Source organism: Tiliqua scincoides, chromosome 9 (assembly GCF_035046505.1).
Source record: "Tiliqua scincoides isolate rTilSci1 chromosome 9, rTilSci1.hap2, whole genome shotgun sequence".
NCBI lineage: Eukaryota > Metazoa > Chordata > Lepidosauria > Squamata > Scincidae > Tiliqua > Tiliqua scincoides.
In genome coordinates, this window is record NC_089829.1 from 34650399 (window position 1) to 34794577 (window position 144179).

Genomic DNA, 144179 nt, shown 5'->3' on the forward strand with positions numbered 1-144179 from the left:
CCACCACTTTGGGCAGCAGCCAGGCTCCTGTGCTGGATTCATCTGCAAGGGATGCTCTTCCCCACCCCAGGGAGGAAAGCTGCCCAAGTCCCTTCCTTCCCTCAGTCCAGACAGACAAAAGAAAATATTTCTTTACCCAGCGTGTAATTGACCTGTGGAACTCCTTGCCACAGGGTGTGGTGATGGCATCTGGCCTAGATGCCTTGAAAAGGGAGTTGGACAGATTTATGGAGGAAAACTCCATCACAGGTTACAAAGCCTCCAGGTTTCAGAAGTAGGCTCCCAGATGCAAGGGAGTGGCAGCAGGAGCCAGATCTCTTGTTGTCTTGTGTGCTCCCTGAGACTTCTGGTGGGCTGCTGTGAGATCCAGGAAGCTGGACAAGATGGGCCTTTGGCATGATCCAGTGGGGCTTTTCTTATGTTCTCATGGGTCACTGCTTTGGTTTCCTTTCCATCTCCCCCCCCCCCCGGGCCAGCTCCTCATTTTAACCTTGGCGCTCTCTTTCTCTCTCAGGTTTCTGCTCTGATAGAGGTCTGTATGGCCTCCACATCCCCCATCCTCAGCAGTCCTAAGGTCTCCTTCCTCCTCACAAGGCATCTGCCCACCCTCCCAGCAGGAATCTATGGTGGGTGAGGAGGCAAGTGAGGCAGAGCCTCCCCGCCAGAGGCCTTCGAAAAGCAGCACCTCGCTGTGTGAGGCACTCACAACCCACGCAAAGGAGTTCTGCCTCACCTGCCTCCCCACCCACCATACATCCCTGCCTCGCAGGGCACCTGTGGGGACTAAGGCCAACTTTATTTAAAATATCTATAGCCTGATTTCCCTTCCAGCTCTAGCAGTACGCTTACAATATATCTATTGCTACATATTAGTTGGGGGGGATGGAGCTCAGGTACTGCCTTTGATTGTTTTTTTCCCCAAAGGGCTCTAGTCAAGAAGCACCAGGTTTAGCATAAGGCAAACTGAGAAACATGCCTAGGGGCATACATTTATATTTAGCGAATGGCTCTCCAGAATCTGGCCTGTGGGCTGGATCCGGTGCCCTGCATAACCCCTCCCCCGCATGAATGATGCTTACAGTTATGTGGGTAATCTCATGGCCACGACTCCACTGTCCCCCAAACTGCACCCTGGCTTGCCACGTCTACCTAGAAACCGAGGCACAATGGCTGCAGACCCCGGAAGCAGCAAGCTGGAACTCAGTTTGGGGGAGAGTGGCACAGTGACCACAAGACTCCCCAGTGGAACAATAAGCACCATTCACGCCAGAGAAGCCTTTCCCAGAGCACAGCAGTCTCCACTGAGGTCCCAATCCTATCCAACTTTCCAGCACAGGTGTAGCTGTGTACAGCTGTGTAGCTGTACAGGTGTAGCTGCAATGCAGTCCCAAGGTATGGAAACAAATGTTCCCTTACCTTGAGGAGGCCTCCGTGGCTGCCTCCCCACCACAGGATGCAGCACACGCCCCATTGGCGCTGCAGCACCGGCACTGGAAAATTGGATAGGATTGGGCCCTAACACAGCAGACTTAGGGCATAGTCTTTCCTGAGCGATGCCTGAAAGAGAGTTCGTAGCTTATGTTATGTTAAGGCTACAATCCTATGCACATTTACCTGGGAGTAGGGCTGCAATTATATCCACACTTACCTGGAAGTAAGCCCCATCTACTATAATAGTACTTACTTCTGAGTAGACATGCATAGGCTAGGGCTCAAAGTTCTGTTGAACACAATTGCCCTTACTTTTGAGTAAACTTGCATAGGTTAGCACTCAGTGTATGATATATTTACATTTTGATTGCAGTTTTCAGTTTTTACACACTTGTTTTAAAACTATCTTAGCTCGCTCCAAGAGTATGAGATGAAAAAAACTGGAAGATCATTAAATGCAGTAAGTTTTAAAACAGAAATAAGTGGCAGGAAAAGAAAGAATGATGAATTAGTTCTTTCAAATCCCTCCTCCGAACCCACCTTTCCTTTGATGCCTTTGGCACATCCCCTTAGGCTCCATACTTGCTTAGTTAAAGTGAGGTGGCTGAAAAGAACTACATGCCACTGAAATTAAGGCATATCACTTGCTAGTTTATCTCTTATCTCCATTTCCCTCCCTTTCTCCTGGTGTCACTCCCAAAATGCATTTTAGATTGTAAGCTCTTCAAGGCGGAGACCTGCCCTGCCCTGTTGCACTTGGCAAAGTTCCGCATTTATGGTGCTAGATCAGCCATTTTCAACCACTGTGCCGTGGCACACTGGTGTGCCGTGAGTGGTCCTCAGGTGTGCCACAGGAATTTGGGGAAAGGTCATTTATTAACAGGGCCAATGGGAGATGTGAGCCCACACTGGCAGCATGGTGTGCCTTGTCAATCGTCAAAAACCTGGTGGTGTGCCTTGACCATTGCCTTGTCAGTGTGCCGTGAGATGAAAAAGGTTGAAAATCACAGTGCTAGATAAATGAACAAATTTCTGTTCCCCTTTCACTCTAGTTCTGGACACCTACAACAAAATACTTGCGACATGATGATGCTGCAATGGTAACAAATACAGCAAGCTCATTCTGACCCCATGGACTTTGGCACAGCTGGTTAACTCCTGACTCCAGCTAGAACACAGTGTTTTGTAACAGCAGAAAGAATGATCAAAAATTGCTGCCTGCTATTCCAGTATGCCTGCTACAGAGTGTTAAGTAAACTTGGGAGAGGTCTGTATCAATGCTGGCATGGAAGCCCTGTTGCAGACCTGTGCAACTTCTGACCCAAGTGGAATGCAGCCTGCAGCCCTCCAGTTGTGTATGGTGAACTGAAAAGGGCTGGATCACTCTCTTAGGTAGAGCCCTGCTGGATCAGATCAAAGGTCAATCTAATCCGGCATCCTGTTTCCCGAGGCATCAAATTGGCCATTGTGGGGTAGCCCACAAGCAAGCTATATGGGCAAACAGCTCTAGTGGCCATCACTGCCTATTGTGGCAGCAAATTTTGTACATTTACTGCTTGACCTGAGCTGTAAAAACAGGAGGCCTATTGAGTGCCTTATTGAGACCATCATACATAGCTAGCGGGTGGCATTTGGTGAGTCACTCCTTGTGCAAGCCAGTCTTGCTGTAATAGAGCCTCAAGCTCCCCACCGTAGGGAGGCACACTCAGAAAACAATATTGTGTCAAAAGCTTTAAATAGCTGGGAAGTTGGCACTGAAATGCAGCTAGTGCAAGAAACAAAAATCTGAGTTTTTTTGCAACTGGTTGCAGGAAGCAACTCTAAGGACATGTTGCTTGCTTTGGGGAAACTGACAGTGCTTTGTGTCTAGACTAGCATGATATTTCTGGTGTTTGCCTATTCTCCCAAGTTGTTCAATATGTATGTTTGTAAACAGACAAAAATACCATAAGATAGTATTCTCTTCAGGGAACTGACCCTGCAAAAGGCTCCCCTGTGAAGTGTTTCACTACTCAGGAAAACAGGGGCAGAAAACAATAGCAAATATTATGAACAAACTACCGTAGTTGTAAATTGAGGCATTCTTCCAGCGAGCCACATTTGTTTTCTTCTTTTAAAGCTGTTTCTCTCTCTGCCTTTACAAGCTCTTGCCTACTCATTTTTCATTCCCAACTCTTTCCTTATGCTTATATATAAAACAAGACTTCGCATTTATACAGAGTATTCAGAATGTTCCATGTACATTCTGTCGGCAATCCTGGCAACAGACCCATAAGTCCCTGTTGCTCCAATAGGTCCACATGGCTACGCCCTTATTATAACTGGCAGGGAGGGGCTGTGAGCGGCATTGCCACCCCTAGAGCCATGGCACCCCAGGGTATTTGTCCCCCTTGACCCTCCCGGTATACCAGTGCACATTACAGATGGCAGAACTGAAGCTGAGAGGGAGAGTGGCTTGTAAAAACCCCACTAGCAAGTATACAGCAAAATTTGAACTAGGCCAGTGGTTCCCAAACCTTTTAGTACTGGAACTCACTTGTTAAAATGACACTCTATTGGAACCCACCTAGCTTGATGAGACTACAAAAAAAGTTTCACTTTTATCCTTTTTACTAAGGTGGAGGGGGACTGCCTTCTGGAGCGTTTGTTCATAGGATCAGGACCATTCTGGTGGCCTTGTGTTCTCCTTTGCCTGACCAATAAGAGCCAGGGCACATTTGCCTACTTGCAAGTAAACACACACACACACATTTGGTTCAGTTTCATTTTCCATTGGGCTCAATACCTTGTCAGGTGGGGGGGACTTCCTTATTAAGAGTTTTGGGGGGCCTATGTTCATTGGATCAGAGTCATTCTGGTGGCATTGCCGGTCCTTTAAAGTGGACCAAGACATGGTCGCCTACTTGCAAATAAACACACACGTGTGACTCAGTTTCACTTTCCATAGGGCTCAATATATTTTCCTTGTCAGCTATCAGCTTATCATAGTGATTCCAAAACTTTTCAGCTGGCACCTCCCATGAACTACTGGGCCTTTAGCTGTGGCTCCCCATTAGGACTACAATCCTATACATTGTATAGGGCAATGGGTTTTTTGCAAGGACTCTGTGGCTCCCCTGGCTGGTTTCTGCAGCTCCCCAGAGAACAGTTTGGAAAACATGATCCAGTGGTGTCATTGGGGTTTGCATCACCTGGTGCGGGAGGCCAGCACGTCACCCCCACAATGAACCTCCTCCTATGTAGTGAGCAGGTCACCCCCCCAGGTGGTGGGCATGGTGATGCACCATCACCCCACCCCATTAGTTTTTTGGCTATAACCTTTGATAGAATAGAGATATTTCAATGCAGTTTCTATTGTTGCATTCTGCATGAAATTACACATCGAATGGTATACAAGATGATGGCATTTTTCAAAAATACCAAGATTTTAAACATTTTGGCCAATAGTGGTGTCACCCCCCTGTTCATGTCACCTGGTACGGCCTGCACCCTCCCAGCAACACCACTGAACTGTTGGTTTCACAACCCACCTAAAATCAGACTGTGGTCCACTGGTGGGTCCTGACCCACAGTTTGGGAACCACTGAACTATGTCGTTCCTGATTTGCAGTCTATCAGCCACTTCAGTGTGTGACTGTATTCCCATTGTTTAAAGTACTTCCCATACATTAGCTCAGTGATCTTCCAAATAGTCCTGTAAGGCAATTATTGTTGCAATACTAGAGGCTGAGGGCTCCATGTTGCAGACATGTATGCACACTCAGGGCTACAGAATTATAGTAATAAAAAAATAAAATGAACTAAAATAAAATAACCTAGTAATTCCTCTGGCTGCAAAGAGCAACTGAGTGATATTCTTGCACAGAAAGGAACTGACTAAATAAAGGGCTGAGTCAGGACTGCCACAGCCATCAACAAACAGGAACTTGGCCATGAAGAGGAGCTTTGCAAAATGGACAATACTGCTGCTCTAAATAATGCTCCTAGCTGATGCTGGAAGAACAAAGCAACCATAGCAGCAGAGAGCCCTGGTGTGGAAGAAACCAAGGAAGGAGGACTCAAAAACCAAATTATATACCTTCTAGGACTACCAAAGGAAGCCAGAGTGCTGTTGAGGCTGTTTTTATTTCACTAACAGCCTTATCTACTGGTTGTGCTCAGTTTAGCCCAAGAACATGTCCAGTTAACTTTACAAAGGGAAGGAGCTGTGGGTCTGTAATCCTTCTGCCTACTTAGGCTCTAGCACTATGAGATGGTGGCCATGTCTCCAAATGTTTGTCCTAATCATGTCTGATGCAGGAGGTAGGGATGCAATTCAAAGTGTCAAAGAAGCACAAAGTTGGCTGCGGGGTAGTGCTAAAATTATAGAGCAAGATTACAATCCTATGCACATATTCGTGGGAGTAAGCCCCACTGAACACTGTGGAACTTACTAATGAGGAGTACATATTCACAAGCTTGTGCAGTGAGAGCCAATCTACAGGTGCAGCACATCATACAGCTTTTTCCTGGACTGTCCCATTGAGCCATCTAGTTATTTGATTTTTCTCTGTAAACCACTTTGTGAACTTTTAGTTGAAAAGCAGTATATAAATACTGTTAATAATAATAATAATAATAATAATAATAATAATAATAATTATTATTATTATTATTATTATTATTATTATTATTATTATTATTATTATTATTATTATTATTATTATTATTGAGGTTGTAGGTGTACTTTTGAATACTTTTCCATGGGAAAACATTCCCTGCATGCAGAAAGCTAGCATTTCAGAGCAAAGCTAGCCTCAAATGTTTCTTCGGAGTTCACATCCTTCCTCCTCAACTCTTTCAGTCTTTTCTTTCAGAACTTGCTTTCCGGATCATATGTCGTCTCTCTCATCTTTCCAACTCGCATGCCACATCCTCCTTCTGATAAAACTCCCCAGCAGTCTTCCATGCCAGACAAACAGTCCCACAAGCTGGGCGAAAGGCTGAAGTGGCGTAATGATCTGAACAAGTAAATAACTTCCTTTACTATCTATCTAACAGTAGATGTCCCCCTCTGCTTGTGGCTGTGATGTGTCTCACATGTGCATTAGGCAAACAGCCAGTATTAATTTTTCTTTCCCGTTCCCATCATGCTTTGTAGAAAATCCACAGGGGAGAGAAGATAACGCTGAGTACAAGCACTGAGAACAGAGCACCATGAAAGCAACAAATTACAAACTCCACCAAAGAGAGATTTTTTTTTACCTCCTCGTCAGAAGGATCACAGGCCCAGTGCTTTAGTCAAAACCTGTTTCTTTGCCAGCAGGTTGGAGAGAATCATCTGCAAGTGTTAAGTGATTTCTTTCAAGCCAAGGTTCTCACAACAGCTACAGCAACCAAACGGATTACAGGGCACAAACACTGGGGGGGAAAAAAGCCACATCAAACAATGCAGTCAAGACAATGGGGTTACCGTTCCAGTAGCAAGAAGTATGGGGAGGGGACTCCTATGAAAGGGGAGCGCAGAATTTGTGCATCTCAGAGGGCTCTTGAATGCCACAGAATTTGGCAGGCCTCACCATTCTTTTCCTTGTTGCTCTACCCCTCAAACAATGAGGCGAAACCCCACGTGTGTTAAGAGCTGGTAGTGCACTGGCAAAATTGTTTGTTGTTTTCCCCTTCTCCTAACTAATCACGTTGCATGCAAAATCAGGAGAACAAAAGGATTGAGTAAGGCTTCTCTTACCATTGGGGAGATAATTAAGGATGAATGAAATATTGTTATGTGGATTTGAAATGAATATGAAAACCTTCTTAGAAACAATTGTTGTTTGTTTCTTTTGGGCTCAAACCCCCCCCCCCCCCCGTTTTATATTTTGTGGGGGGGAGGGGGAATTGCATGGCACTTACATAAATGCCCTCCAAGATGGCAAATCATGCTATCTTTGTGCAAACACACAAAACTGCTCTCCTTCCCCACTCCCCCATTAATATAGCTATAACTTGGCGTCGGTGAAAAAGAGAAAGCAAAATTTTAGGAGCTCAGCTTCTCTAGGTCCCAACAGAAAATATGGCAGGATGTTCTAGGTATAATGAACCCTTGATTTTACAGAATAATGGAATATTCTTTAATACCAAAAGTCTGTTATATCAGAATGCACATATGACAATATAGTTGGCAACCTTCAGTCTCGGAAGACTATGGTATCGCGCTCTGAAAGGTGGTTCTGGAACAGCGTCTAGTGTGGCTGAAAAGGCCGATTCGGGAGTGACAATCCCTTCCACACTGGGAGCAAGTGCAGTCTGTCCCTGGTCTGTCTCCTTGGCTATGGGCCTTCCTTCTTTGCCTCTTTGCCTCCGTCTGTTGGCCAAGTGTCTCTTCAAACTGGGAAAGGCCATGCTGCACAGCCTGCCTCCAAGCGGGCCGCTCAAAGGCCAGGGTTTCCCACTTGTTGAGGTCCACTCCTAAGGCCTTCAGATCCCTCTTGCAGATGTCCTTGTATCGCAGCTGTGGTCTACCTGTAGGGCGCTTTCCTTGCACAAGTTCTCCATAGAGGAGATCCTTTGGGATCCGGCCATCACCCATTCTCACATGACCGAGCCAACGCAGGTGTCTCTGTTTCAACAGTGCATACATGCTAGGGATTCCAGCTCCTTCCAGGACTGTGTTGTTTGGAACTTTGTCCTGCCAGGTGATGCCGAGAATACATCGGAGGCAGCACATGTGGAAAGCATTCAGTTTCCTCTCCTGTTTCCTCTCCTCTCCTGACAATATACATGCACAAAATATATATGATCAGCAGTTGCGATCCTGGTCCCTGTGCCAGCCGGGGCCAGGACTGCAAAATGCTATCCCCTTCAGGCCAAAAAAAGTCACTTCCGGTTTTTGGAGAAAAGTGACTTTTTTCCGTTTTCTGGAGGCCTCCGAAAGCCTTCTAAGGCTCTTTAAAGGGACCTTAAAAAAAATGGGTGGTGGGGGGGAGGAAGCTGTGATACAACTCCCTACTAGGTGGTGCCCCAGGGTATTTGCCCCCCTGACACTCTCTGGTACGCCAGTGAGGATCAGTTTTTAAAGAAGCAGATGTCTGTTCTGTTCAAAGTCTGTTAAACTGAGGTTCATTAAATCAAGTGTTCACTATACAGGAAGGAAGACTAGATAAAAGGTATTCCTTCCTCATAAGAAACCCTCCTTCCCATTTTGTTCTATATACTGCTGCTAGTACCACAGCAAAAGATCACACACAGTTCTAACTGGCTTAACAAACTATCTGGTTTTGAAGAGGTTTTGAATTATATGGTTTTGAAGAGGGAGAGACAATATTGGAGAAACAATTAAGATCAGATGAGCAGGTAATATCTAAAATATATAAATTGCTTTTGAAGTTTGAAACAGAAGATGAACAGGTTAAAGAATGCATGATCCAGTGGGCAAAAAATGTGGGTTATGAACTTTCAATGGACAGATGGGAGAAATTATGGATAAAACAGACAAAATTTACTTTGAGTGTTAGCATTAAGGAAAATAAATATAAGATGATCTATCGTTGGTATATGACACCAAGTAAATTAGCTAAAATGTATGAAACTATGTCCAATAGTTATTGGAAATGTAAGAAACAAGAGGGAACATTTTACCACATGTGGTGGACATGTTCAAAAGTTTAAAAATATTGGTCACAAATTCATGCACAGATACAGTTGATCTTAAAAACAAATATACAATTGAAGCCAGAAGTATTTTTATTAGGTATGACAGATGAGTATGTGGAAAGAAAAAATGAAGTTTTATTTTTGTATATGATAAGCGCTGTCGGAATACTTTATGCTCAAAATTGGAAGACTATGAATATACCTTCGGTGGAGGAATGGTGGATAAGACTTATGGATTATGCGGAGATGGATAAATTAACAATTTTGCTTAGGGAGAATTCAACAGAAACCTTTTTGAAGAATTGGAGTCCAGTTATTGATTTTTTGAATCAGAGAGAGGATGGGGATTTGAGGTATTTTGGATTTGAAGATTGATTTTGAAGTATTAGTGGTATAGATTAACATTTGTTAATGTTTGGACTGTATGTATTTGGATTATAAGTATGGGAATGTTTTGGCTTCGCTCGTGCTGCTTTATTGGAGTTTTGTTTATGTATGTATTTGTTTTTCTATTTTATGTTTATTATAGTTAAATAAATAAATAAATGACCAAAAAAAGAACGTATAGAATTCACAGATATGGTGATGGTCATTAGCTTGGATGGCTTTAAAACTGGTTTAGACAAATTCATGGAGGGCAACTCTAGTAACAGACTGTAGCTCAATTGAAGTAAATTGGCCTTTTGTGCAGGAAGTCCCAGGTTCAAACTCTGGCATCTCCAGAAGAACAGAGAGGAGGTCTTGTCAGATACTGTGGAGAACTGCTGGTAATTTGTTTTGACAATACTGTACTGATCTAGATGGCCCAATGGTCGGACTCCATATAAGGCAGCTTCCTATGATATCTGCCACAATGGAACCGACATATTGGAAAGCAGCATGTCTCTGCATGCCAGGACCATCACTTCAAAAAAACCAAACTCCAGTCCTATCTTCTTCTAGAGATGGGATATGTATCATTAGGTGAAGAAGTCACTCTGATGCTGACAGCTTTGGGGACTGATGGATACAATCTGGGGAAAGTCAAGAGTGGTTGGGTACCTTAAGGGGATATTGCAGCTTCTCCTATTCCAAGTTCTCACAGCTGAGACAGAATGCCTCTCCTACTTGCTGCTCTATTGCTTGCTAGCTAAGAGTCTACTGCACAAAAGACCAGTATGCGGCAGGTGTCTACTCAATAGGAACTAACCAATGTCACTCATCTCCACTCTTCTGCCCCCAGGTGGTATTTGACATCCAAAAGCTGTTAGGCTGCAGGCACAGAGCCAATGAAGCTGTATCCAGTCTCACCTGCTGCCCTTTCTAAGCCTCCAAGCAAGCTGATACCTGGTTTTTCAACTATCCCCTGGAAAAAACGCATCTTAAATATTTCAGGTTAAAATGAAATTGCTTCATAATTTAACATTATCTTAAAGTATTATGACAGCTAGTATGGTGTAGTGCTTAAAGCTGTGAATTTGTATGGGAGGACTCAGGTGTGAATCCTCCCTTACTCATTCAGCTTATTGCAGTGGTTCCCAAATTTACCTGGGCCACAAAGCCCCTACAGCCTCCTTTCTCCAGCTGAACTGGGCACCACCATCTTGAACCTTGTGCAACCTAGCAAGAGGCAAGATGATGGCGGCTGGGGCAAAGAGGTAGAGGGGTGCCCAGGGAAATCCTGTAGCACTCCTGTGAGTTTACTGCAATACCCTAAGGCCTTAGGACACACACTTTGAGAACCTGTTGCTTATTGGATAACCTTGGGTTAGAGCTACTATCTAGAGCAGCCATTTTCAACCACTGTGCCATGGCACACTGGTGTGCCGCGAATGGTTCCCATGTGTGCCGCAGGAATTTGGGAGAGGGTCATTTATCAATAGGACCATTGGGGAATGTGAGCCCCCATTGACAGCACAGTGTGCCTTGTCAATTGTCAAAAAGCTGATGGTGTGTGCCTTGACCATTTCATTGCCTTGCCAGTGTGCCGCGAGATGAAAAAGGTTGAAAATCACTGAACTAGAGCCACTCAGCCTCACCTTCCAGATTTATTGTTCGTATAAAAAGGAGGGTTATGAGATCCATGGATGCTATCCTGAGTTCCTTGGAAGAAGGAACTAGAAATATGACAAAATGAATTATTGCATGCACCTTTGAGGTCTAGTCTACACTTTTATTCATGTTGCCTTGAAAGGATGTCCCCATGTCCACCTTAGTTAGGTCACTGACATCCTGGTTCCTGTGCATTAGAATGCAACATGGTTGTAATCCATGGGGGACTTCAGTTATTCTTACATTGACTGGGTCAATCCATGCTCTGATCATGAATGAGAGGCCAGGTTTCTTGATATATTGACTGTGCCTTAGAGTAGCTAGTCATGGGCCAACAAGAAGATAGGTGACTCTGGCTTTAATATTGTGTGGTAGTAAATAAATGTTATTTAGCCATTGGGGAACAGTGACCATGCTGCAATCCATTTAGAACATAAGAACATAAGAACATAAGAACAGCCCCACTGGATCAGGCCATAGGCCCATCTAGTCCAGCTTCCTGTATCTCACAGCGGCCCACCAAATGCCCCAGGGAGCACACCAGTTAACAAGAGACCTCATCCTGGTGCCCTCCCTTGCATCTGGCATTCTGACATAACCCATTTCTAAAATCAGGAGGTTGCGCATACACATCATGGCTTGTACCCCATAATGGATTTTTCCTCCAGAAACCTGTCCAATCCCCTTTTAAAGGCGTCTAGGCTAGACGCCAGCACCACATCCTGTGGCAAGGAGTTCCACAGACTGACCACATGATGAGTAAAGAAATATTTTCTTTTGTCCATCCTAACCTGCCAACACTCAATTTTAGTGGATGTCCCCTGGTTCTGGTGTTATGTGAGAGTGTAAAGAGCATCTCTCTATCCACTCTGTCCATCCCCTGCATAATTTTGTATGTCTCAATCATGTCCCCCCTCAGGCGTCTCTTTTCTAGGCTGAAGAGGCCCAAACGCCGTAGCCTTTCCTCATAAGGAAGGTGCCCCAGCCCCGTAATCATCTTAGTCGCTCTCTTTTGCACCTTTTCCATTTCCACGATGTCTTTTTTGAGATGCAGCGACCAGAACTGGACACAATACTCCAGGTGTGGCCTTACCATCGATTTGTACAACGGCATTATAGTACTAGCCGTTTTGTTCTCAATACCCTTCCTAATGATCCCAAGCATAGAATTGGCCTTCTTCACTGCCGCCGCACATTGGGTCGACACTTTCATCGACCTGTCCACCACCACCCCAAGATCTCTCTCCTGATCTGTCACAGACAGCTCAGAACCCATCAGCCTATATCTAAAGTTTTGAGTTTTTTGCCCCAATGTGCATGACTTTACACTTACTGACATTGAAGCGCATCTGCCATTTTGCTGCCCATTCTGCCAGTCTGGAGAGATCCTTCTGGAGCTCCTCACAATCACTTCTGGTCCTCACCACTCGGAAAAGTTTGGTGTCGTCTGCAAACTTAGCCACTTCACTGCTCAACCCTGTCTCCAGGTCATTTATGAAGAGGTTGAAAAGCACCGGTCCCAGGACAGATCCTTGGGGCACACCGCTTTTCACCTCTCTCCATTGTGAAAATTGCCCATTGACACCCACTCTCTGTTTCCTGGCCTCCAACCAGTTCTCAATCCACGAGAGGACCTGTCCTCTAATTCCCTGACTGTGGAGTTTTTTCAGTAGTCTTTGGTGAGCGACCGTGTCAAACGCCTTCTGAAAGTCCAGATATATAATGTCCACGGGTTCTCCCACATCCACATGCCTGTTGACCTTTTCAAAGAATTCTATAAGGTTCGTGAGGCAAGACTTACCCTTACAGAAGCCATGCTGACTCTCCCTCAGCAAGGCCTGTTCGTCTATGTGTTTTGAGATCCTATCTTTGATGAGGCATTCCACCATCTTACCCGGTATGGATGTTAGGCTGACCGGCCTATAGTTTCCTGGGTCCCCCCTCTTTCCCTTTTTAAAAATAGGCGTGACATTTACTATCCTCCAATCTTCTGGCACCGTGGCCGTTTTTAGGGACAAGTTGCATACCTTAGTCAAGAGGCCTGCAACTTCATTCTTCAATTCCTTAATAACTCTTGGGTGGATGCCATCAGGGCCCCAGTGACTTATTGATCTTTAATTTATCAATGAGGTCTGAAACATCTTCTCTTTTAACCTCTATCTGACTTAACTCCTTGGTCAGGAGGGGCCGTTCGGGCAGCGGTATCTGCCCGAGGTCTTCTGCCGTGAAGACAGATGCAAAGAACTCATTTAATTTCTCTGCCATCTCTAAGTCTCCTTTTATCTCCCCTTTCCCTCCCTCACCACCCAGAGGGCCAACAGCTTCTCTGTGTCAGAAGTGTGTCAGGGTAAGAGTACCAAGCAAATCTGACACAAAAACCCTTGATTTCCGAAGGGCAGACTTCCCACAAGTGAGGAGACCAGCTAGCAAATGGCTGAAAGGGTAGAAAGAGTCTAATCTCCAGCAGTGCACTTCTTATGAGATAAATACAGTGGTGGGATTCAGCAGGTTCTCACCTATTCTATAGAACCCCTACCTAATCCAGCTGTTGGTTCTAAGAACCATTTGCTGGCCAGGGAGCTGGCCTTGAAATGTCAGGACTAACCCTCCTGGGGGCAGCAGCCGTGCCAACCCGTCCCGGGGGAAAGGGGGTCACTCTCAGCAGGCGCCGAGGCTGCTGGGGCTGAAGGGGGGAGCCGGACTGCTGCTCACCAGCCCTTGCGAGCTCGCAGATGCAGCCTGCTTACGAGGGCGAGAGAAGCAGCCCAGCTGCCCGCCCCGCACCACCCCTCCCCGGCCGAGCTGGCCAACTGGCGAGTAGACTGCTCCTGCGCCTGGAGGCTCCTTGGACTCAGCTCTCCCGGTGGGTTGGTGGTGCGGGCGGGACGAAGAGGAGGGCGTCGGAGCAGCTCCCGCTCAAAGAGCCCCTGCCGCCCCCCCCCCGCTGCACGTCCATGGACACACAATGGAACTTACCTCTGGGTAGGCACTGAGCACAATCCTAACCAGGTCTACTCAGAAGTAACTCCTATTTTGTTCAATGGGGCTTACTCTCAGGAAAGTGTGGTTAGGATTGCAGCCACTGTCAATCAGAAGGAAGGAAGCATCTCATCCTTGTCTCTGAGTTTGCCACACTTTCCTGGGAGTAAGCCCCATTGAATACACTGGGACTTACCTCTGAGTAGACACTGTCAATCAGAAGGCGAAGAAGGAAGCATCTCATCCTCTGATGAGCATCCTCTGAGATGCTTCCTTCAGAGATCCACTGAGGCTGCGATCCTATCCACACTTTCCTGGGAGTAAGCCCCTTTGGCTATAATGACTTACTCCTGAGTAGACATGCATAGGATTGTGCTCAAAGGCTGCAGTCCTACTCACACTTTCCTTCGAGTATATAGCCCTTTGGCTATAATGAGACTATATAATGAGTAGACATGCATAGGCCTGGGCCCTCATGCTGCAGTAAGCTCTGTTGACTATAATGGGACTTACTTCTGAGTAGACAGGCATTAGGGATTGTGCCCTTACTTCCCACAAGCACAGGACTGCCCCATGGGGTTGGTTTTCATCCTTGGGGTTTGGGAATGCAGTTTTGTGCCTGGGATCTTTTCATTGCAATACAACGTGTTGTTACACAATGATTGTATAATACACTATCAGACACATAGAGGTGATGCTCCCACAGCTGAAATTCCTCAGGTTAAAAAAAGGCAGGAATGTGGCACAAAACATTACTTCATTAAGGGTACAATCCTATGCAGGTCTTGTCAGAAGTAAGTCCTATTGTGTTCAATGGGTCTTACTCCCAGGAAAGTGTGGATAGGATTGCAGCCTTTGAGCAAAATTCTATGCATATCTACTCAGAAGTAAATCTCATTATAGCTAGGAAAGTGGAAGTAGGATTGCAGCCTTAGGGCACAATCCCATGCATGTCTACTCAGAAGTAAGTCCTGTTGTGCTCAGTGAGGCTTTCTTCTAGCACCTGTGCAGTCACAATGCAGCCCTGAAGTAAGGGAAGAAATGTTCCCTGCCCCCCACCACAGGATGCAGTGCATGCACTCTTGGTACAGCTGCACTGGCACTGGAAAATTGGATAGGATTGGGTCCTAAGTCCTCTTAACTGTAACTTTCCAGCACCAAGTCCTGGAGGTCTCCTTGTGACAAGGGAATGTTTGTTGCAATGCAATGTGGCTGCATTGGCTCTGGAAAGTTGGATAGCCCTTAGGCTGCAATCCTACTCACACCTGGGAAGCAAACCCAGTTGACTATATAATGTGATTTACTCCTATGTAGGCTTGCATAGGATTGGGCTGCTATTCCCAGGTAAGTGTGCTGAGGATGGTACAGTTAGCATTGCTCCTTCTCTAGCAGAAAAGTTCCTTTAGGTTATTCTCCCCCCCCCCCCTGCAAGTGAAATGGCAGGCTGACTAGAAATTGAAAATTTTTTGAAGGAGTTTGCAAATTGGGTTTAGGTCTTATCACCTAATGAAGAACTGGAGAAGCACTGGGAAGAACTTGTGATCAGGGTGAACCTCAAAACCTGCAAGGCTTGTTAAATGTGCTGTTAATTTTCATTTTTAGCCTGGGTTGTGGGTGCTTGGGCACCTTCACAGCTGCAATACTTTTGAAGGACTGTGGTGGGGAGGTTCTGCCTCACCTGCCTCCCCACCCACTGCAGGCCCCTGCTTTGCACTCCCTGGTCAGTAGCAGCCCTCAAACTTGTGAGAGAATTGCCACTAGAGTAGACCAAAGTGATGGGTATCTGTTGTTGCCTCTTGGAAAGCAACCTAGAAGAACAGTCCCCTCATAGTACTCTTTTGCTCATTAGTGAAACTGTCCTTCAAGGCTGCCTTTCTCTCTCAAACCCTGGAAGTCAACAACTCCCCTTGAACTTGTTGGGCTTCTGAGTAGACGTGCATTGGATTGCAGAGTTGGAAGTTGGAGGGGGAAGCCTTAGAGTTCACTGGAATTCTTTTTGGGGCTGGGTTGTAAAAGCAATAGAGCAGCATTTCTCAACCAGTAGTACTCATACCACCAGTGGTACTTGAGGTGGTGCCCAGTAGTACTCATGGCAGGACCCCCCCCCCAGACCTCCACTGCCTGGCAGTGAGACCAGCAATACGATGCAACAAACAGTGGTAAGAGGCTCAGTTCTGCTTTTCTTGCACTCAAAAAAGCCCTCCCTTCTACCCTGGGAGCCCAATCCTATGCATGTCTACTCAGAAGTAAGTTCCATTATAGTCAATGGGACTTACTACCAGGAAAAAGTGGATAGGATTGTAGCCTGAGCCTCTTACCGTGGTTTGTTGCATCATGTCTGGCCTCTTAGTATGGAAATAACTGGTGATAGTCATTCCAGTTACTTCCAATTGTACTTCCCAGAGGTGGGCCATGCAAAATGGTACAGCGGGCGAGAGGCAGATGCTGAGGAATGCTGTAATAGAACAAAAAAGAAGGGGAGATGTCAAGATGTTACTATGCTGTTGTTGCTTTTGGTTGATGATGAGGTGTCAGACTATGTGCTCAGTGCACTTTTGCTGACCAGATGTTCACCACTAAAAGTGAACCAGATCCTTGGGAGGATTGACTGCTCTGGTAAAAATCACCAAGTTCCCACTGAGAAGGAAGGTGGCCCAGCTCAAAGCCCAGTGCAGCAAGATGGTTTGTGCAGATGTGAAGGTGCTAAGCTGCTGTGGTGTCTCCAGAGGTTGGTAACCTGGAGCCCTGGCAGTTCCCACCTCCTCTTCTTGGTGCCTTCATTATACAACTGCCTTGAGAATTCAAGAAAAAATGTCCATTTGAAGTGTGCATTTCAGCTGCATGTTTATACTCCTTGGAAACTAGTGGCCAGAGGCCTGTAAGTATGACTATAGAGGACAGAATTGCAGCCTTGCAATTTGGATTTAGACATTGGGTGCGTGTTAAAGTTACAGTGCAATCCTATGACTGTCTACTCAGAAGTAAGTCCCTTTATGTTCAATGGGACTTACTCCCAGGAAAGTGTGTACTGTACAGTATAGGAGTGCAGCCGTAGTCTTTCAACTTCCTTTGCGGCAGACAATTGAAGCTGAGTTGCTCATTGCTCATTAGGACATAGAACCTGTTGTTAATTTATTTGAATCCCACCACTGGATAAATACATACACAAATGTAGCAATGGACTAAGAGCTGCAGTCCCATCTCACTTTTTTTTTTAAATAAAAAAGGAAATCAAATGCCTATCTTCCATATCCTTAAAGGGAATCCTGACAGCTTACAACGCCTCTTTAAATGTGCTAGTTTGTGAGACATCTCCCCTCTGAAACACCTGGTTCTGCTGTGTAATTTCTTGGTATCACTAGGGTGTGCTGTAGCTCACAAAATCTGCAAGAGAAGCTGTGTTCTTAATATGCCTTCTTTGCCAGTCTCCTTAATAATTCTAAATTCTGAAAAAAGACAACTTCAATTGAAAGACATCTACATCAGAGGTGATGGATGCTACCTTGAAAGGCAATAGGATTAAACTTATTCACAGGCTATAGTGTGGTGTTTGGCAATTTTATTAAACCTGTGTATGCCATTTTTAAGTGTTCAAAATGCTTTACATATGTTCTCCCAGTACTTTATATTGTATCAGTAATTCATTCTAAAGAGTCTTCATAACAAGTTGGTATTCAAAATATTTCATGGTTACTATCTTAGCAATTCTTACAACAACAATTCTGTGCAAGAGGGGCAGTATTATTGGTTTGGGATGGGGCAGAGGGAAGAGATTAACACTGAGAGAATAGTGGCTTGCCTAGGGCTACCTCTTATTGAAATGGTAAACATGGGCCACTTCAGCTCCAATGCTCCACAATTCCCTGCAAATAAAAAAGTGGCACATTAAGGAAATGATTCTAACCCAGCCTTCTCCCTAACATGCTAGGCCAGTGGTTTCCAAACTGTGGGTCCTGAATTGATTTTTGGTGGGCCACCACAGCGTGATGGAAAGATCAGATAACTGATTGCCTCAAGCCCTAAGGTTATTCAAAAATTAGATACCATAGCTGCTATTACCTTAGATACCATTACCTTGCAAAGAGGTCTGCTCCTACAGTTTGCAAGCATGTGTAAATATAGGGAGATAAATGTCTGAAGATCTTTTTCTTGTTATTACTTATAAATAAATAAAAAAATTATTTCTTTCTATATCTCCTCTTTTTAAAGTCTGGTAAACCTAGGTGGGTCCCAAAAGAGCGTTGTTTTAAAAAGTGGGTCCAGGTGCAGAAAATTTTGGGAACCATTGTGCTAGACTACACTGTGCAGAGATTTTTTTTCTGTATGAAGGAGCATTCCCTCTTGTGAGCCCCCACCTGCAGTTATGAAATGGAACAGAACAGAGACAGATTTGGAGAGTGTTTCCGTAGTGTTCCTGAGGAATAATCTTAAGGTGCTTGTACAACAGAAGGGGGGAAAGAACTATCCAACTCAGATCTTGTGTGAGTGCATGCAGAACAGAGCTGGTGTTGAAACAGTCATGATCATGATTCTTCACTTATCTAAGTAGCTTACAAAGTGCATGACTCTTTCATAATGTCACCAATGCAGACTGAGAACTGCAAGCTGGTGAAATCATCACAGAAATTCACATCTTAGGTTGCAACACACACACCAGTTTGATTGTGTGTGAGCCAGCTCTGAGTGCAACCAAAGATGGATCTGGAAACAAATAGGGAGGGGACCCAAAAACAGTTTGGCACAAGTCCCAGGAACATATGGGGTCTAGAACACCCAGGGACACAAGATGATATGTTTTGAGGATACATGATCCATCCACCTTGCTGAAGCAAAGTTTAGATCTGGATGGAAGGATACAGATGCCGGAAGCAGAACTAGCATATTCTAGGGCTGCAACATTTATATCAAATGCATATAAATAAATTTTTAGTTAACCAAGAAATAAAGTTGAGCTACAAATTTCCCAGCTAAAACATTTTGATTGGTTAAGGAAGTATCCCCACCCCACATTAGTCAGGAAGCAGATTTTATTGTTTTCAATACAGTGTTGTTGGCAACCTTCAGTCTCGAAAGACTATGGTATCACGCTCTGAAAGGTGGTTCTGGAACAGCGTCTAGTGTGGCTGAAAAGGCCAATTCGGGAGTGACAATCCCTTCCACACCGGGAGCAAGTGCAGTCTGTCCCTGGTCTGTCTCCCTGGCTATGGGCCTTCCTTCTTTGCCTCTTTGCCTCAGACTGTTGGCCAAGTGTCTCTTCAAACTGAGAAAGGCCATGCTGCACAGCTTGCCTCCAAACAGGCCGCTCAGAGGCCAGGGTTTCCCACCTGTTGAGGTTCACTCCTAAGGCCTTCAGATCCCTCTTGCAGATGTCCTTGTATCGCAGCTGTGGTCTACCTGTAGGGCGCTTTCCCTGCACGAGTTCTCCATAGAGGAGATCCTTTGGGATCCGGCCATCATCCATTCTCACGACATGACCGAGCCAATGCAGGCGTCTCTGTTTCAGCAGTGCAAACATGCTAGGAATAGCAGATATCAAGCGCCATGTTAGGAGAGGCATTCCATCCTGCTCTTCCAGGAAGACGCTTCCTCTGACACATACATGCATTCTCTAAAAATGCTCTTTTTTTTTGTTTAGAAGTCTTTTTTTCCATTCATGTGCAGATTTATGCAGATTCAGTAATTAATCCATTGTAGGATTGATATACTTAAGATGTCTTTTATTGGGCAGTAGCCTTCACCCACCATTGACATAACTTCATTGATTTTAAGAAATGGTTTTCTAGTCATGAGGCTTGTGGGAGAGAGCTTGGAAAGTTGGGGGCAGCATATCCTAAAAGATTCAAAATCAAGCAGCAAATGTGGCATGGATCAGAAAAGAGAATTTGCTTCAGGTAAGGAGGGGAGGGGCCCCTGTACTCCCCCCCCCACCTCTCAACACAATATAGCTTTCAAAACTTGCTGCTTTTGATTGCCCTGGAATTGTTTGTCCTTTTCCATTTCTTAAAGACACTGCTTTTCTATCTTAATTTATTGGAAAACTAAAGATGTTTTCTAAAAATAACCCTGGAGCTGCTAAAAAATGCAGCATTTCACTTGCAAGTTCCCACCAGCTGGGCCTGTCTGCTTTAGAACTGACACCCTTGAGAGTTACAAATAGGATTTAAAGAGGGGGGGAAATCAGTGTATGTGAGAATGACAAACAGATCCCTTATTTGACTCCTGTTTTGCCAAAATATTTCTTCATAAATGACCTTTATTTTAATCTTGGGGCTCATTGTTGCTGGGCAAGCAAAATCAACATTTCCTTTATGTATGAGTCACACAACTCTTTATTTCAGGCTTTGTCTGTTAGGTTAAGCGCATTTATTTTAAAAATGTCCAGCAAAGTTTTTCCTTGCACACCTGTAGCAAGAAGCAAAGCTTAATTTGAGTCAGGCTCCCATCCTGCTACCTGTGGGCTGAGGTCCAAAACTTTTACCAGAAGCAACTAACACAGTGCTTCTCTTGTTTAGCACCTTGCCCAGAGTGTAGGGGCCAACTCTCCATTTGCTGTGGAGGCCAGTACCCCAATTTGCATAGAGCTCTTGATTAGATGTAGTCAACGAGTCAGTGATGACAGCTAAGGTTGGGGGAACTCTTCTTTTGTGTGACTAATGACTTTGGTTGCTCCAAATCAGGAAGCTCCAAGAATATGGGCTTTTGTTATAGGTTCAAATGTGCTGTGCAAGCAAAGTGTGGCTGGTAATGGAGCTTTCCATGAAATGAAAAGAAGGCAAGGCTTTTTTCCAACTCAGTCAGTTAGAATGGGGGATGTAGTGATTGCTCTGACAAACCAAAGTTGATGCCTTCAAGATCCAAGGCATCTCAACATCATCCCACTTGAAATGCCATAAGATTGGCCCCAATTATTCTCTTCAGGCACACATACAGCACCATGTACATGTATATACACAACATGACACACTAAAATACTGATAAAAAGCTTATCAGGCAATAGAAGTGTCCAGTACAAGGACATCCAACAAAGAATAAGGCAGAAATTGTCTCTGCTCACAAACCTGAAGAGTTTGACACAGCCATGGAGAGAGCATGTCACCATTTCGGCAGTTTCCCAAGTGTACCAATCCTGTCCTTGCACAGTTGTCAATGCAGAAATATCAGATTTGGGGGGATTTATTTTTTGCACATTTATATCACTATTCCTCCAAGGAGCTCCAGTGATGTACATAGTTCATTTTGCCCTTACAACAACCCTGCATCTCAAAAAAGACATAGTGGAAATGGAAAAGGTGCAAAAGAGAGCAACTAAGATTGATTTCAGGGCTGGGGCATCTTCCTTACGAGGAAAGGCTACGGCATTTGGGCCTCTTCAGCGTAGAAAAGAGACACCTGAGGGGGGACATGATTGAGACATACAAAATTATGCAGGGGATGGACAGAGTGGATAGGGAGATGCTCTTTGTTGTTGGCAACCTTCAGTCTCGAAAGACTATGGTATCGCGCTCTGAAAAGTGGTTCTGGAACAGCGTCTAGTGTGGCTGAAAAGGCCGATTCGGGAGTGACAATCCCTTCCACACTGGGAGCAAGTGCAGTCTGTCCCTGGTCTGTCTCCCTGGCTATGGGCCTTCCTTCTTTGCCTCTTAGCCTCAGACTGTTGGCCAAGTGTCTCTTCAAACTGGGAAAGGCCATGCTGCACAGCCTGCCTCCAAGTGGGCCGCTCAGAGGCCAGGGTTTCCCACCTGTTGAGGTCCACTCCTAAGGCCTTCAGATCCCTCTTGCAGATGTCCTTGTATCGCAGCTGTGGTCTACCTGTAGGGCGCTTTCCTTGCACGAGTTCTCCATAGAGGAGATCCTTTGGGATCCGGCCATCATCCATTCTCACAACATGACCGAGCCAACGCAGGCATCTCTGTTTCAGTAGTGCATACATGCTAGGGATTCTAGCACGTTCCAGGACTGTGTTGTTTGGAACTTTGTCCTGCCAGGTGATGCCGAGAATACGTTGGAGGCAGCGCATGTGGAAAGCATTCAGTTTCCTCTCCTGTTGTGAGTGAAGAGTCCATGACTCGCTGCAGTACAGAAGTGTACTCAGGACGCAAGCTCTGTAGACCTGGATCTTGGTATGTTCCGTCAGCTTCTTGTTGGACCAGACTCTCTTTGTGAGTCTGGAAAACGTGGTAGCTGCTTAACACCAGAACCAGGGGACATCCACTAAAATTGAGTGTTGGGCGGGTTAGAACAGACAAGAGAAAATATTTCTTTACACAGCGTGTGGTCGGTCTGTGGAACTCCTTGCCACAGGATGTGGTGACAGCATCTGGCCTGGACGCCTTTAAAAAGGGATTGGACAAGTTTCTGGAGGAAAAATCCATTATGGGTTACAAGCCATGATGTGTATGCGCAACCTCCTGATTTTAGAAATGGGTTATATCAGAATGCCAGATGCAAGGGAGGGCAGCAGGATGAGGTCTCTTGTTATCTGGTGTGCTCCCTGGGGCATTTGGTGGGCTGCTGTGAGATACAGGAAGCTGGACTAGATGGGCCTATGGCCTGATCCACTGGGGCTGTTCTTATGTTCTTATGTTCCTGTGAGATAGGTGAGGCTTAGAGATAGTGAATGGCCCAGGGTCACCCAGGTAGCTTCATAACTGAGTGGGGAATTGAACTTGGATCTCCCAGATCTAAGTCAATTTCTTGAACCATTACATCTTCCTGGTTCTCCATGGAGGAGAGGAAAACCAGCTTGTGGGGCTACAAAACTTGCTAGAAACCTACTTTTGGAGGAGTGAGGAGATGTGGACGTTGGGGTACTGCTGCCCCACCATCTCTCGTTCATTTCTCATGACTCTTGGTCCTCCAAGTGTGCTAGCAGGGCTGCAGCGATGCTAATCAGCCCTCAGCCTTTCTGCTGCTGCACCTTCCCACACACCTTGATCAGAGGGGAAAATTTCAAGAGATACTAATTGGGCATGGCCTCGCACTTGTATTCTCTCCAGCTTTCCCTTGTTGTGCTTGTTAAACTACTTAATTTCTCAGGGATCTGGTGTAGCGACAGCGAAGGTCCCCCTGAACACCAGTTAAGTGTACGCTAGTAATGAGAATAAATCACAGCCGTACACCAGTTTCCAGTGCATGGAGTTAGACCTCCATACATAAATATCCGCTGTGGAAATAAATCAGAGACATTAGCAAGAACCTCACCAAATGAAACAGCAAAAGTATTAACAGTTATCAGGGCCAGTTAACAGAATAAACCTATTAAATAAATAAATTTGCTCTCCACCAATTTATGTCACTGCTGTACTTAAAGTGAAACCTTTTAAAGGGAACAGATTTACTGTGTATGGAGATCTCCACTGGGCCTGGGTAATTACGCAAAAGGCAAGGCATTACTTTTAAAGTGGATGAATGGGTTGATACTTTTTTGATTTACTGTGAGGAGCAGAAAAATGGTAATGGGACGAAATAAGCTTTTGCAAAACCCTTTTGGCAGACAGAAAAGGCTTGATTCACCTAGGGCATCCATCAGGTTCTGCATTTTACATCCGAGGAGATAAATGGCCTGGCAAATGGATATTATTTTGTATATACACACTAGGAGCAGGAGTGTGTGTGTGTGTGGGGGGGGGAGTTTAGTTGTTATTGCTTTTCTGTTAACACCTCAAGTTAAATTAAAAGTTGGGAAGGAGAAAAAAAGGAAAGCCTATTGTGTCAATGACAGAGTCAATATCATTCTCTGATAGCTCTAGCAAAGGATTTTTCTGCCCTGCTGGGAGTGAGATAGGTCAAGTAAATTCAGTAGGTGGCATAGGAAGCTGCTTTCTTTGAACTGTGACCCTTGTTCTGCCTCGGTCAGCACTGTCAACCGAGACTGGAGTGGCTCTCCAGGGGTTCCTGCACAAATTTCTCCTTCAAGGTTTGAGATGTACCACCCTTCCCACAATGCATGTGTACCATCCTGGTTTTTCCATGAAGGGCCTTCTTCAGTCTGCTCATAGGTGCACTTTGGGGGGGTGGGGGTGCTGAATGCATGCCTTTCAAGTGCATCCAAGCACTACGGACACCTTGAAGAGCAACCCTGCAATCTCCTCACAATTCAGCACAGCAGACATCCTAGACCAGCAATTTTAAACCCTTTCCATCTCACAGCACACTGACAAGGTGCTAAAATTGTCAGGGCACACTACCAGTCTTTGGACAATGGACAAAGCACACCATGCTGCTGGTGGGCATGCTGCTCACATCCACCAATGGCCCTATTAATAAATTATCCTCCTCCATACTCCCATGGCACACCTGTAGACCATTCCCAGCACACTAATGTGCCATGGCATACTGGCTGAAAATCGCTATCCTAGACGGTGCTATAACACAGGCCAACACACATTTTGCTTCCTTAAATGTTACACCAATTCCTAGGTATATTTGGGGTGCTGATTCCAAAAATGGCATCCGTTTTGCCCTATCAAGTCTAGTTTTGGAGTCATGACAGCCTCTTTAGTGAATGGTTCAAGCAGCTTCCTCATGAGGAAGCCTAGGCTTTTGGAATCAGCACCCCAAAATCAAACCACCATAAAGTTTGGGAAAAACTTTTCTGACCCTCAATTTTGTAGGCCTGTGTAATCAACTAATGTGGAGATGCCCCTCCTTTAAAACACTATAAATCTATGGCAAAGTTAGTGTAGTTATATTCCACCTGTACAAACCTATCTGAACTCTGCTCTCCATCTCAGGAACTGCTCTTTGGTTTGCCTTTAATACAGATCCACATGGCAAGCTAGCTCAGAATCTTTCTAAGAGTAGAGTTGAATATTTTTATTTTTTTTTACTCCCTGGGTATGTACATTGAGTCCCTGCACTGGTTACTTCTGAAAAAGGAGTGAAGATACTTTTTATTCTGCCTGACTTTTGATGGTTGATGTTTTGGGGAGCCCAGCTCTGATTTCATGCTTACTTAAATGGTTTTATCCTGGTGCTTATAATATGCTTGTTTAATTGCTTTTATCTTTTTACCCTGTAGTTCTTATTTTGTTTCTGTTTTTGTAAACTGCTTTGTGAAAAGTTTATTCTAAAAAAGCAGCATTTAAATAAATGAAAAGTAAAGAAATAGTCACACACTGAGGCAAGCTGTAGCTTCCAATGTGAACACCAGCTCCATCAAAACATGTGCACATCGCATTTAAATTATCCAGCATAGGAAAATCTGAATGTGCCAAAAAGCACCTATAGAAAGGAAGGTATCTGCATCAGTCCTTCATAAGGAAGAAAAAACTGGGCAGAAACCATTCAGCTTTGTCTTTGGTTGGTGAGAGTCTTGCACTTTCTACTAGCTAGAGGCAAAGCCCCTTATAATTTGAAGGCATGAGAAATTCTGTACCGTACCTGACAGATTTATGCAGTTGAACACACTAATGTCCTTTGACCTGCTGAAAAATAAATATGATCTAACAAATTGTCACTTTTATGGGTATTTACAGCTGAGGTACTTTGTAAACTTAAGAACTAATTTTCCCCAAAGGAAATCTGTGCTCTCAAATCTTGATAAATTGTTGAAAATACAAACCGCTACCAGGCCGGTGGTTTTTCTTTCCGACATTCCCCAGTCTCAGCTATGTGTGAAGTACTACAGGTACCACATTTTGCAGATTAAAGAATGGCAAAGTCTGATTTTGCTGGATTAAGCATCTGTTGCTTCATATGAGAGGAAATCAGTCAGCATATAGTGACAAACTACAGTAATGCACTGTTGGGAATTTTTTAGGACATGAAACCTACAGGACTAATGAAGCCCTTACTCCTCCCTCCTAGCATTTTATTGTGTCTCACTAGAAATCCTGACTTGGTCCACTTTTAAAACACGTCTAGTCTTTCATGGCTAATGCGCAAATAATATGAGAAAATGTGAGGACAGTACACATGAAGGGGGCAAGCAGATGCAGTTAATTCCTTCTATTCATGCACTCCGTTCCCACAGATTCACTTATCCGCAGGAACAAGAGTGCACAATATTACTTTATTTATTATTGTTAGCAACCTTCAGTCTCGAAAGACTCTGGTATCGCGCTCTGGATGGTGGTTCTGGCACAGTGTCTAGTGTGGCTGAAAAGGCCAATTCAGGAGTGACAATCCCTTCCACACCGGGAGCAAGTGCAGTCTGTCCCTGGTCTGTCTCCCTGGCTGTGGGCCTTCCTTCTTTGCCTCAGACTGTTGGCCAAGTGTTTCTTCAAACTGGGAAAGGCCATGCTCCACAGCCTGCCTCTAAGTGGGCCGCTCAGAGGCCAGGGTTTCCCACCTGTTGAGGTCCACTCCTAAGGCCTTCAGATCCCTCTTGCAGATGTCCTTGTATCGCAGCTGTGGTCTACCTGTAGGGTGCTTTCCTTGCACAAGTTCTCCATAGAGGAAATCCTTTGGGATCCGATCATTGCCCATTCTCACGACATGACCAAGCCAACGCAGGCATCTATGTTTCAGCAGTGTATACACGCTGGGGATTCCAACTTATTCCAGGACTGTGTTTGGAACCTTGTCTTGTCGTGTAATGCCGAGGATGCCTTGGAGGCAGGGCATGTGGAAAGTGTTCAGCTTCTCCTGTTGTATGCGAGGAGTCCATGACTCGCTGCAGTACAGAAGTGTACTCAGGACGAAAGCTCTGTAGACCTGGATCTTGGTATGTTCCGTCAGCTTCTTGTTGGACCAGACTGTCTTTGTGAGCCTGGAAAACGTGTTGGAAAATAAAATAAAACCTTTTATTTTATTTAAGAGATTTATATCCCGCCTTTCCCTTTCCCATGCCAAAGCAAGTGCCCAAGGCGGCTAACAAAGCTTTATAATCAAGTACAATGTATTGGAACAGATGAAAACAACAAATAAGGCATTAAAACATTAATTTTAACATTATATGGTGGAATGTAACCAAAAGAGAGCAAAAGCTCACAATTATCATTGGGTCAATGGGGAACAAGTCCTGGGAAACAGTCAGGTTACAGTAGTATTTCAGCGACATAAAGGGTAAATGTACATTCAGCAACCAAATACCAGATAAAATAGGTATGTTTTGAGCCCTTGCTGAAAGGCCATGAGAGAAGGAGTAGTTCTCAATTCCCCTGGGAGGGGGGTCCATAGTTGTGGAGCTACTACAGAGAAGGCTTGCCCCTGAGCTGGCACCCCTCTTGGGACAAAGGCGGCACTTGCAGAAGAGTCTCCTCAGATGATCTAAGAGGGCAGGCTGGAATGTATGAAAGGAGGTGGTCTTTCAGATAGCCTGGACCCAGATCACAGAAGGCCTTAAAGGTTAGAACTAGCACTGTGATTTGAAACTGGAAGCAAATGGGCAGTTAATGTAGCTGCCCAAGCAGTGGTCCAGCCGAGTCATATCGTCTGGCGCCCATAACCACTCAAACTGCTGCATTCTGCACTAATTGCAATTTCCGAATTGTTTTAGACGGTAATCCCATAAAGAGTGCATTGCAGTAGTCCAGTAACAATAACTCATGTCATACCATCTGCTGCCTGTTCTCAGTCATTCTGCAGCTATCCACAGTGACCACCTTGCAGCTATCCGTGGTGGCCGTTACTGAGCAGGTTAGCTTGCCTTCCTGCAACCCCATTAATCCCATAGGATCAATTATTTGGTATCTGTTGATTTGGTATCCACTGGGTTTTCCAGGACTCTAACCCTAGAAGATAATGAGAATTGACTGCAAATCCTCTGTCTCAAAGAAATTGCTCTAGGGCGACTAAGGCAGAACTAGTGAAGATGTTAATGTAAAGGGACCATACTGAGACATCATTAAGGACAAGGAACCAGCCTCTTCTGCATCCAAAAAAGAACCCATTAGCTTCAAGAAAAATTTGAATTTCAGCACCAAGAGATTAAAAATGGAATAATGCAATTATTTAGGAAAATAAACACATAAGCAGCCCAATAGTGTGTGTCAGCAGGGGACCAGGCCTGCCAGGAGAGGTAAGTAAAGAAAACTAACTTACCTCCTCCCACTGCTGCTTGGGCCCCTATTTTGGGCTCTGTGCTATTTTGCTGGCATAGACCTGTTAGGGCCAAGGGACATGTCAGACCCAGAACAAGAGCATTGAACCTGGCAAACATTGCTGCCTCTAAAATCTATCCCCATTCCACCTGATCTGCCCCAGCCAGATCCTTGCCACCAACATACCCGGACAGGCAGCCTGTCTGCAGGGCATCACTGATGGTGCATGGCCTCCCAGCCTTTGCACTGGCAGCTGCATTCCACATACCACTGGAGAGGCAGCTGCAATGGCAGGCTATAGGATACTCGGGCGGACCTTGAAGTCAGCCAGGATCTCCCACAGATACGACTAGGCTCAAAGTTTGGGAGTTAAGCGCAGATAATGTCCAAAGAGAGGACTGTTTGTTTTAGGTGTCAATACACACACAGATGGGAGAAATCTCAAAATAATTGCAGTGGTAGCTTTCTGTGAACCATTTGCCACCTGTAAAGGACATCAATATTGCAGCAGGTAGTAGATGCTGGACTGTAATCTCAGTGTGGAAACAAGAATCTCTAAGTCCAGACAGAAACCCCACCCTGCATAAAGAATGAAGACATCTAATTTACAGCTCTGAGTGCCATACGTTCGGAATAGTCAATATGCCCTTCTTGACAGCTGTTCTAGTACTTTTCCAATCATTGAGGTCCTTAATGGTGAATCCCCTCATTCAAGGCCATGTGTCCCTCTGACAACATAGGTCAAGGCCTTCATTGTGGAAAGCATGTCTTCCCAATTCAAGTCTAACCCTCTGATACCACCCCCTAAGCTGTCCCATATGCTACACTCAACAGAACTTCACAGTAACTATGAAAAACTTAAATACAAGAACAAGGACTGATCCTACCAGACAAGAGGCAGCTATCTGACATTTTTAAAAGGGCAAACTGAAAGCAATCAACACCCAACAAAATGCTGCTGTGTAGGCCAGGATGATAGCTTAGGATACTATAACGAACCTGGCAAGTGCTGTAGTGTTTTAATGTAAATTAACACAAGATAATCTCTTTGCATATTTAAGTGCTGCACTTCAAATTAATTAATACATATTTAAGAGATGTCTCCTTGAACAGCTGTTATTTATTTCCAGAGTTTCTCCACATTAACGCGGCTTGCTTTGTTCTTCTCCGAAGTTATTCATGCTTCTTATGGTGCTTTAAGAACTTGCGTGGTGTAAAATGGAGCAGTCTTCTCTCCCAAAGAGATGAGGCTTTCTGATAACTTAATATTTTAACATTAAACATTCGAGCCATTTTCCAAAACAGAAAGGTCAAATCCTACTTACAGCATCTGCTTGCGACAGACAAGCAGATGCTTAATGTTACTGCACAAATACTTGCAGCAGCGAACATGATAAAGGGGAAGCAATCAATCTCCCCCTGTGGATTTTAAAATCAGATTTACTTTGATGCTCACCCACTAAATCCTGCCGTTACTTTTTTGTGTCTCATAATTTAAGGCCAAATTATGGGCCTTTCTGCAGCATCTAAAGTGCTAAGATTGGGAAGTGGTGCTGCTGTAATTGAGCAGAGATGCCGTGAACCATTTGATGCACATTCTAAAACACTGTGTACATTCAGGAGATGGATGCTCTTCCAGGTGCGGTGGCTTCTTCCGCTTTTAGGCACTGCTTCAGCATGCAAATGTCTTGTTTTTCCAACGAAATCGCAGCACCACAGATTTCAGCTAGGATTAATAGACAGTCCTCCCCAGGGAGCCCTACGAACTGTAAGTCTCTAACAGGGAATCCTCAGAACTATCACGAAACTACAGATTCCAGGATTATTTGGGGGAAAGCTGTGACACCAGTAGATGTTTGCTGTCCCCAAGTAAAGGTTCTTACACCTTTTCAAAACACAATACCCAGAGCAGCATTTTCAATGTCTGTCCCCTGCCGTATCATTTTGCATGGTCCAACTATTAGTGTTACCACCAGAAGTAACTGGTGATGGTCATTCTCAGTTACTTCTAGACTGGGAGGCTAGATGCAACATGACAAACACTAGTAAGAGGCTCAGGTTGTACGGAAGGGCTTTTTCGAGCACATGAAAAGTGCTTGCTAGAGCTCTGCCTGCTGAGCCAAGCTTCATAATGCTGCTTGTTGGGCTGGTCTCATTGCCAGGTGGTGAGGGTCTGGGGGTCCTGCATGTACCACTGGACACCACCTCAAGCACCACTGGTGGTACGAGTACCATTGAGAAATGCTGATATAGAGTGCCTGCTAAAACGCACTCCAATGCACAAATAATGGTTCATCAGCACACACTATATAAAGCAGGGCTGTCCAAACTTTTTGGCAGGAAGGCCACATCATCTCTCTGACACTGTAGCAGGGGCTGGGAATAAAATTTGAATACATTTACATAAATGAATATATTAGAGATGGAACTTATATGAATGAATGGTCTTGCAATAATAATAATAATAATACAGGTATTTATATACTGCCTTTCATGGTCGTAAGATTTCTGCTCAGACTTTATTTCAAGGCGGTTTACACAGGCAGGCTATACTAAATCCCTATAGGGATTTTTACAATTGACTAAGGTTCTGTCTTTCAAGAACCACAACATTTCAGATGGATCCGATCTGGTATCACATTCTGGCCTCCAGTTTCCTCCCACACAAGCTGACAATCCTTCATATCTCACTTGAAGGGCAGCCAAAGAGCAGATGGAAAAACTCGGCTTGTCAGCTGCTTCAAGGTCTCACTGTTCACGGTGCTGGTGGCCTCGAACTGGCGGCCTTCAGCTGTTATCTTTGGGCAAACGGAGGCTCTACCCTCTAGACCAGACCTCCTGCCCAGGAGGAGGAGGTCAAGCAAAAGCAATAGCTTGCAATAGCTCAAGGCCTATAAAAGACCTTGCACAAAACAAGGCAGGTGTTTCCTTCGCTGCTGCTACTGCATCACAGATGTCAAACAACAAGCAGCCCTTGTCGCACAGCTCATGTGAGAGGTCGAACAGTCACCCTCACACTGTAAGCAGTTGTGTTGGGCCAGCATGGGCTCCAACAAATCTCTGGAGGGTCAGAGGCTCATTGGAGACTGGGGGCTCCCTGCTGGCCAGACTGGGAGACCCTGAGGGCTCCAAGTGGCCCCCGGGCCGGGGTTTGGGCACCCCTGATATAAAGCACAATCTGGTATAGAAGAATGCCCCAGAGAGTGTCAGGTGGAGCTCATGTATGTATGGTCATTCCTCAGTGCCTGCAGCCTGATCTACAAATGCTACAGAATGGGGGGGGGGAGTTGAGCGGTACAGTTCTGAGCTGGTAGAACAGACTGCAATACTTCATACTATAGGCAGGGGACCACATTTTTCAGGCTTCTCTAAGTGAATGACACTCTGAAAGCAGAACACTAGCACAATAGCAAGAGGGACAGGCTGAACTAGAACCTCTCTTCCAGATGTGCTGGATATTTTTACAAAAGGGAACATTCAAGAATGACATCCCCACCTGAAGTCTGAAGTGGTGTGGTCCATTCTATCACCTCATTCCGTTGTATCCAGGCTAGCAATATTAACTGATGAGTTACACATATGAAACATCCATCAGACCACCGCCAGAGCTTTAGTATACAGAGATAATGCCACAAAACACATTTCTGGTCAACGTTCGGTGGAGAGTTATCAGTATGCACACAATCCTCAGATCCATACAAACTCCGTAGCAATGAAAGCACAAAGACTGCTAACGATAACAGGGCACTCTTTGCTAACTGGCTTTGTGAACTCTTTGCAAACTGGGCAAAGAGGCACTTTTTAAAGTGGTGTCCTCTTATAGTTAGCAGGGAGAGAGCAACTTCATTCCAGCAAAGCATCTTTCCAGTGGCTGCCTTCTGAATTTTATTTTTTTTAAAGATTGTGAGTCCTCTGGGAACATGGAACCATTTATTGATTTATTTTAATATGCAAACCGCTTTGTGAACTACTCCTTTTGAAAAGCGGTACATAAAAATTCTGAAGAAAAATAAAAATTTTGGAATACCAGTCTATCAACAGCAAGAAACACTGATTAAGACATTGGGGTACCGCTCAAACCATTTTATCTCAACACCATTGAATCTCAACACTCCAATGCCACAAGCGTCCATTCAGCTCTGAGTTAAACGAGTGTAAAAGACGGAATCAAGTAATCTTATTTTTTCCTAGTTAACTCACATCACTGTAGTAACACATTATAGTTTCACCTTCCCAGTAATGAACGAATGCGACTTCTACCAAGTCAGCATCTGTAAAAACACAACCATCATCACCCCTGAACAGTCATTATCAGCATATCTAATGCAGTTTCTAAATGCCTTCCTAGAATTGTGTTTGTAACACTTGAAAAACATTAGAATGTTTATTAGCTGACGTTTTGGGTTATAATGGCGGGGAGTTTTTTTTTTCTTTACAAATGCAATTTCAAAGCTGGTGATGATTTCATTAAAAAAATGCAGAATGACAAGCATAAGTAACTTCTGAAATGTTTGGGGAGGAAAGAAAAACAACAACTCCTCCAGACATAGAAGAGTGGAAAACTTCTTGTTCATCTTAGAATATGAGAATGTGTGCTTGCAGATGTCAGAACAAGCATTCTGTACAGTGTTTGTGAAACACACACATCTGCACTCTACAGTACAAGTATACAGGGGGCCAGAAGTCTTTATCCTGCATATTGAAGGGTCCCAGAATGTCAGCAGGATGTATAACAATGATCTTGCTGGACTGGGCCCAAGGCTGTTTCTCACAATGGCCAACCAAAAGCCTCTGGGAAGCCCACAAACAGGAGATAAAGTGCACCTCTTTTCCACCCAAGGTTCCTTTGTATTGCATCTGAATCTGGAGGTGGCATGTAACCATCATGACTAGTAGTCACTGAAAGACTGCCCCCCTCTATAAATTTGTCCAATCCCCTTTTAAAGCCATTCTCCAGTGGCAAATTCCATATATTAATTATAGGCTGGGTGACCAAGGACCTCCTTTTGCCCATTCTAAAACTCCCATCAATCAGGTTTCTTTGGATGACATTCCTGGAATCTAGTTTCATGGGGGGCAACGCGACTTCTCTCTATCCACTTTCTCAACATCATGCATAATTTTAGAAGGCTCACTCATGTCCCTGCATAATCTCTTTTCTCCCCATTTGAAAACTGCAAGAAAAAGAAGCCCCATAGTGAAACCAAGTGGAACTTGGTCCAAGTTTAAGACTAACAATTCTATTCAATCACTGTTCTTTGTGATAGTACATTTTTCTTTTGCAAAGTCTTTTTAAAATGTCCTGAATTGTGTCTCAGCCCTTTGTGGCTGCAATCCTAACCACACTTTCCTGAGAGTAATCCCCACTGAACAAAATAGGACTTACTTCTGAGTAGACCTTGTGCCCTAAGCTGTTTTCTGATTGCTGCCTTTATTTGTAGTTTCCAATACAGTATTTTGGATATAAATTTGCTTCTTACTATATTGTACTGGATTTTAATGTGTTGGCTGTGAATGCAGGAAAGGTGGGGTAGGAATCCATGAAACAAATAAGAAACACTTGTGTGTTTTATACATGCCTATGAATTTACATGTATTCAAATAATAATACTTGTAGTTGAATTATTTTCCACATCTTAATATTCCAGAATTTCTGAACAGGTTTCTTCCTCTCTCTCATACCTACCCCAATATCTATAATAATTTCCATTTTCCTGAACTTCTCATCACCTGAACCTTTTAAGAGCATATGTTAAGGCAGTGATTCTCAAACAGTTAAATAAGCTGCAAGAGAAAATGACAGGTGCTTTGAAAAAAGTCACATTCAGATAATATCTTTATTAGGATCAACTGAATTGATGCCAAAATCAAAGCAAGCTTACCAAGTGGACATGGAGAAATGCCCCCCCCCCATCTGCATTTGATAAACATCTTAAGAACATAAGAACATAAGAAGAGCCCCGCTGGATCAGGCCAAAGGCCCATCTAGTTCAGCTTCCTGTAACTCAGTGGCCCACCAAATCTCTATCTTGAGATAGAGTCAAGAGCATTTATGCAGACTCATGTTAATCAGCTTCGCTAGGATAGAGACATGATCTCAAGATGTAGCTGAGGCTTCCAGAATGAAGAAGACAACACAATTGTGGTTTTTCCTCCTTTTTTGGAAAATGTAAAATCTAGCACAGGGTGTCAAACATAAGGCCCAGGAGCTGGATGGGACCTGCAGAAGCTCTTTTTCTGGCCCACAGCCTCTCCCAGCACCTCCATCAGCTGCTGAGCTGGGTTGAGGTATCACTGCCAAAAGGGCAGCCCACATGACAATTGGGCTCTTCCATATCTTGAAAATATGATCAAAATTATGTATTTTCTCTTGTCATTTGTAGCTAATGAGTTGCTAAGTGAGAAAAAAGTGCTTATTTCTTGTCATGATTTGCTTAATGACTTCACTTCCAGCCCTCAGTAGGCATCATGAATGCTATTCAGCCTTCTATACGAAACAAGTCTGACACCCTTGATCTAGCAAGTTGTTCTACTCTATCTCCAGCTGAATAAATGGCTGCCAATAAGTTTGACTGCAAAATTAAGGCTCTGTGTTGGATGCATTCATCTCCCTAAGCTCTCAGCCATGGAGAACCATGCAACACTGAGTATCACATCCTATCAATATACATAAGCAGCGATGCCACCCTATGGGAGTCAGTGAAGACACACCAAGATTCCCTATACAGCCTGTGCAATACAGTCAGGTAAAAGGAGAATCTAAGCTGTATCACCATTCCCCTGAAAACATAGTCTCTTCCCCAAGCCTAAGTGCCTGGGCAAAAGGGACCACAGACCCAGGAAGGCAATATTAATTGGGCTATCCTGGAGCTTCAAGTAGAACATCTGTCCAATTTCCAGGAGTGGATGGAGAAAATACATTTATATCTGGTGTTCCATGAGACATACCTCTATTTTTTAGTCCAGAGCTGTGCACCAGGAAGAAAGAGATATGCACATTTGGCAAGAAAGAGATATAAGGCATTTAGGTAAGTTGGGAAGTACGGCACCATGCCACCCAACTGCTACAATGATTGTGTGCACTTGTGTTGAAGGCTAAAGTCATCCTCGCAGTTTACCAGCATGATCCATAAATCTCTTCACACGATCTGGATCCAGATCATTTGCCCAGTAACCTGCTTTTTTGAAATAGGAACCCACGATCAAGGCATTTGCATCCAGGTAATCCTTCACATTCTCCAGAGTCACTCCTGAGCCAACCAGAACTGGAATCTTCACAGCATGTCTAACTTCTAGAGAAAGAGAAGCAAAGCAGGCAAGTTTCTAGTCATGGTTCTTTTAAAGTCACAGCACTGCAAACTGCATTGTTCAACATTTTGGGCACAATCCTAACCAGGTCTACTCAGAAGTAAGTCCTATTTTATTCAATGGGGCTTACTCTCAGGAAAGTGTGGTTAGGACTGTAGCCAGAGTGTGTTGCAATTTCTAATTCCACCTATATTGACAGTTCCTGATGGTGCAATCCTAGTTCTGAGCAAATCTATACAGGACTGCATTATCATAGACATGGACCAATAGTTGGGAGAGAGGGGCAGGGTTGTGCACTCCGTGCTTGCCCCCCAGTTGTCCACAATACGTTTGTGCACTCCACAATCTCTACAGATAAAGAAAATGCTGCAAACAGGAAATAAATACACAAGAAAAGGAAAGAAGGGAAATGAATATGGTATAATAATCTTGCCCTCCTCCCTTTTCAGTTTGCTTTCAAAGAGGCAGGTGATAGGATCAAAACATAAATTGGCTAAAGCTGCTCAATAGGTTTATGTTGTAACATGATGAAAAAATCCAATTGTGTCTACACTTAATCAGCAGCAGAGTTACACCTGCACAGACAGGCTCAATTTGCCATCACAGATCTTCAATTGCAAGAACAACCCTTTCCCCCTGTAGCAAAAAATTTGTTCTATTTCTGCCATTCAGAATTGCAGCATTAGGATGCAGTTATGCTGGTTGCATCTGAGCAACAAAGTCTCTGGGTAAACACTGGCACTGCTGCAAAAGTTTTTCCCTTCAACCCCCACCCCAAGACACAGGAAGGCAGCAGCAGCATTTTCAGAAAGAGTTTGAGGCAGGATTATTCCTTCTGTCCAGGAACTTAGGATGCAAACATCAATGAGTTGCAATAAGGGCCTATTTAGCAAAGGAAAACATATGCCTAGCATCCTACACTGAGACATGTCCAGTGTCATTAGGTATTTATTATTCAGTTACTAGAGTTGATATAGCATAGCTAAGACTGCAGTCCTGAACATACCTTCCCCAGAGTAAGCCTCATTGGGCAGAATAGGACTTCTGATTGAACATGCATACAGATTGCCCTGTAATCTTGCTCCCTGCAAGGAAACAAGCTGCAAATCAGACTCCCCTGGTTTGAATTCTACCTCTGCCACAAACTTACTGAGTGGCCTTGGGCAAGCCATTCAGCCTCAGCCATAATAATATAGGGGACAGTAATATGAGGAATAGTAAAACCTACCTTGCAAGATGCAAGGACCACGTGAAATGACACATATGAAGCACTTTGCATACTCAAAATGTGCTATAAAAATGATCATGACATTAATCATCTGACTACTCTGACCCAGAACATGCACATACTTTAGAATAATGTGCACTGCAATTCTAAGCATGAAGAAGGAAGCCCAAATGGTTCAATGGGACTTACTCCCGGATAAGTGCATATAAGACTGCAGCCTCCATGCTCACTTGAGAGTTTAGGATTGCAGACTAAAAGCATTTGTAACCTACCAGCAAACTGGCAATGCTGCTGGTGTCCAGTCATTATCATTTGCACTCCGCTCCTACAGCATTTGTTCTTCCTGCTAGAATGTCAGTTCCCAAGCTAACTATCCTCCCCATATTAAGAGTTATGCTTTTAATTTACCTTCATTAGTAATAACCTTTAAAAAAAGGTTATGAAGAATGTCATCATTCATGAGCTACAGCTATCAAGAATGAAGCTCTTCCATTTGAAAAAAAATTGAAAGCATGTCGAAATGAGAAATACTGCATATAGCCACTTACACAGGTATCTAATTAGCACGACTGCTAGTCAGGCCAGACAAAGAGTGACACTTTTTGCTGCAGAAGGCAATGGCAAGGAACAACTGAAAACACCCACTTTTTATATCAGATAAAATGAGTTCAAAGTGAATTAGACCACATGGGAACTAAAATTGCCACCCATTTCAACTCAAATATTGTACAGACATTTGCAACCTTCACCAATACCACTACCCAAAAGGCAGAATATAACCACAGGTGCAAACAATATCCTAAGTCTAGACACTTCACAAACTACTGCACCTCTCACCTTCCAGTTCTTTGGGGTCAGCCTCCAATCCAGTTGCTGTTCCAGTCAGCACAACTCCATCAGCCAGAAAGAACTCTGCAGCCTTTGCCGTCTCTGCTACACCAACATCCGCAGTCAAGGCATGAGCGCTGTTGATGGCAGGATCAATGTTGTTACTTGTGGCATTCATACTTGCAGCTCTGAAGCCTCATTTCCTAACAATCTCTTTTCACAAAAAACTGCAGGCCTGCTTTTGAGTCCTATCATAGCTGCTTATTTCAGGGAAGGCTGCTGGGGGACTGTCTATTTCTCAGTGGCCAAGCACACTCTGCTGAGTATCAATGTACCTGTAGCAGCTGTTCAGAAATTCAGTCTGCTCAGTGGCAAAAACCATGTGGCAGCCAGTAAATTTATGCTCAAATAGTCCCAAGTGATCTCCCAGAATGCACTGCACATTCTTCTCTGCCATTAAATTCTAACATCCCCCAAATTTTCCTCACTTCAGAGGTCTTAGCTGTGACCGAAAATATTCATGATTCATAGCAGGAACATGTCACCTCAACTTGCCAGGAGACTCACAGCCCAATCCTATGCATGTCTATTCAGAAGTAACTCCCATTAGAGTCAATGGGGCTTACTCCCAGAAAAATGAAGATAGGATTGGGCTGTCAGTTGGGGAGAATGGACCTTTTGTTGTCTTGTGAAATGCTGCCCAGGTGCATGCAAATTCACTCCGAGTCAACGCTGGGTTGCAACTATGAGCATCCAACATGGCCCTCTTAGCAAAAAACACATATGCATGTCTTTCCACTGTAGGTTTCTTGCATCTTTTAAAGAACATTCCCCATTTACCTGTGTTTCTTTTTAATGTCAGCAAAAACCTGAACATGTTCTGCTCCAATCTGTTTGCGGAATCTTAACAAGTTGCCCGCACAGGCATTTAGAATCCCTTCATCTGCCACATGGGAAAAAACAAAACCTTCTGCTCGAATAAAGTCAAGACCTAAAAGGGGTAATAAACCAAGATTACAGAGATAATGTTGAATGAAGGTCAGAGAGAAATAGCCACTCATGGTTAGTTACCAGATGATGACAAACACAAAACAGGATACGTTATGAAGGGCAGGTTGTGAATGATGAACATATGAAGCTGCCTTCTATTGGGTCAAACTAGTGGTCAGTCTAGGTATTGTCTACACCAGGGGTGCTCAAACTTTCAACTTTAGGGATGCTGGACCTTTAACAAGTGTATAGAAGAGAGAATTGCAGCAGGTGCAACTTGTCATCCCACAGATGACAAGCTGCACCTGCTGAAATTCTCTCTTCTATACACTTGTTAAAGGTCCAGCATCCCTAAAGTTGAAAGTTTGAGCACCCCTGGTCTACACCAACTGGCAGCAGCTCTTCAGAGCTTCAGGCTAAGGCTCTTCCCAGCCCTTCCTAGAGATGCCAGGGACTGAAGCTGGGACCTTCAGCACATAAAGTGGGTGCTCTACCACTGACCCTCCCCAAAATCAGGCCCGACCTAGGCCATTTGCTGCCTTTGCCCAATGCATTAACAAATGTGTATGCAGGAGAGCTAAATTAAGTTTCTGCTCAGCCACTGCATTTGCTCAATGGCCTTGGGCACATCACTGTCTTCCATCTTAACCTAAGGATTGTTTCAAGTGCTGCTCCCAGTGTCCTCTTTCTGACTCTAGAAATGATTGCTGCAGCATCAATACCAATGATGCCATTCCTTTGGTTTGCCCAGGACTGCAAGTGCCACTCTGTCAGTGAAAAACTGCACCACTGTGATAAATACTAGGGGGTAAAGAGAGACACAAGGAGTTATCACTGGACATGGGAAACATTGTTTGGGTTCCTGTCCAATATCTTTATCTTTAGCTATTCCTATCTGCCCATTTGCAGATTTTTCTACAATGCATGAGAGCCTTGCCTTCCTGTTTTGGTTTCGGAAGAACTTGCTTCCATGCACCCTTACAGTGCAAAATTTGTTAAAAGGAACTGCTTTACACTGAGTCAGACCATTGGTATCTAGTCCACTTGACATATCAAATATACTGGAATCTACCATTGGTATCTAATCTAGTCAAAGTGGTAGAATTCTTGCAAGATTTCAGGCAGAGAGCTTTTCCAGACCTGTTCCACTGAGATATTTAATAGGACACCAAGGATGGATTTGAGGATCTTTTCATATACACAGCATGTGTTGTATCATCAAGCTACAGGCTCTTCTCTGAAAGAGAGCTCCTGGTTCACATAATGCTCAATGCCAACACATGGCATTATAGGTCTGATCTCCTAATCTGTGGATTTGGGGCCTGCGGATTGAACTCACCATTGGTTTTGAATCCAGGGTGGAGGGCTGGACCTAAGCTCCCAGACACGACTAGAAATGTTCTTGCAAATCTTCTCTGCAGGCCTCAGAACACCTCTGGACGCAACCACAGAACATCTCCAGTTGTGTCTAGAGGTAATAATGGACCAACCCGCGAATTTGCTTATCTACGGGTTTCGGTATCCATGGGGGGAGGGATTCCCCGTGGATACCAATGTCCAAATGTATTAGCACCACTCTCAAACCAACCAAACTCACCAGGCAGCTGTGCAGCACTACAGTAGGAAGACAAACAGTAGCATTTAAGCTTCCATGCTAATGCATGCTAATTGTTATATCATATCAGATACTAAATAAATAATAAGGCTGGAAAAAGAAAAAAATCTAACCCAGACTTGAAAGCAAACACCAAGAAGATAGCAAAATGATTGCTGTGGTGTAAAAAAGCATCTATATTTGTATCTTTATTGCCTCTATAAACGTTCCTGAGAGTCGGCAATATGCATCACTCTGTGCAGCTCCAAACAGATGTAGTTAATTAAATCAGGATCTACGCACAGGAAATTATGCACTACTGAAGAACACATGGTACACCTGTTAATAATGAGGCAGTTGTGAACAAAGCTTGGCAAAGCGTTTCAGGCACGGGAGAGCTCCGCCGTTCTGATTCAGAAGAGAAGGAAGAACCAAGATGGCATGCGGGGCTTTGCCGAGACAATGGCATAAATTATTTTCTGCCATTTAAAAAAGCAAAACCCCAATCTGTTAGAAAGCAACCCCTCAAATCAAGAAACAGAAAGACTGCTTAGATCTGCAATAATGCTCCCTCACAGTGCCTGTAGATGTTAATTTAGAAAAAAAATTCATCAAGCTGGTGTTTGGATATTACTTTTTTTTTTTTAAATTAACAGTTCCTAGTAGCACTTGTATTTCATCATAACCCACATTCAAGAAATAACTTTGTGAGGACCAACCAAGATGATACAAAAGTTTGATTGGCAAGCTTTCAAATTCATGATAAACATTCATCAGGTTGAATGATAAGGGAAGCAAAAGTGGGGACAGGCAGGCCTGATGAACAAGCATTATATGGTCTTTGTTGAAAGAAGATCAAGCTATACACTATGGGCGCAATCCTAACCCCTTATGTCAGTGCTTTCCAGCACTGGCATAGCGGTGCCAATGGGACATGTGCTGCATCCTGCAGTTGGGTGTCACGGAGGCCTCCTCAAAGTAAGGGAATGTTTGTTCCCTTAACCTCAGAGTTGCATTGCTCTTATGTCAGGGCTGGAAAGCACTGACATAAGGGGTTAGGATTGCACCCTATGTTTAATGTGTGAGCTGGCTTAGGTTTTTTTAAAAATAGCATGAGGGGCAGGCAGGGGGAAATCCAGACCAAATGATGGAGGAGGGCTTAGTACTTTGCTCCCACTGTGCTTCCAATCCAGTTTATGTGCCCCTTGCTCTCCTTAAGGTGGCCTGGGGGACAGTGGGAGGACCAGACGTACAGGCATGTGTTGACTGTATGGTGCCAGCGGATGCTCCCCAACCAGGATTGTAATGGGACAGTTGGAGTCCCTGAGAAGGTGGGGCAAATCCAGAAGCAGACAGGCACTTTCAAAAAATGGTGACTCTCATATTTAGGAAGGGAAGAGCAACTGTCTCACCCCAGCCTAGAGCCCCTCCCAGTGGCAATTTGATGGTATGATTTTTACACTTCTTTTTGGATTGTGGATCTTTCTGAAACAGGGAACCATTCTCCTCTTCTTGTATCATTAAACCATTTTGAAAATGCTTTTGTGTTGAAAAGCAGTATATCAGTACTTGTAATAGTCATGGCTACAACACGTTCACTCTCAGTGACCCCAGAAAAGAAAACAGGAGGTATGTGTTTTATCTGGAACTACTGGAAAAACCAGACTAGACACAACCATACCGGAAATTCATTTGCAGCCTGTGTTGCACCAAACAGAACAGCAGGAATAGTCCAAATTTGATTCATGCTCTGAAAACAAAGAGCATAAATTAAGACTAGTGTTTGATGAACCTCAAAGCCGTTCAAGTGGCACAACATTGAACTTGGATACCTATGAGAAAGCTGGATTTTTTCCTCCCAGAAAAGACTTTTTATTGCAGTAATAGTTCTACATTGAGTTTTTAGTACAGCCATGAAAATGGGCTTTTCTTGCCACTTAACCAGATGGCAGGGTAGCCCTTAAAACTGGCAGTTTCACATTTTAGGACCTTGAAAAGAAATAACAGTTCAGTAAAGTTCTACACATAAAAATGTCTCCCTTTATTTTTAAAGGAAAGCCTTGGTCAAGATTTTAAGATCCATTCTGAGAGCTGACATTCCAGAGAGTAACACTCATTTGTTCAGGAGTCAATCCTATACAAATTTCTGAGCAGCATTAATTAAAAATCCATTACACTGCTATATATTGAGATAGTAGAAGGCACTAGTTGTTTACTGGCAAGTCATCCCAGGTCCAAATGGTTGTGTTAAACAGAGTATATCGTTACCTGTGATTAGAGGTGTATAACTGCTAGTTTATGCATGCTAGGAATCGTGAACTGCAATTCTAAATACACTAATCTGGAAGTATGCCCACTGAACTCATGGGACGTGCTTGTAGTAGGTGCACACAGGATTGTGCTGAGTCTATACATGTCTACAGTCAGAGCCTATACATGTCTACAGAGTTAAATTCCACTCCCTATGAGGTTCACTGGGACTTAGGGCCAAAACACTCATTACTTTAAGTGTGTGTGCTGGCCAAACTTTGTTCTTTTTAAAAAGAATACCAATATGGGGGGAGGAAGGGGCTGGGAGAAACAGCAGCAGAATGGAAGAGAACAGGCTTTAACACATTGCATCTGATCAAGATTGTGCAGCCCTGCATGCTACTTACAGCATGGAAAAAATGTCATGTGTATTTAGAGCATCATGCTTTTGAGATACTTATTTCTGAGTAAACAAGCATTGATCAGTTCAGACTGCAGGGGTGATATGGCTTGCTACAAATCTGAATATAAATCCCAGTTATGTGAAATTCCACTGATGCTGAAAAGAGATTCTGAGGTCAATTTAATTTGAAATAAATGAAGGGAAGAGTGTTAGCCCAGAGAAGAGAAAAGGCAAAATCACTCAAAGAGTCTCGCTAAACCATTGAAAGAATGTTAAAGCGAAAGGAGGAGAGTAAATGTAGCTAAAATTATAGAGCGCACCTTAATATGAAGACATATCTGCTGTCTAATCAATTCTGCTTATTGACGGAAGATCCAAGCGGTTTAAGTAAATCAAAGCATTCATCTGCAACAGTGAAGGAGGGGGGGAAATGGTATTATAGTTTTAAAAAAAATAAAAATGTAATATGAAAAAGTAGCACCAATCTAGGAAACAGATGTTAGGTATAATAGACAATTCATCTGTCACAGTTTGCATCAAGATACATTAAAGGAATTGTATGAAAGTAATATATGTTTTCAGTATTAATCACCTATCATTCTTGAATAAGATACACCATAAAATGAAATGGGAAAACTTTTAAACCAACAAAGACAAGGGTGTGCTAGCACTATTTGTTTTATTAATGATTCTGCTGGAAAAAAAAGTTGATTTGCGGTTTTGAAATATACTTTAGTGGCAAGCAGAGTTGGTGTGTAGGATGTGCTTTGTTTCTTACCAGAACTCCAAAGACCCCAAACAAGTCAGCAGATCACATCTGGCTCCAAGGGGACAGAACTAATTACCTCTTCTAAGCCATGTGTAATATACGTGCATAATCCTCATATACAAATATAAATCTACACCTGTGTAACTACAGGCCAGGGAGTCCAATGTAAAAGAAATACCTGGTCAACAGCATCCAGTTAATAAAGCAAATCTTTGTTTCAAGTTGTTTCATTCAACATTGTTTCATTCTAAGGTTAGCCAGTGGTTCTCAATCTTCTGACCTCCATGGCTACACACAGTAGGGCTACCGGAAGCCCACAATCCACTTCCTTGTCCGTGCTGCAGCCCAAAATGCCTTGTGCAAGGCATTTTGGGCTGTGACAATGCTTTGTGGCAAGATAGGAAAGTGGTCAGCGAGTCCACCAAGTGAGAGAGTGCTATTGAACGCACCTACAGAAAAACTGCTTCATTATAAGTTGTTTCACATAAAGTTGCGATTTCCAAGAACTTATCAACAATTTTAAGGGCGGACTTACTGCACTCCTATTTTATGAATGAGAACCACTGGGCTGGAAAATATGTGACCAGTCATTCATAGCAAAGAATTGTTCTTAATATGCAAATTTAAGGGACTGCGAATTCTATCAGCACTTACAGAAGAAGGAAGCTTAAGACATACAGAGCTTGCGTGTAGATCAGGCAAGCATTTATGGGTAGGAGGGCTGTCTTCTTCATGCTGCTTTTGTTTGAGAATCAGAAACTCTTGCTGAAATGGAAAATCAACCAAAGATCCAACAGTACAGCCTGTTCCATTTTCTGCCCATCCCTCTTTTTATTGTTTGCTTGTGATCAAAATGCACTGAAAAATGCAAATTAAAAAATATTTTTTCAGGCCCACAAGGAGTAATATATAAGGTGCATAACACATCGCAAAGCACTTAATAGTGCATATTTCTTTCCATCATCCTCACAATGGCTCTGTGAATCACCCCCATTTTACAGACAGGGAACAGAGGCCAAGAGATAAAACTATATCCACGACCACCCAATAAGTGCATAGGTGAGCTCACATCTTAACCCAAATCTCAGAGGTACATTCTACCCATTGGGCTACAGTAGCTCTCTTTAAGTTCAGGTTAATTTAATCTGTTCTTAAGTGAATTTCATTAATTCAAACAGAGATGTAATAGTTCACTACAGTAGATTACTGCGATATCCTGAGGTATAACTGGAATTAGATGGTGATCATAATAGTTTAAATTAATCCCCAGTACCATTTTACTGAACTAAATGGAAAAAGCCATCAATGAATATTTATCATGAAGAGATGGAAAGCTATATGGTGACAGGAAGGGAGTTCATCCCTAGCAAGAACAAGAACTTATAACTTGCTTGTCAAGACAGAACTGAAAACAAATAACATAATCCAGAAAAAAACCTGTGTCCTCCAATTCTCCTAAACATGGTTAGAAGATCAGGAACATGACATGGACTTTCATAATCCTTCTCACACCCTTTCTCACATGTGAATTGCACCTTTCTTTTTCAGAACTAACTATGGTGGAGCATTTCATCTGCACCAACCTTAACAATAACTATCGTGAGCTTCAAATCAAGGTTTACAGCCAGGGTCGAAACTGGTTTGCAGATCTTGATCAAAGTTAATCAAGGTTAGCATTAACACTGGAGCAGACCATGGTTAATACTATATAATTGCTGGACCACGGTGCTATACAAATGGGAGGAAGCAGGAAATTCATGTGCAAGAGGAGAAAGTTAGGAAAACTAGGACATGATGTGCCAGAAACTGTTCCCTCTAACGTGTGCGGCTGAGCACTTCCAACTCGAGCTCCACACAGCATGGAGCTTGGCAACCTGGAAGTTCAGCAATGATATCATCGCTGATTATGCCATTGCTGAACAGCTGGAAGTGGTGTCATGATGCAGTTGCAATGCTTCAGACCTACAGAAGGGGTCCACACACCAGCACCCTTGAAGAAATGGTTCATAAACTGTGCATTGCGATGCCCTGGAGCATCGCAAGGCACTCCCTGGGGCATTGCAGGAGACCCACTGCCCAGTAGCAAGACCAAGGCACAAGCCTAAAAATAGCAGCAGGAGGCTCAGTGTGGTGGGTAAAGCTGCTGCACACAAAAAATCCTCTTATCTGCCTTGGCCTCTTTACCATTATTTTTAGGCTTGTTTCTGGTTGCTAAACCTGGAATTAAGTGGCCAGTGATATCATCATGTGACACAAAACGCATCACCATCATTCACTTATGGGATTGGGCACTGGGGAAGGGCACTGCAGGCCAGGTAAATTTGGGAAGTACTGGTTTATAGGGAATACAGGTGCCAAGACCTGTCGTCTATCTAGAGACTTACAACTTGGCACACAGAGACTAAACTGTGCTGTCTTCAATGTTTGTAACCTGGCAGGTAGACTGACCAGTTGGAAGACTGACCATGGAAATATACAGGTGAAAAAACACACATTCAGTATACAAGAAAAATTTGCAAGTCAGAGCATCACAAACCTAAGCAGTGTGCTTATATTCCACTTAAGCCCAAAGCATGTCCAAAAGCAACAAACCCAAAACCATTTCACTTACGGGAAGCAAGAGCAACTGCTACAGCCTCTTGATTTGCAGCACACAGAATCTGAACACCCACTGGGAGCAGAGGGCATGTCTGTTTCACAGCAGCACAAATGACTGTCATGGTCGCGGTAATTTCTGCACCAACACCAACTGTGTATGGCCGATCGTGCATATTTTCTATAATCAAGCCATCCTGTGGAATTAACACAGTGCTATTAAAATCAAAAGAGTTATTCAGACATAAAACAGAGTGCTTTGCATACAGCTGTGGGTCTGTGGAGAAGGCTCTGGAAATCACATAGCAGATGACACATATATCCACCTAGACTAGAGCAAATCTGGAGTGTTATTCCAGTATCCAAAGACTCCTCAGACATCTTGTTAACATAAGGGGAGGGGAAAGTAGTCTGCTTGAACTGAAATGTGTTTAGTAATCACCATGGACTTCTTAGTCTATTTATGTTGCTCACCTTCAAAAATAAAAACTGATGGGTCTGTCTATAAGACAGCTCACCAGAGAAACAGGCAGAGGCCAGCAATGGGGAGGATCTTCTGGAAGATCCCTGGATGATTTGCAGCACTTTGATCAGGGCTTCTGAGGTCCAAATTAGACATGATCACATCATTTGCCCTTGTGTGTTTGCCACTTGAGAAAACAGTTACGACTGCCTGTGGAAGGTTTTTCCTAGATAAAATAGCACTGGAGAGGTGGTAAATGATTGAGACTGGAACTATGTTAAAGATGCCCTGCCTCCTTGCTATGGTTTCACCCTATGCTAAGTGTTGCCCCTCCCTTCAAGAGTGCTGTCCAAAACAACAGGTCAAACACCTTTAAATGAATGCATAGTTTGGCCCTAAGTTATACCAGCTATCCAGTGAGGAATTGCAAATGAGAAGTACTGCCCATACAACGGACATTTAAAGACACAGTTTGTCAAGTGCCCACAGTTTCCTTCCTCCTAAGTGCAGCATCTCAGGAAGCTTTTAACACTTCCACATTTTAGGAGAAAATTATGATGAAGTGTGAAGAATGAAATCTGTACCTTAAAGTCAATTAAAAGCCCCAATAAGTGTGGCCACTCATTAAGGGGGCTTTTGACACCTGTTGCATGATCCTGGCATTACAGACAATAACAGCAAACAATCCTAAGGTTAAAACTAAAAATGGCATTAAAACAAAAACATTTCCAAAGAAGACATTGTCAGCAAGAGTGCTCTATTGGTACAAACACCTGCTTATTAAAATGCTCTGACCAACAGCATGAATCAATCATATGAAGAATTAACTTTGAACTCAATTATACTTTCAAATTGATGTGAAGTGCAGAGAACACTAAATCGCAGCCTTGATTTTCACGAATGTGCCACCAGTCAAACTTTAATTCTTTTGACAGAATAGAGGGCACTGGCTCAGTTGTGATAACTGAGGGATCTGCTAACCAAGGCAATTAATGCAAGTCAGGAAAGCGGATGCTTATTTGGAATAGCTGGCAGTTCTGTTTTTGTGCCGCCTCTCCACCAATGAAAGTGTTTGCAAAGGTTAAAGAAATCAAGAAAGAAAACAAGGGACTTCTGACCAGTCACTATGCTCTCAGGCTAATCTCACTGGCAAGGATGTTGGAAGGATAAAGCAAGGTCGAGGAGAGACATGCATTCCACACTGAGTTCTTTGGAGAAAGGTCGGAATAACACAGGCCTACAAAAAACCACCTTTTTTTAGTTGCCAAGGATGTTTGAACAAATTTAAGATATTTTGGGGGTGCTCAATGCAAAAAATGGCATTGGTTAAGGCTGAATGGCTTGTTTTGTGGGTACAGCATAGCCACTTTATATGCTGATTAAAGCAGCTTCATTGTGAGGAAGCCATGGCTTCCTCAAGAGGAAAATGCTTTAATCAACAAATAAGGTGGCTATGCGGTACCCCCAAAACTAAAGCCAATTGGGCAAAACAGATGCCATTTTTTGATTCAGCACGCCCAATATACCCAAAGTCTAACTTTTAAGACTGGTGGGATTTAGGTTTGTTGCGGCCTCTTACCTCCGCAATGGCGGGGGATCACATTTTATGATCCGCCCTCGGAGGCTGATGGATCCAAATGGATTCCAAAGGGCTCTGGGGGATTTTCCTGCTGCCAGAGCTGGAGACCCACCCAGTGCTCTGGTCGATCTCTGGAATACGGAGATGGCCAGGGCCCTGGATGAGATCGCTCCCGAGCGTCCTCTGCCCAGTCGCAGAGTCAGAGCGGCTCCTTCGTTTTCTGAGGAGCTGTGGATGATGAAGCGGCAGGGCAGATGTCTAGAGCGTCAGTGGCGAAAGACTTGTACCAAATCTGACCGTACACGGCCTAGGGCCCAGTTGAGAGCGTACTCTTAAGGCAGTGGTGGCAGCTAAAAGGGCGCACTTCTCTGCCACCATTGCATCTGCAGAGAACGGTCCAGCTGAGCTCTTTCGTGTGGTCCGTAGCCTTTTACATCTAGCCCCCCCTACTGGTGGGGAGGAGCACATGGAGGCTCGCTGTGACGAGTTCGCAAAACAATTTGCAGAGAAGGTCAATCAGATTCGGCATGACTTGGACGCCGCTGTGGGCATGTCTAGTGATGTCCCCGGGGCACCTGTCTATCCTGCTATTTGGGATTCTTTTCAGCTTGTAGAGCCTGAGGATGTGGACAGGATTCTCTGGAGTGTGAGACCTGCTGCTTGCCCGCTCGACCCGTGCCCAGCATGGCTAATTAGGGCTGCCCGGGAAGGGCTGGCCGAGTGGATGGGGAGGGTGGTGAACTCATCTCTGAGGGAGGGGGTGTTCCTGCCTGCCTTGAAGCAGGCGATGGTTCGCCCCCTCCTGAAGAAGCCCTCCCTGGATCCCACTAATTTAAATAACTTTCGGCCGGTCTCGAATATCCCATTCCTGGGCAAAGTGATTGAGCAGGTGGTGGCGTCCCAGCTTCAGAGGGTACTGGAGGAAACGGATTATCTGGACCCATTCCAATCTGGCTTCAGGCCGGGGTTCGGGACGAAGACTGCCGTGGTCGCCTAGGTGAATGATCTTCGCCGGGGGATGGACAGGGGGAGTGCAACCCTGTTAGTCCTGCTGGACCTCTCGGCGGCTTTCGACACCATTGACCATGGTGTCCTTCTGGGTCGGCTGGCCGGGTTGGGGCTTGGAGGCACTGTTTTGAAGTGGTTCCGCTCCTTCCTGGCTGACAGATCCCAGAAGGTGGTGCTGGGGGACGCCTCTTAGGTTTGGAGCACCGCACGGTTCCATCTTATCCCCCATGCTTTTTAACATCTACATGAAGCCGCTGGGAGAGGTCATCCGGGGGTTTGGAGTGGGTTGCCATCAGTATACTGATGACACCCAGCTTTATCTCTCCTTTTCCCCTGATTCTGAGGAGGCGGTTGGGGTCCTGGATTGCCGTCTGGAGGTGGTTAGGGGCTGGATGTGGGCGAACAAGCTGAAATTAAATCCAGATAAGACAGAGGTGCTCTTGGTTCAGAAATCCACAGCTCGGGTACTGGACTATCATCCTGCTCTGAATGGGGTTGCACTCCCTCTGAAGGAGCAGGTCCGCAGTTTGGGGGTTCTCCTGGATCCACAACTGCTCCTGGAGTCCCAAGTGGCGGTGGTGGCCAGGGGAGCCTTCGCTCAGCTTCGGCTGATTCGCCAGCTGCGACTGTACCTGAGCTGCGCGGACCTGGCCACAGTAACCCATGCCCTAGTGACATCTAGATTAGATTATTGCAATGCGCTCTACGTGGGGCTGCCTTTGAAGACGGTCCGGAAATTACAACTAGTACAGAACGTGGCTGCTTGTGTGGTTGCTGGGGCACGTCGGTTTGACTCTGTCGAGCCATTGCTCCGGCGGCTACACTGGCTGCCGGTTCTGTTCCGGGCCCAATTCAAGGTGCTAGTTTTGACTTTTAAAGCCTTTTATGGCTCGGGTCCAGGGTATTTGAGGGACCGCCTCCTTCCCTACAATCCTGCCCGTGCTCTCAGATCATCTGGGGGGGCCCTTTTGACTGTGCCACTATGAAGAGATGTGAGAGGGGCGGCGGCCAGGAAGAGGGCCTTCTCGGTGGTGGCCCCCGAAATGTGGAATACCCTCCCCTTAGAATTGAGAACTGCTCCCTCGTTGCTAACATTTCGGCGTGGGCTGAAGTCCTTTCTATTTCAAAAAGCTTTTAATTTTTGACAGGCTGGCTGGCGTTCTTGCTTCTTATATGAGAATCCACGGGGTTTGTTTGTTTTTAGATTTTTAATTATTGTAAATTGTTTTAATGATTGTTTTTAATGTTGTATTTTAAATTGTAAACCGCCTTGTGTGCCCGTTGAGCAAAAAGGCGGGGTATAAAATAATAATAATAATAATAATAATAATAATAATAATAATAATAATAATAATAATAATACAAAATATGTGTAGGCTTGTGTAATAATTATAAACAAAGGTTTCCATCAATAGGTCTTGTGCAGATGTTATAAGTTTCTCTTAACATGCCAAACACTTATAATCATTAACTGAATTGTTTTATTCCTGGATGTGCTTTTCAGACACATGTTCACTTGCACACTCAGAGGAAATTGCTAAGTGGCTTGTCAGGGAAGGGAGAGGAGGTGAAGGTGCAACAGACAAATCCTTATTGCGCAGATGATTTATGAATTCAAAGACAGGGAATCATGAATAAGAAGCAATTTGACATCTCTTAGCCATTCACACAACAAGGTCCTAAAATTAATCAGTTTCTATATAACAGAGAAGGAAAAAAGAGAAAAGGAAAAGGGGTATGTCATGCTGCAAGCACAGAGGGATGAATGCCCATTCCTTTCCAAGCCCAATTCAAGGTGTTAGTGATGCCCTTTAAAGCTCTATACAGCATAGGGCTGGGATACCTCGCTTTCCCCCATACATTCCTGCAGTCATCATAAAGGGCCCTTCTTAGGTTGCCTCTACCATCTGAAGCCAGGGGGATGGCAGTGAGGTGCAGGGCCTTCTTAGTTGTGGCATCAAGTCTCTGGAATCATCTGCCAGAAGAGCTGAGGGCAGCCATTCCAGTATATCATTTCCAGGGAGGGGGGTTTGAAGACCCATCTGTTTCGTCAGGCCTTTGGGAACGGAGGTATTCCTTAGAGACCCCTTTTTAAATTTTATGCTGCTGTACCCTTTTAATGTTGCTGAAATTTTAATTTGCTCTTTTATTGTTATCTTTAAATTGTTTTAATTGGTTTTTATGGTTTTGATTTTTACAGTTGATTTTAATGTTTTATCTTTATGTGCTTGTTTGTTGTACGCCACTTTCGGTTTTTAGAAAAGCAGTATATAAATCTAATAAAAACACAAGCATTTGAACTCAAGACTCCCAGGCTGAAAAGTTGTCCACTGGACCAAACAGCCTTTCTGCTCTCACATACTAGTATCTAACACAAAGAGAGCAACAGCACTACTCTTATATAGATTCAGAATTGCTTAATGGAGAGGGGGGTTGGCCTTGTATTGACTTCTATAAATCAGTACCATCATATGTGATTTAAAGCACAAAGCCTCCTTCCACAGTTAAAGTTCTAGAAAGCAAATCATCACTATTTTCCAAATGTCTTTAATTTCTTCTGACAGCACTTAGGTGAAAATATAAGAATGCCTCTTATTCATTTTTTTTTTTAAACTGAAAATGAAAGTCCCTGCCATTATTCCTTTGAGAGTACAGCCAATTGTGTATACTATTTATAGGTCCATTAGAAAATCAATAGAATTTTACATTTTAGTGCTGTAGCAGCCTCTTCCATCAAGATCCTAAATAACTCAGGCCTAATTGAGAAATGAATGCAAATCTGGCCACAAGTTGAGGCCTTTCCCTTCTGCTCCTATATTCAACTGTATGTTGCTTTCAAGCTGTTAAGACATGCCTCCATGCCAGGTCATCTGATATATTTTTATATCAAAAAATACAAACACATCATATACATTTTTGAATTCAACAAATTGGGTACAATATTCTATACTGAAAAGACACAGATAGTTTAGTGTAGGTGGGTTGCAAGCCAATTTCAGGTGGGTCCCCATTCATTTAAATATTTTATTTTTAATATATTAGATTTGATGCTACCATGATATGTGACTGTATTTGACGAAATGTTACAGACCTGTACTTTTAATGAGCTACTATGTATATTCTTTTTAACAATGTTAGTAAATGGGACTTACTCCTGGGTAGGATTGCAGCCTAGGATTGTTAAAAATTGTCCTGCTTGATGATGTCTTTCTACTCACTGGTCCACCCGATTCAACAGCTGAGGCTGTTTAAAAATGGTTAACATTTTGCCAGTCCAATCCACTGATCTGGAGAGATAACCAAATGGGTGAATTCAGTCCCATTCCAACTCCCTCTTCCTCACCAATCAGCTAATCAGTCTGATTTTACTTTTTTGAAAGGGCTCTGTGTGCACTACTTTGATATTTTATTCTGTCATTGCTGCATCTGCTGAGAAGTGGGGAGTTTATACACATATGTAGGTTGTTCTCATCAAAGAACCATGTGCAGCACTGCAACTGACAAAAAAAAACTGAAATTGACAAGAATAAAAATTTCTACTGCTAGGGATGGAGGGACGGGTAGGCAAGCAAAGGAGAAAGGCAAGGTTGTGCACAGCCAGCCATCAACCACATCACAGGCCCAACTGTATCCAACTTCCCAGCAGTGATGCAGCTGCAGTGCAACCCCAAGGTAAGAGAACAAGTGTTACCTTACTTTGAGAAGGCCTCTGTGACCACCTCCCCATTGCAGTAAGCAGAGCACGCCCTGCATTAGTGCTGGAAAGTTGGATAGGACTGGGCCCTAAAAACTACATCTCCACAGGAGATCGGACAGTTACAGAACACAGAAGCAATGGCTTGAATGAACTTTGCCTGGATTCTCAGGAATAAATAAGCAAATATTGTCAAAACCAGATTGGGGATAAAAGGTTAGTGTTGAAGCAATGAAGATGCTTAGGAGATCAGACACTACACTGCAGATGTTTAGCTGCTGATATTTTATGCAAGGTCAAGTAGGAGACAGTGATTCCAAAAAGTTCAGTGATTCCAAAAAGACAATAAATGATGCTACATTTTTTCATGTTATAAAAAAAGGGAAGCAGAACTGAGAAAAAGAGAGAGCGTTCTCAACTCTACTCTCTGAATCTGTCACTGCATATAATCTTGTAATGGCAATTTGATTGTGTTTGGCAAAACAAGCATATAGCAGCTACAATTTTTCAGCACAGATGGCATCATGTCTGAGCATTCACTTGTTTTCATTAATATGCTCCAACATTATAAATCTTCCATATTTATTATGTTTTTTTAAAAAATCACTAATGCATCAGACAAGCCACCTTCTAAAAAAAACCTGAGGATTTGCTTTCATCAGTCATGTCTGTATCCCACTTTGAAGTAGCAGGATGTAATTGTAACCCTTTCGATTCTATTTCATTGTTCAAGCAAAAAATATAAAGGGGCTTTCAGCACAATAATAATAATAATAATAATAATAATAATAATAATAATAATAATAATACAGGTATTTCTATACCGCCTTTCTTGGTCCTCAGATTTCTCCTTAGACTTTATTCAAGGTGGTTTACATAGGCAGGCAATTTAAATCCCCTGCCTGTGGGGCAATTTAAATCCCCTGTAGGGATTTTTACAATTTGAAAGAAAGTTTCTATCTTTCAAGAAACCACAACATTCAGATGTTTCTTTCTCCTAGAAACATCTACTCAGAAGTAAGTTCCAGTGTGTTCAATGGGGCTTACTCTCAGGAAACTGTACAAGGAAGGGTTATAGCTGCAAATAGGACAGTGACTCAGACCAATCATACCTGAGTAGTTTCCATGAAATCATCAGAAATATGTTAAAGGGATACGTAAATTGACTAAAAGGGCTCTGCAATAGCTACAATGTTAGGTAAGTTTCTCTGATCAAAATAGCCTTTTCCAAAGTTGCTGTTAGCTTGCTAGAGAACCTGTATGGTACTGTTACATATATGTTTTCTCCTGCAAAGTTTATAGCGACTTTGGGATTAGAGAAGATTTAGATCAGGAAACTGTGCAAAACAAAAGGGTTAAACACCTTCTAAGCAGCCACATGACTGCAAGCCAGTAAACAACAACATAACAGATGAAATCTCTTGTGCCGCTTCTAGTTTCACATTCTATTGCTGAAGTTAAAGGAGTCTTGTTGCAAGCAGTGACTGGATAGGAGAGTAGCTAAGAAGTATATGTAAGCCACTCTAAACTCTTTGGAGAAAGAGTGGAGTATAATTATAAGGAAATATTAAACACATGCAGTTGCAGAATTGCAACACCTAAATGTATATTCTTTCTCCACTTGCATTTCAAGGCCACAGGTAAATCCATCATATCTTTGGGCTTTTCTTATTTTCCAACCCTTTCAGTTTATTGCATACCATTTCCTTCACCCAAGAATCTTCCTGCTACATCTTGTCACCAGCTCTCACTGTACACTCCTTTAGATGAATTCTGCTATCTTTTTTGTTTGTTTGTCTACCAAATTAAATGTAGATTCTCTGCCCAACTCCAATTTCAAAGCAGTGTGAATTTATGAACCCCTATAGAATGCTTAAACGACAAAAATAATCTGCTCCAATAAAGATTAGCCAGAAAATAATACCAGAAGCAGAAACTACTGGTCTGTTTAAGTCCTGCTAGGAGGCCAGTTGCTGACATGGAGGTGATGTGATGCCCTAGTAATTTATAATTTTACTGCAGGCAGGATGAAGAAGAAATGCATGGAAACACAGGGATACAGGATGCAGTGGAATGTGTAAAGCACAGCCTGACCTTTTAAAAGGACATGCACCCCGTTAAAATCTGCCGACCTATGGAAATTACTGCAACACCTGAGGACCAATGGAAAATCAACTCACTGGTACCTGACTGTTGTTGCCTCTGGCTCAGAGTGGCCTTTCAGTGGCCTGCCTCCGACATATGCAGACTGGAAGACTGCCTGCTGTCAAAAGATACATCACAGAAAAGTTGTAGTTGGGTCACATGAGGAACAAGAGCTTACTACCCAAGAGCACTGGAGATTACTGCCAAGATTACTGCCAAGCACTTGAGATTTCTGTCAAGATAAGGTTTTGCAATGATGCGACATGATAGTCCACCACAACACCTAGGGTGTGCACACTAGCATGACAACTGCAAGAAGGCAAAAGTAGATGTGCTACAGGCTGCATAAAACATGTGAAGTGTTTCATAGAGAGCCATGCCACTTATGTTACACAGGCTAGCTGCTCTGCAGGGCCTCAGGTAGATGTCTTCCTAGCCATGTTAACCCTTCAAACATATTTATCATGTAGTTCTCCTGAATGATAGATTTAGCCCAGAGAACAAACTTAGCCCCAAAACACCTGCTGACTGGACAAAAAGAGAACTTTAAAACATTTCTCTTCTATTTAGCAGAGAGAGAGAGAGAGAGAGAGAGAGAGCAAGCATTCCTTTTCAGTCCAGCAAAGCATTTCTCCCAGTGGCTCTTGCTAGTGTCTCCCTTGTGTATCTTCTTAGATTACAAGCTTCTTTGGAACAAAGAATCATCTTCTTATTCCTTTTCTACACAAAGTGCTTTGTGAACTTGTTTGTTTAAAGGGACTGTTTAAAGGGTGAGAGTATTCTAAGTAAGTAATGCATGGAAGACCCCTAGAACAGGAAGTGAGAAGAGGTCAGTTTCCCATATCTTCTAGTCCTCAAATTCTATGTTACTATAAGATTCTGGGATATAGAAGCTCCCACAGCAGAATGCTCTTGTGCTTCAGCTGGAAAGTTTTTCTTCCTGGACAATAATACATTTAATTTTAAACCTCGTTTAAAAAAAAATAAAAACAGTCCATGAAAGTGGCACTTGTAATATCCCAGGCACCTGTTTGCCCAGGCTCCTAGAAATTTCAGGCAAGCTTTGGAATGAGATCCATTTGCCCCCATCCTGCTATAAACTGCTGTGCATTACCATGCTAGTCCAAAACACATGGACTGTAAAATGGACTATAAAAATGAGACTGAAAATATAATATTAATGTTCTAAGATAAGCAGAGATGGGTGTGTTTACTTCAGCACATCTCAGTCAGCAATTTACCAATTTACTTCAAAACTAACTAAGTTCATTTTTTGAACCCATCAGAGGTTCAGAAAATAAACCCACCCTTCTTACTAGCTGTCCCTAATCTCCAAAAACTTTCCTTCCTTTAACCAGCCTCCCCGGTAAAGAAATGAAACAACATTGTTTCCACAACCAAGGTGGCAATTTCACATGATGACCATTATACAGAATTTGCGCAATGTTCCCCATGGAAACGATTTTGCACATACTCGATATCCATGCAACAGGGATATCAAACTTGTTTCAAATAGCGGGCCGAAGTTAGCATTCATGCTGCCTGCTGAGGGCCGGAAGTGACATCATTAAACAAATGAAGGCCAGAAATAAGCACTTTGTTCTCACGCAGAAACTCATTAGCTGCAAATGTGACACATGAGAAAATGTGAAAATCTTGTTCATAATATCAAGATGTGAGCAAGCCGAATTACAGGTAGATTATCCCTTACCCAGTCATCCAAAATCTGGACTATTCTGAAATCCAGTCATTTTTGTCCAAGACTTTTTTTTTAAACTTTCTGTAGTATGAATACTAGAAGATCTAGTGCTCATTCCCACATACAGTACAGCTACAGGTTGCAAGTTATATTCTGTTAACTGTGGTGTGTACCCATATAGACATTGTTGAAAAATGTCAGAGGCCAGCAGACACCAGAATGGGTAACAGAGAAAAGAGCAAGAGGAAGCATTATATTTATGCAATTATTCCAAAATCCAGACAAATCCAAAATCCAGACACCTTCTCACCCCAAGTAGTCCAGATAAGGGATACTCAACCTGTATCATGCTGGGAGAGTCCAATTATAATGGGAAGCGGAGAAATTGCTTCCAGGGGCCATACTTGGCTCACGGGCCTTACATCTGACACTCCTGAATTACATGAAACATGGCTGCATATATTATGATGTGGCCAAACTAGTCACAGCTTCCAGGTTATGTCAAGCTTCTGACAAGCCCTTTAGTTTTCAATAAGCTGGCAAACTGCCATTTCTGGCACATCTAACCTGCTACAATCACATTTTATCTAAATTTGTGTTTTGCACAGCATTCAGTCACACAAAGAATTATCACCTGGGAGGTAACAAAAATGAAGAGAGAGCTCTTACAATTCCTGCAGACCTGTAGATTTCAGCCTCTCTACAGGCTTCTTCAGTGATCTGGGCCAAAGGTACTATGCTCCTTGGTGTGCCTGCAAAGATAGAAATGTCCATGTGAGCCAGGATACATGTACACATATACAGCAGCATTTGGAGGCACTGGGTTTCCAATATTTGAAAAAGTGGCTGACAAGCCAACCTCTGCCACATTTAAATCCTTCAATCCCCATAACGGTTTCTCACACAATCACAATAATAAAACAAGACCAAAATCACTAGATGACTGAAAGAGAACAACACAAAATCATAGCAAAGTTATAAACATATGGTGCTAAGCAGTGATGAGAACTATTTGCAAATGTTTATTGGTCTTGCTAGAATCCACTCATACAGCCTTTAAACTTAACATTTAAGCAAAATATTTGGGGGGGGGGGAATGAAAAATGTAGTTAAAAATACAACAGTACTTCGTATAGACTTGCTACACTTATGCAAGCCAAAGCATGATATTAAAATGCTTACTGAATGAAAAGCCTGCACAAAATATCACACTGAAAAACATGCCAATCATTCCTTTTGATTAGTTCAGAGTTGCCCAAAACCTGGCCCGGGGGCCATTTGCAGCCCTCGGGGACCCTAAATCCGCCCCGCAGGGAGCTCCCAGTGTTAGCCTCTGGCCCTATGGAGACTTGCTGGAAAATGGGAACTAAAATGGGAACTAAAGAGAGTAAAGTTGATACAACCACTGGTATATTGGTCTGCGTATGGGTATGTTTATTGCTTTAAGCTCAGGAGGTCCTGGGTTCTAATCCAAGTGAAAAGGGTAGGTTCTTTATTTCCCCAGATGAAAAATTCTTGGAAAGCCACTGCCATTCTATGTTGATAATACTGGCTCAGATGGATCAACAGTCTGATTCAGGATAAAGCAGTTTACAAAGAACCACTATTTAGTAGCTAGGATTTTTCTGAAGAGGAACAAACTAGGCAGTATGGCAAATACAGTCAGGTCTTGGTATCCATAGGGGTTAGGTTCCTGGTAAACCCAGCACAGACTTAATCTGTGGATATGGAATCATTTATCCCATGGGACCAATACAGGGAAAATCAAATGGCTGTGGATAGTTCAGAATGGCCACCACAAGATTTAAAATGGCTACCACAGATTCTGGGATCACCTCAGAATAGCCACAGAAGGCTTCAGAACGACCCAAACAGCATCAGAATGGCCACCACAAGATTCAGAATGTCCACTGCAAATGCTGGGATCACTTCAGAATGGTCATGGCTGCTGCGGAGCACTTCAGAACAGATCACAAATGGTAAGTTGCACTCTTCATTCCACAGATAAGCAAATCTGTGGGAACAGAGTGAACAGATACTGAGGTGTACTACAGCACATTGGTGTGCTGCGATTGGTCCACAAATATGCTGCAGAAGTTTAGGAGAGGGTAATTTACTAGCAGGGACATTGGGGGATGTGACCCCTCACTGGCAGCACAGTGTGCCTTGTCAATTGTCAAAAAAATTGATAGTGTGCCTTGATAACACATTCCTACAAAATTAAGGGTCAGAAAAGGTTTTCCCAAACTTTATGGTGGTTTGATATGAATTTGGGATGCCGATTCCAAAAATGGCACCCATTTTGCCCTATCACATCTAGTTTTGGAGATATAGTATAATTAGTGAGTAGGCTTCCTCATGAGGAAGCTGCTTGAACCATTCACTAATGAGACTATACTATATCTCCAAAACTAGATGTGATAGGGCAAAACGGGTGCCATTTTTGGAATCAGCACCCCAAATATACCCAGGAATTGGTGTAACGTTTAAGGAAGCAAAATGTGTTGGCCTGTGTAATTTTAGCATCTTGTCATTGTGCTGTGAAATGAAAAAGGTTGAAAATCACTTGTATACATATTTCATTTGGGTAATTCTACCTTGAAGCACCAATTAACACTGCAACCTTTTTGTATATTCCAAGGCACCTGGTATATACTTGGCCCTTTCAAAGTTCATAGTAAGCTGTTTCATATCACCTACCAAGATCTTCTTGTTGCAACTTCTTTAATAAAAAATGAAGCAAAGATGAACAGTACAATCTTATGCATGTTTATTTAAAAGTAAGCCCCACTGTAAGCCTTGTTCACAGAAGCATGTGCACAGGACAGCAGTCTTACAGCATAACCAAATGCAACTCCACTCAAAAGTAAATCCCACAAAGGCTGCAAACCTAACCACACTTTCCTGAGAGTAAGCCCCATTGAACAAAATAGGACTTATTTCTGAGTAGACCTGGTTAGGATTGTGCCCTAAGTTGAATGGAACTTACTCCCAGGTCAGGGTATATAAGTCATTCACCTGGCAATGCTTTTACATGGACCATCCCAATGATGACTGACTTCAATCGTCCAAAAAGCTGTAAAAACTTCATGATCTGCATGAAGGATGAGAAAAAGATTTAAAGTAAATTCTGACAAGTATATGATCAATCAACTAAAGTTTATTTAATCAGGCGACAGCTCTAAAATTAACAGATATGAACAAGAAAGGGCTGGAAAGTGGTACTTAGATAATTAGCCAATGAGGAGTGGTAAATTGGGGGACAAAGGTTGGAAAACACTGGTCTACATGAATAACATATCCATGATAAAGAAGTACCAGTAAAACTGCAATTAGCAGGTGCTTTACATATGTTCTTGCTCTCTCAACTAGTAGCTCACAGAGAACATAGCCCCTTGCAATGTGCGTGTACCACATACGCCTGTGCACATCTTCCAAGAGCCTGTTTCTGTCTGCCCATGCCTACACACACTCTAAAGCTTGTGCTCTCACTCTAAAGCTTGTGTGAGTGTGTGTAAAAGAGACAGTACAGTATACATGCAAGCTTCTTTAGGCACCTGGCCGATGATGTAAAGCGGTCTCTCCTCCTCACCTTCAGAGCCCATCACAACTGCAAAAGCTTTTGAACAGCACAGATGAACAGCACAATCCTATGCATGTTTAATTAGAAGTAAGTCCCACTGTATTCAATAGGCCTTATTCATAGGAACATGTCGGGGATGTGAGGTATGTGAAGACAGGGGCACATCTGTACACACAGGAGGTTGCACACACCCATCATGGCTTGTAACTCATGATGGACTTTTCCTCTATAACTAGTGTGCTGGAACATCAAAACATAAAAGAGCCCTGCTGGATCAGGCCAAAGGTCCATCTAGTGCAGCTTCCTGTGTCCCAGAGTGGCCCACCAGGTGCCTCAGGGAGCACATAGACCTGCATGCTGGTGTCCTCCCTGCCATCTGGCATTCTGAGGCAGCCTAGTTCTAAAACCAGGAGGTTGCACATACCCATCAAGGCTTGTAGCCTGTGATGGACTTTTCCTCCATAAATCTGTCCAGCCCCCTTTTGAAGGCACCCAGGCCAGGCGCCATCATCACGTCCTGTGACAAGGAGTTCCACAAACTAATTACACTTTCAGTTTCAGACAAAGGGCCCAACCCTAGGTATGCTTACCCAGGAGTAAGCCCCACTGTGTTTAGTGAGGCTTACTCGCAGGAAAGTGAGCCTAAGATGGCAGCCTCTTGGCACAAGCCTATGCATGTCTACTCAGGAGTAAGTCCCATGATAGTCAATGGGGCTTACTCCCAGGTAAGTGTAGATGGGAGGCAGCCCCAGAGCCCACCCCCAGGCATGTCTACTCAGGTGGAAGCCTCAGTGTTCAGGGAGAGAAGGGAAGGCACTCAGCACAAGCTCAGAGAGCGGGGGGAGGGGCAACAGCGCTGCTCCCCTCCCCCTCCAGCATCAGCCACTCACTCCCTCCAAGCCCCCCTCCCTTCTTGGGGTTGCCGCGCGACGACGTCGACGTCACGGCCAGCGCTCCTTCCCGCTCTGCGTCGCCAGGCCCCGTCCCTCTCCCGCGCGCGCCGACTGGGCCCCGCCCCTTCCTCCCGCGCGCTGGCCGGGTCCCGCCCCTCCCCCCGCCAGGCAGGCCCCGCCCCTTCCGTGTGCCGCGCTCACCTGGATGGGGCCCCCCAGGCCCACGCGCGGCGGGGAGAGGCCGCGGCCCGCCCGGGGGAGGGGGAGCGCCGGGCCCGCCCCCCCGCGCCGCGTAAATGCCCCGCCGGCGGGCGCCCGCCGCCTGGCCCGCCCTGTGCGCAGGAGGACGCCGCTCCACGCTCGGACCCGCCGTCGCACTGCGAGGAGGCGCCCAGCCCGCCAGCCCGCCCCGGAGCCCGCCCCCAGACGCGCCTGCCCGGGTGAGGAGTGCTGCCAGGGCCGCCCGCGGTGGGGGTCTGGGTCCCTTCCCTGGGGCGCCCCACAAGTTGGGGGTCGACCCCGCAGGGGAGGCGTTGGGGGGCTCCCTTTGGGCTGCACCCCGAGCCCCCCAAGATAGTGCCCGATGGGGGAGGGGCTTATGGTGGGTTCCCAATGCATGGGGCTGAAGTGGGGTGGGCTTCTCCCCCATTTGCTCTTGTCTGCAGGGAGGCTTTCCAGTTTTGGTCTGCGTGGCCCCACAAGATGGGTGTTGGTGGGGGCCAGTTCTCGTGGGTGCCCACTGCTGGGGGGGCAGCAGTGTGGGGGGGCTTCTCCTTCCCTCCACTTTTTGCTCCGGATTGTGCAAGGAGACTTCCAGGTTTGGGTCTGCATGGGCCCTCCAAGATGTGGGGGTAGGTGGGGGTTCTCATGGATTCCCAATGCATGGGGCAGAGGAGGGGTAGCAGGGTGGGCTTCTTCACCCCACTATTATTTGCTCTTGTCTGTGCAAGGAGACTTCTAGATATGGGTCTGCATGGGACCCCCAAGATGAGGTTTGATGGGGGGTAGTTGAGGGGTTCTGGTGGATTCCCAATGCATGGGGGGCAGAAGTGGGGTGGGTGGGCTTCTCCTTCTGTCCCCCTACTACTTGCTCTTGTTTATGCAAGGAGACTTCCAGATTTAGGTCTGCATGGCTCTCTTTAGCAGTGACCACAAAGATTTGGGCCCTTTGAGGGGCATGGGCCCCTTAAGATAGGGTTTGATAAGGGTAGGTGGGGGGTTCTGGTTGATATCGATTGTATGGGGTGGAGGGTGAGCTTTTTCTCCCCCCCCCCCCGGTTATTTTTTGCCTGCATTATCTTGTTTCTGCAAAGAATGCTTTTTATATAGGCCTGCATGGCTTTCAAATTTAGGCCTACATGGGCCTCTTAAGATATGGGTGGGAAGTCCATTGATTTCCAATGCATGGGGGTCAGAAATGGGGTGGAGGGTGAACTTCTGTTGCATTTTTGTTTCCTCTTGTATATGCAAGAAGGCTTCCAAATTTAGGTCTGTATGGCCTTCAAATTTAGGACTGCATGGGCCCTTTAAGATATGGTTTGATGGGGTGTAGATGGGGAGTTCTGGATGACTTCCAATGCATGGGATGGAGGTGGAGGGTGGACTTCTTCTTCCCCCCATTATTTCTTTTCTCCCCCCCCCCATCATCTTCCTTTTCCTGCAAAGAGCTTTTTCAGGCCTGTAGCCTTTATGAAGGCTTCCCCCTTCCTTATCAACTCCCTAATCTTCTCTTCTAATTTGAATATATATTTCAGTACTTTCTTCCTGCACCCTAGCAAGCCTGTTTCAATCCTATATTTGCAGCTCTACTTTCTATATATGATCCAGCCTTGCAACTGGAGGTATTTGTTGGGCCTGGAAGTCTTGGTTAATTCATTGCCACAATTCTTTTTCTTGCAGGGTCTGAGTCAGCTTTATCTTGACCCCTCCAGGCCACCATGCCCAGCGAGAGGTGAGTTGCCTGCCTAAGTCACACTCCGCCCTTTTCCAAGGCACATTGGGAGCATGTGGGCCTACAGATCCAGTAGGTGCCCTTGATTGAAGTAGTGTGTTCAAGATTAATTGATGTGAATTGGGGATTATGCTTATGAAACCAGTGTGTTACTTATTCTAGATTCATTAGCATGGAGCACAAAGAGTGTGCATTTCTGTACCTGCTGCGAGATTTCTTGTTCTTCTCTCTATTTTGCAGTGACCACAAAGACACCAACAGTCCTGCTGAGAATGAGAGCACTGCTGACTTTGCCATTCGAACCCGCAAGAGAAAAGCTGATGTTGCGACTGTAAGTGCAAAGTTAGGGAAGGAGAAAAGGTTCTCTTGGGTTAATCATTGGTACCATAGTAGTCAAACCAAATCATGCTTGCATAAATGTCAATTTCTTTCATTGAAGGAATGGTTTTGTGAGGGCTCCTCTCATTTAACCCCACCCTGGTTGTTATAAATTGACATCACCCTGTGCAATTGAAAGACCAGATATTATCCATTGACCACATTATTTAAGTATGGTCAAATATGCCATAAAGTCAAGAATGTCAACTATGTAGTTGGAAGCTTGCTGTTTTTATTTCACCATGGTGCCATTTGTTCGTTAGAGTAACCTGCTGTGCAGCTATACACACAGTGCAACTACTGGCTGTCTACTATAATTGCAGGAACTCTGTCATCCATGGCAATGGTCAATGCTTAGCACTACCCATGACTTGCACCCTCCATGAGCTGGCTGCCTCTTCTGTAAAGTTCCTCTAAAACAGCCACTTTCAACCACTGTACCATGGCACACTGGTGTGTCACGAATGGTCCTCGGGACCATTCCTGCATGAATGGTGCTGCGGGAATTGTGGAGAGGGTCATTTATTAGTAGAACTTTTGGGGATATGAGCCCCCATTGGCAGCACAGTGTGCCTTGTCAGTTGTCAAAAAATCAATGGTGTGCCTTGATCATTTTAGTGCCTTGGAAGTGTGCCATGAGATGAAAAAGGTTGAAAATAATTGCTCTAAGAGCTTTTTATCTTAAGTTCAACTGTTTTATAAAATGATGAAATGATTTAATTTGATTTCGTACTTAGCACAAGTTTCAAAGCTTGTTGATGATGGAAGTATCTCCTTTATTTTAATGCAGTTCTAGTAATGTAAATGCTTTAATGATGTTTGGCCATTATTTGATACTACTTGACCAATTAGATGTTCATCCCCTCTTAAAGAAACATCATAGCTGTGCTTTTCTCTACTGAAAATTGGACTATTATCGATAAACTTCTGAAGTTGATTTTTTCCCCATCCACAAGTAAACAAAAGTTGTAGCATATATTATGGAAAGTACAAACATTGGTCCTTAAACAGTTAAATTTACACAGTAATATTAGTGGCTTTGATAGACATAAGCAAGATTATGTTTAAATATGCTTGGTTGTGGGTTTTGGTCATAATGAACACAGGTCTCCTTTGCAGTAATACATGGTATTACTCACTCATTTCATTCAGACTCACTCAGGGCCCGATGCTGAAGGGCTTGTGCCTGCCCATCACCAGCATGCACTGTTGCAAATGTGTCATAAGGCACATCTGCAACAGTCAGCACCAGCCCAGCACCAGAGCTGACTCAGCACAAGCCCATGCTGGACCAGTTCTGGTTGGAGGTTAGCCGGATACTGCTTGGCTCTCCGTGCTAGCGCCTGGTGGCGGAAGAGTAAGTCAGGACAGAGGGAGGTGTTCTGGTGTGGCAGGGGAGTGGGGCGGGAGGGGTGGAGATGGTGGCAGGCCCTGTCACCATATTCTATTCCCCCACCCAGCTGAGCTGACACAGTGAATCTGCACACGCTCTATAGCATCTCCTCGAATCTGCACACGCTCAATAGCAGGCACAGATCCAAGGAGACCCATTGGGGCTGCCTGGTTGCTTCATGAGGTAAAGAAGCATAAGCTCCCTTACTCTGAGTAGCCCTGGTGCTTCTTCCCAGCCCCATGTGTTGCAGTGGTAGCCATTTTGGCACTGCTTTAGCTCTGGGAAATGGGAAGCTCAGGATTGGGCTATTAATCACATTGAAAGCAAGACTGCAAAGAGTAATAGTGGTTCTCACACATTTAGCACCGGGACCCACTTTTTAGAATGAGAATCTGTCAGGACCTACCAGAAGTTATGTCATGACCAGAGATGCCATCATCAAGCAGGAAAACTTTTAACAATTCTGGGCTGCAATCCTACCCGCACTTACCCAGGAGTAAGTCCCATTTACTATCACTGTTAAAAGAATATACATAATAGCTTGTTAAAAAGTACAGGTCTGTAACATTTCCCGACATGCAGTCACATACCATGGTAGCATCAAATCTAATTTAGTAAAAATAAAATATTGAAATGAAAGGACCCACCTGAAATTGGCTCGCGACCTACCTAGTGGGTCCTGACCCACAGTTTGAGAAACACTGGTCTATATAAATAACGCAGTTATGTTAACAAATACTTAGGGAGCACCTTGGTGCCATAGAACCAACTGAGGATGAGTTGTAATTGTGGAATCACCGTGTGCTTAGTTGCAGATCTTAGCTGAGTTTTTTCCTTTTATATGTAGTTTTTACAAGATCCAGATGAAGAAATTGCCAAAACTGAAATGACCAGGAAGAAACAGAATGAAAGCCAGGTAATTGCTTGGACACAAAATTGCTATTGAAAAACATCTGTATCTTACTTGACTGCACAATCCTATTCGTGTCCACTTAGAAGTAAGGTCCATTAAATTCAATGGAACTTGCTCCCAGGTCACTGTGCATAGGATTGCAGCCTGAGTCTCCCTGCATTCTAGTATGATAAGGGCTGGTGTAATATAGTGACTAGGTGGGTGAGTTGTCATCGAAGTCCATGGTTCATAATCTTGCCTCAGCTGTGAGCTTTTAATATGTGGTCTTAGGATGCCACCTTTCTAACAAAATCTTGCAAACTTCTATATCTTTCCCCCAAAATGCTCTTGGCTGCTTGATCCTGTCATTGACAATCCTAAAATAGGTTAAAAAGCAGAATTATTTGCCCAGGTTCATTTCTGCAGAATACATTGAATTATGCGAAATGCCATTTGTTTAAAAAAGAATGAAGGGTCTTTGCATACAGTAAAAATGTTTGGATGAACTTAGAAAGAAACTTTCCTTTCTCTGTTGGCTGGAACAGTAGTTGAAACTGCAGAAATAATGGTTGGGAGCACAGCTCTCTTCTTAAAGTCTGTGACCTAATCCAAAATTTATCGGGGGAGTAAGGATAAGCTTAAGAAAGCCCTTTTGGATCAGGCCAAAGGCCCATCTGGTCCAGCATTCTGTTTCCCATAGTGGTCCACCAGCTGTGCCTGGGAGGCCTCCCAAGCAAGAGAGAGGTTTATTTCTCCATTGCTCCAGTGCAACTGATATTTGGAGGAATATAGCTACTGAATGTGGAGGTAGCACGTGGGCATCATGATGGGTAGCCATTGATAAATCAGTACGTTCCCTTTTTAAAAAAAACATCGCCACATTTTGTGCCAACAAATTCCACATTATACGCTGACTGAAGTGTCTCCTTTTGCTTGTCCTAAATCTTCCACCAGTCAGCTTCATTGGGTGATCCCTGGGCTTAGTATTGTAAGAGAAGGAAGAAGTAACCCCTCTTCTCTTCCCAACACCAAACCTAACTTCCTAAATCTAAAAAATGTTATCTCCACCGTCACTCCTTTTTCAAGTCGCAAACCTTGTAACCTTTCCATGTGTGGAAGATTGTCCTCACTTTTACCTTTTCTGGCTCTACAATATCCACCTTGAAGCATGGCAACTAGAACTGAATGCATTATTTAAAATATGACCATACAATGGGTTTGAGCAGGGGCTTTTATAATACTAGCTGTCTTAGCAGATGAACTTTGTTTGCTATGTACTCAGTTGGAACTGTGTACTTTCTGTTGTCAGTCAACCTGTTACACCATGATAAAGGAAATTCCTCCCCCTTCTGTCCTCACATGCACAATACAGAATGAATTTACAAGGAAGAGCTAGCTATTTTTCACCATCGTACCTGTTCACATGACCATCTTCACATATCCGAGTCTTACATGAGTCAGTCTGGCTCAGATTCACTGAGGAAAAACAATGACCAGTTTGTATGTCAAATTGTTTAAACATCACGTTTAGGTACATAATACAGCCTTGTACTCTAAAAACAAAGTAATGTGTGAATTAGGGACTACCCCTATCATGCCAGAGCACTGCTCGGAGAACCTATTTGCAACTCCAAGTATGCTTTCAGATGAATCCACATTTTGCCAGCATGTAAGTGTACGAAATAGACCCCAGAGATATGCCAAACTTATTGGCACTCAACTCAGAGAGGCGCAACTAAATATGGAACCAGATCATTGGTCCATCTAGGTGAGCAAGGCCTACTCTGACTGGCCAAGCTTCAGGTTGAGATCTGTGTAGAAGACAGTGATTGAATCTGAGCTTCTCCATGCAAAGCAAATGCTCGATTGCTGACCTATATGCCTTTCTGCCCTTTCAGAGTGAAATAATTGTAAAAATTATTTTATGCAACTGAAATGCCTTCGTTTTTCTTCCCTCTCAGTCTTTAGTGGTTATAATCTCAAATAGCTACATGGTTACAATTCAGATTCCTGAAGTCCCCGTTTGCATAGAGTGCATTCGCCCTACAGCTCTTTGAAAAACAAAGCTGATACCATAGCATCTGTTGCTACACAGAGGAACCGCTTCGCAGTAACAGTGTATCATGCTAGTTATCTCCTGGGTTTTTGAAGCCAGCATTTTGATAGCTCAATTGCAGCCCTGGAGTCTATGATGTGACATGCCATCAATGACTCTAGTATAAATTGTTGTCAGCCACTGATGAGAATGGGTCTTGTTTCAGGAGTAAGATAGCCATTTACTAGGAGAGTGAGAGACATAAGAGTAGACAAGCAGAATTTGGCGTGCACAGAGCCCTAATCTAATGTGTGCATATTGAATGGAGTGACTTATTGTCTACTCAGTGTGTAGAGGAGCACTGTTGGTTCCTGTTACGGCATTATGCACTATTTATTGGTGGTTTCAGCTGAGCATAAGGGCAGGGCTTTTAACTGCACTGCAGTTACCCTTGTATGTGATGAGAGGGTAGTTATAGCACCCAGCTGGTGGAAACAGAGTGTTTTCAGCAGGGGTCTGTCTGGCTCTCGAGAATACTGTGCCAAAGCTTAAAATTCTCAGTTTGCCAAACAAGCCTGATTTGTGTTTAACATCCAAGCCTCTATTATGGTTGAATGCAACTTAAATTGGAATGGATGCCTTGAAATCCACTGTCTTTCATTTATAAAAACACTAAATGGGTCTTGTTCTAGCTCAGCTATAATTACAGTGTTCAATTCACCCCATTTGCCATCTGCAGTTCACAGCCTTTGTAGAGATAAAACAGAACCCGTTTATCTGTATAAGCATTCACAAAGTGGATACAACTTGATTTCAGTCTAGGTAGGTGAATTTTCACTGGGACGTTAAGCTGAAAAACCAGTATTGTACTGATAGTGGCACAACATGTATGTCATTGGTTCATTCCCATTCACAAAGTGGCTGACCACCTTCTGACCAGCAACTTGCTGGAAGAGCTGTGAGTCCTTCTAGGTCATAAAAGTGGAACAAGCAGGCAGAAGAGAAGCAAAAGAATGGGCATAGGGAAGCCAAAAGAGCCTGAGCTGTCAGGAGAAAGGTTTGACAATGTCAGATGATGTACTAAAAGGTTTCTTGCTAAATATCTAAGCAGTCCAATTCTGCCTCATCCCGTTCTCTGGGCTTTCTTAAAAAATAAATGCAGGCTGCGTATATGGTTCAGGAAAATGGTCTAGAAAAGTTGTGGTTTCATTCTCAGTCACAACTTTCAGTTGCAGCGTTCATGTTCCTTCCCTAGTGGGTGGGTACTGGAGTAACAGAAACGCATGAGGTTTTTTAGCTGTTTCACATGTAAACCCTTGATAAAACTCTTTATGCCTGGTGCTACCAACAGCACAGTGGTTTTCACTATGATTGAGCTACCGTTATGAACTTTGACTATGAACTTTGTTCTGATGGGAGCTGTTGCTTAGACAGTGTTCCAGGGCTATATTAATGAAATATTGTATAATTAAAAAATAGGCAGTTTTGAGGTTTGGAAATAAACTTTCTGTTGACTAAAGCAGGCTGGTTCTTACATTGCATTTATACCCCTGCTACAAAGTATGTGCAACTTCAGTTACTGATTTCCAGTTCTTAGATGCTAGAGTTGAGGGCTTTACTTCCATCATTGCATATAAGTCAGCAGTTCCCAAAAGTTTTAGCAGCAGGACCCACTTTTTAAAAGTGTCACTGTATTGGGACACACCGAGCTTTACAGGACTGTAAGAAAAGGTTCACCTTACCAGCTCAAGCCTCAGTTTTTATCCTTGGTGGGGCACCTCCTGGAGCATTTGTTAAGCTCCATGTTCATTGGATTGGGACCATTCTGGTTACCTTGCATTCCCCTTGGCCTGGCCTTCAAAAAGAACCAAGACACGTATGCTTACTCATGAGTATATGCACACATGTGGCTCAGTTTCGCTTTCCATAGGCTCAATACATTTGTCAGCTTAAAGGGGAACTTCCTTCTGTAGTGTCTTTTGGGGAGCCTGTGTTCATCAGATCCGGACCAATCAGGTGCCTTGTTCTTCTTGGCTTGCCTTTGAAATGAACTGAGGCATGTTTGCCTACTCATGGGTAAATGTGCAGTGCAGCTCGGTTTCACTTCTTATAAGGCTCAATACATTCTTCCTGACAGTTTCAGTTTCACAACCCACAGATAATTGGATCAGGACTCACTGGTGAGTCCCGACCCACAGTTGGGAAACAGATATGAGAGCTAAGCAAATGTACTTTAGCTTCAGTTTGATGTACTAGCTGTTCAAGAGTTTAACAGTTTTCCGAAGCTTACCGTCCCCAGAAAGCAAGATGTAGCATGGCTGCCAACTTGCATTTGGTATTCATGGTTTTATACGTAGATAAGCTTTACTGTAATTCTTAGGAAAGCAAATTCATACACTTTAAGTCTGCCTTGAAGATGCATTGATGGCTGACAGTACTTAGGTGGGGGAAATGTGTGTGAGAGTGCTCACAGCCAGCATCATGTCTTGTTCATTATCATCCGAACTCTGAGGAAGCAGGGTAACTGTCTGGAACTTCCATCTGTTTCTTCCCCACCTGTAAATCCTTCTTTCTTGCTTTACACTATCAAGAACACCACCATCAGGTAGAAATTCTAAACAGATGGGATTTTTAAACTTGGAGCCTTCGTTCAGAATCTGTATATATTTGTTGGAGAAAGCTAACGCAGTGTAAGAAGTCGCTATCAAAAAGGATCACTGACTGCTTTGACATCCATGTTTGTCTTTTCCTTTGCTGCGGTGGTTTTTCAGAAAGAAATATAGTGAAGCCTAATGGCAAAAAACTGCCTAGCCTACAAAAGTAGGCCCCTTCTAATTTCTTTGAATGGATTACATGAAAGCTAATCAACTATTTTATGAACTTCTTTATAGCTATGGTCCTTAATATGTTTCTTTATTTTTCTTTCAATAGTCATCTTCAAATTATGATGCACAAGCATATCATATACTGATCCCCACACCAGAGAAAGAAGATGAACTAGGGAGTCCAGCATTTTCTCCTTTCGTGCACCAAAGTCTGGCATCTGCTAGAACTTCACCACTGCCTATGTTGGGGTAACTTTTTTATCTCCATTTCATTACTGGTTATGTTCTTCTGTGTTGAATATATGAAGCTGTTTTGTCCTTAGGCCGTCAGTCTACCTTGCATGTACTTTCTTGCTCTGACACTGGCTCTCCAGAATCTTAGGTGAAGGTGTCATAAGAACATAAGAACAGCCCCACTGGATCAGGCCATAGGCCCATCTAGTCCAGCTTCCTGTATCTCACAGCGGCCCACCAAATGCCCCAGGGAGCACACCAGATAACAAGAGACCTCATCCTGGTGCCCTCCCCTACATCTGGCATTCTGACTTAACCCATTCCTAAAATCAGGAGGTTGCGCATACTCATCATGGCTTGTACCCCATAATGGATTTTTCCTCCAGAAACTCGTCCAATCCCCTTTTAAAGGCGTCTAGGCTAGACGCCAGCACCACATCCTGTGGCAAGGAGTTCCGCAGACCGACCACGCGCTGAGTAAAGAAATATTTTCTTTTGTCTGTCCTAACTCTTCCAACACTCAATTTTAGTGGATGTCCCCTGGTTCTGGTGTTATGTGAGAGTGTAAAGAGCATCTCCCTATCCACTCTGTCCATCCCCTGCATAATTTTGTATGTCTCAATCATGTCCCCCCTCAAGCGTCTCTTTTCTAGGCTGAAGAGGCCCAAACGCCGTAGCCTTTCCTCATAAGGAAGGTGCCCCAGCCCCGTAATCATCTTAGTCGCTCTCTTTTGCACCTTTTCCATTTCCACTATGTCTTTTTTGAGATGCGGCGACCAGAACTGGACACAATACTCCAGGTGTGGCCTTACCATCGATTTGTACAACGGCATTATAATACTAGCCATTTTGTTCTCAATACCCTTCCTAATGATCCCAAGCATAGAATTGGCCTTCTTCACTGCCGCCGCACATTGGGTCGACACTTTCATCGACCTGTCCACCACCACCCCAAGATCTCTCTCCTGATCTGTCACAGACAGCTCAGAACCCATCAGCCTATATGTGAAGTTTTGATTTTTTGCCCCAATGTGCATGACTTTACACTTACTGACATTGAAGCGCATCTGCCATTTTGCTGCCCATTCTGCCAGTCTGGAGAGATCCTTCTGGAGCTCCTCACAATCACTTCTGGTCTTTACCACTCGGAAAAGTTTGGTGTCGTCTGCAAACTTAGGCACTTCACTGCTCAACCCTGTCTCCAGGTCATTTATGAAGAGGTTGAAAAGCACCGGTCCCAGGACAGATCCTTGGGGCACACCGCTTTTCACCTCTCTCCATTGTGAAAATTGCCCATTGACACCCACTCTCTGCTTCCTGGCCTCCAACCAGTTCTCAATCCACGAGAGGACCTGTCCTCTAATTCCCTGACTGTGGAGTTTTTTCAGTAGCCTTTGGTGAGGGACCGTGTCAAACGCCTTCTGGAAGTCCAGATATATAATGTCCACGGGTTCTCCCGCATCCACATGCCTGTTGACCTTTTCAAAGAATTCTATAAGGTTCGTGAGGCAAGTCTATAAGGTTCGTGTCACATCATCTGCTTATCTGACCCTTTAATTGAAGATGCCGGGGTGTTGAATTTGTAGCTTCTGTGTTGTGCTGAGAAATGGTCCCTCTCATAAGTTTACACTTTTTTTCTCTCTTTTCTGTAGGTGGGCAAATAGGGATGATGTATGGAAAAACATGTTAATCAAAGAACAGGCATATGTGAGAGATAAACTATATATGCAAAGGCACCCACTCTTGCAACCAAAAATGCGGGTAATTCTCCTAGACTGGTTAATGGAGGTGAGCTTTACTCTTTCTTTTTTATTTGCTGACACTTGAAGCATGTTATGTATTAATGTGAACTTATCTGCCTCTGATCAGTTCTGTGACTCATGGCAAATCCTCTGATAACAATTAGTTTCTGTGGGAACATAGATATATTCTCACAGAAGTACATCCATACTTCCCCAGAGGCGCAGGAGGAGAAAATCCAGTTTAGTGGCATTTGGGGGGGCATCCAGAACTCTGTCATCTGTTGCATAAAATCATTAACTAGTCCTCTGTGCTAGGAGCAGCTATCATAATGTTGCTTTCTAGAGCAGAAAAAGCCATTGTTTTGGGGGTGGGCTATGGCATCCTAGGAAAGGAGCTAATGTTTCTGGAATTGTAGTTTAATTAAGCATACGTGGTGTGTACTTGTTTGCTTCTAGGGTCTTTGAGGAGGTTAAGGATTTGTTAATAGGGAGATGAAAGCATGAGAACAAGCTTTTAGACTCTGTTCCATCTTTTAGTCTAACAAACATTACTGTGCATTTCCTGAATTGCTACTTTCCAGAAGTCTTTAATCAATGAATGTGTTTTCCTGCACTCTGTTTTTTGCTCCTGTCTAGGGAGACTGAAGGGAGAGTGGGGTTTTTGCTTAAGTGCTGGTTTCACAGGAGCATCCCTTCTTGCATAGCTGTGGGGATTGCATATGAAAGGCGTTGCTTGAAACAGACACAACCTCTAATCTGGTTACCAGGAAAGTTTTGCAGTGTTGGAAGCAACTAGTGACTTCCTCTTATGTGGTAAAAATATAATGGGGCAACAAAGCCTAAGCTATGTTATAGACTCAGAAGAACACAGATCTATTTTGTACTATTAAAGTATGTCCTGTGCAACTTTAGCAGTGGTACAAGGATGGTGCAAGTAATGCTCTTCTTCTTACTGCAGGTTTGTGAAGTCTACAAACTTCATAGAGAGACGTTTTATTTAGCACAAGATTTCTTTGATCGGTTCATGGCAACGCAACAGAACATTGTAAAGACGCTTCTGCAACTTATTGGAATTTCATCGTTATTCATAGCTGCAAAGCTTGAGGTAAGATGAGCCAGTCAAAGTAAGAGAAGCTGAATATGATTATTGGGCATCTTTTTGTGCGAGTCACACTTGTTAAATGTGATGAAATGCCCTGTGGAGTACAAGGAAAATCCTTCCTGCTTTTACTGGGCTGCTCTTTCATACATGCCTGATTTGCTGCTACAAAAATCTCTCAATATTGGAGGAATGGTTAATTGTAAAGGCTGACTCCTGCCTGTCCAAGACTAGAAGGCACTTGAAGAAAAAATACCTTTAAACACGAATACCTATACTATTAAATTGGGTGCATTAGGCATCTCCTGGGTAAAGTTTCTGCTGTTATGAATGCAGTAGAAATGAAGCCAGTATGGATTGGAAATCAGGCAGGGAAAGAGCAAGAATGTGCTTTGACACAAATTGTTAAGTGATAAGTTCTGTTGCCCCATCTCTGACAAGTTGGCATAAGGGGCTGTGATCCTTGATCTTGTGAACTGACAGTAATCTGAATTTTCAAAGCTGCTTTCGTGACATTTGCAGTTAACTACTTACCCTAGTAGTTTTGAGCTGGGTTGGGGGGGAGATGTTTTCTGTGTCAATCAGAGTAGTTTTGTTACCCAAGTTGCAGACAGTGATGGCTGTCGTAGTGTCTGGAGCCATCTGGCTTTGCCACTGTCATGATTCTAAATGCCACTGTTGACAACATATTGATGTCTACTTCATATTTCAGGAAATCTACCCTCCGAAGTTGCATCAGTTTGCATATGTTACAGATGGTGCTTGTACAGAAGAAGAAATCCTTGGAATGGAACTCATCATCATGAAGGTAGGCATGACTCCACCACATGTCTCGTGAGAACCTAAAGAAGGTGTCATTCAATTTTTAAGCTGCTGTATCCTCTGAGACTAGTCAAAGCCTTTTCGAAACCACTTGGTCCAAAGCAACTGCATGGTGAAGAAACTGCCCTTTTCTCTGTATACGTCTCACTGGTGCAGTACTACATTTTACATGATGCTATAATTGTACATTTTGGGTGTATTTAGCAGTGCAGATGGAATCTTCTGTCCCCCAGGAAGCCTCTTGAGCAACTTCATCACTTAAAAATGCTGGGACGGTAGTGCATCTTGAGGCTTACGACAGTCAGTTTTACAAGTACATGGTGAAAAATAAAGCAAATGGTTCCTGTAAACAAATTCCATACATTGCTGTGTATTCTTGTTAGCATGTGGGGGTTTGTATAAATTCCATCTGTACCATCCAAAAGCTGGACTACAGAGACCTGTTTATACACTATATGTGGATATACTGCATGTGCAGTGCACTGGGTGTGCAGTGCAGCAGTGAGATTGTACTCACCTTGAGACACCTTGTGGTAAAGGTGCATGGTAGTGAATGTGAATGCGAATGCATCCCATCTTCATATCCCAATCTTGAGAGCAAAGCCTTCATGGTCTCAGTGAATGTACTTGCATCACACTTAGGACATCATCCTCATGCAATATCAAGCTGTGATCCTGCTGCCCCATTGTGCATTTAGCTCAAGTGTTTGTGAGTGTGTGGGCTTTAGGTTTGTTGCCTTTTTAGCTACCAATCTGGTCTTCTTTAGCGTCAGTATTGGTATTGTAGAGAGATCTCTCTCAGCCTGTTGCAATGGGCCCTATGAGGGCCTTGCATAAGGATAATATGTTAGAATCACTGAATGTGTTACCGCGTCTCTGCAAACACAGCTGTAGGGTGGCTGAGCATTGGAAGTAAACACAGTATGCACCATTCAAGGTGCTGAAGAATCCCACTTTTGTCTCCTGACTTGTGTTCTTTTCTAGGCACTTAGCTGGAATCTCAGTCCCCTCACAATTGTGTCCTGGCTAAACATATATATGCAAATTGCATACCTCAGTGAAGTGTGTGAGGTGCTGCTACCACAGTATCCCCAGCAGATATTTGTACAAATAGCAGAGGTGAGGATGATTCTTACCCTTAAATGTTTCCCCTTCATTTTAAGAATGTTCTTGTTGACTTGCTGTTCTCCCTTTTGAAGCTTTTGGATCTCTGTGTGTTGGATGTTGGCTGTTTGGAATATACATACGGCATTCTAGCGGCTTCTGCTTTGTATCACTTCTCCTCCTGTGAGCTGATGCAGAGGGTTTCGGGTAAGCTGCATTTTTGGTTTGTTTTTTTAACCTACTAACTAGAGCTGCTGTTAGTCGAGATATAACTTTGAAGTGGGTTTCTTCTTAACTTTCCAGGCTATGAACTGTGTGACATAGAGGATTGTGTGAGGTGGATGGTTCCCTTTGCTATGGCTATCAAGGAAGTGGGAAGTTCAACACTCAAACAATTCAGAGGTGTTCCTTTAGAAGATTTGCACAATATACAGACACATATGAACACCCTGGATTTGCTGGTGAGTTTCACGCTGGTATCTCAGTAGTGTAGAAGCAGAGAATAAATGTGCACAGAACAGCAAGTGTAAGGAAATTCCTGGATGTCTCAAATGTGTACAGGTGCAGCCTATTTATCCATGGATAAATATCCAAAAAATATCCAATATATTTTTTATCTGCGGATTTGTCTCAAATGGAGTGGGGGTACTGAAAGTCACACACACCTTTGCCTCCTGCACCCTGTGCTGTTGTCTCGATCTGCTTCCAGGCAGCCCAAAACACTACAAAAAGGCTCCGCCTCACCCAGGCAGGGAAATAGCCCTGGAGCCCTGGAAGAGGTTCACCTTGCAAAGGAACAGTAACATTCCTGGAGCCCCTGAGCCAGCAAAGAGGCTGAAGAGGGGGGCGGAAAACCCTGTGTAACCAGAAAATGTGCGGCAAAGTGGAGCGCTCTCTCACACACATGCAGGGGCAGGTGTAGCAACAGAGGGGATTGCTTTAAAAAACCCAGAGAGTGTTTACCAAATTCCCCCCCAGGCTATCACCAACACAAGCAAGCCTTCCTACCAAGCAAAGCATGAGATATAGCTTACAATGTTCTCCACACTTTTCTGGGAGTAAGCCCCATTGACTGGAATGGGGCTTACTTCTGAGTAGGAACGCATAGGGCTGGACTCTTAAACGCTCAGCTTTCATTCCAACTGTGAAAGAAGCCGGGCAGCTGGCAAGGGAGGGCTGATTATGGAGGGGAAGGGATTGATAACAGCTGCCTGAGTATCCTCCATCAGGCTGGAAGTGTCAGGCTGCAGCTCTATGCAACTCTATGCAATTTAGCACATGTTTTTGTTAATCGCGCCGAGGAATGGAACTAACGCAGATAAATAGGCTCCACATGTACTTGATTTTTCTTGACATATGAGAGAGCAGTTCAGTACTACAAGTGCTTTCTCAAGCAAATACTTTTGGAATAGGGAAAATTGAAGCCTAGAATCTATATTCACTGAGTCACTAAAGCAGCAATTTTCAACCACTGTGCTGTGGTGCAGTGGTGTGCTATGTGAGATTGGGGAGGGTCATTTATTAGTAGGGCCATTGGATGTGAGTCACTTGCCAGGAGCACAGTGTACCTTGTTTGTTGTCATAAGACCGATGGTGTTCCTTGTCAGTGTGTCGTGCAGTAAAAAAGTTGAAATCTTGGGACTTGGACTGAGAATTTAGTTACAAGACCTTGCAGCTCAGTGGCAGACTCCAGAGAAGTCACATAGTGAAAAGTGGGAACAGTGAGCTACCTTGCAAGAGAGCAGATGTCATAAAGTGTTTTGTCAATTCCAGTTGTGAACTAACTGCTGTAGCATAAGAACATAAGAACAGCCCCACTGGATCAGGCCATAGGCCCATCTAGTCCAGCTTCCTGTATCTCACAGCGGCCCACCAAATGCCCCAGGGAGCACACCAGATAACAAGAGACCTCATCCTGGTGCTCTCCCCTACATCTGGCATTCTGACTTAACCCATTCCTAAAATCAGGAGGTTGCGCATACACATCATGGCTTGTACCCCATAATGGATTTTTCCTCCAGAAACTTGTCCAATCCCCTTTTAAAGGCGTCTAGGCTAGAAGCCAGCACCACATCCTGTGGCAAGGAGTTCCACAGACCGACTACGCGCTGAGTAAAGAAATATTTTCTTTTGTCTGTACTAACCCGCCCAACACTCAATTTTAGTGGATGTCCCCTGGTTCTGGTATTATGTGAGAGTGTAAAGAGCATCTCCCTATCCACTCTGTCCATCCCCTGCATAATTTTGTATGTCTCAAACATGTCCCCCCTCAAGCGTCTCTTTTCTAGGCTGAAGAGGCCCAAACGCCGTAGCCTTTCCTCATAAGGAAGGTGCCCCAGCCCCGTAATCATCTTAGTCGCTCTCTTTTGCACCTTTTCCATTTCCACTATGTCTTTTTTGAGATGCGGTGACCAGAACTGGACACAATACTCCAGGTGTGGCCTTACCATCGATTTGTACAATGGCATTATAATATTAGCTGTTTTGTTCTCAATACCCTTCCTAATGATCCCAAGCATAGAGTTGGCCTTCTTCACTGCCGCCGCACATTGGGTCGACACTTTCATCGACCTGTCCACCACCACCCCCAGATCTCTCTCCCGATCTGTCACAGACAGCTCAGAACCCATCAGCCTATATGTGAAGTTTTGATTTTTTGCCCCAATGTGCATGACTTTACACTTACTGACATTGAAGCGCATCTGCCATTTTGCTGCCCATTCTGCCAGTCTGGAGAGATCCTTCTGGAGCTCCTCACAATCACTTCTGGTCTTTACCACTCGGAAAAGTTTGGTGTCGTCTGCAAACTTAGCCACTTCACTGCTCAACCCTGTCTCCAGGTCATTTATGAAGAGGTTGAAAAGCACCGGTCCCAGGACAGATCCTTGGGGCACACCGCTTTTCACCTCTCTCCATTCAGTTGTCAATTAAGGTGCCTTAAATCATTTCTATTCATGAGGAAACAAATGGTGGTGTCCTAAGAGTGTACAGCATGTAGCAACAAGAAGCAGCATTTTTAATTTGTGACAAACATTTGAATTTTAAGCCACTTCTCAGTACTGATTGTCACTTTACACTTTGTACTCAGTTGGAATTATTTAGATATAAAGGTGTACTGAAAGGCAGAGTATGAAGTGTGTGTATTTTGATATACCCTCTTAAGACAACTAGCAGGAAAGAAGTGAAACAAGGCCCCACTCATGTTTAGCAAGTTTCAAGCAATACACAAGTGTTGCATTGCACCTCTGGTGCTGCTCTTGTATATTTTATTCTCAGGTAGCTAAATTAGAGTTGCTTCTGATGCCTAAGAAACAATGTGAGCCTTTCTGTACACATCAAGTAAAGTGTATTTGTGGTGTTGAATGTGCCCTCTTGGTCTGCTGGTCTTCCAGGACAAAGCTCAAGCTAAACAAGCCATATTGACTGATAAGAACCGGAGTTCTCCATTGCCCCTGGGAGTCCTCACCCCACCACAGAGTGGTAAGAAATCGTCACTTTCATCCAAACAGCTCTAGCAATGCAAGCTGCTCCCGCTGAAGACTGGAGTTCTGCCTTTGTGATTCTTGATTTTCCTTCACTATGGAATGCTGCCAATGACTGAAAGCCTTAAGAATTTTTATGGGCGGGGGAATACGTATTTTAATAATAGAAGAAACTTGCATTATGAGAAACTATTTTTATTGGACATTTGTCTTTTAAATGGACTGATCAAGTACACCAGCCGTCCCAAATAACAGGCGTTTGCTTGGATTGCTGCTAAGGCGGGTGATACTTAAGATGCCGTGACTTGGGTGTAGGAGAGAAGGGACTTTGTCCTCTGGCAATTGAGGGCACTGTGGCTGCTCTGCTTTGTGCTAGTTGTTGAGGACAAGCCTCTTCTCAGATCTTCTCGTTTACAGCTTGATATTGCTTATAAAACACTTTGTATAAATGCTCTTTAATTTTTAAATAAAAATGATACCATCAGAGTTTCATGCAGACCTTGTGTTGTATGTATCGAATGAAAGGTGGAGGAAAGGGGGATGGGCAGTGGCCGTGTTTCAACACTCCATACTTTTTTCAAATCTCAATTGTTGGCATTCTTGTACGGCTTTTTTTGCCTACACTGAGGCTATCAAAGCAACTAATGACCATTGTGAATTCAACCAGGTCTTCATGCCTCAGGATATGGTACTCCACCATTCACCAACCATTTGAAAAACCTCTTGGATTTGTTCATGGAATAATGCGTTTAGATTGGTATAGCCCAGACAAAGATGCTGGGAGGCTGTTTTGTGTGTGTGTGTGCAGGCAGACACTTGTCATGGAAACTGGTGCAATTGCCTGTGCTGGGCAGGGGGCTGGATTAGATGACTTTGTGGGGCCCTTCCAAGGTTCTAGGATTCTAATCAGAGTTACCCCTGTTCTGTAGCAGGTGTTACAGTTGTAGAATAACATCTCCATAGAGGGATGAAACATAGACTTGGCAGGAAGCATCTTTGTTTCTGGGTTGCTTCCTGCAAAGTGAGGAACCACACTTGGGAGCTAGATTTTTGGGTTAAAAAATATATTTGGTCATGAGGCTTACCAAATGAACTTGAATTACTCTATCTTGCAGCCTTACCCACTTCATTGGATTGTGAGAATACAGGAATAGAGGAACTAGGTGTGTCTTTGAGCATCTTGGAAGAAGGATGTGATGAAACACTATAAATTGTTTAAATTTTAGCCTTAACTCAGCATTTTTCAAAATGTGGGTTGGGACCCACTAGGTGGGTTGTGAGCCAATTTCACAATTGTGAATTATTTTGTCGACTTATAGTCTTGTGCAGGAGTGTCCAAACTCTTTGGCAGGAGAGCCACATCATCTCTGACTGTGTTGGGGCTGGGAAAAAAAATCAATTTACATTTAAAATTTGAATAAATGTACATAAATGAATATATTGGAGATAGAACTTATCAATGAATGAAGGTCTCATGATAGCTCAAGGCCTATAAAAGACCTTGGCAAAGCAAGACTGGCCTTTCCTATGCTGCCATTGCTGCTTCACAGACATGATACACCAAGCAGTGGAGGGAACCCACTAGTAGCCCGTAGTTCATATAAGAGGTCAAACAGTTGACCTTCACTCTGAGAGTAGTTGTGTTGGGCCAGCATGGGCTCCAGCAAGTCTCTAAAGAGCCAGAGGCTCATTGGAGACTGGGGGCTTCCTGTGGGCTAGATTGGGGGTCCACGAGGGCTGCAAATGGCCTCCAGGCTGGGGTTGGGCACTTCATTGTTACTGTTTGCACATAAATTGACCCTGGTAGCATGCTATGGAAAGGATTAAGTTTAGTGGGGTTTCTGTCTAGTAGCGCATGCGTCTAATTTCCCTGGAAAATGCAGTGGTCAGAATTGAGCAGAAGCCGCTTCATGTGAGTTGTGGCAACCAACCAAGTTTCTTACCAACTCTGTGTCATGAAGCCACATCTAATCTTTTCTCTCTTGCAAGTGTGCCAGTTTGCAGAACCATTTGCCATCTGGTTGGCTGCTGTTGGAAATAGAACATTGGGCTAGAAGAACCTCTGATCTGATCTTGCTGAAAACATTAGAGCCCTACTGGAATGAATGCACTCTGATTGCAACATGTAGGAGAGTATTCCAAAGAAACATTCACCATTCAAATATTGTAATTAATAACCAGGAGATCTTGCAAGGCACTACTGTGTTTTATGCAGGTGACAAAAGGCCAGATCTCCTTAATAGTAAAATAGCTTCATGTGTCTGACCATTCTTGTGCTCAGTTAAATGTTTTTAAGGCTTTTTGATGGTGTGTATGTCTGATTTCCATGAAAATGCATTTTTAGTATGTGTTTTTGCCAGTCTTTCTCTACCTTGGCAAGGCATCGTTGTGGTGGTGTGACAATGCATTTGGCACATAAGAATTACTTTGATTTATAGTTCACTTGTTTACTCACCATGAACATTAAATTTGTGTTTTAATCCAGTAGATTCTCAGTTTATACCTGGTGAACTAGAAAGTTTGAAAACAATGTATTTACCCTTTTATATTGTAATGCAGAAAGGAGCTCAGCCAACATATTTCTGGGAGTTGCACATTATATGTCAAAGAGCTACATGTGACTTGCGAGCCATGGTTTGGCCACCCCGATGTCGAGGGAATTTCTGAGAGGCTTTGTTCCTAGGCCATAAAAAGCTTCAGCGGTCAAAATCTGAGCCTTTTTAATTGAGCCTGGAATCTGATTGGTGGTATTAAGATCCCACCCTTCCTCCAAAGAAAGGGAAATGGGCATGACCCAGGGTGACCTGGTGTGCTTCATGCAGGCATCTCTTCACTGAGGGTAGCCAACGAAGCAGTTAGAAGAATTGGGCAATATGATGCCAGCTTAGGTTTTGGCGTCTTCAGTGCAAAGCAGCTGGGGCCTCTAAAATGTGTGGAAGGAGACTGGCATTGAACTAACTATAGATTTGGCTGGGAATTTAAATATGCGCAAACTGCAGTGATGGTGGGAGCGGATCGCGCAAAGCAGAGAAGCACTTTTATGTCTCCTAAATTAGAACAGCAGCCACAGCTGTCGTGTACAAGATTTTTAAGATACAGATGTCCCAATTGCATGAAAAGTCGGCATTGTCTTACCTTGTGCATCTTGGAATTGGGATTGTGGGTTAAGTGGTAAATGAAGGGGTGCGAATTCTCTTTACTGGTCCAATAGTGTGACATTGACTTTTTGTAACAGGTTGGGGGGATCTGCAGGCAGACTTGTTTCTCATCAACCCTTCCAAGTTTTTTTGTAATGGGAAAATCCAAAGTTGGCATATGGAAATCGCCAGTGCTAAAATGGGAGAATGTACCATATAAATGAAAATTTGCATAATTTGGTAGTGCTTTTTTCATTAAAAATAATAAAGGTAGTTGGAGGTAGTGCTTTATTCTTTTACACCTCGCCTTTCCAGAGCTCAAGGCTACTAACAATTCACTTTAAAATGCAACTAAATAAGCACTATACAAAACACACAACACAAACTCTGTAATCACCATTAATCATAGCAGCAATATTATAAATAGCTCATTATATCAAAGTTGCAACTAAAAATAAAGGTACCCAATAAACAAGAACAGAAATATTAAAGAGCAGCAACAAAACATTAACACAGCCATAAAACAGTCCACCCCACTACCTTAAACAGCTAACTGAAAGTCTTTAGCCCCCTGCCAGAATCTTTCCAATGAACAAGAGAGGGAGTTCTGTAATCACAATGCCACCACAAAAAAGTCCCGGTCCCTAACCTTCACTGTCTGTTGAAATAAGTGGATTAGTCCTCAGGTGCTACACAGGAGTCCTTCTAGGTTTTGTAGAGAGCAGGTTGACTCTTCCACCATTCTTTCTCCCATCCAGTCAATGCTTAACCCATTTTTGTCCAACCCATAGGTGTACTCATTTGGTCCCTGTTGTGTATAAGCAACACTGGGCAGAAATGGCTTAATAGTGCATAGAAATAACAGTTGTGGGTTGCAGTAATCCAAGTCCAAAAGATGCCTGCATTTAATCCAGTGTGTTTCAAAGCAGCTTGGTTGCTACTGCCACAGTGCTACTTCTTTCTCTTGTTTCCCCCCCAATGCTGAGCTCTGTTTTTGAATGCAGGCAGAACTTAGCCAGAAAATAGTTCTAGTGCTGCAGAGCTTACTGATCTACACAAGTACTTGTAGCATGTGGATGAATCTGTTTCTCAGCCAGCAGTAATGTACTTCAGGTGTGTGACCTCCCCAAGGTATTTTTCTGCACAGATGATTTCAGGGTTAATTACACTGGGTTGGTTTCTGAGGATTAGAACACCTTAACCCTGTTTCTGAGTTAAATCTAATTCCAAGTAAGCCGTTCTTAACCTCAGAAGTAGCCACATGTAAATTCAGCACAGAGCAGTTCCCATGTAACTTAGACAACATTTTTTACATGACTCAGATAATCCAGAAGTTCCTTAATAGTATGATATGTGCCATTGCTTATGTCAGGTTGTTGGTGGATTCCAGACAGTTGGTGGGGGAGGAGAGCACTGACATCTCTCCCCATTTTGTTAACTTTCCTAGACCAGGGGTCTGCAACCTGCGACTCTAGAGCCGCATGTGGGGTGAAAGTGGCAAAGGGGGTAACAGGAGGCACCTGTGTTGGGAGGGCAGGCTGCTTCCCTCCGCCCCCTGAGCTCACTGCCCTCCTCTCCCTTCACCCCCACCTGCCCCGCATTGGTTTCCCTTTCCAATTTTGCTGCTCTGCAGGCTTAAGCTCCCTGTTTTTCCCTTCCCCAACTCTCCGGCAGGACACCCTCCTCCTCAGCCATTGCGAGCCCTTGCAGCCTGCCTTTCCCTGAGCAGGTCCCCACTCAGTGCAAGGAGAGGCTTTTCCTCCACAGCTGAGGAGACATCCTGTGTGTTTACTCAGTAGTAAGCCCCATTACTGACTACAGCTTACTTGTGAGTAGACCTGCGCAGGTCTTTTTGAGAGCAAGCCCCGATGTAGTCCCTGGGCTACTCCCAGGAAGGTGTGGAGGGCTCTAGCCTCAGCCCCTTCCTGTGCAGGTCTACTCACAAGTAAGTCCCACTGTAGTCAGTGGGGTTTCCTCCCAGGAAGGTGTGGAGGGCTGCAGCCTCAGCCCCATCCTATGCAGGTCTACTCACAAGTAGTCAGTGAGGCTTCCTCCCAGGAAAGTGTGGAGAGGACTGCAACCTGAGAGCTCCAACCAACTTGTCTGCTCAGAAGTCCCATTGTAGTCAATGGGGCTTACTCCCAGGATAGTGTGGAGAGGGTTGCAGCCTGAGTGAGGGAGGGCAGGCAGGCAGGGCAGAAGCTGGCCTGTGGCTCCCCCCCCCAGCTCTGGCTTCTTCTCTTCCCCACCTCTGGAGTCTGTGTCCTTTTTTCCTTCCAGCAGGGTGCCTCTGGAAGGTGGGGGGAGTTCTTTAGTATCCATGTAAGATAAGCAGATGTCATAACTGCCATATGTATTAGAATCCTGGAAGATTTGGTGAGGAGGTAGATGTGGTGTCAGCAGTGGCCCCTTTAATGGTAAGGCCTGGGCATCCAGCAGAGTGTGCTGCACAGCTGCAGCCACTTGAAGGCAATAGGGCCCTCAGGGATATAAGGAGCACCTGAGGCAGGAAGGGGGGGTGTGGGTTGGAGAAGGAGTGCAGGTGGGAGAGGAGACTGACTTGCCTTATTGACTTGGATACCCTGACTGACTGACTGACTTTGGAATCTGACCTTGGACTGTGACTTGGCTTATTGATTTTGGACTCTGCCCTGGATGCTCTGACTGATTTTGTGACTAATGGACTGCTGGAGACACTGGAGTTTGGTGTGTGGCTGCTGTGCCCAAGACCTGCTGAGGACCCAGGGTCTGCTGTAGTGGTGGGAGGCTGCTGGCAGGAGAGAGGACCTCTGCAGGTTGAACAGGCAAGCTACCCTGGAGGTGGGGGTCCAGCAGGACTGCAGGGCAGAACCAGGGTCATTTGTTGGGGGAAAGAAGGGGAGCTAATTTGCTTAAAGTGGGCCTAATTCTCCAGGCAGAGAATGGCCTTGGAATCAGGCAAAACACCATAGAGGACCAGGTGTCTGAAAACACAGGACAAGAATGTATGACAAAACTAACTAAAAGCTACAAGAGGGGGCTACATTATAAAAATGGGACCTATAAGAGCATAAAGGTAAAAAACAAAAACTATATATGCAGTGTTATCTTCATTTTAGATGTCAAAAGGGCTTTGTGGCTCCTGAGGTTTTTTTCCCTCCGGAAAACAGGTCCAAATGGCTCTTTGAGTGTTTAAGGTTGCCGACCCCTGTCCTAGATTCATCCCTAGAGAGATTAGGATGGCTTCTGGTGTCTTGGTAACCTTGCTAAAAAATGCAGTATTTTAAAATAGCATACAAGTCTCCCTTGATCTAGGTCAGGGGTGTCAAACATAAGGCCTCCTGGCCAGATGCAGCCCCCAGAAGCTATCTGGTCCCCATTATAATTGGGCTGTCCCAGTGCCACCCTTTCAGCAGCACCACTTCTGCCAAGGCATCACTTCACAGGGCACCTCTGAGCTGAGAAGTGACGCTTCAGAAGTAGTGCTCGTGAAAAGGTGGCCATGCTCTCCCATATCTTGAAAACATGATCAAGATGCATATTTATTCTGTCATTTGCAGCTGATGAGTTTTAGTCCTCAAGAGTTTGAGAACTCTTAGAACAAAGGGCAACCTACATGAGAACAAAGTGCTCATTCCTGGCCATCAACTGCTGAATGAGATCACTTTCTGCTTATTGATGTCACTTCTGGCCTTCAGCGGGCACCATGAATGCTCTTTGGCCCACTATATGAAACAAGTTTGACGCCCCAATCTAGGTGGTCATATATGTAACCCCCCCCCCCATTCATGTATTCTTAGGGTTGTACACTTTGGTTGTATTTTGAAATATTCTGGTAGCCCAAGTAGTATTCCCATTTTGCAGATAAAGAACTGAGGCTGGCAAGGACATTGCTAATGCTCTTTTCTGTGACTGTGATGGAGGGCAGCAGAGAGAATTTTGGACTGGAGCTGAACAGGAGATGGATAGTGTTGTCTTTAACAAGAAAAGCACTGCATCACACTGTCCATCTTCTGCTGGCTTGGAGACTTCCTTTTGCTTTTTAAAGGTACCCTCAACTTTAGCTACTTGCCATACATTCTGGAAGATCTTGCAAAAATATTTCTTGTTTTCTCAAGTTTACATCTCCCCAGCTTTCACGGTTGCTGTGAGGCAGACTGCCTGAGAGATGAAAATAAATCTGTGTCATTTTATTTTCCCCCCCAAATGTGTGAAGTTCATTTCCGCTTATTTTTCCCACACATACACACATATGCACAATTATGCAGGCTTAGTAAAAATGCCTACACTCTTCTTCTAATGCTCTCTCTGTGAAGGAATGCATATGCACTGTACTCTCTGTTCTTGAAATACCATATGCTTGGGTCTGTCAGCTTAAAATACCCCAGTGAAGTGATGCTTTAATTCAACCAATAAACTTCCCTTCGACCACAACCTATCCTTCAAGGTTAATTAATCTCCCTCAAAGTACCTGTCAGTAGGGAAATGGGGGCATTTGGCATCCAGCAACTGAAGGAACCTGTGGAAGCTGATAAGAGTTGATAGTACCGTTGATGAGACTCTCTTGCTGCGCATCTGCAGTGTGGTGCTCTGGTTAGGACGACAGCATTTGAGTCAATCCATTGGTTCGATTATTCAAGCGAAAATGTATTTCAACTCTTGTTTGTGTAACAGTTTGAATGTGTGAAGCACAGATCTTATCATGGTGCAATCCTTGTAACAAACTGTAAGATAAGCAAATATTATCCCCCCCCCCATTGTAGGTGAGGCAGAGGTGGCCTCAGGTTGTCAGCTATTACTCCAGAGCCCCTTAGCACCTGTGATGGTATAAGTCTAGAAAGACAAGTACAGCCACTGTATCTCATCTATGGGTGTCTTCTGTGTCATCACAGGGCCTCTAAGGGATGCTTGTAGGGCCCAAAAATTTGTGGGAACCCTCCCAATGCAGTGCTTTTCTGCAGGGCCTTCAGCAAGCTGGCACCAGCCCTGAGCTGAGGCTGAAAGGCATGCCTAAGGCTACTTAGTGCATTTCTGGTTCAGGTGCAGTATCAATGGAGGAAAGTCCTGCTGCAGAGCATAGTTCCTTAGCCATTGTACAACCAGATCTCCACTCATCTTTCATACCTGTTCTCAAAACTACACATTTTAAAATATGCATTCCTCTGCATGCAAGAGAAAAGGCAAGAATGCCTCTTCAAAGAGGATGTTGGCTGTGATACATGTTTGAATCTGTGGAAACAGACATATACTTTTTTCTTTTGAACTACTGCTTTTATCTCAAATGCAAATGAATGCAGATTTAATCAATTAATCAATTAAAATGCATATGACAAATCAAGTAAGATTGTGTTAATTGGGTGAATAATACACTTGTTCACTGACATTCACCAGCTGGCTCTGTGTAATCAAAGAGCATACTTATGGTTTGTGTAACTGAGCTGGTCCATACCTGTGTGTTCACAGAATGGCTGATTCTAACTCAGTGTGATTTTGTGAGTTAACCCTATGGTTGCTTTGGGTGCCCTTATAAAATCCTTTTTGAGATGGGCCAACCAGAAGTGTCATACAGTTCTCCTGGCATGGCCACACCATAATTTTGAATAAGGGCATTGCAGTGTTCTCAGATGCATTGTCAGATTCTGACGCATGAGAACGTTGCGTTCATGACTTCCATGAATGAGACTTCAGTGATCTAACAAACCCATGGATAGAACTTGCAGAGAGCATAAGAACCATTTCTTGTTCTTGGACCAGAAATCTATTAAGGCTTACACTCTCTCTACAATAGTGGTAACCTAGATGGCCATGGGCAACTCTTTAAACCAGGGGTGCTCAATAGGTGGATCGCGATCTACCGGTAGATCGCGAGGCAAAATGAGTAGATCGCGGAGCCCTGTCTCTCCAAACTGTTAATATGTCAGTTTCCTCTAGTGACTAGATGAAACTGACATATTTAGCTGACACTAAACTGAAACTGACACTTTAGCTGCTCTTCAGGCATGCAGCAACAAAACTGACGAAACTGACTAGACTCCAGCAGGGGCTCCATACATTAAAGGGGGTGTCTGTCAGACGCTTCCTTCCCCCTGGTAGATCTCCGGGCCTTGCTGGGTTTCAAAGTAGCTCTCGAGCCAAAAAAGTGTGAGCACCCCTGCTTTAAACCAAGCAAGATGTAGAGAGCCTGAAAAGAGAAAGATGACTTTCACACCACCAGACACCATCTCAAACATAGCCCTTTTTCAGTGGTATTGCTATGCCCCCTGCCTGCTTCTCTAAGTGGTGAGAAGTTTTAAGAGCAGCATTGCCTGGATTCTGGCTTCCTTTGGAGGAGGGATCATTGTTCACTGGCACTTCCTTGTAAATAAAGCAAGAGTCAGGATGGTGTACTGGTTCGGGAGTTGGACTTAGGCTTGGAAGGTTCAAATCCCTGCTCAACCAGGAAGCTTCCTGGTTGACTTTGGGCCAGTCACTATCTCTCAGCCTCATCTACCACACAGGGTTGTGACGACAAAAGGGGGAGAAGAAATGTACACCACCCTGAGCTCCTTAGAAGAAGGGTAATAAATGCTACAAATGTACAGAGGTAGACAGGAGATTGAATGGAGGTACACAGAGCGCTCCTTGCTAGGACAGGTTAAACTAGTCCTTCTGTGAGGCATTCCGGTAGCTTGAAACTGCCCCAGCTTTTGTGATACTCCAAATGTTCATGCCATTATCTGCCTCTCTCTGGTAAATGTTCTCTGTTTCAACTAGCTCAGCTTTGCCTGAAAAGCTTTCCTACAAAGAGAGGCTGAAGATTTTAAGTGTTTTAGGGGTTAAATTAGAAGTGTGCCTAACTGCAGTGTGATCCTATGGGGGTTTAGATAGCAAAGGGGTCTATGCTAAAACCATGGCTGGGAGGTGGGGGTTATTTAGGTGGGAAGGCTGACCCCAATGTTGGATGAATCTGTGTACCTTCTATTCTGATCCTTAATCTAGGGCAGTGTTTTTTTAACCAGTGGTACAGGTACCACCAGTACTACTTCAGGTGGTGTCTGGTCGTACTTACAGGACCCCTGGACACCTGCTGCCCAGCAGCGAGACCAGGAATCTGAGGCAACAAAGAGTGGTAGGAGTCTCAAGTCTCAACTGAGCAGAGTTCCAAAGCATGCTTTTCCATACTTGACAAAGCCCTCCTGTCCACCCTGAGCCTATTACTGGAGTTTGGTGCATCACATCTGACCTCTCAACCCAGAATTAACTTGCAGTGATGTCGTCATCAGTTACTCACAGTGGTACTTCAAATAGGTGGACCGGATGAAGTGGTATGGTGGATGATGAACCTTGAGAAACACTGATGGGGGGGGGAAGACAAGCGTGAGGGGGAATAGAGAGACACATAGTAGAGATTTAGACAATTTTGCATGGTGTGGAGAAAATGGATAAAAATTCTTCTTTTCAACACCACAGTTGGAGTCATCCAATGAAACTGAGTTGCTGAAGACTTAAGATGGACAGAAAATACTACTTTATGAATGTGTAACTAATCTATGGCCTTTGCTACTACAAGCTGTGGTGATGGCCACTAGCTTGAGTGGGTTTTATCAGTCCAGATAACTAAGTAGAACTTCCATGGGCGAGCATAATATATCTCTGAAAATCAGGTGTCTGTGGCACAAGAGGACTTTTGCCTTCAAGACCTGCTGTGGGCTTCCAAGAGGCATCTGCTTGGTCATCATAGGAAACAAATCTGCTGCAAGCACCTCTGTTCAGAGGCTCGTGACATGTCTAACTGAAAGTTTTCCAGGTCCAAAATGACTGCCAATGTAAGAATGGCACATTGATTCATTTGGTGTTTATCCTCCTACTGTCTGGCTAGGAGAGTCTCTCCCCGGCCACAGAAACATTAACATCTCAGTTAATAGGCCTTTCCTGTGCCACTGCAGAGTCTGAATCCAGCTTTGGTTACTTATTAATGAAGCGCCAAAGTGCCCATGCTTTAGACTTCACTTAGCTGAGGGGAGCCTTGGAGCACCAATTTGACTTCTATTAAATGACTAATGGCTATTGAGACATTAATGTCCTCGCAGCCGATATCACGTCCTATTTAGTATTTAATGTTTAAATATTTAATTAATTAAACACTGCCAAATATTTAATTAAATGCCATCAAAGCCACTCTGACACTTCCGCTATACATAATAAAAGAAAGTGAGGGAGGGAGGGAGGGGGGCACAAGCCTTCCGTTCCCCCCCATGTTAACTGCAGTTTTGTTTTTGCCAAGGGGCCTGGAATCATGCACCAAAATGAATTATGTGAAAAGACATCTTGCCTTGCACTCTCTCACAGCCAAGCTTTGTGTGTGTGTGTGTGTGACAGAGAGAGAGAGAGAGAGAGAGAGAGATGCAATTAAAACCAATTATACATCTGGGTTAGTGGCGTAGCTAAGGGGGTGCAGGGGGTAGCAGTTGCACCGGACATCAAGCTTTAGGGGGGCAACAAGCTGAACTTGACACTAGTGACCAAAATTGTGAAAAACTTGGTGTATGTGAATAATACCATCATGTTATATATCATTGGAAAGGTAATTTAATGCAGAATGCAATGAAATAAATTGCTTTGGAATATCTTTATTCTATCAAACGTTATGGCTAATTAACCAGAAAATGAAAACACAACTGTCTTATGGAACAAAAAGTGGATTTGCTTAACTCCAAACTGACCTATGAGATGGATTGTTCAGAGTGCCAATGAGATGTTGTTATGATACAGCATGGAATTAATAACTTTTTATTTATTTACTTAATTAAATTAGATTTTATCATGCAGGGGCTCTACACAATCTTCTTTGGCCCCTGGTAGCAGATAGATGCCTTAGCTACGCCACTGACTGGGGGGAGGCAGCAGAGCAAGTGGGTGGTGAGCTGCTGGGGGGGAGGAGGTGGTTTCCTCCCAATTTTCACTTTTTAAAAAGCCCAGGCATGATGTCACTTCCAGTTGTGACATCACTTCCGGGGCAACATTTTGAGCTTGGCACCAGGCTACACGATCATTAGCTACGCCACTGATCTGGGTTTATATGTGCATGCTTTTATCTTGTTTGTCAGCCTCAGCGGACTATGGAGCAGAAATCTGAGAGACTGGGATTCCTGGTGGCTTAGATTTTTCAGGATGGAAAGAGAGGATTGAGGCAGGTGTGTACAGAGGGGACTTGCTTTTGCCCTTCATCAAAGTGTGATGGCCAATTGCTGAACATGTGAACAGACTTGAGCGAAAAGCTTTGTGTTTGATATGAGCTGAAATGAAAAGGGAAGAAACTGGTTATAGCTCAGTGATGGCGCATGTGAGACATCAAAGAAATATTTATTTACCCAGTGCATTATTAATCTGTGGAATACCTTGCCACAGACTGTTGCGATGGCACCTGACCTAGATGCATTTAAAAGGGGGTTGGACAGATCTAGAGGAAAAGTCCATCACAGGTTATAAGTCATGATGACTGTGTGTAAACTCTTGGTTTTAGAGGTAGCCTATCTCTGAATGCCAGATGCAAGGGAGTGGCAATAGGATGCAGTTATATTGTTGTCTTGTGTGCTTCCAGAGGCATCTGTTGGGCCACTGTGAGATACAGGAAGTAGTACAGGAAGATGAAGTAGACAGTCCCTGGGCCTGATCCATCAGGGCTCTTCTTATATGGACTGTATGCAGAAGGATCTAGGTTCAGTCCTTGGCACTTCCAGGTTCAGTTGGGAAAATACCCGTCTCTGAAACAGTGGAGAGCCACTGCCAATCAGCATAGAGATTACTGAACAAGGTGGACCACTGGGGACTGACTCAACAGAAATGAAAAGGAGGCTGGTAGAGGCAGACCTAGGAGGAAAAGGAACAAATGAGTGCAGTTCCAACTGGAGTCAACAGAGTGGGGTTTGCTATTATGAATGCTCACAAGATGGAGTGGTTGTACCTACATCCCCAAGAAGAGGGAATGTTACTCAGTGGTATTATATGCAAAGGCCCCAGTTTAATCCCTTGGTATCTCCAGGTAGGGTTGGGAAAGATCCTCCTTGGAAGTCTTGGAGAGCTAAATGTCTTCATTTAGGGAAGGGAAAGGAAGGGGAAGGGCTAAGCAGGGAGCTTGGAGTAGCCCTCTAGCCACTGTCCCCAGTAAGTTCTGCAAAAGGAGAGCTCTTCTCATCCGTACCAGGGATTGTGCACATGGAACCTGCAGCTTCTGACTCTGTATGCATGCTCCCTGGTACAGATGAGTTGAGCTCCCCTTTTGCAAGGCTTCCTGGGAATAGATGCTTGAGTGCCACTCAAAGGGAGACATAGAGGAGAGTCGATCGTATCTGGACAGTGTCAGGGAATTGATGAATGGGAACAAATGCTGATGTCAGTAAATTGGGCTCCAAATGAACATGTAGACAAGCCACAGCGCGGTGTTCAGCATGGAGACAAGGACGTTCTGCCAGGATATTGACTTTTAATTATTTAAAAGTAAATGGCTGTTACTTAGCATGGCATACCTGCCAAGAGTTTACACTAGTTTTACTTCAATATTTGCTCTGCGATTCAATAAAAAAAGAATCTGTTAGAAAGAGAGAGAGAGAACACACTGCACATGACTTGAACCCTCCCCTGATGTTGCCTGTAGTGCACTCAGAGTTTCTGAGAAAATAGTTACTCTGGCTAAATGTATACCTTATAATAAGAAAATAATGGAGACCTAAACCTTTATACGTAACGCATTTCAAGTATTCAAGCATGCCACAGCCATGTCTCTGTTTTCAGGTGTCAGTGTGGGCAGACAAAACTATTTGAGAAAGAAGTCTCGCTTAGAGAGGTAGCTTTCATACAAGATTCTGGAGAACCTGAAGTTTTTCCCAGGCCGGTGGTATGTTTGAAGGGGGTCTTCAGCAAGGTGATCCTGGTGGAGCCTCCTTCCAGAGTGAGCATCCCTTCTCATTGTAGCAGACAAGCGTTTCATCCTTGGTGGGCTGGCAGCTACCGCAGTGTTCTGGCACCTGTTGTGTTTTTCTCCCATGCCCCACACAGCATCCTGACCATACAGGGACTGTCTTCTGTCCCATGAAACTATCTGCCTATTGAGTCTTCCAGAGAGGTTTTGTTCTGCATGCTGTCACTAAATGAGGTTTGGCTGGTGTATATACAAGACAGGGCTTTCCCTCTGGTGTTACCAAAAAGGCTGCTTTGTTTAGGGGAATTAGTATATTAGCCTTTTGGAAACTTTTTGGGACCATAGGCTGGATAACAAGACAGCATAGAGCGAAGAGATCCCTTGCCTAGCTCAATGAGGAGACTGGGAGAAAGGAAACTTTCAATCAAAGGATTATATTTTTATTGCAAAACCACACAAAGGTAAACATAATACACATGGATAATAAGTATAGATTTCTAGTACTCGTGTATAGTGTACCTAGCTAGTGGTGGCTGCATGTGCTATGTATTTGGGTGCATCCGAAAAGGAATCAGAAACGGATAGGGTGTAGGGAAGTATTTAGGGTTTCCTTAATCTGCTAAACCCAGTTTGCTAACTAAAGATGGGGGAGAAGGGAGGAATAGATAGGGAAGAAGGTAGGGAGTTTAGACGCAAGATATATTTACCTGTCGGGGGGGCAGTTGGGGGAAGAGTCCCGTGTAGGACCACTCCCGCAGGAGGGCAGTCAGAGAGAGGGAGACATGTGCTCTGAGTTCTCTCTTATATGAGTTGTCTTTGACCTGGAAGTTGACCTAAACTGACCAGAAGTATCCCAGAGCTGTGCACATGCTCAGTATACATACAATGGTACATGTGGAGTATGTGATGAACCGGAAGGAAGTCAGCTTACCAGCCAGGCTGACCTTCTGGGGGGGAGGGAGGCAATCTGCATAAGGTGCTTAAGAGTGTTAAAGCTACAACAAAAGAACAATAGACCTTTTCCTCTGGAGGTGCAGGCTTGTTTTGCATAATCAGGAGACATTCCTAGACTGGAGGAGGGGATGCAATCACAACTTGTGACCTTTACCAGGTTTTTGGAATTGGGCTTGTTTGCTTGGCCTGTATGATATATACAAAATCACAACTTGGAAGGGAAAAAGGGGATTTTCACGTAACACTGGTGGCCCTCCTGGATACAGAACTCCCTGTCACTGGAGATAGGGAACCCCTATCTCTCTATATCATTAAGAAGGTATTGATTATTTATTAATTATTAACAGTATTTATATACCGCTTTTCATCTAAAAGTTCACAAAGCGGTTTACAGAGAAAAATCAAATAACTAAATGGCTCCCTGTCCCAAAAGGGCTCACAATCTAAAAAGATGCAAAAAGAACACCAGCAGACAGCCACTAGAACAGACAGTGCTGGGGTGAGGTGGACCAGTTTGATAACCCATTTTTTATCAGCTCTGAAAGTTAATGGCCACTATCTACTAAAGCTGGAATAACTTGTTTTTGCTTTCTGTTTTATGTCTTTGATGTCTGATATTTTATATTGAGTTATTATAGCTTATGGTTTCCTTCCTCCTGCCAAAGCTTCTGCAGGTGCAATGACCCCTTCCGCAGGAGAAAGAAAGCCTTTTAATACATCCCATTGTTTTGTTGTTTTAATTTGTTTTCTTGTACGGCATTTGGACTTAGTGGAGGTAAAAAGTGGGATATAGATGGACATAATAAATGCATAGAACTCTGTGTGTTTGCGGGGGAGACAGGATGGGAAGCCAGCATGGCCAAAACACTATTACTGCTGCTTCCAGGCTGAGCCCAATCTTTGTCAGAGGGCCAAAGCAGGTATCAACAGTACCTTCCCCAAACACTGGGCCCTAAGCAGCTGCAGTAGGGTGCCTTCTGCTTATCCCACGCCTGGAAGAGGCCGTGGCTCAGTGAAGGAGCATCTGTGGGGCATGCTGAAAATCTCAGGTTCAGTCCCTGGCCTCTGCAGGTAGGAAGAGGAGAAATTCCTCCCTAAAACCCTAGAAAACTAGTGGTGGTCTGTGTTGACAGTACTGACCTATGACAGATTCCTGTGTGGTTCAGAGTCTTATTGAAGGTTTTTCAGTGAGAAGATCAGGAACAGGATTCGCTCTGCCTTGAAAGAATCGTCACTGCCCTAGGTAGCTACAGAGACTTCAGGGGTGGGCTGGATTTGGCCCAAACCCAGCTGCCAGTTCAGGGGACTCGTACTTCTCCTGCACTTGGTTTCAAGATCCAGTGGTGGCATTCTGGGAGCTGGTAAATAAGTTACACTACTAGAATTACACATATGTCTATAAAAAAAATAAAAAGGATTAGATTCCTTTAGCACAAGACTTCAGAGATATGGAGGATGCAAAAAAATAAAAAAGGATTGACTGCATATGCTCATCAGCATATGCTCACTACCCTTTTGCAACATAAAGAACATATTCCCAAGTAAAGAGCATCAGTGCTGTTTTTTTAATACTGTCAGGTGTGGTATTGATTGCTCAGGCAGGATATTTCAAAGATTCGACTGCCATCTTGTGGACAAGTATATACTTATGTCAATCTAGGCCATTTGCTAAAGCCTAAAGGTCAAATTGCATCTCAAAATGTTATCAGGTTAAGCCAGCCCCGTTTTTAATGTGGGAATAGAATATGATGGAATTGTTATAGGAACAGCACATCAACTCATGGACAAAATAAAATTTTGCATGCTGGCTAAAAACTTGCTGAAGTGTGCAGAAAAGAAGCATGCAATGTCATCGCTGATGCTTAATGTGGTGTAATGTCTACAGAGTTGGCCTTAAGCTGGAGTGATCTGAGTGGAAATCCCTGCTCAGCCATAATCTCCCACAGCAGCTATTTAGCATTTTAAAGTTGACGTACAAACACCAATCACACATGTGTTGTACTGTGTACTTTGACTTTCATGCCTACACAACCTAACCAAACAGCCCTGTTTCAGATCAAGGATCTATCTCTCCTAGCATCTTATATCCACCAGTAGCTATCCTTGGCCACCCTGAAGTTGGCGGCTGATCAGAGATTTGCACGTGGGTCTCTCCAATCCAACACTACACTGTGCTGGCTCTTAAATGTAGCACTCCTGGATTTTCAACTACAGGGAATTATGGAATTGAGTCTTGGAAGAATGTTGCTTTCTCATGGTCTCCTTTTTTGGTTAGCATGTTGCTAAAGAAGACCTGTTAGTTTTTAAAACTGGAAGCTATAATGATAAGGATCAACGTGGCTTTAGTACAAACGGTTGATCTGTCTGAAAAGGTCAGAGGTCAACATTACCTCCACTGTTGTTGCAAGTAGGAAAAAATTGTTTTAATGATATAAAAACATAAGAAGAGACCTGCTGGACCATCAGGCTAAAGGCTCTTCTAGTCCAGTATCCTACGGTAACCAGTCTGATGCCTCTGGAAAGCCTACAAGCAGGGGATGACCCTGCATACCTTCTGAATCAGGAGGTGACATACAGACATTATAGTTAGTAGCACTGAAAGACTTGTTCTCCATGAATTTAATCTTCTTTTAAAGTCTTCCAGGGTAATGGTCACCACTTCTTCTTATACCTGTGGTTCCCAAACTTTTTAGCATTGGGACCCACTTTTTTAAACTACACTCTGTCAGGACCCACCTGATTATTTATAACTAATAACCAGAAAAAAGACCCTCACACATTTATCTCCCTATATTTACATATGCTTGCAAATGACAGGAGCTGAGCTCTTTGCAGAGTAATTAGCAGCTACAATATCTGATTTTTGAATCGCCTCAGGGTTTGAGACAAGTATTTGATCTTTCCATCACCCTTGGGCAACTCACCAAAAATCAGGTTGTGACGCACCAGTGGATTGTGACCCACAGTTTGGGAACCACTGCTTTATACTGTATTCCCTCTCCTACCAATTTCTAGGGTGGGATTCTTCACCACAGCTGCTGAGGTCTTCACTGACCTTTCCACCTTATCCCCAGGTTTTATTTCCTGGTTAGTCAGGCGTACACATGAAGTTCACATTTTTCTGCCCCAACATACACAGCTTTACACTTTTGAACTGCATTTGCCATTTTGTTTCACATTCACCCAGTTTGGAAAGGTCCTTTAGGATCTCTGCACCTCAACCTGCCACACTAAAAATATTTTTCAAGAAAATGGTCACATTGTCCTGCTTGAGAAAAATGTCAGCTTTAAGATGTTCTGTCTCCATAGCTATGCTGAGAATAGCAGTTCTGTAGTCTGGAAACAATATGACAAGATGCATCTTTTGTCTTCAAGTGGGTGTTAAGATTCACTTACGTTCTATGCCAGGAGAATATTCAGTGTTATAGGCATAAGTCCTACTTCCAATAAGGTGAATGGGGCAGGAGAATTTCTCAGTGTCTAAGCTGAACACAAAAGTTTTCTGCATTGTTTACCAAGACTCCAAGGAGACGAGGACAAGTTGTTGTCTTTTAAACCCTGACTTCTGATTTGAGCATATTGTTGGTTCTTGATAAATATTGTTCATAAGTGTGACGTGGAAAGAGACCATGGTTCAAAAGCAATAAAAGGGTGTTTTGCTTTCACTGTTCCAATAGTGTTACTGATATGAATGTGATTGTTCAGAGCCAAGTAGTGATAAGTTGTTCCAGGTTAATTAAACTAGAAGAAAAGGCTTTGATCTTCTATAATGTTGTAGACCAGAGATGGCCAGTTGGCAGCGACTGACTGGATCCAAAGCAATATTTGGTGGCACTGAGTCTACTAAATTTTATCATGTCCAGACCCTGGGTGGGAACCCAGTGGGAAAGGGCATCTGCAAAGGTGTAGTCAAGTGAGGCAGGTCAAAATTGTAGGACTTTGGAGGGCTCCAAGGAGGCCACTTGTTCTCCGAAGAAGTGGACCTGAGGCCTTAAAACTCCCTAGACTCCCTCAGACTATCCATTCCAGACTCCACTCACTGCCTTGAAAGTGAAGATGTTAAAGGCACAGCATGTTGGCTTGAAGTCTTGCAGTCTTCCTCCTTGCCTATTGCTGCCACTGGTAAGCAAGCACTGGGAAGGGAGAGATTTCTGAAATGGAAAGTTCAGAGAACTTAGATGCAGAGGGCATTGGGGGGGGGCTCCCATTCTTGAGGCCCTTCAGATTGCAGTCTGGTATTGGGGCCTGGAACTCGGTCCATCTGATCTGGCTTGTCGCACCTCATCAGGATTGGACTCTGAGCCACTATTCAGAGACAGGAGTCATGACATATTCGAAAGGTAAAATATTTTGATTATGATTTCTGTTATGGAAGCACATTTCCTTGCCATTCAGTGCCTTGATTGGATTTTGAGTCCCTGCAGTTGATTAAGAACTCCTTGGCTCTTGTGCTTTCCCCTCTCAGATTCCTGGCTTCATTTGTGACTCCAGGCTCTTGGGTTGCCTCCTGGTCTTGACTTAACCCATGATTGCTGCCTAGGGCTCTGCCCTGAAACTCTGTAAAAGTGAAGCCCTAACTACTAGATGATGTTCATTTTATTTAAAGCATCTTGGCAATCAGAGGATTTAACTGTCCATCTGTTCCCCCAACACAGTGCCCCTGAAAATACAGAATTTGGCCATCTTACCTTAGGCTACTCTGCATCTAGAGTCCGTCAGATCTCCTTGTGACTTGCGCTTATCAAAGTAGCTCCAATTTCTCAATGCTATAAATGACCGTCAGTTGATCCTTCAGCACTTCAGCAGCGATAACCAGCTTTTGAACTGCAATAAATGAGGCCAATCAACATTACTTTTGTCTCATTACTTCAAGAGCGTACACATAAATTTCCTCTTATCCTTTTCCTCCTTTGGTGTTGAATTAGCCATAGCACTTGGTGTGCGCGATTAAGACCAGGTCTCCTCAACTGGAGATCAAATTGTTTGATTTCTGCTGGCTTTATGAAATTGATCAGCAAACAGATCTGGCTTGCTTTGGATTGGAAAAATCCAATTCTCTCATGTCCTGCGTTCCCAAACTGGAGTTGTCTAATATGATATGGTAGGTGGGGCAAAGTTTTCAGCTGAGTTGACAGCAATATAAAATAGAGAAGAAAGAAGAGCAAGCAACTGCATTAATTAAGCCATTAACATCTTCCTCACAGCTCTGCACCTTTTGCAGTTTAGCATTGAAAGAGACTGGATTCTGCTGGGTATAAAAACTGACATAGGGTAGTTGCTAAGAGACTGAACTGTGAATATGGACTTCCCCAGTATAGATATTACCTCTGCCTTGAACTCATTAGGTAGTCTGAGGCAAGCTCCTCCTCACTTGGCTTCAATTCTTCCCTGTACAGTAAGGGGATAATAATACTTACAGTGCAATCCTATGCATTTCTTATTCAAAAATCAACCAAGTTTAATGGGACTATCAGGTGTGTTATTTACAGCACAATCCTGTGCATGTCTACTCAGAAATAAGTTCCATTCAGTTCAATGGGGCTTGCTTCCATGTAAGTATGTATAAGATTGCAGCTTAGTCTTTCAGAACAACCATAGGCATGTCTCCTCAGAAGTAAGTCTCACTGAATTCAATGGGACATACTCCCAGGAAAGTGTGTATATAGAAATGAAACCTCAATTACTTTTCATGGCTGTTGTAAGGACTACATCAAAATATGCAGGGAGCCTATGATTACATTCCTCTCTGGTCAGGTTTATATTTAACAAGTGACTGGACTATTTCTGTTGTGCTCACTGATACATAGTCTAATGCACAATTGATTTGCATCTGACTCACATAATAATAATATTTATAATATAATAGGAGGAGATGAGGCTGATAGGTAAAGACTTGCCTGACCAGTTGGGGGGTTAGTGGCAGAGGTAAGATTCAAGCCAGGGAAACTTCAACCCAGTTGGCTACTGCTTTTAATCTTTCCAAATTCAGATGATCACCACATTAAACCCCTTGAGGGTAAGCTGATGCAGTAGTGTTGCTAAGGGGGTGTACAGGGTAGCAACTGCACTGGGCAACAAGCTTTAGGAAGGCAAAGAGGCAACAAGCTGAGCTTAACACTAGTAGCCAAAATTTTGGTATGTACAAATAATACCATCATTTGGCATAATTTGAAAACTTTGGTATGTACAAATAATATCATGTCATATATCATTGGAAAGGTAACTTAATGCAGAATGCAATGAAACAAACTGCATTGGAATATCTGTATTCTATCGAAAGTTATGGCCAATTAACCAGAAAATGAGAACACAACTGCCTTATGGAACAAAAACTGAATGTTCTTATTAACTTAAAACTGACCCATGAGACTGATTGTTCTGAGAGGTGTTAATAGATTTCAGCTCTCATTTCCATGAATCATGATACAATTATCCCTGCTAACTAGGTAAAGAGACACTTTTTCAAGTGGCGCTCCTTTTATATTAAGCAGGGGGAGAATAACCACCCCTCTTTGCCCCAGTACAATGTCTCCAAACAATAAGGGGCACAGTTTTTATTTACTTAATTAATTAAATTTAATTTTGTCATTGGAGGCTATAAAATCTTCCTTGACTCCAAGTAACAGATAAATGCCTTAGGGGCCCAATCCTATCCAATTTTCCAGCGCTGGTGCTGCTGTGCCTTTGGGGTAAGCACTGCTTCCTGTGTTGGGGAAGCAGTCACACAGGCCTCCACAAGGTATGGGAACATTTGTTCCCTTACCTCAGGGCTGCATTGCGGCTGCACTGGTGCTAGAAAATTGGATAGGATTGGGCCCTTAGTTGGCTCAGGCCAACTGGCTCAGGGAGGCAGCACAGCAAGTGGGTGGCGAGCTACGCGGGGGGGGGGGAGATGGGTTTTCTCCCGATTTTCACCTTTTTAAAAGCCCAGGTGTGATGTCACTTCTGACTGTGACATCACTTCCAGGGCATCATTTTAAGCTTGTTACTGAGTTACATGGTCATTAGCTATGCCACTGACCTGACCCAAGCAAAATGTGGCATAGTTAAAGGAAAGCAATCCTTTCCATATCTATAGGGCACAAGAAGATACCTTCCGTGCTTGACTAAAGTCCATCTGGTACCAAATGCTATATTTCCACATGCATGTTCATCTGCTGTTGATTGTATCAAGCATTGACTTGCATGTGTGAATGACCAATAACTATCACTGTAACTGAGGTCTGGTATCACCCAAAAGGTGAACACAGGAGTTTTCAGTGGAGACTCGGTCATTCAGCCGAGGACCATCCGCATTCAGTAAGCAAGTGGTAAGGAATTGAGTCATTTGTGCATATGTGAACCAACATTTACAGCACCATCCTATGCATGTTTATTCAGAAGTAAGTTCCATTGTGTTCTAGGACTGCAGAGTGCAATCTTATGCTTGCCCACTCAGAACCAAGGCCCACTGAAATAAATGTAACTTACTTACAGGTAAAGATTGCAATCACAGTGATTACACTTTGTCTGTAATTCTAAAGTGTACCTTGCAGGGTGGGAGTTATCTTTGGTAGTGTTCTGAAGGTGGAAGCACAATGTTAATAAGGGGAAATAAGACTAGCCCTGCTGGATAAAAATTCCATCCTCTAGCATTCTGTTTCCCATAATGGCCCATCAAGCCATTGTGGAAGATCATCACAAAGCAATAAATGGAGGCTGTCACCCTTCCAGCCATTACTTCCAAGCAAGTGGGAGTCAAAGATAGCATATAACCAGCACAACGGCCACTGATAGACCCATCCTTCATGAATGTCTTGCATTGGAATGCCATCTAAGCTAGTGACCATCACTATACCTTGTCGCAGAAATTAATTATACATCGCCTGATGGAGAAAGACTTCCTTTTGTCTATCCAGAATGTAATTCTGTGTGTGTGAGAGAGAGCAAGGGAATCAGTTAAGCTACAGGTAATTGGAGGGACAAAGGAAAACCTGTTTTGTGAACCCACATTATTACCAGATGCATTTAGGAAGAGCCACATGATCACAGATATAATGACACAACACTAAAGGTATTCAGAGTTCTCCTGGTTGCTGTGGTGAGCAGGGGTCACTGAACAGCACAGACAAGATCTATTTTGGGGGAAGAAATATAGTTTGGGTGACTCTTGGCACAATCCTATCAAGGGCCCAAGGAGCTGGGTTCCCACGTGGACCCAGCATAGCGTATGCTGGTGCTGCTGCATCACTGCGTGGGGATTTAGGTTGGACTGGGGTGGATGTAAAATATTCTCCCTATGACTGTGAATGCTTTTCCATCTGACTCCAGTCCCTCCAAGCAAATCACCCCAAGGTGAATGTTTGGGTCAAAGTTAAATACAGCTGCTTGGAGAGTTTGTGAGTATGAAAACAGACTAATTTGGGGCATATGTCATTTTTATGGCCCTAATTTCCTGTATTACATGCAGAAATGGTCCATAAATGGCACAAAAGACTTTAGTAAACTGCACCTTAAAGATCCTTTCCTTTCTCCCCCCCCCCCTTTTTTTTTTTTTTTTTACAAAACTGGAGCTTCTCTTATGAACCTATCAAAAGGAAAAGCTTGGTATCTCACTAGAGGCCTTTCTTCACAGTTATTGTGAGCTATTGTATATAGCAAATCCCAATCAATCCTAAGCATTCTTGGGTATTCTATTGTTAACATTGGGTTTTTATCCACTCTGACTTCTGAGAAGCTGTCAATTTCTTGGTGATGCCTTGATCTATTTTTCTTATGTTTCTAAGGGAGACAATTTATTGCCTGTTGATCATCATATTGAAATATTTCACCATCCCTACTGGACATCCAGACATCAATAATTGAAGAGTGCCTTTTCTTCCTTACCACCTCTTCCTTCTTTCCTTCATTCAGAATCTGTCTCTCCCCCCCCCCCTCCCAAATAAGGGTAGCCTGAGAATCACATTGCTCAGGCAAGTGAAGGTGTTACCAGCAGAAATACTGTAAACAAAACTCATGCAAGATACAGTGGTCAATGGCACCCAACTGAGCTCTCATCTTGCTGACTATGGAGCAAAAGGAGGGGTGTCCACGCTGGCTATCTACTATTGGAACTTAGTGGCCAGTGCAGACAGAGAGAAGGAAAAACTCGGGTACATCCATTGTCTCATTAGGAGGCTAATGTGTGAACCAGCCTTTAGGTGTGATTTTTTTTTTTAGAGCCAATTCATATAGCAGTCTGCAAGGAGTGTCACTGTTATGTGACTTTTCTCTTCAGCATCAGTATAACAAAGAGACATTATGAGCTTCCTTCCTTAAGAGTTTTTCAACAAGATGTGAAAAGTTCACACTTTATCATGTGTGGATGCTTTCATTATACCACTTTTTATTATTATACCACTTTATTATGTGACTGGTAGGGAGAAATATCGCCTTGTGATGACTCTTATGCCTAAAAATTTGTTGTGTGAATTGGTGTATGCTGGATCTCCCCTGCCAGCAAAGGGAGTGTTCTGACAATTACAAAGATAGCTGAGGAACCCATGTGCTCTGGAGCATGCAGATACTTTAGCAGATACCTTTTGGCCTAGAATGAGACTAGACTGTAGGATAGCCCAGACCAGGTTTGTCATCTCAGAGCCCAATCCTATCCAATTTTCCAGGGCCAGTGCAGCAATACCAATGGGGTGTGTGCGGCATCCTGCAGTGGGAGGACAGTCCAGTCGGCCTCCTCAAGGTATGGGAACATTTGTTACCTTACCTCAGAGCTGCATTGCAGTTGCACCGGAGCTGGAAAGTTGGGTAGGATTGGGCCCTTAGTAAGCTATGGCTGGGTTAATTCTTGAATACAAACATGATCTTCCTTTTTCTGGAGCAAATCATTACTTCAATCCCTTCTCTCAAGCTTTGCAAGAGAATAGGCCTCTCTCAATATCACTTAGCTCCCGCATCCTGCTATACCTCAATGGTTTAATATTGTCTTTATATGCTCTGTGGTGGATAAAGGCTTTATCATAGCCAGATGCTATTCATGGCTCAAGATCAGGCTTTTATTCCGTGAGGGGGAAAAAGAATCCTGCAACTGAAGCACTGAGGTAGGCTTGGTTATCTCCAAGCCAGATGGTTTGTCCCAAATGTTTCAAATTTATACATCTTTCATCTATAAATTCTGTTCTCACCAAGAAAATAGCAAGTTCCAAGTATGCTATCCTAGCAGATTGTTATCCTCAAAGTAGATGGCCTTAAAGGTTAAACTGTTTATATAATAGATCATATATTTCTAACTATTTTCAGACTGTGTAAGTTCTTGGAGGCAAGAAGAACATTCCAGGTTCTGTTCTTATCAAAGAGTCGATGCCTCTCCTGTAACAGCCTCCTTCTTCCAGTGTTTTTACTTTATTTTTATTTTAGGGGATCGTTTTATGACTACATCTCCTTCTGGGAATTTTGTTCGTTCTGGCTTAGACCCATGGAGTGACTTAAGGCACATTCAATAGCTTGCATGCATCCAGTAGGATGTTCTTCTATATCAGGAGTGTCCAAACTTTTTGGCAGGAGGGCCACATCATCTCTCTGACACTGTGTTGGGGGCCAGGAAAAAAAGAATTAATTTACATTTCAAATTTGAATAAATTGACATAAATGAATATATTAGAGATGGAACTTGTGTGAATGAATGAAGGCCTTGCACAAAGCAAGGCTAGCCTTTGCTGCCACTGCTACATCACAGATGTGAAACAGCAAGCAACAGCAGGTGGAGGGAGCCCTTGACCCACAGCTCACACAAGAGGTCAAACAGTTTGCTATCACACGGAGAGTGGTTGCATGAAACCAGCACGGGCTCCAGCAAGTCTCCCGAGGGCCAGAGGTTCATTGGAGACTGGGGGCTCCCTGAGGGCCGGATTGGGAGTCCTCGAGGGCCGCAAGTGGCCTCAGGGCTGGGGTTTGGGCACCCCTGTTCTATATCCTAGATAAGGCCTCCATGCTGTATTGTAATGAGTAGGCTCCAGACCTGCAAGATCCACTTCACAAGAACCCTGGAGTTCACCAACCAGAGTCCAGTGCAAAATACTGGCTGGAGAGAGAAGGAAGAGATGCAAAATGGTAATGGAAAGGGTAGCCTAGTATTAGTGTGACAGTAATATCACCATTCTGGTTACAGTAATAACTTCTAATGGAGCATTAGAAAACAGTACAATGAAGCAACACTCAAGCCTTCATAGGATGTAAGTCACACCTGAGTATGAAATTGGAGCCTCAGATTCAGTTCAAATTGTGCAGGATGTAAGACACAACCTGAGCGTACTGCGTCAAGTTCAACAGGAATGAACTTCCTGTTTCTTCTGTATCCATGATGAATCTGAAGTTACACTTTATATCAGTAGTTCCCATAAGAACAGCCCCACTGGATCAGGCCATAGGCCCATCTAGTCCAGCTTCCTGTATCTCACAGCAGCCCACCAAATGCCCCAGGGAGCACACCAGGTTACAAGAGACCTGCATCCTGGTTCCCTCCCTTGCATCTGGCATTCTGACATAGCCCATTTCTAAAATCAGGAGGTTGCACATACACATCATGGCTTGTAACCCATAATACATTTTTCCTCCAGAAACTTGTCCAATCCGCTTTTAAAGGTATCCAGGCCAGACACCATCACCACATCCTGTGGTAAGGAGTTCCACAGACCAACCACATGCTGAGTAAAGAAATATTTTCTTTTGTCTGGCCTAACTCTCCCAACACTCAATTTTAGTGGATATCCCCTGGTTCTGGTGTTATGTGAGAGTGTAAAGAGCATCTCTCTATCCACTTTATCCTTCCCATGCATAATTTTGTATGTCTCAATCATGTCCCCCCTCAGACGCCTCTTTTCTAGGCTGAAGAGGCCCAAACGCCGTAGCCTTTCCTCATAGGGAAGGTGCCCCAGCCCAGTAATAATCTTAGTCGCTCTCTTTTGCACCATTTCCACTATTTCCTTTCTGACATGTGGTGACCAGAACTGGACGCAATACTTCAGGTGTGGCCTTACCATTGATTTGTACAATGGCGTTACAATATTAGCTGTTTTGTTCTCAATACCTTTTCTAATGATCCCAAGCACCATATTGGCCTTCTTCACTGCCGCCGCACATTGGGTCGACACTTTCATCGACCTGTCCACCACCACCCCAAGATCTCTCTCCTGATCTGTCACAGACAGCTCAGAACCCATCAGCCTATATGTGAAGTTTTGATTTTTTGCCCCAATGTGCATGACTTTACACTTACTGACAATGAAACACATCTGCCATTTTGCTGCCCATTCTGCCAGTTTGGAGAGATCCTTCTGGAGCTCCTCACAATCGCTTCTGGTCTTCACCACTTGGAAAAGTTTGGTATTGTCTGCAAACTTTGCTACCTCACTGCTCAACCCTGTCTCCAGGTCATTTATGAAGAGGTCGAAAAGCACAGGTCCCAGGACAGATCCTTGGGGTACACCGCTTTTCACCTCTCTCCATTGTGAAAATTGCCCATTGACACCCACTCTCTGTTTCCTGGTCTTCAACCAGGTCTCAATCCATGAGAGAACCTGCCTGCTAATTCCCTGACTGTGGAGTTTTTTCAGTAGCCTTTGGTGAGGGACCGTGTTGAACGCCTTCTGAAAGTCCAGATATATAATGTCCACGGGTTCTCCTGCATCCACATGCCTGTTGACCTTTTCAAAGAATTCTATAAGGTTCGTGAGGCATGACTTACCCTTACAGAAGCCATGCTGATTCTCTCTCAGCAAGGCTTGTTCGTCTATGTGTTTTGGGATTCTCTCTCTGATGAGGCATTCCACCATCTTACCCGACCTTTAGGAGCCCACAGACCACTGTGGCAAAAATTGGAATTGTCATGGACCACATGCAGTTGTGGGTGATCTGGCCTCCGCCCTCTCTGGTGGTCTGTCTTCCAAGCACTCTCCTATAGATTATCAGAGACTGTCAAAGAGGACAGAGAATGAATTGCCTACACTGTACAGCCATGACTGACATTTAAGTGGTTGAAGCTGCGGGCAGTCTCCATCCTCTCTAGTGGTCCAGAGTGCTTGCTCTGCAAGACATTGGAAGTGATCAAAGACAATTTTTTTTTTTCTGAGACCACTTCTCAGGATCTTGCAGACCACCTGTGGTTCACAGACCACAGGTTGGGAACCAGTGCCTTATATAGTATGCTAAGGTGGCGAGTTATCTGCAAAGTGATGAGATTATCTGCAAACAGGAGATCAGGAGCCAAAGGCCTCAGCAGACTCCAAGAGCAGAGGGTTGGAATCAGAGACAGGACAGAGAGGCAAAGAAGAAGTTAGGTGAGCTTGTCAGGGCAGGAGGTTTCAAAATTTTTGTTGGGTTTTTCACAAGAACTCTTATACATGCAAATGGGGCCAGCAAGCGCTCTGTTTGTGTAATAGTTACCTCCTCAATCTCAAATAATTCACAGGGTATACCTTTTTGAGTTAGAATTCCACCCCTGAAGGAAGTTTCCACTAGCAGCTATGAGAACTTCCTTCCCTCCTGGGGATGATTGCTTTGGAAGAAGTAATTTTCATCAGGATCTTGGGATGGAACAAAGAGGTTAAATACTTCCTCCATGTGTTCTCTGGTACTATAACACACACATGCCAGGCCACTACTGTATTTAGGAAGAAGAAGCGAAGTTCTAATGAAGTCTTTAGTGGCAAACTGTGTCATTTTCATCATACCATATCCTTTCTCCCCACCCTGCGATTCACACAGTGTGGGTATTTTTTAAATGGATCAATACAGCTACATTCCATCTTAGTCAGTAATATTATTAACTCCCAGTTCTTTGCTGTGCTTCTGGCGCTATCCCCCCTACAGTTGATAGTTGGGCCAGCAGATGGGTTCAATGCTGATATACAATATAATACAATACATCAAGGACTGTTACTGCACACAGGGTTGGGGTCAGAGGTCAGGCAGGTTGAAAACTAGCTGACAGCCCAAACCATCAGAAGGTTCACCTTGTCATATTGACCTCTGAATCCTTATTACCAATGGCCATCATCATACTCAATTCACCATCGGGGCTGCCGTGTGGGGGGGCTTGGTACAGGGCTTTATATCTCCAGCAATCTAATGCGTCCACAATCACCCTCTCTACCTTGTTCCCTACTCCCTAAAACCTGTATGGAATAGAAATAGAATGCAAACTTATTCTCTGTGGAACTTGCAAAAACAATCATGTGGTTACCCTCCATCTGCATGTTAATTCCTATGTTTTCCAGTGTCTCGCTTAAGTTCTCAACGTACACTTATATTCACAGGCTCATGCTGTACTCTGGGTTTAATATACTATTTGCTTAATGGCCCATTGACATAATCATTTGATATAGATCCTAGTCATACCACATTACCAGGTTGTGATATATTAATATAGCTACATATTAATGTTGGATGGGAAACCTATTACATCATTATCCATGAGCAATTAGTTGCTATCTGTCGCAGGTATACACAGCCAGGGCTAGTCATTAGGAGGCCTGCATTTGCAAAGTGCTGGATACTCACAGTTAAGATTGAAATCAACTGGAAACCTTGCCAGATCTATCATTGAAGTTGTGCAAAATAATCTTCCCTATAATTTCCTATAATCGTGCACAAGAAGGACACACAATTTCTAGTAGCAGTTGGGTGCCTACCGTGGACCACCCTGGGGCAAATGCCCCAGGCATCGGCCACTGGGACCCCGCGGAAGCCTCTCTGAGGCTTCTGACGGGGGCGGAAACTGTGCTTCCAGTTATAGGAAACAGTTTATAGTGCTGGGGAACCTCACAGAGGTTTCCCCAGTGTGGGGGGAGATTGCACAAGGCTCCATGAGCCTCTGGTGAGTAGGGGGGGTGGATTTCTGCCTGGGAGGGGCAGCGATAGCCCACAGGAGGGCGCCATCATGGAGCTTTGCCCCTAGCGCGGGGCTGCGGAGGTCCACGGCTGTCTAGTAGAGAGTGATAGAAACATAAAGGATTATATCCAAAGGTTCCCTATCACTGATGGAAGGAGTCTTCCTCTAAACAAAGCCCTCATCTTGAGTAAGCTGCTTCTGTCAGTGATAGGGAAACTTTGGGTATAATTCTGCTCGCTTATACATAAACTGCTCTTGTGACCCTTATGGGGTAGAAAGGTAGAATGTTTTAGTATGAAAATGTTCCTCCGTTCAAGAGCGAGCATAGAACAGTACAGCAATACTTTGCACTTTCAATTGTAGAGCAATACCTTGCACTGGTTAGGGACCAGAGCATGGATAAAAGTAAAAAAATGGATGAATGGCAAAGCATTGCCTTATTTAGCTTGCAAATTTATTTTGGCTGGCAAAAATCATAAATAATTAACTATGTAACACATGCGAACAAAACCTAAATAAACAGAAGTGAAATAAAAATTAACACAAGAACACCAGCAAATGTTGTGGAGGGTTGGATGAAATCAGACAAAAGAGGAAAGCACACTGACAAAATTTAAAATGTGATTATAATTGAAAACGGCTGAAGGAGCAAAGCAATGAAAGTCAAGTGGTTGAAAGTCAAGGTATTGCTGTGAAGGTTAAAGAATATTCATTTAATGTAGTGTGTACTTTCAAAGATCTTCTTGTGATCCAAGTATTACTCATGCATTCAGGTGCAGCCTATTTATCCACGGATTTTTTTATCTTCGGATTTGTCTCAACTCGAATGGGGTGGGGGAACCGACAGTCACACACTTTTGCTTCCTTTGCCCTGCGCTGGCGTCTCGATCCCTTTCCAGGCAGCCCAAAACACTGCAAAAAGGCTTTGCCTCGCCCAGGCAGGGAAATAGCCCTGGAGCCCTGGAAGAGGTTCCCCTTGCAAAGGAACAGTAATACTCCTGGAGCCCCTGAGCCAGCAAAGAGGCTGAAGAGGGGAAGGGGGGGCGAAAATCTCTGTTGCCAGAATACGTGCAGCAAGGTGGAGCTCACTCACTCACTCACTCACTCACTCACTCACTCACTCACTCACACACACAGGGGCAGATGTGGTAGTAACAGAGGGGATTGCTTTAAAAAACCCAGGGAGTGTTTTTTTTATCCCCCCCCCCATGGTGCAGCTGGCAACAGGAGGGCTGAGTCCAGAGGGGGAGTCAGGAGGGGGAGGAGAGGGGATTGCTTTAAAAAACGCAGGGAGTGTTTGCCAAATTCCCCCCCATTGAGATGGTGCAGGCAATCACCGACACAAGCAGCCCCCCCCCCATGATGCAGGCTATCAAGGACACAAGCAAGCCTTCCCACCAAGCAAAGCATGACAGATAGCCTACAATCCTCTCCATACTTTGGGGTTTACTTCTGAGTAGAAACGCATAGGGCTGGACTCTTAAAAGCTCAGCAGGACAGCTGGCAATGGGGAGGGCTGAGTACAGATCGAAGGGGAAGGGATTGATAACTGCTGCCTTAGTTTCCTTCCATTCAGAAGTGTCAGGCTGCAGTGTATTTGTGTAACTCTATGGAATTTAGCATAACACGTTTTTTGTTAATCACACCGAGCCACAGAACGGAACTAACATGGATAAATAGTCTCCACCTGTATATTGTAGTATCTGTGTATAAACAATTACAATATGTTAAGATTCGAGATGTCAAGATGCAATTCTGTTACTCCATTAAATTATAATGGAGGACCTCATCCCAGCTTCTTGGGTACACTTGCTGCTCCACTAAGGATGCATCATAGCTCAGTGCTAGACCAGCTGCTTTGCTTGCAGAAGTCACGTCATTAGGTGTGATTAAAGCTGTGCCTTGCCAGAAGAAGTTAAATGGGAGTAAACCTGACTGGGATTTGGATGGGAAACTTGTAGCTGATAAGTTGTGAGAGAACAAAGCCACGAGGAGAAACTATACTATATGCATTGCAATTTTCCTTTCAAAAGATCTTCATTTGAAAATGCTTGTGTTGTGCCTCAGTTTTGGGGCACTTCTTGGTGACCAAAATGGATTGTGCTTGACTGAAACTTAGGGGGCCACTTAGGGGCTACTTTTTGTGAGTTTATGCTATATTTTTAACTCAACATTTCTCTGTGGACCTCAGGGCAGCATACAAGAGGTCTTCACTTTATTGTATCGTCACAATACCCCATGAGATAGGTTAGATTGAGAGGCAATTACTGACTCAAGCAGGTTAGCCTATGAGCTTCTTGTCTGAGTGGAGATTTAAACTTTGGTTTCCCTCCACCTAATCTAACATGCTAGCCACTACGTCACACTCGGTGATTATGTACAAAGATATGGCAGGGTGGTGCCCACATGGTAGATTGCTCCATGGTGGCAAAATGGTGAGGATCATTACATATTTTTTTCATTATTGGTTATGCCTACCACCCAAGTTTTGCCTTACTGTGAAATTACGTCAATTAAATTAATTCAGAGCTCTGAGAAATTATTGTCCGCATTCTGTGGGTAACCACAGATCTCTCCATGCAGGTTCAACAGTGTGTCAAATCCAAAAGAAAAAGAGCATCACAAGGAAGGGATTTCATGGGAACAGAACATCTGTCTGTTTTTGCAGCCTAACAAAAATACCCACCAACAACCATGAAATGAATGGCGTTTGCTCAAAACACCTTTAAAAGAAAACACAGTCTAGAAGGTTGCATGATTGTTTCAGTGTGTGCTCATATAAATTTGTATGTTTGTGTGCATAAACATATCAAAGGGAATGCTTCATCTCTCATGCTGCACTGCAAAAGAATGCCAGTGATCATATCAGTGCTGTGGGGCTCATCAGTCGAATGATTGGCACACATTTTGGGAAGATAGACCCACAGTGGCCATACAGACACAAGCTGTGCACAAAACATGTCTCTTTCTAAGTGGAATGTTTTGGGTGGAGAAGGTCATATGTCTTTTGAACCTACATTTTTGCTGGGTCTATGGGATTCACTGTTCAGCAGCAAAAGCTCTAGTTTTGGTAAAGGGGAATATGGGGCCAAAATATTCAAGCAGAGTGTTGTAAAAACTATAATAAAATCAATGGTACCAAATACTTAATGGTGCCCTAATGGAATTATATCAGATGTGCTAGTGTTAAATACACTCCAAGCCCAAGCCTATGCATGTCTACTTAGAAGTAAATCCCATTATAGTGAATGGTTCTTACTCCCAGGTAAGTGTGGATAGGATTGCTGCTAAAGTTTCATTGCAACAGTAATGGCTGGATTGGCAATCCTATCTCTCACCAACAATACCTAGGGCTACATTCTTGTCTTTTCTTTCTTTGGGAACCAAAGATACATGACATTAGCATTGCTAAACTGCACTGCTTTTGCAAACAGCACTGTTTTTGAGTACTTCTGGCTTTCAAGTGACTGAAGACCATAGGGCCATCTTGGACAATATTGTCTATACTGACTGGTTCTGGTTTTCTGATTGCATGTGATGTGTTCTACTGCTGGGCTATGGTCCCTATCTTGAACAGGCAGTTGCCTAGCAGAGGATGGCTATAATGATCCACTGACTTCTGGGTTAAATGCGCAGTAAAGATTACTGCTATCCAGATCACTCTTTCCTCTTTTCTGATCTTCATAGACCAAAATTAGGGCCTTATATTTGTTGAATTAGCTGAGGATTTTCAAGCAAACAAGGTCAGTATAACCTTGTTTAGTATAACCAGTTGTTTAGTATAACCAGGGCTTTTTTTCTAATGGAACACGGGGGGACGGAGTTCCGGCACCTTTTTGCAGGGGCCCCTCCCCTTCGGAGGCGTTCTGGGGGGGGAGCAAGACAGAGGCATTCGCTGGGTAGGTGCTGGCACTGCCTCTAATGGGACTGATTTCTGAGGAGACAGGCACAGGATTGGGCCCTGAGGCTGCCATCCTATGCACAGTAAGCCCCATTCACTAAAGTGGACTTCTGAGTAGACATGCATAGGATTGGGCTCTTAGGCTGCAATCCTAGGCACTGTCCTGGGAGTTAGCTCCATTGACTAGAACGAGACTTACTTCAGAGTAGACATACCTAGGATTGGGCTCTTAATCCTGGCAGAGATATATATCTGCACCCACTTTCACATGCTAAGGGCAGGTGAAAAGGGATTCTACGTGTGTACAACGTGCTGTCCAGCCTTGCCAGAGATCCTCCTCATCCTTCCCCCACAAGCATGCCCTCCGCCAGCCAGCGTTTGCAGCTCCTCTCCAGCAATGCACAGCAGCTGCTCAGGGCAGCAGAGAACATACAATTGCATGCCAAGCACCTTCCCAAAGACACAGAGTATTCTGATACCTGAATTAAACCATATTTAATCGCTTGTTTGCAAATGTAGCTGTTTCTATGTGCACCTAAGGACCCCTCTCGTGTAAGAATTCCTTTTTTTGTTCTTACTCCCACAGTTGCTTAGAGTAATTTTACTACATGGAACTCATGTAAGCCATTTTTCAGAATCCATTCACTGCTTCCTCTCCTTGAAGTAGTGCCACACTACATACTACACGCTACAAGTGCACCTGTACAGTATTTTTCCCCATGTGTAGAAAAAGTAGCTAGGGGGAAGGGGATGTGGAGATTGACAGCCCAATCCTATGCATGTCTACTCAGAAGTAAGTTCATCTTTAGGGGGGAAGCACATTAAAAAGATTTTATTTCTCCAATAAAAAATGGTTTAAAAATAAATAAATAAATAAATAAATAAATAAATAAATAAATAAATAAATAAAAGATTAACAAGTTGTGAGTTCCTGCACCTTTTCTTTTACAAAAAAAGCACTGAGTATAACCAGTAGTAATAATGGAATACATACAGGAAAGAGGCCAGCCATTGGATCAGCATTGGGCTACACAACTGATTAGGACATATGCTTGATTGAAATACATTTTAACTAGCATATACAAAGAGAAAATCTTGGATTTCTTACCTAATCTTCAGAGTATACTGCTGTGTTAATAACACTACATGGGCAGGGCTGATTGCACAGGACTTTCTTACAGGGTGTTTCATGATGGATCCTATCCAGGTGGTTGATGTACTCAACAACAACAACAACAACAACAGTATTTATATACTGCTTTTCAACAAAAAGTTCACAAAGCGGTTTACAGAGAAAATCAAATATCTAATGGCTCCCTGTCCCAAAAGGGCTCACAATCTAAAAAGATGCAACACCAGCAGACAGCCACTAGAACAGACAGTGCTGGGGTGAGGTGGGCCAGTTACTCTCCCCCTGCTAAATAAAAGAGGCGCACCCACTAGAAAAAGTGCCTCTTAACCAGTTAGCAGGGGTTAAAGTGACTTCCATGTGATCAGGACATTGTTGAAAGGTCACCAACATGAGCTACAAAAGGAGGGGAAAGAGCAAAGGTTTTTGTTTACTCCAGACATAGAAATCTCTGACTCTTCTGCTTGAACTTAGACAACTGGCAACCATATGTGAAAGCAAACAAAGTTTTACTACTTGGCTCATAAAGAGATCCTTCTCAGATCTTTATTTCTTTGCCAGTTGGCTATGGAATGAAAAAGAACAATAGATTCAAGATAATGTTATTTGCATTTGTGATGAACGCAAGGACTATCTACCTTGCATTATCCTAAAAAAAAAAAAGAGAGAAAAATTAAACCACATTTTTAATTAACTGATAAACTATTAATCAAATTTTTGCAATGTTAGGTGACACATTATTCATTTAGATAGAATGACTGTGAACTTAACTAATCAAATCTGATTTGCTCACATATGCTTGATTGAAATACATTTTAACTAGCATATACAAAGAGAAAATCTTGGATTTCTTACCTAATCTTCAGAGTATACTGCTGTGTTAATAAGGGCAGTATTTTTTTTTTAGATGAGACCACCATTTCTTAATCTGCATATCAAAATCAAGAGCAACTTAATTGCAAAACACATATTCCTGAAATCTAATCATTATACTGCTTTAGGGTATTTTATTGAAGCACGTTAAATTATGGACAGAATATTAATGATGAAGCTAATCAAACCCAATTAGTCACTTCTAACAATAGTCCCATAAATATACAAGTCAGGTACTAAAGTACCGTAGGTAAGGCTTTAATTTTTTTATAACAAATTCATATGGTATTTATGAATTACATAGTTGTTATTTTTAATCTAAAAATCTAGGACAGGTCATTTCAAAGGAAAATGAAGAGGGAAAGAAGACAAATGAATCTCTTTCATAATATTTAGATTGAAGATATTGGGTTTTCTAAATAGAAATAGGTGTTTTGCTGTCATATTACTGATGTGCTGGGGAATAACAGTTGGAACTATGAGTAAGCAAAAATGCATTTAGGAATTGCATTTAGGAATCATGCAGGTTTTGAATCTAAATATCAATGTTGTACACATAACAGTGTCAGGGGTTTGGCTTTCAGTCTTCGAAGCCAAACCAGTGTACACTGCTTTTTACCACATTTGGAGGAAAAAAGGAATATTGTCCAGAATCAACAGAGAAGGAACCTGCAAAACTGCTGAACTGAGCCAGGTCATTGAGCCCAGTGTATCTCCAAGGGTAGCAGCTGCCCAGGTTATCAGCTGGGATTTTCATCCACCCCTGCTATTTGAGATTCTTTATCTAGAGTTGCTAGGGATTCAACCTGTCCGTGACAGATCAGGAGAGAGGTCTTGGGGTAGTGGTGGAAAGGTCGATAAAAGTGCCAACTCAATGTGCGGCGGCAGTAAAGAAGGCCAATTCTATGCTTGGGATCATTAGAAAAGGTATTGAGAACAAAACAGCTAATATTATAATGCCGTTGTACAAATTGATGGTAAGGCCACACCTGGAGTATTGTGTCCAGTTCTGGTCGCCACATCTCAAAAAGGACATAGTGGAAATGGAAAAGGTGCAAAAGAGAGCAACTAAGATGATTGCTGGGCTGGGACACCTTCCTTATGAAGAAAGGCTACAACGTTTGGGCTTCTTCAGCCTAGAAAAGAGGCGCCTGAGGGGGGACATGATTGAGACATACAAAATTATGCAGGGGATGGACAGAGTGGATAGAGAGATGCTCTTTACACTCTCACATAACACCAGAACCAGGGGACATCCACTAAAACTGAGTGTTGGGAGAGTTAGAACAGACATAAGAAAATATTTCTTTACTCAGTGTGTGGTTGGACTGTGGAACTCCTTGCCACAGGATGTGGTGATGGCGTCTGGCCTGGACGCCTTTAAAAGGGGATTGGACAAGTTTCTGGAGGAAAAATCCATTACAGGTTACAAGCCATGATGTGTATGTGCAACCTCCTGATTTTAGAAATGGGCTATGTTAGAATGCCAGATGCAAGGGAGGGCAGCAGGATGCAGGTCTCTTGTTATCTGGTGTGCTCCCTGGGGCATTTGGTGGGCCGCTGTGAGATACAGGAAGCTGGACTAGATGGGCCTATGGCCTGATCCAGTGGGGCTGTTCTTATGTTCTTATGGCCTTTCTGCATTTCTTGGTTGGAGCTGGGTGACAGCACATGGAATGTAGGCTGTCCAGGTCAGAGGTGTCCAAAAACTTCAGATTTCTTAGGCAGGTCATGGTGACGTCATACAAATCTCAGTTCTTGAAAATGGGTGGTGGTGGTGGTGGATGGGGAATCTGATACAAGACTGCAGTTCCGCAGTAAAGGCTGATAAAGGACATAGCAGAAAGGGGCAGAGTCTAGTTACAGCCAAAAATGGACTGAGATTATCCTTTGCCACCCATTCAGTTGAAAAAACAGAAAAACTTGGAGAAACAGAGTCATTTTGGGTAAACTGGCTACCTTAATAGGCTGCCATCCCTCAAGCTACCAGCTCAATGCTTTCCATGGGCTCAAGTCGTCTGAACAGGGCCTGGTTTTAGAAATTCTGATTGGCAAACCTTTAAACATTTATTTATTTAAAACATTTATATGCCGACTTTCCTATGCTCAAGGCAGTGTAACTATAGTCATTACGTGTAATCTATAATCAACATAACTATATAGTCTTATCCACATAAGACTATAATCAACATGTGATTATAATCATGTTACCCAGGACCATAGTGCTATCTTCCAAAAGATCTCTTATGTATTCATTTGCAAGACTGTGCAAAAACATTGCCAGGCAAAATTGGTGGTGTGATTGTTTTTCAAAGTTTATAAAAGATTGTGTTTGTGCTCTTAAATCACTTCGCAGGCTTTTAAATTTATTTATTTTTTTAATAAATGCCACCCACAGAATTTGCTTCATTATTGGCATAAAGAAGAACAGAGTCTGTGGTTTCTCTCAATTTGTTTCACAGCCTCACTACAGTTCCTGTTTTTAATAAAGATTAATGCAACGCTCAGTAGCGTTTGGAAGTTGACTGGGAAGAATTAAACAAAACTGGTAGGGAGTCAGTAAATAGGAGATGCCTTGGGCAAGAGAGCACGGTTTGTTAGAACAGAACAGATGGCAAGGAACAATGCGAAAGGTGAAAGAAATAAAAGAAGTAGTGGGCAAATACTAAGGGAAATAGATTGAATTTTAGCTGTTAAGAGCACCGAGTTTGTTAATGAATATATTTTATATCAAGTGAATCAGGAAAATATATTCAAAGGGCTTGCATCCTTGTCAGGAATGAATGTGCAAATAAAAGGATAGGTAGGAGTTTTAAAAAAATAAACAGAGTAACAATGGAACTTCAGCACTGAGGCTGATTAATCTTATGCTTGCCTTCAGGCAAGAATCTGGGTATTTGCCATTCTTCCTCTGCTTGGGTGAGGCACTAGCATGAATTCAAGATGTCCCAGGCAAGCCATTTGGTGTACCTTATTTATCAAGGACATCTTGTTCCAGTGCTCCCTTAAAGTGAAGGCACAGCCATGGATATTTGGATGTTATCTCCCTTGTTTGCAAATAGATTGCAATCAAATGCAGTTGGTGAGATCACGAAGTGCCTTCCATTGGAAATGAGGAAGAAAAAGAAGGGAGCCCTTCAAAGCATCTATCTGAAGCTCTGGAAAGAAGCGGTATGGAGTACAGCAGTTTGCAGCATTGCAAGGGCCGTCACACTAGATGAATTTAGTTCATTCACAGGCACTATAGAGAAGGCATAATGGGTAGCCCAATCCAGTGCTGGTGCAGCAGGGTTGCATGGCCGATGCTGTGTCCAGCACTGAAACTGAGGAGGTCGAACGTCTCCTTGGGATAAGGGAACATTTGTTCCCTTACCCCATGTTGAGCTCCAGCCTTCCCAATAGGGCTACTTGAATCTGCACCAGCATAATTGCTAGCGCAAGTCCAAGAAGCCCCATGTAGGGTCTTAGGCCCAGGATGAGGGTTAGGATATGGTGGAGGCCTCCCTGGTTGACTGCCCCCCCCAGCCTGATCCATCCCCTGATCCACCCATCCCTGCCCTGTTGCACACCTCCCCGCCTCTCTTCCACCTCTCCTTGCCTTTGTTCCACATAGAGCAGCCCTTACCTGCTGGCGATTCAGCACTGGCAGGATGGCGTAGGCCTTCCCACAAGTGCTGCTTACTCTCCAGGTGTTGAAACTGCTTTATGGTGCTTTTATAACACCCAGAGTTGGTGCAGTGGCCATTGCGCTGACGCTATGACTCAAAAAGATTGGGGTATAAATTATTTTAAAACAGTGTTTTGATTACCTGTTCAAAATAAACCCTGATAAACCCTGACCCCAAGAAGTTACAAATGTTGCTAATTTTGTTTATTTAATATATGCCCCATCTTTCTTTCTTGAAACATAAGGTTGCCTGTACTGTATAGGGTTCCCTGCTGGTCTCCCATCCAGGCACTAACCAGACTGGCGTAGCTTCACCAAGGATACACCATGGTTTGTGCTTTCAGACAACATCTCAGGTAAGAAAGATGCATTTTCTGTTCAGCTGACTTCAGAGCCATAAGTGGCCCCTTTCTCAATAAATATATTTACAACATCAGTAGGAGCAGTCAGGTACTGCATTTGAAACATTTTTCAAAGGACCTGAACTGAGAAGCATGAGGCTCCATGGGAGGCAAACTGAGAAATTTACCTAGGGGCATATGTTAACATTCTCCAATGATTTATGGATTCACAGCTGCATCCCTAACCATAAAGACCTTGTGTATCAACTTCAAGATGGCAGGTCTGATCCATTTACACCTATGTCCAGGGTATGTTTACTCTCTTGGGCTTGCACCTGATAGTACACGAGCCTAGCAGATGGAATATCACTTAGAGCTCAATCCTATGCATGTCTACTCAGACATAAGTTCCATTGTAGTCTATGGGGTGTACTCTCAGGTAAGTGTGAATAGGACTGCAGCTTTCAGCCCAATTCTGAGCTGCCCAGTGCACGGGGCTCCAAGCAGTGCAGAAAATGGCTGCTGCTACATTCAGTGCTCCCCAGGCAGCCACCACTGCCTCCTTGGGAGAAGGGGACTTTTGTCCCCTTCCCCCACATAAAGCGAGTAGCCCCATTCTACAATGACCCAAATGTTGGCATAGAATGAAGAGCCTCCATGTTGGGCAGGTGGCCCAACACTGAGGCTCAGCAAAGCTCCATGGGTCTCACTTCCCTCCCCCCTGCTCTCCCCCCCCACACCTCCTCCCTCCACCTCTCCCCACCTCCCCCATCCTAGAACACTGCCTCCTTCCATGCTCCCACCTACCTCTTTGCTGCCCAGCCATCCATGCAGTCACTGAGTGGTGGAGCTCTGGTGGACCACCAGCACTAGCCCAGAGCCAGCCAGCACTGGGCTAGTACCGGCACTCCACCAGTGCTAGGCTCTACAAATGTGCCTTATGGTAAGCCAGTGCACACACTATAGGATTGGGCCCTTAGTCCAGGCAGTACACTGGTAAAACTGCTGTGAAGTCTTAGGCACTACTGAAACAGCATCTTTTGGCTGATTGCTGTTTTATCTTCTGGAAGAGGAGTGAGTTATTTCTCAGCAACACAACAGCATTCATCACAACATCATCTTAAACCCTTGATTTGCCTATAACAAAACCAAAAAACACCTACAGGGCATCACAACCCTTAAGGACCTTAAAACTGCTTGAAATATTTGTCCCAGGAAACATTTCTAAGGTGCTAAAAATTGAGCACAGATGTAAAATTCTCCTCCTTGGAAGGCTCCAGACTTTTGTTTTACTTACAGTGCCTAAACTAAACAGGCTGCATTACCTGAAATCAGTATTTTAAATACAGCTCAGTAATTCTTGATTTGAAGAAAAAAAAAATCCAGTGTGGCCACCAAGACTGCAATTTGAAATGGAAGACTTGCACATCGGGAATGGGTGTTCTCAACCTTTCCCCTAGCCATGTATTCTGCCAAAATATGCCCCCAGCAGAGCTACTAGGATAAAATACAGGTTGAGACTAATTATTTGTGTGGGTTCCATTCCAAGCACTGGATAAAAAAAAAAATGCACTATAACAAATCAGTTTAAAAAACAAAGTTTCTTTGCTCCAGTGATTGAAAAACAGCCTTGCTGACCTTTTGACTCTAAGAGTCATTAAGAAGACAATCCATCAGCACTTCACTCAGTCCCTCCACCAATGCAAAATGATCACCTTTCTTTCATGCTGGGGGAAGGGAGGGGTCTGCAGGAGAGAGAGAAGGATTGATGGATTGTTAGCCTGCTGCCCCCCTCCTCCCTCATTTAGGAGGCTGTTGTTAAAGGACTGTTCAGTTTTTAAAACTGATTTTAAAGGGATGCTTTTTTCCCCTTCTCCAGGGAGAACAGCACATTCTCTCTCATTTGCAGGGGCCATTCATGTTGAGTCAAATCCATGTATAAAAAATCTGTGTATAAATAGGCTGGACCTGTAAGATTATTCATATCTTTTCCCAAGTGGATGTAAAAGCGGCTTGGAAAAGAAGCTTGCAATGGTTATGGGAAGGAAAGCGTTAAGGTTTCTTTCCCTCTTCCACTCAAAATGCAGATTCAAAAATTACACTGTGCTAAAATATCACCTTGTTTCCACCACCTGCCACCCCAATAACCAGGGCTGGTCTTAGGAAATGCAGGACCCACTGGAAACATTTTTTGTGGGGCCCCATGCTCACAGCCAAGGTCTACAGCAGTGATTTTCAACCTTTTTCACATGCTAAAGGCACACCATCAGATTTTTTTACACCTGACAAGGCACACCATGCTGCTGCTGGTGGATTCATGCCCCCAATGCTCCTACTAATAAATTGCCCTCCTCCAAAATCCTACAGCACACCTGTGGACGTGCATGTGAGTTCATGGACCAAATGGATCTAAGCCTCTGGTTCTCAGACTGGTGGTACACACCACTTCCGGTTTCGTGTCGCAACCAGGAAGTGGTTTGCATGTGCTGTTTCTCAACATTCCAAGTCTTGGGGAGCCCTGCAGAGGGGTGTGTGGGGCTCTCTGCACTTCCTGCTGCTTGCCCAAGCCCACAGTAAGTGAAAGCACCCCCCTTGCCCCCCTTAACAATGCGATCATGGGGATCATGTTTCTGCCCTTGCCCCTCCCCCACAAAGACTTACTTAGGGAGTAAGAGACCAACCCTATCCAACTTTCCAGCACCAGTGCAGCCACAGTACAGCCCTGAGGTAAGGGAACAAATGCTCCCATACTTTGAGGAGGCCTCTGTGATTGCTTCCCCAACACAGGAAGCAGTGTTTACCCCATTAGCACAGCAGCACCAGCACTGGAAAATTGGAAAGGATTGGGCCCTAAATCTCTCTAAAAGTTTGAGAACCACTGACCTAAGTACATTTTAATATAAAATTACATATGACTAGAGTAGATTACCCTACTGCAGGGGGCCCTTTGATGCAAGTCCAATTGGCTTAAAGCCGGCCCTGCTAAAAACCACGTAACCACACGTAACATGTAGTTTCACCACAAGCAAAGACTGTCTCTGGCCCCTTTATGGAGCCACCTAGCTAGTTTTGAAAAACTGACAAGTTCAAGACATTCTTTTTCTTAACAGACAATGTGGGAAAAGATGACCAGTGACACTAATCTAATCTTAACCACATTTCCTCCTACATGACACTGAATGCAGAAAAGCTGGAATTTCCAGGTGATGTTAATCAAGCCCAGCAGAAACAACTAGAAAGCTTACAAATTAGCCATGCCAGAGTTCCCACACTGATAGCAAATCAGAACCAAATTAAGTTAGAGAGGCATTCATTTGACATGGAAACTGTTTCCAGCACTACTGAGGTGCTCTGTTATATTTATTTAACCCCCAAATCTGAATTCAAACTTTGATGTCAACTATCAACGTTGGTATAATTATAAACATTCCCCCCAGAGTTTGAAGTTTGATATTCATTTCATCCTGTGCATATAATGATCAATTGGTTAGAATAAGCACTCTCCTGTTTTCTGTGTGGGCTAACTGCTAATTATGTTGTTGAAAGCAAGGGAATGAAAACGCTTTGGCATGTTTTGTGTTACTTCTGAAGCTTCATTTTTTTTTCTTTGTGTGAGATTTTCTTAGCAAAGGAGGAATAAGAGGCTCAAATTAAGTCCCATTCTTAATCTTCTTTATTCTAGAAAAAGCATAACCCATCCCTGCCAGCTTTCTGCCTAAGAATTTCACGGGTTAAACTAAGTACACACTGAATTTTGGCCTAAAGATACGTTTCATATTATTCTTAAGTGGCATCTGCCTGACACAGCTAGATTATTTTCCCTTTGGCAGATTAAATGTAGACAGTTCCAAAAACCACCCTACGGTTTGGTTTGTGTATTAATGGCTGTATAGTCGCAAGTCTGACAAATCACGTACCTTGTAAAATTTGCCAATTGCCAATATTGAACTAGAGCACAAGTGCAACGTATTTCAGTTACTAAACCAAAGATTAGTGGCACACCTACTGGTGAAAAGTTGTATAAATTGGCACAACTGGATCCATTTGCGTGCATTCTCACTGCATTTAACAGATGCAAAATGGCGTTCATTGACATAAATTTACTACACTCTGTCTCGTTTGTTTACTTCATGCTGCTTTTGTGTTCTATTATGTCTGCCGAGTTGATTTTAAAAAGGTTTCAGTGTTCTGTCTTTTGGTTTTTTCCAACACATTGTGAAACAAACAAAAAACATGATCACAGGCATGAATAAAATGTCAACTTCTCAAGCACCTTAATGTCATATACTAGTGAGTGACTGATTATAAGGTTGATTATTTAATTGGGATTTTCTAATGTTCCAAGAGATAAAGCAAGCAGACTGAAAGAAAGTTATAGTGTAAGAACAATAAAAGGTGTAAGCTTACATATCAGGAACTAAAAAGTGAAGGACTTTTGTTGGACGTATGCTGAGGATTATATAAGACACACACTGATACATAGAATAATTCAAATTCATCATCTGAGGTCCATCATGTTAGGGCACAATCCTATGCATGTCTACTCAGAAGTGAGCCCTTCTGTTCAATGGGCCTTACTCCCTGGATGGGATTGCAGCCTCAATGAACCTATGGAACTGTGATTTGTTCTTATGCAGGTTTACTCAGGAGGATGTTCCATTGTGTCCAGTGGGGCTTTCTCCCTAGCAATCGTAACAGTAAGAGATTGCAGCCTTAAGTCAATATTTATCTGCACTGACTGGTAGCAGCATTCCAGGGTTTCAGACAGAAAACTTTCCTTGCTGTTTCTGAAACATTAGTGTTGGCACCAAGGACGATTTGCAAGGGAGAGAGTTCCACTAATGGGGTACCATGACTGAAAAGGTGCTTTCTCGCGTTACCACCCACCTGACTTCAGAAAGTGATGCTTGCGCCAATACAGATTTCTTTGCATTTTGCCACCTGTATGATATTTTATTGCACATATCATTCAGAATTATTCCTGAGTTCCAGATTTGGAAATTAAAGAAGTTACACAGAATGAAATTGGAGTTAAGAACAAAAGAAAGAGAAAGCGGAAGGTATCAGTGAGAAGAATGGGACAGATTGGTTAAGAAACACAAGTGCAAAGGGAAACATGCCTAAGACTGAGACATGGTACAGATGGCCACAGAAACATCAGCAACCGTGGGAGGTGATGGAGGAGAGGAAGAGGCAGCAGGGTGAGGATCCACTATTACAATCTCCAGTTGCTGTTGTCTCCTTAAGTGTAGACTATGCTCTTATTATTATTATTTTTTTTTTCACATTTTTATAGCGCCCTTCCTCCAGAAAGCTCAGGGCGGTGTACACAGCTGCTCCCCTCCTTTTGTGCTCACAATAACCCTGCAAGGTAGGTGAGACTGAGAAAAAGTGACTGGCCCAAGGTCATCCAGGAAGTTTCATGGCTGAGGGGGGATTCAAATCTGTATTTTCCAGGTCTAAGTCTACCTCCCAAACCACTACATCACTCTGGCTCTTCCCTCTCACAGCTATAGAAATACCAAAATACCTCCTAGTGGCCCTGGGAGAAGAGTGTTATATTTTAATGTAATTTTTAAGTTTGCTTCATTCTTTTAATTCCCCATGCCATTTTTTTTTAAGAATATGAGCCTCTTGGGGACAAGTGACTATTAGTAAGAGGTCGGGGGGAAATGCTGGGCCTTGGATTCCTCCTGATGGGAAGAGGAATAACTGAATATAAGTATTTGGAATAAATAAACCTAAGCTAGCTAGCTTAGCATGGTAGAACTTAAAAAGGGACCTGGTTTTCAAACCAATAACTGCAAAACTAGAAGCTACTATTTCCCAAATGATGAGGCCTCAGTGGATGAGATGCTCAGCATAAGAAATGTCTACTCTAGATCAGGGGTCTCCAAACCCCAGCCCGGGGGCCAGATGCGGCCCGCAGCGAGCCTCTTTCCAGCCCATGGCCAGCCTCTTGTTCCCTGAAAGCTTCTGGCCCACTCAACTGAACATGACCAGAACTGTTCTCTGATTGCATCTAGAGGGTGTTCTGAGGGCCGGAGAGGCTGAGTGAATGAGCCCATTCATTCATTTATTCATTCACCTAAGTTCCATCTCTAATTTATTTATTTAATTTTTATATTTAATTTTTTTTTCTGGCCCTCAGCACTGCGCCAGATATTTCATGCGGCCCTCCAACCAAAAAGTTTGGAGACCCCTGCTCTACATCAATGCAGCATTAAAGACTACAATCCTACACACAACATGAGCCCAACCAAAGTCAGTGGCACCTTAAAATAAGCACATATGAGGTTTGCCTCCCATTCCCAGGTAATTCTAAGCAAAACTGGATGACTCATTGATCATACAATTTGGCTTTTCTTGCAGCAAATGGTAGTATTTCAGGTATTTCAGGTACTGAAAACTTGAGAAATCAAGATTTATATTCTTCACTGTTCCAGAGTTTCCTGTTCTTAGAGTGTCTGAAAGTTGTACTATTTACAAAAAACAAAAAAATGGCAAAGCGGAGAATAGATTATTATGCATCTTCCTGGAATGTAAGTTTATTAAAGGCAGAATGCTCAAGGAGAAACTTGCCAGGTTTTACTGTTACAATTGCCTGTTACAATTTCATGGAACTTCAGGCCAGGTTGAGATTGCAATCCTGAGCAGTCTAAGGAGGAAAGTTTGGCTGAAATTGATTGGTCTATACGATTGCGCTGGAAGCATCTTTGTGAAGTCTGCGGCTGAGGAGATTCTCTATCCTGAAGCAAAGGTGTATCAACCAGCAGGATAATTCCATTCCATGATTTTTGTACTTTTTCTTTAAGAAGATGAAGCTTTTGCATAGCTAAGGCATCTGGTGCCCGGGTCACAGAAAATATTTGTGCCACCTCCCACAAAAAAATTTTTTGTTTTAATTTTAATTTTAAAACAAAAATTAAGCATGTGTGTGTATGTGTGTGTGTGCATACTTTAAAAATATATTCTTCAAATTAAAATATAGAACTCAGGACATATACAACACTGTAGTGCAGTGTTTCTCAAACTGTGGGTCGGGACCCACTAGGTGGATAGTGAGCCGATTTTACGTGGGTCCACATTCATTTCAATATTTTATTTTTAATATATTAGATTTGATGCTACCATGCTATGTGACTGCATTTGGGGAAATGTTACAGACCTAGGACACAATCCTAACCCCTTATGTCAGTGCTTTCCAGCATTGGCATAGCGGTGCCAGTGGGACATGTGCTGCATCCTGCAGTTGGGTGTCACTCATGGAAGGGTGTCCTCAAAGTAAGGGAATGTTTGTTCCTTTACCTCAGAGCTGCATTGCCCTTATGTCAGTGCTGGAAAGCACTGACATAAGGGGTTAGGATTGCGCCCTTATACTTTTAACAAGCTGCTATGTATGTTCTTTTAACAATGATAGTCAATGGGACTTACTCCTGGGTAAGTGTGGGTAGGATTATAGCCTAGGATTGTTAAAAATGTTCCTGCTTGATGATATCACTTCTGGTCATGACATCACTTCCAGTAGTCCTGACAGATTCTCATTCTAAAAAGTAGGTCCTGGTGCTAAAGGCATGAGAACCACTGCTGTAGTGTAACGGTAGTTAAACCCCAGAATCTTTATGACCAAGTATATTCTAGGCTACCAATATAAGCCAAGCATATCCCTGAGAATCCCAGCAATATACCCCACTCAAAATCAATTTTTAAAAAGTACTTATTCTCCAAATAATTCTACATAGGAGAAAACCAAAATGTTTTCAATAACAGAATATTGAAATTGCCACAGAACCAGTAAAAGAAATTTCTTAAAACTAACTTCCTCTTGCTGGGATATTGCAGAGTCCCATATCAAAATCAGCCAAATCCACAACCCTTGATTATCCACAGCTACTCATAACTGTCACTCCAGAAGTGCATTAAAAAATACATAATAATTACCTAAGATCAACATTAGCTACAAAATTGGAAAACAAAGCCAATATGCTAAGTATCAATGACAGCCACTCTTTATAGCCTTCATAGATCTCAGGAAGGCTTTCAACGTGGTCAGCAGGGACGGCCTTTTCAAGATTCTCCCCAAGACTGGATGTCCACCCAGGCTCCTCAGCATCATCAGGTCTTTCCACGAGGACATGAAGGGCACTGTAGTCTTTGATGGCTCAACATCAGACCCCTCTGACATCCGAAGCAGAGTGAAGCAGGGCTGTGTTCTCGCCCGGACCTTATTTGGGATTTTCTTCGCTGTCTTGCTGAAGCAGGCCTTTGGAACTGCAACAGAAGGCATCTATCTCCAGACCAGATCAGACAGAAAGCTCTTCAACCTCTCCAGACTGAGAGCAAAGTCCAAAGTCCAGCTGAAATATCTGCATGACTTCCTCTTTGCCGACCCACTCTGTCAAAGATCTCCAGCAGCTCATGAATTGTTTTAGCAGGGCCTGCCAAGACTTTGGACTGACAATCAGCCTGAAGAAAACACAGGTCATGATTCAGGATGTGGACTCACCTCCCTGCATTACAATCTTTGCTCATTAACTGGAGGTTGTCCATGACTTTGTGTACCTTGGCTCAACGATCTCCAACACTCTTTCTCTCGATACCGAGCTAAACAAACGCATCGGTAAAGCAGCTACCACGTTTTCCAGACTCACAAAGAGGGTATGGTCCAACAAGAAGCTGACGGAACATACCAAGATCCAGGTCTACAGAGCTTGTGTCTTGAGTACACTTCTGTACTGTAGCGAGTCATGGACTCTTTGCTCACAACAGGATAGGAAACTGAACGCTTTCCACATGCGCTGCCTCTGATGCATCCTCGGCATCACCTGGCAGGACAAAGTTCCAAACAACATAGTCCTGGAACGAGATGGAATCCCTAGCATGTATGCACTGCTGAAACAGAGACACCTGCGTTGGCTTGGTCATGTCATGAGAATGGGCGATGGCCGGATCCCAAAGGATCTCCTCTATGGTGAACTCGTGCAAGGAAAGCGCCCTACAGGTAGACCACAGCTGCGATACACAGCTGCGATACAAGGATATCTGCAAGAGGGATCTGAAGGCCTGAGCTGAACCTCAGCAGATGGGAAACCTTGGCTTCTGAGCATCCCACTTGGAGGCAGACTGTGCAGCATGGCCTCTCCCAGTTTGAAGAGACACTTGGCCAACAGACTGAGGCAAAGAGGAAAAGAAGGAAGGCCCACAGCCAGGGAGACAGACCAGGGACAGACTACACTTGCTCCCAGTGTGGAAGGGATTGTCACTCCCGAATCGGCCTTTTCAGCCACACTAGACGCTGTTCCAGAACCACCATTCAGAGCGCGATACCATAGTCTTTCGAGACTGAAGGTTGCCAACAGTATTCTGTATTGCAAAAATATTAACAGCCCACAAAAATTTCTGAATTCTTATGAGCTCAATTAATTCAACAGCAAAGTGCTTCAAGAACTACTTTTTTCCTGACACTTTAAGCCAAGTTTCAGTTCTGCAAATGTACATTTGCTTTGTTCATGTTGTGGCATCTCTCAATGCTTTGTTAAAATGCTGTTCTAATCTATCATGTGATTCACAGCACATGCGATTCACAGCACAATGTCTAGGATAGCAGTTTTCAACCTTTTTCATCTCACAGCGCACTAACAAAGCACTAAAATTGTCAAGGCACACCCTTTGTTTTTTGACATTTGACAAGACACACTGCACAGCCATTTGGGGGGCTCATATCCCCCAATTGCCCTATTAATAAATAACCTTCCCAAAACTCCTGCAGCATACCTGTGGACCATTCGTGGCACGTCAGTGTGCCATGGCACAGTGGTTGAAAAATCACTGGTCTAGGAAGTCTAATTGTATTCAATGGGGCTTACTGGCACCTGCATATAGGATTTCCGTTCCATAAATTTTAGTCAGGCATCTCAGCTCCTCAGAATACACTTGATTCTGGCCCAGAATCCAAGAACATGGATTTGGGGAGAGGGGAGAACTGGCATAGGGGGAAAGTGTGATCCAGTGGTTCCTTTCTAAGTGTGCCATAATTCTGCCATAAAATTCCACAACTTTTTTTTTTGGGGGGGGGGGGGTTCTAATCTCAGACTACATCTAATTCTGGCTCAGAACCCATGAGGATGGATTACAGGCCTGGGGCACCTCCCTTATGAGGAAAGGCTACAGCATTTGGGCCTCTTCAATCTAGAAAAGAGGCATCTGAGGGGGACATGATTGAGACATACAAAATCATGCAGGAGATGGACAGAGTGACCAGGGAACATCCACAAAAGTTGAGTGTTGGGAGAGTTAGGACAGACAGAAGAAAATATTTCTTTACCCTTTTTTAGTTTGTGGAACTCTTTGCCACAGGAAGTAGTGATGGCATCTTGCCTGGATGCCTTTAAGAGAGGACTGGACAAATTTCTGGAGAAGTTCATTACCGGTTACAAGTCATAGTAGGTATGTGCAAGCTCTTGGTTTTAGAGGCAGGTTGCCTCTGATTGCCAGATGCAGGGGAGGGCACCAGGCCGCAGGTTGTGTCTGTTGTGTGCTTCCTGGGGCATTTGGTGGCCCACTGTGAGATACAAGAAGCTGGACTAGATGGACCTTTGGCCTGATGCAGCAGGGCTCTTCTTATGTTCACTTATTTGGGGGAGGCAAGGAGAGGCATAGGTGGAGGGTGCAATGCAGTGGCTCCTTTCCAGATGTGCTGAAATCCCATACATTTTAGGGAGGGGGTTTATTTCATCCTCTCAGACTATTATTTAGTCCCAGCTCAGAATTCCATAAGATCGATTTGAGGAGAGGCAGGATTGACCTAGATCAGTGTTCTTCAACCTGGGGGTCAGGACCCCAATGGGGTTGCAAAGCCTCAGTTGTGGGGTCACAGCAACTTATCAGAATGAGAAAGGTTGAAGACTACTGGACTAGAGAAGAGCACCACCAGGTAAAAGGGGAGGCATGTGGAGTACCCCTTCAGATACCAGGAGACTGTGTCCCAGTCCTCTTAGCAATTGTACTAAACAGTGCCAGGCTTCATGGTAACTCTTTCTGCTCTCTCTAATGAAAATAATTGGTTACAGTGAACAGTGCTGGGAGGATATGACGGGGGCAGGGAGTGAGCAGACAAGGTCCCAGGAGGGGGGTGGGCTCAACAGTGGGGTCCCCAGTCTCATACTTTTATTTATAGACTGCAGTCATGGCAGGAAAAAGACTGAAGACCACTGGCCCAGGTGGAGGTGCAGGTCAAAGTGGTTGTCTCCCAGTTGCGTGTGCCACAAAATCGCATATTTTTTTTTTGGGGGGGGGATCTCAGACCATGTTTCCCCACTCAGAACTGAGATTTGGCAAGAGGATTTGGTAGAAGATGTGATGCGATGGTTCCCTTCCAGCTGTAGCTGCCATGAAATCTCACGTAAGAACATAAGAAGAGCCCTGCTGAATCAGGCCAAAGGCCCATCTTCCTTTATCCCACAGTGGCCCACCCAATGCCTCTAGGAGCACACAAGAGACCTGCATCCTGGTGTCCTCCCTGGGATTTGGCATTCTGAGGTAGCCTACTTCTGAACTCAGGAGGTTGCATACACCAGTGTTGTCCTCCACTGTGCCACCTGCCAATTGTCTATACTGGGACTTACTTCTGAGTAGACAAACCTAGGCTTGGGCTGTAAGGCAGCAATCCTGTCCACGCTTTCCAGGGAGTGTCACTGAGCACCGTGGGACTTACTTCTGAGTAGACCTGCCTAGGATTGGGCTCCCAAGAGGATGGACTTGGGGGGGAGAGGCAGGAGTGAGTGAGGCTGCAATCCTAAACACACTTTCTTAGGAGTAGACTTCTGAGTAGACATGCATAGCATTGGGCTGAGAGGCTGCAATCCTAGAACACTTTCCTGGGAGGAAGCCCCGCGGGCTGTAATGGGACTTACTTCTGAGTAGACAGGCACAGGACTGGGCTGTAAGTGGCGCAGGCGGAAGGTGCCCTGATGGTCCCTCATCCCAACCCTATGCAGGTCTACTCAGAAGTGAGTCCCATTATAGTGAGTGGGGCTTACTCCCAGGTAAGTGCGAACAGGACGGCAGCCTCTGAGCCCAATCCTCTGCATGTCTCCTCAGAAGTAAGCCCCACTAGAGTCAATGGGGCTTACTCCCAGGTAAGTATGCACAGGACTGCAGCCTGAGAGCCCCACCCTGTGCGTGTCTCCTCAGAAGTAAGCCGCACTAGAGTCAACGGGGCTTGCTCCCAGGTAAGTGACCCTCAGCAGCGGGTCCCCGGAGCCAGCGGGGCTTCCAGGGCGAGCCGGGAGGCCTGCGGGCGCCTCCCCCGCCCGGCGAGGGGCGTGCGCGGCGCGCGGCGCCCTCCCCCGTCCCTCCCGCGCGGCTACCCAGAGTGCTGCGGCGGCGGCGGCGGAGAGGCGGGAGCGGCCTGGGCCGCGGAGCGCGAGTGGTCGTCGCCGGGACGCGAGGGGAGGCGGCGGCGGAGAGCCAGGCCGGCCGCTCCGGGCCCAGCATGCGAGAGTGAGATGCGTCCCCCGGCAGCGGCGCCCCTGCGGGCCGAGGCGGCGCGGATGCGGCTGCGGGGCCGGCGCTTCGCCCTCCACAAGCACTTCTATAGGACTCATTCGCCCGCCGCGTGAGGGCTTGGGCGCCCCGAGCCCCCCGCCCCGGCCCCGGCATGGAGCCCCCCGCCCCGGCCCCGGCCCCGCCGCTCGACCCCGCCCGGCTGGGCCGCCTGCGCGACGAGCACGGCAAGGTACAGGAGCGGCTCGCAGTGAAGGCCGCGCGCCCCCGGCAGACCTCGGGGGGGGGGGGCGGCCAGCGCCTGGGACGGGGTGGGCAGGGCCGCTGGGGGGCTGGCTGGCTGAGGCTGCCACCACAGCCACGCTTACCTGGGAGTAAGCCCCAATGACTCTAGTGGGGCTTACTTCTGAGGAGACATGCAGAGAATGGGGCTCAGAGGCTGCCATCCTGTCCACACTTACCTGGGAGTAAGCCTCATTGGCTATAATGGAACTTACTTCTGAATAAAGGCATCAGCTTGGGCTGCAGGCTTTTTAAATCTAGGCTGTGGTCTTAGGCACACTTTTGTGGGAGTAGGCCCCAACTGGACTCCGTGGGACTTACTCCTGAGTAGACACGTATAGGATTGGGTTGATGCATACAGAGGAGTATGACCCATTGGGTTGACTAAGGCTGCAATCCTAGGCACACTTTCCTGAGTGTATGCCCCAACTGGACTCATTGGTACTTATTCCTGAGTAGACATGCATGGGATTGGGCTGATGCATACATAGGAGTAAGTGCCATTGAATAGGCTAGAACAGTTTTTCTCAACTAGTGGTTTGAGTACCACCAGTGTACTTGAGATGGTGTCTGGTGGTACTTGCAGGACATCTAGGCAGGTGCTGCCTGGCAGCAAGACCAGGAATATATTGCAACAGTAGGAAGCTTGGAGGGCAGCGCTCCAAAGCATGCTTTTCTGTGCTCACAAAAGCCCTCCCATTCACCCTAAGCCTCTTACTGGTGTTTGTCATGTCGTATGTTGCCTCCCAATATAGTAGTAACTGGTGATGATGTCATCACCAGTTACTTCTGGTGGTACTTCAAATAGGTAGACCATGTGAAGTGGTACGGTAGAGGACAAATCTTGAGAAACACTGGTCTAGAACAGTGTTTCTTAACCACTGATATGACAACCAATGGTACTGGACACAATCTCAAGTATAAGCAGTGGTAAAAGTACCACTGGTGGTACTTGAGGTGGTGTCTGATGGTACTTGTGGGAGCCCCCCCAGATACCCTCCACCTCCAATGTAATGCAACAAGCAGCAGCAGTAGGAGGCTCAGTGTAGCAGGCAAAGCTCCAGCGTGCACTTTCCGAATGCTCAGAAAGTCCTCCTGTCCGCCCTGAGCCTCTTACTTGCCTTAGGGCGCAATCCTAACCCCTTATGTCACTGCTTTCCAGCTTTGGCATAGTGGTGCCAATGGGACTTGTGCTGCATCCTGCAGTTGGGTGTCACTCATGGAGGCCTCCTCAAAGCAAGGGAATGTTTGTTCCCTTACCTCAAAGCCGCATGGCCCTTATTTCGGTGCATAAGGGGTTACGATTGCACCCTTAGTTGCGTCACATCTGGCCTGTAACTGGTGATGACGGTTACTTCCGGTGGTACTTTTGATAGATGGAACATGCAAAGTGGTACAGTGGGAGACAGATGTTGAGAAACTAGGCTAGAACTCACTTTTAAGTAGGCATGCCTAGTCTTGTGCTCTGAATTATAAGACTTGCAAGCCTCCCCCCCAGCAATCAGAAGCATAATAGTTTTAATTTCCTTCCCCTACTCCTACTCCCTCCACACACAGAGACACACCCACCCTTTCCAGACTGCTGCCTTAGGCTTCAATTCTATCCACACTTACCTGGGAGTAAACCCAATTCTCTGTAATGGGACTTACTTCTGAGTAGAAATGCATAGGATTGGGCTCCTAGAACCTCGTCACATTAGGTGGAGAGTGAGGAGGGAGAAGTGTGGACTTGTACCGCTTCAGATCTTGGAGTGATGTTTTGAATCTTTCCTCATGCAAAACACACACACACACACACACAACATATATAGGTTTGTGTTGTGAGTGTTGTTACCTGTGCTCCCCCCAAAGTCTTCAAAAGCATATTTTTAACTTTCCTTTCCCACCACACACAAAGACATACCCACCCTTTTGAGTCTGCCATCTCAGAACCCCTACACATTAGGTGGTGTGGATCATTCTGCTGCAGAAGTTGGGGTCATATTTTTGAATCTTTCCCCATCTCCCCCCCCCCCAAATAACCCACTCCAAACCCCACAGCACTTTGCTTGTAGTGAACCTGCAATTCAGAGAGAGGCCTGTGCTAAATCTTTCTCCAGTGGGTTTCTTTGTGACTTGCAGGTGGCTTGTTGCAGGTAGCACTGGAATTTGAAATTTTTACTAATAATAATGGTGCAAAAATTAATAATAGTAATAGCAGGCAGCAGTGATTTGATAATTGTAGTCTGAAGTGAAACAATCCAGAGTGTTCTTGAGACTTACTGTCACAGAAGTGTGTATAGGATTACAGCATTACACAGGGTCAGGGTCAAGTTACATGATCATACATGTGGCTTTGACATTTTTCTGACTGGGTAGGTATTCTTCAATAAAATCTGCATGCCACAGTGTGCTCATGTTCAGTACACCTGCACTCCCAGTGTTTGCATTGCATGTTTTTTGTGACATATCCTCCCTGGAGAGCTGATGTTGCTACTGGTAAGTTGGAAAAAAAAACCTTTTTACCTGCCAGCAGCAGCACAGTCCTGGTGATTGTGTTGCTGCCTTTACTACTGCCCCACCCCTTAAGGGCACAGAGACTGGATTTCCCTGGCTGGGGCATCATGATACCCCAGTTTGGGAACCTCTGCCTTAGTTCTTTCATATTAATGTAACAGTCACTTTCAGTTTTGGGCAGTAATAATAGTTAATGTTGTTCGTATGGGGGACCCCCATACCTGCAGATCCGGTATCCATGGATTCACTTATCTGCATATTAGGTTTGCAGGTCCCCCCACGCATGCCCACTCTGGAGGTAAGGAAAGCTCTATGGCCTTTGCTGGGCTCACATCCACGGCCTCTGCCGGGCTTAGACGGAGCTTTAGAGCTCAAAACAGAGAAACCAGAGGTGATATTTTTAGTTCCTTATAAGGCATTGGGAGGCCCAGGGAATCCCTCCTGGCATTATAAGGCATTAGAAACGTCACTTCCGGTTTTTCCGTGAAACCTGAAGTCATGCGTTTTGAACTCCAGAGCTTCGTCTGAGCCTGGCAGAGGCTGTGGACGGATGTCCACGGTCCCTACTGAGCTCAGAGGCCCCTCCACAGGCTCCCCTTGCTTCCAGAGAGTTTGGGCAGCAGGAACAGGCATTTGCCCATATCCGTGTTTTTGGCTATCCGCAGTGGGTTCTGGAACTTCCCCCTGTGGATAAGGGGATGCACCTGTACATAATGTTCAGAATAGTAAAACTTCGTTTTAGGTAGTAAGGTTCATATGACTTTGAGCTGAAACATACAAGACACATGGTAATAAAAAAAACTAATGCTCTGACAAAACTATTACAAAACTTGAAAATTGTGATGATATCACAGCCGCATCACACACTATTTTAGAATATGAGTGTTAATTGGGAAAAACAAAAGGATTCACCCACTTCTTAATTTTGTTCAGATTATTTTCAGCAACTGCAAAAGGACATGCTCTTCTTAGGAAGGCTGCAGGTGTTAATGCTAGTGGAGTGTTTGTAACTTGGTAGGTTATTCCACTATAATTTTTTCCCCTCAACTTTTCACTTTGGAGTTCTATCCAAACTCAAAATTGCTAATAGGCTATTTTGGTGTTTTATTTCTTTTAAAATCAAATCACTTCAAAATCACTTAATGAAAGGTTCCCCATATGTTTACTGCTGCACCATCTGGGCTATTTTCAGGTCATTACAATCTGTTGTGTAAATAAGTGCTGTAATATGTAGCTAATGTGCATAGTCTTTTCTGAAATGTTGACACTGTATATAGAGGCATGGAGTCAAATCAAATCTTTGCTCCAAAAATCCAGGATAATATTTCCTTCCTCCCCCATCAGGAAAATTGTCTCTGGGCAGGTCACACTTGTATGCTTGCCATTTGATGACATAGGTGAATATGTTTAATTGAAAAGCACTGTGTTTGAAATGATCCTTGAAGAAACATATAAGTTCTGCCTTTGGTTTTAGATGGCTTAGGGCCCAATCCTATCCAACTTTCCAGCACCAACTTAGGCCCAATCCTATCCAACTTTCCAGTTCACAATGCAGCCCCAGGGTAAGGGAACAAATGTTACCCTGTCTTGAGGAGGCCTCTATGACTCCCCCCCCCCCCATGGCTGGATGCAGCACACACCCTGTTGGCTGAGTTGCATCAGTGCTGGAATGTTGGATAGGTTTGGGCCCTTATTCATGTATGTAAGCCATTGCCTGAGAGTGCAGTCATCAGATGATTAACGTGCATGTGTGAACTCGCCCTTTGGATCCAAACCAGAGTTAAACAAGATCAGTGTAGATTTAAAATGAAGAATTTAATAATGTGGCGGTTCTCTCACAAGATGGTGAGCATCTAAAGCTTATCTCTAGAAGGCATTTTAAAGATATTTTGAATTTTTCCAGGTTTTTGCCCCTTTAAGGACTAATAAGAATAAGAACAGAGGTTTGCGGCTTTAACGAAACTTAACACCTGTATAGCGCTTTGAATGTATTATTTTGATGCAGTCCTTAGGACAGCCTTGTAATGTAAGTACAGGCGACCTCTGTATCCCTTGAACATCTGTTCCAGGACCCCCTTAGTGGATATAGAAATTGTGAATATAGGGCAACCCTATCTCTGTAGTTCTCCTATGCCCCTTAATATCATTTAGGTGCTTACCACTGAGATATGTTTTTTACAAGACACTATAAGCGTGCAAGTTTATAGTGTGTCCAGGCAGGCTGCATGCAGCATGAATGTTTGAAGAGAGTAGATTGAATCTCTTTGACGCGATCTGCTCCCTGCTGATGTTCGTTCGAGTCTTTTCAAGCTTTCAGGCCTCCTCCCTACCTTTCATGCTGTAAGCTTGCATGCTTACAGCATCCTGTAAAAAGAAGAAACATTTCCCAGTGTTGACCGTCTGTTAATGGGCATGGGGGAGCTACAAGGAACTGGATCTGCGGATGTGGGGTGGGGTGGGGTGGGGTGGGGTGGATGCCTGAAGTATTATCCTCAGATTGCTGCTGGAGAGCTGAAGCTGGAAAAGAGAATGGTTTGCCTAAGTCACCTGTTGACTTCCTGTCAGAGGTGAGATTCAAGCTTGGGAAGTCCTGATTATCAGGTCAGCCTCTTAACTGCTTTGTGACACAAACTCATTTAGGCTGCAGTCTGTTGCAGTAGACTCTGAGGTGATCATAGTATGTTTGAGACAATTTCTTAATGCACAACTACAATGTATTGGCATGAAATTTGGCTGCACTGGGTGCAGAGTTCTTATTTTATTGGGGGGGGTGCACGCAGTCTTGCTAATAGTGTGGGACCGTTTGCAGTTTTAATGTGGACTGTGATATGACCTGTTACTGGAGAGCCCCTGGTGTTGAGCAGCTTTGATTCTTGGGGCCCAATCCTATCCAGTTTTTCATTGCTGGTGCAGCTGTGCCAATGGGGCGTGCACTGCATCCTGTGGTGGGGAGGCAGTCATAAGGGAATATTTGTTCTCTTACTGGTGCATTGCAGTTGCACCAGTGCTGGAAAGTTGGATAGGATTGGGCCCTTAGGCCGCAATTCTAACCAACTTTTCAGCACTGACATAAGGGCAATGCAACTCTGAGGTAATGGAACAAACATTGCCTTACCTTGAGGAGGCCTCCATGACTGCCCCCCCCCCCGACTGCAGGAAGCAGCACATGCCCCACTGGCATAGCTAAGGGTGCAATCTTAACCAACTTTGCAGCAGTGGCATAGCTATGCCAGTGCTGCAGAGTTGGTTAGGATTGTGCCCTTAGTCTCTGGAAGGAATATTTGCCTGCTGGGATGTTTGTTTGCAGGGGTCTTTAGACAAAGCTGTTGTAGGTAGTTTTCACATAAGAACATAAGTACAACCCCACTGGATCAGGGCATAGGCGCATCTAGTCCAGCTTCCTGTATCTCACAGCGGCCCACCAGATGCTCCAGGGAGCACACCAGATAACAAGAGATCTCATTCTGATGCCCTCCCTTGCATCTGGCATTCTGACATAGCCCAATTCTAAAATCAGGAGGTTGCACATACACATCATGGCTTGTAACCCGTAATGGATTGTGAGAAAGATAAAATAACAGAACACCTAGTAAAGATATTTATTTGAGACTACCTGTCCTGTTTAAAGGTTCTTTCTATCATTGCAAAGAACAATTTGGTTGAGTTGTTTCAGTGCTTGGAATGTTGTTTGTTTGTCTGTGTAGGAAGCAACATCTTTCTACACTCTAGTGTAGCTGTGGATCCTCAAATTTGTTAAACTAATGATAGCTTCTAGAGACCACTGTTCTTAATGAGGAACAGGTAAATCAAATGAAAAGGCTGTCCATTGTTATGGACACATGTATCTGCAAGATATTTGCAGTGTGGAACATTTTAAGAATTTTAAAGTGGGTAGTTGCATAATCAAAGGTTTACCCAGAATAATTTAGGTCTGCTAGAAAGTAAGTGCCACTGAGTTCAATGAGACCCCTTTCTAGGAAGTAGATTGTGACCTTAGGAGACTTTTGGATCTGCAGCCTTAGGAGAACTATCATCTTAAAGTTACCAGAGCAATTGGAAAATAAGTCATTGGGTGGTGAAATGTCAGGATATGCTGTGGCATAGTGTAACCACAGTGAACATGATTGCTGGGTGAAGCAGCTAATGCATCCTAAATGTATGCCTGTTTGCTCAGAAGTAAGTCCCACAAAATTCAGTGTATCATCCCCCAAGTAAGTGCATAGATCACAGTCTTGCACCCTAGTCCAGTCTTGAGATATCTGTGTCTTAGGCTCATTTAAATAGTGAGTGCCTCGCTCTGCTGAGGATCAGGCTGATTTCTGCTGAGGATCCTGCTGAGGATCAGGCTGATTTCCCTTCATCAGACTGGGAAACATTTCTTGAAACCAGTTCTCTTTTTCTGTTCTGCATATTTGAGGCTGCTTTGGGAAGACTTCTGCTTGGCTTCCCCAAGCAGGCTTACGGAAGTGCCAAGTGCTTTTCTGCCTCTGTATTTGTAAATTAGCACAAGCTGATTCCAATAAATGCCTTTTCAATAAAACATTTTTTTTTGCCTTGTGAGTTATTGGAGAACCCATGCGCAAGGTCTGGAAAGGCAAAGATAAGCACCATTGTAAGTTATTCAAAAGAATGATTAGCATGGAGTTGTGTACCTTAGTTTCCCACTGACTAAAAGAGACAGCCTGCTTGATGCAAATATGATATGAGATTGTCTTCTCTATTGAGAAACAGAATTACAGCCATTTGTGTGCATGCACAGTAGATCTTATGTCTACATACGTGTATGTGTTTTTCCGTGCATGCACACGCACATTTTGTTTGTTAGTTGCTTTGAATGTAGGGAAAGCAGGCTACAAATATTTTAATGTTTCATTGAGGTGTGAGCCTGCATCTGGGCCTTACCACTTTAGAGTGAAGTTGTGGGATTGTAACTGGACCCTCCATGCTGTCAGCTTTCCATTAAGAAGTAGAAGAGAGAAGTTAAAGAAATGTTCACTACAAAGCTTTGTTCAGGGTTAAATAGCTTCAAATTACTCACCTCTTTGCTCATATTCAGACAGCTTTCCTAGTAGTAACAGCCCTTAGTGCTAGTAACTATGCTTCATCTCTTCAAAGTAATTCACAGTCATTAGTTAATTACAGCATTAATGGAGAAGTAATTGCCTCTTCCCATTTCACAGATGAGAAAGTTTAACCTAAATGCTTGCAGTTTGCTCCAGTTTGCAGAAGGAGTTATGGTTGGAATTATAGTTAGATACTAAAGAGTTTAACACTGAGGTAACATTTGTTCTAGTTTATCTGCTTAGAACAGTGACACAGGTTTGCTCAGTTTCATGTTTTGAAACGTGAATTGGTAAAATTGATGAGATTGGCTCTGTTGAAAATGTGATATGATTTGAATTATGACCTGTAACTAGGGAATAATTTGCTTCATGCAAGGAAGGCCAAGTGTTGGTAAGTGCAAGCTTCCTTTTAAAAGGCTCAATCTTGAGTGCTTAGTTGAATAGGAATGATCAAAGCAGAATTGGTTAAAGAATCATAGATTTGGAAGGGGCAACTCTTTCCGAAGAGGGGACCCAAGTATGAAATACTGTCTTGATCATCTGAACAGTAATTTAGTGATACTTTGATTGAATGTCTCTTCTGGAGTTGGGATCCTGCACATACTTACTGAGCAGTAAGCCCCATTTAAAACAGTAATTGGTTTTATATTGAAGCACATATGAAGGGAGAGATAAGATGTAAAGAAACTGCAACAAAGCATTGGCAATTGGCTATTCAAAATAATAGCCTAGGTATAAACTGAGGATGTCCACAGAGCTTGCACAGTTGTTGTATTGGTGGTACTATAAAGCAGAGGTGCCCAGACCCTGGCCGAGGGGCCACTTGCAGCCCTCGGGGACTCCCAATCAGGCCCTTGGGGAGCCCCCAGTCTTCATTGAGCCTCTGGCTCTCTGAATACTTGCTAGAGCCTGTACTGGCCCAACACAACTGCTCTCAGAATGAGGATGACTGTTCGACCTCTCACCTGAGCTGTGGGATGAGGGCTCCCTCCACTACTTGCTGTTTAATGTGTGTGATGCAGCTGTGGCAATAAAGGAAAGGCTGACCTTGCTTTGTGCAAGACCTTTTATAGGCCTTGAATTACTGCAAGACCATCATTCATTCATACAAGTTCCATCTCTAATAAATTCATTTATGTAAATTTATTCAAACTTTAAACGTAAATTAATTCTTTTTTCCCCTGGCTCCCAACACAGTGTCAGAGAGATTATGTGGCCCTCCTGCCAAAATGTTTGGACACCCCTGCTATAAAGGATGGTGCCCCCTAGTGAGCTCTAAATAGCATTGATACAGATAAAAAGTGATGAAGCTATATGAAGCCCTTGGTACATATAGTTAAAGGGCATGCAATTCTTCTGAAATCTGAATATGAAGAAATATTCACCTTCAGTTGATTATTGTTGACCCAGAGAAGAGAACTTGTCTATTTTGATTTCATTTGTGCATTCCATTGCATTTCCACATGTGTGCTCTGTTTTAATATCTCAGTACTTGATTAGGTAATGTTAAGTTTGCTGCAAGTGTAGTTTAATAACCCTTTACACTTTAAAAAATATTTTAGCATTCAAATAAACCACTGATAACTGCATGCATTTACAAGCACGTATATTGTTTATGCCTGTAAGAGAAATAAGACAGGTTGTATTATGTTGCAGGGGCATCACAAACACAGCATTTAACCATAATCTGAAAGCCTAAACTGTGGCTAAGAATTGTCTGCACACTACATAAAACCATAATTTGCAGTATGTTTGCAATAACTACTGTTAAGTTTTAAAGTTACCCCAAGTGTACTGTCCCATAAACAAAGGATTCAAAGTTGGCCTATGTTCCATTAGTCGCAAACCCAACTTTAAAAATTGAGTTTCGAACTCTTACACATGTTTGTGTGGAGTTTTGTGTCTATGTCTACATGCATCCCAGCCAGTGATTAATTAATGATCGTCCATTAACTCAGGAGTTGTAGTGATTCCTTTTTTTGCATTTTTCCCCTCTGGAACACTTCCAGTTACGTATGTAGACATATAGGTTAAGGTTTTTCAAAAAATATTTTGGTTTAAGTATGTTGCAGCCCAGATTGGACTGAGCAGGTTTTGACTTAGGTGCAAGCTACTTCTTCCAAACAATCAGTCCTCAAGCCCTCAGCCATTAAGAATAGCATTAAAAGAACAAATATGTAAATCAAACTACACTCTCAAGATACTGTGGATTTCAGTAGGCCACAGGCAATCTGAATACTATTTATGATTGTGGGTGTGCTGCCATAGAGTGAGTTACATTGATACAGAGAAATGCCATACAGTTGTAGGAAAAACTTATTTGCAAAGGTAACTTTTGGCTTCTTGTGGACTTACCTTAACCCTTAATACTGATCTTACGCTCACATGCATGGGCAATGGTGGTAGAGCAATACTACTGGATAGTAGAGCTATATCTGCTCAAGGCTGCAATCCTATACACACTTGGTTGGGAATGGGTTCCATTAAACACAGTGGGATGCACTTCCAAGAAAATAGGCACACGGTTAATGGACAGGCTTCAAATAGTAGACTTTACTTCCTGTTATGCATTGTATTTTGGTTGAGTTTGCTCTCTGCTTACCTGCCTTTTATGTGTGGTTCAATGCTATTGATATATCTCCCACTTTTCTTTCATTTACACAAGATACTGTAGTGTAAAACAGGTCCCCAAATAGGCTCCCATTCAGGCAGTAGGCAAACTCAAACCTTCTTAACTTCAGCACAGTTGCTACATCATGTGCCTTCAGAACATGCTCTGGGACCAATTTATCCAGTGAATGTTTTCTGAAATACATACAGATAATACTGAATGATTTTATTGAGCGCAGCTCATTAGAAACTTGGACAGTGGATAGGAAGTGGGGAAGGAGGGAGGGACATACCTCTTTTGATTCCATCCTTCCGTATCATTTCATGGAAGACATCAAACAAATGAGGATAAACTTAAAATGAACTGCTGTTGCTGATTTTTGTCTAAGGAGTAATGGTTTCATGAAAACAGCATATGTCCATTTGCTTTTCTACTGATGGCCCATTCCCTCCCCCACAAAAAATACCAAAAGGGGAAAAAAAAGAAAAGCATATGCTCCCAATTTACATATTTACTAATTTAAAAAAAAGCTTCCTGGAACATTAAGCAGACTATCTTGGGTAACCTTTAACATTGCAGCTAATGGATATCGCCTGGAAATTTTCATAGAAGGTCTTCTAAATAATGTAAATGATTATGAATATGTAACTAGTTAATATGCAGCTACGAAAGGATTATCATGTAGAGGTTAATGAACACACTGCACTTCACGGTTTGCAGGGCTTTTGCTTTTTGTGCCTTTAGCTCACTTCATGCATGGAAAGTCATGTGCTGGGAATGGAAAGCTTCCTGTTGAGCTGTCTTTTCCTCAGCTTCATCTAGGAATGGGACATTTTAAACCAGAACTGTGTACAATTTCATAACAAACATACAGTATTTGGTGTAATTGTGCCCCCCCCAATTGTAATTCTGTACACATCTATTATTATTATTATTATTTATTGTCATATTCAAAACAGTACAGCACATTATTATGTACCATTTGAATATACTCCATCCAACAAGTAGTAGTATCCCCATTCAACTTAGGGGAAGGCTGGGGTTTCCATAGGAGTAGCTGGCCTTAGGCTCCCCCTAACGAGTTCATGGCAGAAGTGAGATTCATACCTGGGGAGTTCTGATTTGCAGTTTGATCTCTTAGCCACTATGGTATAACAGTTTCATTATCACATAAATCCTTACTAGAGCTAGTGTTATGCTAATATTGCAGGGTGGGGCAGGGGATGAGACTGAGGGAGTATGTCCCAATACCAGTGTTGCAGCCAAACCATAGTGTAGCTGTTGGGAATGACCTTTGGTTTGGTATCCTCTCTCCTCTTCTCCTCTGTGACCTTAGTTCTATCCCTCATTTTATAGTTTATAGTAACTACTGTTTCTAGTATGCATTTCTCCCCACAAAGATACAGGTTAACTTTGTTGAGCGGTCCCCTCTAGCTGCAAGCTGCCTGCCTGTTTGTCTTGATATACGCTTTCAGCTTATAGCATCTGGTTAAAGCAAGATACACGATCTTTCACACAACTATAAACAGCATAAACAAACGTAATGGGCATTGGGAACTGCAAATCCATGGATACCGGGGATGCCTGCATAGTACTGTCAGGTTCAAGATACTGCTTCCTTGCAGTTAGTATTGAAAACTGTCAATAAATCACGGAAAGTTGATTTTATAAGGAGAAAATATTAAGTTTAAGCAGGACACGTTTGTGTTCGCCATTGTAATCCTCAGAGTTTTATAATGTAAGACTTAACATAATAGGATAATTTTTCTAGCTTTCTTGCAGAAAAAGTGACAACAATCCACAACTTGTTTATGTAGTTTGTGAAAGTCAGTAATACAGTATTACTTTAGGTTTCTAAGTAGATTGTAAGATTGCTGCTGAAGGGAAGCTTACAGAATCTAGCTCAGAGCTGAATATAAGCCAGATCTCTCTAGTTTTGCCAAACCCCATTTCTCCCCCCCTTCTGTCCCCTTTTACAAAGAAAACCATCTGCACCTGTGATTTCATTGAAAACTGAAGGTATAGAATTATTTTTTCTGGCAAATGTTCTCATTAGTTGCTTTCACATGTTGGCTTGTTTGTTGGGTGCATGAGAAACAAATATTTGTAAAGCTGATTTTTGAAAACATATACATTCAGATGAATAATAAATACAACTTGCCATATAGTTGCTTGTTTTTGGTGCAAAGAACTGCAGTTTTCTGCAGTTGAATTCTTTCTCTGTATAGGATTTCCACCATCTGTGGATTAAAATTGTGGTTTGTGGTAATTTGCATATGTTCATTTGTGTAGCATAGTGGATAAAAGACTAAGCTATGGATTGGGAATTTCCGCTCTGACGTGAACCTACTACTTTAGGCAAACTACTCCCTCTGAACAGCTTGTTTGCAATATGTGAATAATACTCGGCTTACCTTTACAGAATGTTGTAAGGATTGCAAAAG

The 144179-nt window shown here is 43.8% G+C and overlaps 3 protein-coding genes across 5 annotated transcripts in view; 2 read left to right on the forward strand and 1 right to left on the reverse strand.

Moving 5' to 3' along the window:
* Nucleotides 1-33970: 33970 nt before the first annotated feature.
* LOC136660433 (uncharacterized protein F13E9.13, mitochondrial-like) lies at nucleotides 33971-61450 on the reverse strand. 2 transcript variants are annotated; one of them, XM_066637611.1, is made up of 7 exons: nucleotides 61286-61450; nucleotides 59627-59702; nucleotides 57278-57360; nucleotides 46037-46217; nucleotides 38260-38410; nucleotides 37429-37556; nucleotides 33971-35347 (listed from the first exon to the last, which is right to left on the reverse strand). In XM_066637611.1, exons 2-7 carry the CDS (start codon nucleotides 59697-59699, stop codon nucleotides 35157-35159), a joined length of 807 nt encoding a protein of 268 aa, XP_066493708.1. In that variant the 5' UTR covers nucleotides 59700-59702; nucleotides 61286-61450; the 3' UTR covers nucleotides 33971-35156. The 2 variants fall into 2 exon arrangements, with proteins under 2 accessions (XP_066493708.1, XP_066493707.1); XM_066637610.1 differs by lacking the exon at nucleotides 61286-61450 and adding an exon at nucleotides 61082-61167.
* Nucleotides 61282-79519, forward strand: CCNE1 (cyclin E1). 2 transcript variants are annotated; one of them, XM_066637608.1, is made up of 12 exons: nucleotides 61282-61524; nucleotides 62984-63035; nucleotides 63276-63366; nucleotides 65654-65722; nucleotides 70665-70807; nucleotides 72445-72580; nucleotides 73493-73639; nucleotides 74346-74441; nucleotides 75440-75574; nucleotides 75655-75766; nucleotides 75863-76020; nucleotides 78952-79519. In XM_066637608.1, the coding sequence occupies exons 2-12, from the start codon at nucleotides 63022-63024 to the stop codon at nucleotides 79072-79074; spliced, it is 1224 nt and encodes a 407-aa protein (XP_066493705.1). In that variant the 5' UTR covers nucleotides 61282-61524; nucleotides 62984-63021; the 3' UTR covers nucleotides 79075-79519. The 2 variants fall into 2 exon arrangements, with proteins under 2 accessions (XP_066493705.1, XP_066493706.1); XM_066637609.1 differs by lacking the exon at nucleotides 65654-65722.
* Nucleotides 79520-131162: 51643 nt separating this feature from the next.
* URI1 (URI1 prefoldin like chaperone) overlaps nucleotides 131163-144179 on the forward strand; it is a 49411-nt gene continuing 36394 nt past the window's right edge. Inside the window, exon 1 of the mRNA XM_066637620.1 lies at nucleotides 131163-131515. Within this exon, the coding sequence (XP_066493717.1) occupies nucleotides 131438-131515 (78 nt within the window). The 5' untranslated portion in view covers nucleotides 131163-131437. The remainder of the gene's footprint in view (nucleotides 131516-144179) is intronic.

Bases quoted from the DNA above. Each gene is read 5' to 3' on its own strand.
- LOC136660433 (XM_066637611.1), bottom strand. From the start codon at position 59,699: ATGAAGTTTTTACAGCTTTTTGGACGATTGAAGTCAGTCATCATTGGG. The intron at 46,218-57,277 runs GTAAGAGCTCTC...TTAATTCCACAG, and splicing joins TCTACAGGTCTGCAGGAATT to GATGGCTTGATTATAGAAAA. The intron at 38,411-46,036 runs GTAAGTGAAATG...TACCCCTTTTAG, and splicing joins AGCAGTTGCTCTTGCTTCCC to GTCTTGACTTTATTCGAGCA.
- CCNE1 (XM_066637608.1), top strand. The intron at 63,367-65,653 runs GTAAGTGCAAAG...TTTTATATGTAG, and splicing joins GAAAAGCTGATGTTGCGACT to TTTTTACAAGATCCAGATGA. The intron at 73,640-74,345 runs GTAAGATGAGCC...TTCATATTTCAG, and splicing joins TCATAGCTGCAAAGCTTGAG to GAAATCTACCCTCCGAAGTT.